The following is a 144,179-nucleotide window of genomic DNA, read 5'->3' as shown; positions in this document are numbered from 1 at the left end:
TATGAGTTCAAGAGAACCAGCAGGGACAGAATTATGTAGATAACATGGTTTTTCTGAGGAACAGCAATTTTTTTCTGCAGCCCTCTTTGGTGACGTAGTCTGGCCATTGAACCTTACGTTGAGTAAAGCACAATTGACAATGTGGGCAAATGACATTTTCCTCTGAAGATGTGCTGTCTTGAGAACTACACAGAGACTGACAGTACCTCCGAAAAATAAAATGTGCTTTGGAATATTTGGTTTGTGTTCTATTTTAGTTATGTATTAGCAAGATGCAGCAAGCACTGGAGAAGTGGGAAACCTCTCTGTATTTTCATTTGATTCAAGGTTTATGCACTGCAGAAAGTGTGGGTACCTTTTTTCCATGCTTTGTACCTGTATTAGATATTGAAAAGGGATAGTGGGTAGCCATAGCATTTATGGTAAGAAGTGGGTTTTGTGTATGCAAAGTAACTGGACTTGTGTGCCTTTGCTCAGTGTACTTGTTCCCTGCTGTGTTGTGAAGCACAAGAATTCAAGGAAGTGTGCCGACCATGAGGTCACCAAATTCAAGCATATCAGGAAATGTGTGTAGCTGTATCAGATTTACGCGAATGCATAAGTTGAGTCCTTCACCTTACTGCCGTATTAGTTTTCCAGTTGTAGTAAGTATCAAGAAAATTTTTGAATGGGTTAAAATACAAGTGTGTAAATGACTCGGAGCGTTTCCTTCTCCTGCACAGCACAATAGCCCAGCGGATCAAAATCTCTCTTTTGGCCAGTAGCGTCCCTTAACCTTCACCCCTTTGCTTTGTTCTTTGTTCAAATGATTAGGTATTTTCCATCTGCACCTCTATGGAAGAAGAATCTGTGCTTGTTAATTTGAGCTGACTTCCTAAGGAAGTGGAGCTTATCTGATAATGCTTTGTCTATCCTCTTAGCCTTGCAATAACCTTTGAACAAGCTGCCCAGGTTCAGTTCACTCGGAACAAGGAGGTGAGGTCTCAGCATACTATGTCCTTACAAGCTCGATGAAACTCTGCAGCTGGATGGAGAGACCCTACTGAGGAAATAGCTGCAGAGTAAAGTCAACCTTTACTGGACTGCAATCCAGGCCTCTCTAGCGTGCCTTCTCTGATGTCTAATATGGGTTAGGGTGTAATCTATAATAACATTTGCCTAATATGTAGCAACAATAAATCGTGAACAGGCTTCTAGATATCCCAAAACATACTTAGTCTATTTTTGGTAGTATTAGGATTCACTGTGTTTCTCAGAAGAGTTTGTTTTCTGTTGTTACCGTCTGGAGAGCAGTGCTGTGTTCCTAGTAGTGATGGATGTGCTTGTATTTAACCACGTGATTGGTGGCTAACTGATATGGGCAAGGACTGCCAAACTGAGGAGTTAGGCACCCAATTTTCTTTTGAAATGTTTTTATTCTTCTGAAAATCTCACGCTAGGAATACCAACTGCAATGTCTGGCTTGGGAACCACTCTTGTATGGTGTACGCTGGGCAATGCGTGGCAAATGACTCCAGTAGGAGTAAGAGTTTCCAAATTAGCATATGGATTAATTGAAGGCAGGCATAGTTTCAGTGATAACAAAATGCAAAGTGTGCAAAATGTATATTTAGCTTGAAAAACCAAAAAATATCGTCTAGTAAGGTCAGGTTTAATTGTAGTAAAAATAAATAATCGATTCCTACAGTGTCTCTTTGCTTTGTTCTGCCCTTTCAGACCACGGCTCTGCCTCTTCAGTATCACTGTGCTGCTTTTTTTCCTCCAGCCCAGCTGTCCCAGCAGGGGTGTTCTTCCCAATTCTCTCTATAAGCCACCTGACTTGTTCTTGTTTGGTGGAGTTTTTTTGGTTGACATGAATAACCTGAAGGATTCTTCCATTGTACTTTCCAAAGCCTTCTCAAGATCGTATCCATTGCTATGATTAAACTATTTGACATCTGCTGCTTCTGTATGTTTTCATTTCTTTCTAAAGGCAAGTCCTAAGGGTCTCAGTTTCTGTGTGTGTGTGTTGTGCTGTCCAGTGGGTACTAAATGCTGCCGTAGAATCACCCTTGAATTGTGGTGCTTGTTCATGGACATTTTAAACAAATGACTTCAAACCCTTCTGATCCCTGTCCTGTATGTAGCCTTCATGCATCACCTTCCCCAAGTCAGGAAATCCCATGCAAAGACTTTTCTCTCATCTCCTTGCCAGGTGAGGGTGTTTCTCATGCTAGTCGCTACCTGCGAGTGTCCACCAGCTCTCCCAGTCTGCAGCTTGGTTATTTGTATTTCCATAGTGTTTAACAGTCCTGGGATTGGAAGAAAGAAAGAACTGGAAATACGGGAAAGGAGGTGCAGCTGCGCATTGGCCTTAGACTCTAAGCCAGGTGAAATATTTGCTCCAGCTGACGTGCACCTTTACTCTTGTTGACAATTCTTGCCAAAGTGCTTACCTTTGTAGGTGGTGCTCATGACCAGGAGCTTTGAAAATGGGTTTGTGAAAGTGTCAGTCCTTGTGTTGAGCTTGTGTGTTGTGTCCTGACATCTCACTTCACCTGGCAGAGCAGAAGCAGCCTGGCGTGGCTGCAAGGTAGCTGCAGTGGCTTCCCAGCATCTCAGAAGTGATGCTGCTGTTTGGCAGCTAGAGGAAGCAGTGAGGAGGGGATTTTTCTCCTCATGCTCAACAGGAAAAAAAGACAGCAAAACAAAGTTTGTCTCAAAGGACTGAAAATTTGGCCTTGTGCATATTTACTGTATAATATCTTAACATTCTGTCTTTGTTTCCTTTTCCGCTGCTGCAGATTAGGAGAGTGCATTTGGTGCAGATAGGCAACTTGAATTATTTTATCAGCTTTCAGAAAGAGAAATAGCAGATTCTTAAATTAATTCCTCAGAACTGGGGAAAGCCAGATTCCCAAATGGGATTCAGCCTTCATTTATAAATGAGTTTTAGTGATTCATGTCCTGCGAATCTTTTATAACGTGGAATGCTGCCACGTTATAAAACAGAGAGGAAAAGCCTGCATTTAGATTACTGAAGAGAGATTTTTGTCTCAACTTTGGGAATTTTTTTAAGGAGGTGGAAGAGTGTACTCTAGTGAAAAACAGCCAAACCCCCTCAGATAAATCTTACTAATTCTACTTGCATTTTTTTTTATTACTCAGCTAGCTTTAAATTCAAAGACCGAAGGCTGTGGGATCAGCAACACTGTTCTAAAGAAAGCCAGTTCATCTTCTGTTTCTGCATTCATTGTCTTTACTGTCAGCTGTATTGGCAATTTGCTTGGTTTCCCAGAAATGTGTACTTCTGGCGTGGTGTCTTTCAGATAGGGGAATTTTTTTGGAAGCTTTCTGTTGGCAGTAGTAGGATGTGTAATTTGATATATGCATTTTTATCTGGATATAGGCGTGTTTTCTTTCACTTTGAATATTAAATTAGTATGTTTGGGCAGAGACAAGTAAAGCGAGCATTCTCCACCTGCGAAACAGAATATTTTTTCTTCTAGCAATGGGGTTTTGATTTAGGTACATACTTAGCACTTGCATTTCTGCCTGGCTATATTTGGGATGGTGGCTGTTCAGTATTGCCAAAAATGCAGCCTGCCATCAGTCTTCACAACTTTTTGGTGGTGTGCTATATAAATATTTTTCTTGAGAGCTTTTAGTGTTCCATTTGGTGGTAAATTATTATGATGATACCTTTAACTGTGCATAAAAATAAATTGTAACTTGAGAAAATTAATATTGACAGATTTCTTCTATTATGTTTAAATCTATTAAATATAATCTTTTTACTGATTTCAGGGCTTCATCTAGTATCTCCACTGAAAGTTTCCCTAAACCTTTTGTATAGGCTGACTTTTTAACCATTTCTTTTTAGGTACCTGCTTATGGAACACAAAAATGGCCATAAAAAGGGTGGCCAGCGATCCTCAATTCATAGATTTATTTTTTTTTTAAAACCAAATCTGGAGCATTGTGACTGGCAGATCAGACTGCAGGCAGAAAGCAGACCAGAAAGATTTTTGATTTTTTTATCTGTTTTGTTTGTTTGTTTTTAAAGTGGTTTCCAAGTACTTGACAATTAAATACATTCGAAGACCAGAAAACTCAAAAGTAGAACACAGCTTTGAAGAACTTGCTTAGAGAGCTGAGCTGTCACAACTGACTAAGAAAATATTATTTTTTTTCCTTTAAAGAAATAGAGCATTTGGTCACCTATGCTTTAAATAAGATACGTGGAACTAGCCAAGAAATATATAATACAAAACACAGAGAGTAGGAGAGATACCAGTTATCTTCTGGTTTTCTCTGTGAGAGGTTAAATCTAAAGAGGCTGATAATGTCTTAGCATGTCAGTATCAAGCAGCTGGTGCTGCCCTCGTTTCTCAGCTTGTCACAGAACCTTTACATTCTTTACAACTGATTGCGTTCTGAAGGACAGCTGTCCATAGATATTTTCCCAGATGCACATTATTGACTTGGAGTACTGTTCCTCTCTTATCTATCTGATCACCAGTAGGTACACTGTATGCATCAAAACATCATTAAAAGTCGTCTAAAAGTCCGTAGTTCATATTGAGCTGTTTTAAGTAAGGGCCACCATCCATTGGCTTCAGTGATTAAGAATCTAATTGTTCCTTTCTTAGCTTATCTGCACAGAAAGCAATCTAAAATGACTTCTTTCTGACCACAGGCACAAGGGACACACCTTAAAGCCCTACACACCATAAAGCCCTGAGCAGAAGTTAGAACATCTCCATGTACTGTAGCTTCCAAGAGCTATTGTGGAACATTGGTTTTAGCAGCTGCTCTTAAATACAGGCAGTTATGTACTGAAGCCTGCTATACCTCTGCTGTTGATGTGACATTAATTTCCATGTGAATACTTTTTGGATACACACATGATGTTGTTCCTTAGCATAGGTTTATGAGAGGCTTTTTCTTTATTTTAAAATTTCAAAAGTGAAAGACCTTTCCAGGCCAGGCCTTTAAGATGAATTTGCTGTGCAAATATACTCATGCTAAGTCAGGACGTTTGCAGGCCATTTGAGGATGAGATTGGAGTCTGAAGTACTAGATAAACAGCTACGTGGCAGCTTTATACAGTAGTATCTGGGGCTGGATCACACGCTGAAATTGAGTCAACAAGGTCTGAATGTTGAGAGAAAAGCAAATATGGCACGGGCTGTGTAAACACATACTACGCATAGGTTTGCTTTAGAAAAGTTCCTTCATTGTGCTTGGTAATGCTCAGGCCTCAGAGGGAAGAATTATTTCAAAGCTGAGGATCCAGCAGATTTGGTCTACAGAGAAGTATTTGTTCCAGGAATGATCAAAAATCTGGAAATAGAGACTGGAAAATGGTGAAAAAAAATTGAGTTTTTAAGGAAGAAGCTAGTAGAGACCTGGTATCAGTCATCAATGTGAGAGGTTGCTGCAAGGCAGAGGATAAACTGTTCTTTGTCTTCTGCAGATACGACAAAGTAACGTGCTTAAAAAGGAGCAAGAGATAGTTGTGTAGCACACTGGTAGCACTAATGAGTGCCGGTGAAGTGACACGAACAGATTGCCCAAGGAAATGAGATTGTTATGGGATGTGCTATGCCTGATGGTTGTCTATTAAGATGGATATCTGTTAAAAATGGGTGTAAGTTGCAGATGCCTTTTCTGGTGTAGAGAACAGGCTGACCACCTTCATCTCATTTTTTAAAAATAAAGATTTACAATGTAAAGACATTTACACTTAGTAGCAACAGCTCCTGTTGCGCTCCAGCCAGCCCGGTCAAGGTTTTGCCTTCCTCTAACAACATTGAGCTTTCTTGTCCTAAAAAAATGTCTCTGAGTCTTATATTGTCCTATCCATCTTCAAAGTACATCTGCCTAGAGGATAACATGCTTTTCATATCTCTCCAGGGTAAGGAAAAACTTCCATGCCTTGTTTGAATTAGTCTTGAACTGATGGAAGGCAGCTTTTATCCGAAGAAAGTGAACTTCCTACTTTTAAATTACTTCAGTTATTTTGTAACTTTATAATTAAAACAAGACTATAAATGGAGATCTTTTCTCCTGACTAATGGCATTTAATTATGCGACATGAGGCTTTGAATTGCCAGCTTTTCAGCAAGCTGTAAAATGTGTATGAGCAGACAAGAGCCAGGGAGTCTATGCTTCTTACGAAAGACTGTGGTTTACAAGACACTCATCATGCTCTGCATGAAAGTACATAGGTTCCCTTTGGTGCCTGACTCTGAAACAGAAATTAAAACTGTGGTTGAGTTAGGAGAATTTGGTATGACTCAAATTTCTTGTAATTCACTACTGTGATGCTACTCTTAAAACTTCTGCAGTAGAGGGACAACTCAGTAAGCTATGTATTGAAAGAGTGTGCAGAAAATCAAGATTTTCTTAAACCACATACACGTGTAGTTGCTGAATCTGCCTCATAAACCTGGCATGACCAAACAGGTTGTACACAATCTTGTGCAGATAATGTGTTTAGAAAGTGAGAGGCTTGGGATTTAATTAACTTCACAATGCAGTTTTCTCTCTGTTGTGGTTTAACCCGGCAGGCAGCTAAACACCACACAGCTGTTTGCTCACCCTCCTGCAGTGTGATTGGGGAGAGAATGGGAATAAAGGTAGAACTCGTGGGTTTAGGTAAAGACAGTTTACTAGGACAGAAAAGGAAGGGAAAATAATGATAAAAGAATATAGAAAACTAGTCATGCACAATGCAATTGCTCACCACCAGCTGACTGATGCCATGCCAGTGCCTGAGCAGTGGCTGCCACCCCCAGCCAGTTTCTCTCAGTGTTACTGTTCAGCACGATGCCATATGGCATGGGATATCCCTTTGGTCAGTTGGGGTCAGCTGCTCAGGCTGTCTCCCCTCCCAGCTTCTTGTGCACCCCCAGCCCACTCGCTTGGAGGGCAGAATGAGAGGCTGGAGTCCTTGACTTAGTGTAAGCACTGTTTAGGACAACTGAAACATCAGTGTGTGATCAGTATTATTCTCATCCTAAATCTGAAACACAGCACTATACCAGCTACTAGGAAGAAAATTAACTCTATCCCAGCTGAAACCAGAACACTGTCCTTCAAGCTGCATCAGTGCTTTCCTTTTTTTTTTTTTTTTTTAATTCTTTCCTTGGCTTCCACTAGCTGATAGGGGACTGCTGTCAACTCATTTTGATGTAAAACTTGACATCTTGATTTTGGGCTTTTCTGCAAACCGCAAGGGGCCTCTGAAGAAATACTCATGAACAAACAGATATGATTTACATGTACATTGCAAATAGAAATCAGTCATTTTATTCATGTAACTCCCAGGTCTGTCTCAGTAGTCTTCACGTTTTTGATGAAGTGAGAGGCTTGTGAGCAAAGTTTAAACCTGGAGGTAACATCCCATATTTGCATTAGTAACATGGACAACTGCGATATGAAGACCCTGAGAGACACCAAAATGCAGTGGGGGACTTTCAGCACATAGATTATTATATTTTATGGGCTGGTGGGTTCTTGCTTCATCTTTACCTGAACATGGATTTGTCAAACTTCATTCTTGATTTGGCCTTTAACAAGTTGCATGGTATGGATATTACAGTTCAGGAATATATAAAAAGAAGAATATGTCTGAGGGTAGTATAGCTTAAATTAGTTTGTTATTAGCAAGATCTTCAGATTGCTTGAGAACATGGTAAAAATGAACAGTTAAGTTCTAAGGGTGTTTCTTCCCTCTAGAGGTAACACTAGCCTTTACCATAGCATCTCAGCTTCTGTGTTGCCTGGGCCTTTCCCTCAGTCTGGTTATTGTAGACCAAGAGAAAGAAGAGAAGTAGCGTCTTGTGAACATTTGACATAGTGCTGATTTTGCCTTACACAGTGCAGATTGGTGAGGGACAGAAGAGATTTCAGGCATTCACAGCTGTCACCGAGGGAGAATTCTTTTTCAAAAATGGTAACAAAAAATATACAGTTATATTGCAGAGATGAAGAAGCATACTCCTGGTGGCACAGAGGGCTTCAGTGAAGAGAGGTTTCTTTTAAAATTACAGATGCTTTTAGGCAAAATCTGTTATTCTGACAATGATGTACATCTAGATTTGGAAGAGACTTTTAAGACAAAGTCAGGAGCCTTTCCGCTTGAGACTTGTAAAAGAAGTAGCGTGGACAAAATGTGAGTTTTAGAAAACTGCTCTGTAGGAGAGGCTGGCTGAGCTATGTTCTTAACGTGAAAATGTCCCAGCTCCTGCTGGTCACTGAGAGAAGGCCCCTTGCTGCCTGGGAGTTACGGTCTCTGGGAGGGTGCTCAAGTCTTCAGATCTTTCAGGTGGCAGGGAAACAATGCATCAGGGACTGGGTGGGGTTTAGGATAAGCTTTCCTGTGGTTTTCATTTTGAGAACAAAAACTGCTGGTGGCTGATGCGTGGGTGGAACTGAATGTGTTCCCCAGATCCTGTTGAACTTCTCTTTGGAAAACATGCAGCCCATTAATCTTCAAAGAACACATTAAACATAACATTCTAGATAATTTTTACCTTAAGGTCAGTATTTACAGCAACAAGTATCTTTTGGTAGAGAAATGGCTCTTGTTTTTTTCCCTTTTTTTCCTTCAAACATTACCACTGGATTGAACCAGTGATCCTGGGTGATCAGATCTGATTCTACAGTGTCTTGAGCATCCCATAGCTTTGAATAGCAGCAATATAAAAAGTGACCAGAGGGGAGAGGAAAACAGATGGGTTTTCCAGTCCCCGTAAACCCATATCCAAAGCAGGAGACATATCCATTCATAGTATACAAGACCCGTTGTGAATGTGACATTTCATATAAGTTGAATCTTGGGGAGTACCCTGGCATGACTATTTTGTTCTGGTCTTAGATAGTCCTGAGAGAGGCCTGTGGACAGTTGGACTTTACATGTTTGTGATTCTTGAGGTTGTGTTTGAAATGCCTCGCTGAAAACGTATGCATGAAGGAGAGATTGGGACAGTAAAAAGGTTTACTTGCCACACAATTAAGAGTATGGAGTTGCTACTCCTGGGAGCAGCACTGAAAAAGAAAAATAGATACAACAAGAAGTGGCATTTCTGGAATCTCAAAGGGTTTTCTTGTGGGTTTTGTTTTTTTTTTTAATTTTAGAATTGACCAGCTTGTTGGAAGATGATGTTCTGCTTGAAGCTGCTGTTCTGAAAACAAACAGTAGAAGAATGTGGAAGAATTCAAGCCTCCGCTGCCTTTTAGCACTAGCTATTGTATGTTTAAGAAGCTTAATATATAGCCAAGAGATAGGTGAGTTTATTGCAATGCAATTCACTAATTACTTTTTCTTCGTAGCTTCTATGCTGACACCATTTAATTACATTGCTTTCCTAGTATATATATATTCAAAAATCATCACCTCTGTGGTCCCACACCATCCTAGGGATGGAGGTACTACCAGGCCTGGTCTCTGCTTTCTGGCAACCAGTGAGATCTTGTAAACCAGTGCAAAATTGGGTGTTAAATTCTCCATAATTCAACCGTGATATTCTACATACCCAACTGGTGTAAATGTCCACATTGAGACCTTCTTTCTGTATGTGTTGGCTGTCTGTGACAATTTCCCACATTATTATTAATTGCCCTTCTGTCATTAATTGCCCTCCATGTGGTACAATGGAGGAGAGCAAAAAACTCATTAAGTTTATCATCAAAGCTTGTGGTTTTGCCATTGGCCCAAAGCCTGCTTGTTAGGCTAGGCTGGCAATGGCTATTGTAGAAAGAAACAGCTGCCCGTGTCATTGCATGCAAGTATAAACCCAGATTTTAGGTACTTTTAGAAATCTGGCAGTCTGTGCCTGCCTGTAATCAGGCACACAAATCATTTAACAGTTTTAAAATACTGGCCAGACATGCATGCAATAGAAATGTAAAAAGAATGGCTATAGATGTGAACAATAGCAGTCATTTTACAGTTGATCATTTTTAACCTGTGGCTTGTGACTGTACTTCTGATACAATTTCAGGTTCTCTGGGGCACCCCCAGAATTTGAAATGTATGACGCACAATTTACGTAAAATGGCCTGTACTTGGGATGTCTCTTCTAGAAGAAGACATGGGCAAACTGACTTTTGCTACACTACCGAGTAAGTCCCCTGTATACCTGGTTGAAAACTACCAAATTGGGATGAAAGTATACTTATCCCTCAGTCGCTGCCCGTGGAATTTGTGATGCTGTTGTTTCCCAGCATCTCCCCATCAGTTTTCCATGGGTGGTGCTCCCTTCAAGCACTGTTAACTCAGGCAATGGCCGGGTTTCTGGCAATGTCATGTTTCATGCTAAGAATTCTCCTGCCAAAATCTCCTGCTTACTCTCTTCAAAGGACTGGAAGATGCTCTCATTTACTCAGACTTCTCTGTGTGTCTGCCTAGCCCTTGCTCAGAGTTTTCATGAGGGACATCTTCATACCAGGTTCAATCCAAAAGGAAATGGTAGTTGGAAGAAGTGAATCTTGATGTTATGGGCCAAAGCGGTAGAATATATGACATAAGTGTTGAGATTCACATGTGGAAAAACATGAAAAATCTCTTGGTGGCTGTCTTATAACTTTTATAAATTTTAAGCTGTCTGGAGAGCATTGCATTAGAGGAAATGTAAAAATTATTCCACAATTACAATAGCTTTTCTGAAGTGAATGCAAGTTGAAGTTTTTGAGAAATGTTAAAAAAACTTAAATCTTCAGTGTGTTTTTCACTAATGAGAACTACATGTGCAATTCCCCATGCTGTGGGTCTGCCAAATACTTATCATGTGCTAGGGATGAGTTCAAATCGTTTTTGCATCTTGATCCTGCCCCCAATCCAGATATTTGTACTGTCTTTTTTCCTGTAAATTCTGCAGGCAGCCCAGACTTGTCCTTGGGGTCCCAGGGCTTGGCTGCACTTCTTCCACCTACATGTTTGGTTTTCTGTGTCTCGTTATTCCTCCCGCACTGCCAGCTATCATTTCTATACAAAAAACCACATATACGTGACATTGCGGCCAGAGTTCAGGAGTGCAGAGTTCATGAGGTACTGCCCTCTAAAACAAGAACAGTCATGTAGTTGCTGCTGTTTCTCCTTAGCAAAGCAGAGCAGGCTTGGGTCCCCAAAGCAGGGAGGCTGATGGCCGAGTTTAGTGTAGACCTCCCTGAGGAAGGTTTTGTTTTTTGGTTGCCCAAACATCCTCTAATAATATCTCAGTACAGAAGAGGAATAGCCTTTCTGAGCACTCAAGTCTCAACTGGCCCTTACTAACCCAGGGTCTAACATGAATCTTAAAAGTTCAACCCGAGCTCTTGACTCCAGCCAATGGGAGCTCCAGGGTCCTGTTCCAGTTCGTGAGTGAGTAACAGTCCCTCAGCAGGAAGTCTGGCATTGTTCTCTTTGCTTTCCTTCCTCCCGTCATTCCCCCAAGAGCAAGGTCTGGATTTTTCCAAACTTTTTGCCTTTCCAGTTGTATATCCATGATAATGAGCAAAGGGACTTGACCCATCCATTATTGTTTCCTGTATGTATCTGTGACCTGCAGACAAAGGCCAGATCACATTGTGCTGAGCACTGCACAAATGTTGTGCACAGACTGTATTTCCATCTGGGATTTTCAGAGTTCTCTCCTCTGCCCTCTGCTCTTTCCTTACAAGCTGAGCAGCAGAAGGGAGCTAAAATATTTGTTCTGAGATAGGGACACAGATGGGCGAACCTGCTTTTTGCACCCCTATGCCATCACTTTGAGAAGACATGGGAGAGGCAGAGGGAGTCAGAAAACATAAAGGGAGAGGGAGGTACTGCTGGGTTTGGGGGGGGGGTTATTTTGCTTATTTTGAAATACTGATTCATGGTGATTGTAAGTTTCAGAAATGTGTCTTAGTTAAAAAGTCAGTTTTTCACTTTGAGGTGTTCTCTTAACAACTGTGTAGCTGCATTATACAACTAGTGCACTGGGAATGCCTGTTAATCTGATACTAACCAAAGCCTATGCAAGTCTTACTCCTTCACAGACTTGATACAGAGCTCTCTGTTATATTACAAAGAATTTGTGTTTTATTAGTGTCCTAGGATAGGACTTAATGTGCCTTAGCTTCCTATCAGCTGAAATACCTGCTTAATCCTCTCTGTCTTTTCAGTGACCTCCCCCCTCCAGTATGTTTTAAAACTAAGGAGAAGAGGGTTGAGATTCCAGTCCCAAAGAGCTCCACCACCGTGACAATAACCACAAACAGCATTTCTGGAACTGCTATTGCTACCAAACAATTTGAAATTCACAATACAGACATCTGTAAGTATCAGGTTTTATGTGTGTACATAAGGTCTTTATACTATGATTAACAATGCTCCAGAAGTGTATATGTTTGCAGTTTTCTTTGGCAGTGTTTCTGTATGTAAAACATTGATGTGCTGAGTCCATATGAATCTACCATACATAATAGGTTGTTTTCAGGGAAAAGAAAAGCACTTTTATCAATGTATCATAGCAGGGAAATTAAGGGCAGAATGTGAGGACGAAAATTAAGTACAAGACAGTTACATCCCCCTAATCATATTTCCCCTTTTTTTTTTTTCCTGAATTGCAAATTAGGAAGGAGTTATAAACAATTTTCTAATCTACGTACTGAAAGACCTGCATGGGGCATAAAGTGCATTTGCTCAGACTTGACTTGGGAGAGAATAAATAAACTTCCTACTGCCTGTTCTCCCATTTTAAATGCTGAACCACTACAAAACTAAGTAGCTTATTCCTGCAATTTCACAACATTTTAAGGGTAGTTATATCCCATGTCACTCTTGACTGAATTATATTTTCTTAATATATGCCTAATTTACCCATTCTGTTCAAATATGCATGAAACTGAGCAAGTACATTTATGCTTGGGAGGTAGGCTGCATCGTATTGGAGTCATAGATAAATTAGGAGGAAGTTGGAAGCTGAAGATAGCATTGACACCATCTGCTACACTTGCTTATAATTTAGTCTTTGGTTTTGGTTTGCCTGCTTATTACTGTAGTGCAGTCAAGATCTAAAGTCAGTAGCGCTTCTTATCCATGGCTCAGTTTTCTTTTCAGCTGAGAGAGGCTCAAGAACTTTTAACAAAACACAACTCAAAAATATGTGGGCAATACAATGGGTTCTCCAGCATCTTGCTGACTCCAGGCAGGATAGGTCTCTCAGGTTCATCGCAGGTTATCCCGGGTAGCGTGTTGACTGCACTGAACACTTTGCAGGCTCTCAGAGCCTTGGCCAGGACCAAAGTTGGATAAATTACACATTTTAAAAACATGATTCATCCTGCACCAGGCCCAATGAACTACCATAACACTTGAACTGCCATAACCCTTGCCTGCTTCTCAGCCTCATGCTTCACCACCACCCGTTCAAAGAAGAGATGCTTCTGTTTAATCTCCCTGTCCTGTCCCCATCACCATGTCAGGCCTTTAACACCTCTTGTAGCTTAAAATCACATTCCCCATGATCCTCTTCAGAGCCTCGTGAGCTTCTTCCACTCTATGCTTATGTTCTCTTCTGTGCCTACCCTAGCTTTTGTTGCAAGTCCCCTCTTCCCTGCTGGTCTCCAGAACCCAATTCTTCCTTTGCGGGATTTTCCATCATCCTCCCTAGGTGTGTTCTCATGTACACTTCAAAGGCTGTAGCCATGTTTCCATTATCTCTGTGGCATTGATGAAGGTTGTGAAAGATATGATGTCTTCCTTAGTATGCATTATGAAGAGTCATATTCACGATCAGTTACTCACATATCTACATGTTGAGATGTCAGAAGAAAATGCTACCTGGTGATTCAACAGCACCTGTGCTTTCCTGGGAACTTTCATGGTCAAGTAATGACAGAGCCCATCTTTTTCTAATTGCAGAGGTATTTACATGTTTGTATGGCTACTAGCCAGCTGGGAGCAGAGACATGTGGCTGTTAAACACCTGTAGGGCTGGTGTTGCTGACTAATGACTTTAATATGGCTTTTTTCCCTCTCTTTTTCAAGCGTTTGTTCCTCTCACTCCACGCATTCTTAGTCTAACACCTGACTTTTCAACTTCCACATTAAATCTGAAGTGGAGTGATAATGGATCAGCCTTCCCATATGGACTGGATGCCTTTTGGCAGATTCAGATACTCCGTAAAGAAGCAGTGGAAAAAGTCACACAAGTAAGTCTTCCACTTCCTTTATGAAAAATATATATACAGTTTTTGTACTCAGTAATATTCTGGAAGGTCACTTGAACAAAGCTGAGAATAATAAAGGTAGTAGATCTTTGCAGAGCCTGAGTGTAGTTATGCTTCTGGTAGGTAACTTCTTTTTAAGTTTCAAAGTTATGAGTACACTGGCTACTATACTGTCAGTACATATTCACAGTCACAGCTTTTTTTTTTTTTAATCTAATCTAGTACAGGTTTTATTAGAACTTGCTTGTGAATTTGGCAGATATTTTACACCATTATCTCTGTTTTATTTCTTCAACAGTCTTGGTGGTTTTCAAATGTTCAGTTTTCTATTTTTTTGCAACCACAGTTATTGCAGGCCGATTTATAGCTCAGCTCTATAATTTTTAGGAATGGAGGAAAGATAAAACATGCAGCCTGGGACTGATATTCGAAGAGTTTCCTTTTGGAAAAGTTGGAACATTTCCCTGCCTGGGAGAGGCCCGGGATACTGGGATGCAATAGATACCTTTTGAAATACTTGGCGAGCTTCCTGCTTTCCCTCAAATGTCTGCCCTCTGGTATTTCTTGCTGGCAGTCTACCTGGCTGGTGGGCTGTTTAGCATCTTAGGCTTTTGTCCAAGTAAATTCACAACACAACTGAAGGTTAAGTGGGACACTCCAACCATCTGTCAGGATTTTGTATTTTCCTTCACTTAATTTGCCATTCTCTTGATGCTTGGGAGATTATAGGTCATTGCTAACAGGTGTTCATAAACTCTCTCTTGGTTGTTTTTTGGGGGGGAAAACTTTGTAGGTAACTTACTATTCAAAAATGACTCATGAAGACATCATTCTTTCTTGGAACTGGACATCAGATATGCCTTTGGAGTGTACATCGCATTATGTGAAGATTCGCTGTTATATTAATGTAACACAGTTTGTTGGTCCCAAGGATTGGAGTGACTGGAGCCCAATCAAAGAGGTCCCTGGTATGTTTGTTCTTTTGCCACCACGTGGTCTTTGATTGTTTTATGAAAAGTAAGCCAAAATCAGTGGAAAAGCATTAGGCAGTGACAGGCTGCTGCTTTTGGGGGTGTTTTGATGAGAGAAATAATGCAATCATTAGTTAATGAAACACAGTAAACATTGATTTGTATGCATTGAAGCGCTCCTAAGTGACATTTTAGTTGTTCAGCACCATGTTTATAGCAAATCGTTCATGCGAGTTCTTTTTGTTTGTTTTGTTTTCTATTCTTCCTTCTCTGCTAGGAAAAGATACCGAGCCCAATGGGAGTGGAGTGTTTCCTCAGGACACTGTGGTGGCAGTAGGCTCAGATGTGACATTTTGTTGTGTCCATGAAGAAGGACAGCAGATAGAACGGATGAGTTACGGGTCAAAAGTATACCCACTGATACATCTGAGCAGTCGGAGCAGTGCAATCAGAGTGCTAAATGCCAGTGCTTCAGATACCAGTGGGACAAATGTAGTGTGCAGACTCTCCGAAGATGAGATGGATGGAACTGTCTTGTTTGTAGGATGTATGTATCATTATGTTTACTAACCTTAGCAAAACCGAAATAATTTTGAGACTCTTAGAGTTCTGCTAGGAAACAAGTGCTATTCTGGCTTTTTTTGGCCCCTGACTTTGGTTTCTGAGGATGCACTGGGATTGTGCTTGTTTGATTTCACTATGAAACTCCAGCCCATGGAGAAGACACCAAGGCTGGGAGGATGAGAAGTACCTTTGTAAGCCCTCTTCTCTTAGAACCTGGCCCACTGCTTCTCTGCTTGATCTCTTTTTCTAAGGCATTTCTTCATGATCTGGAACACTTAGTAGTTTATTGCTGTATGAAGGTTCATTCTCAGTCTCTATCACTTTAGGTTTACATCTGTTCTAGTTTGGTCTGTGACAAGGCAAGAGGTCGAGAAAGAATTGTAACTGAAAACATTCATTTGCCAACTAGTCAAATGAAGACAATAAAACAGTTAGACTTGCAGTAACAACAGATGCTCATCCAGGGCAGTAGCTCCCTGGGAGCTAATTCCAGCAAAGGAACCCAGCTGACAGTTACTCTTTCCTGGAAAATCTTCTAAACATTCTTTTAGTATTTTCTTTAAAGATACTGAATCACTGTACAGCTTCTCTGTATAACCATGCCAGCCTCAAAAATCTCTTCCAGATACAGTTACCTCTTAAAACAAACTACTGAAAGTACCTGGTTCTTTTTTCCCTTAATTGGTCACTTCAGAGCTTTATGTGTTTCCCCACAGGGCTTTTGAGAGTTGTCATCTTTCAATAGCTGCCCATTAGAATCCTGTTCCCCATTAGAAATGCCTGCCTTTGAACTTAGGGTCCTTGGGGTTGAGAGAAAGGAGAGGGGAGACTGGACTAATTTTGAAAGTGTGCTCCCAACTCCAGCCTGTGCCTCTTGTCATTGATGTTGTGTTTTAAGTATGTGATAGCAAATGCAAAACAGAATCCAACCTTTATGACTGCTCAGTGAGACGTCACTTTTTGTTATTTGTGCAGTATTTGCTTTTGTAGGAGAATCTTCCAGGCAAGTCAGTCAGTGTTTCGTGAGCAAAGGCTGTGATAATCCCACAAGTTTTTTCCCATACAGTGGTTTTTGAAGAGCTGGAATGTGGTGAAGTCTCTTTCCTGCCAGTGTTTCTTCTGGTACCTGCTTAGTTGGAAGGGAGAGGACTTGTCATGATGCTCTTGCTCATAAGAGACATTTGGGGAATAAAAGGTAGAGAAAGTAAATGTGTATGCACACACCTTGGTTAAGCCCAGGTGAGGCAAAATTAGTGTTCTTTTTGGCCCACTGGTCATAATCTGAACTAAGCCTGCCGCTGTTGCCTCGTGTTAGTGCCCATTCTCTAGGGCAGCTGTGTGGATATTATTGTGCTACACTTTTGGAGAAAAGTGTATGAGACTTGAAATAAGTGCTCTGCTTAGTCTCGCATTAGCATGGTTAACCTCTCTGTTGGGAGCACTGTCCGTCGTCTCCGGGAAGGCATTCAACACCACTCTAGGATGGGAGCAAAGAACAAGGTTTAGAAGAAAAAGATGGGCACTTTCAAAGCAACGGTGAAGAGGACAAGCCATTCAGGGCCTGCTTCAACTTTCAAATTCAGTGTGGAATTCATGCTAGTGGGAACATCTCCTTGACATGACTTGCTCGGAGAATTCAAAGCAGCGGTGGGGCTGGCATGTAACAAATTGTGACGCAGAGCCGACAGCATTCCTGCATTGCTTAGTGGCTAAACTGATGCTCAGAATTTTGGAAAAGTCTTGGCAGAGTTTCAGTGAAATGCTTCCAGGTCAGAGCCTGGAGCTTGTGAACATATTTGCATGTGATTTACCAGATTACCCACCCACTTAGAAGCCTAGAATCAAGTGTTAGTCAGATGGGTCTGATAATAATTATCCATCTGTTTTATTGGGATTTTTTAAAGCATATTATTTATATGGTTGGAACATAACTATTACCATGTATTTGTGAGGCACGCAATCTGGACCCAGCAAAAACAAATGGTGATGCTTTCTGTCACACTAGGATGCAACTGTCACACTAGGACGGCAAAACATCAGCTAACTGTTTTGGTTTCCTTTCATGCTCCAGATGCCCCTGATGTTCCCCAAAACCTCAGCTGTGAAACATCCAACTTCCTGATAATAAAATGCACTTGGAAACCAGGCAGACCCAGTGGACTGTATGGAAAACGAGGAACAAATTACAGTTTATTTGAAAGGTAAAACAATTCAGCACTAAAAGGAGTAAAAAGGTAGAAGTGGAATATATCCATTGCTGCTTGGAATTTACTGCACTATGCCTGTTTAAATGAGATAGTGTCCATTGTTTAGAGCCTAAAATACTTTTCAAGAGTGTGTGGAAGTTGAAACTAAACTAAATTTGGAGAACCCTTGTCTAGCTCTGCAAAATTGCAATGGGAATTAAGGATGATTTTTTCCAAAGCCTTATTCCATTATGAACTCATGAGAAAATAAAGCACTTGGTGTGTCAGGCTGATGCCAAGATGTAGATAAGACCAATATGAAAATACAACATGATAGTGAGAGTCATTCACTAATTTTTAATTATTTTTTTTTAAAATGCAACCTGTGTCCTATCGACTCTCAGACATTTACTGAGCTTCTGCTATGCAGGATAACAGAAACTCACTGAGGAACAATTGTAAGGCAGGCCATGGGGTATCACCCAAATACTACTCAGGAATATAGCAATAAGCCTACACCGGTTCTTGGCCCAGCATTGAGAACTAGACAGTGTAGAGCAGGCAAAGTGCATGTTACCTGGAAAACATTAAAAAGGACAAATAACACTGACATCATCCACAGAAAGAAGTGAATCACAGAATCATAGAGGTTGGGAGGGACCTTCAGAGATCATCTAGTCCAACCCCCCGCCAAAGCAAAGATTGGACAGGAACACATCCAGACAGGTTTTGAGTATCTCCAGAGAAGGAGAATCCATAAGCTCTCTGGACAGCCTCTTCCAGTGCTCTGGCACCCTCACAGTAAAGAAGTTTTTCCTCATGCTCAGACCGAATTTCCTTTGTTCCAGTTTGTGTCTGTTGTCTCTTGTTCTGTCCCTGGGCACCACTGAAAAGAGTCTGGCCGCATCCTTTTGACACCCACCCTTTAGATATTTGTAAGCATTGATGAAATCCCCTCTCAGTCTTCTCCAGGCTAAACAGACCCAGGTCTCTCAGCCTTCCCTCATAAGAGAGGTGCTCCATTCCCTTGATCATCTTCGTAGCCCTCTGCTGGACTCTCTCCAGTAGTTCCCTGTCTTTCTTGAACCGGAAATGGACACGACGCTCCAGATGTGGCCTCACCAGGGCAGAGTAGGGGGGGAGGATGACCTCCTTTGACCTGCTGACCATACTATTTTTAACGCACCCGGGGAGACCATTGACCTTCTTGGCCACAAGGGCACATTGTTGGCTCATGGTCAACTTGTTGTACAGCAGGACTCCAAGGTCCTTCTCTGCAGAGCTGCTTTCCAGTAGGTCAGCCCCTAACCTGTACTGGTGCATGAGGCTATTCCCGCCTAGGTGCAGGACCCTACACTTGCCCTTGTTGAACTTTAGTAGGTTCCTCCCTGCTCAACTCCCCAGCCTGTCCTGGTCTTGCTGAATGGCAGCATAGCCCTCTGGCGTGTCAGCCACTTCTTCAATACACAGCTTTTGTATCGTCAGCAAACTTGGTGAGGGTACACTTCCTAAGCTTACCTGTGAGGATGTTGCAAAAGACAGTGTCAAAAGTGAGGACTGAAAAGTGAAGTCTGGTGTCCTGCTAGTTTGTCTCACATCGTAGGCCATGTAAAGCCTTAAAAGTGAAGACGTTGCTTTGGAGTAGCACTTGCAAATGGATTCCTTGGTGGTTGTGATTAGAAGTTAGCGAGGAGTTAACAAAATTCCCGTGGTGAGGAGGCTCCCCGTAATGCCAAAGGAGCAGTCAGGGAAATGAGCCAGGAGAGGCCTGAGTCACACAAACTGATGGGAAATGGAGTCTCTTAGTGGCTTTGAAGCAAGTTGGAGGCAATGAGGATTGAGTTACAGTCACAGATGTTGCCCAGGATGCTAGTGCTAAAGCAATTATTGGGCAGGGTGCAAAGAGGTGGACAAAATAGAGCAGGTATTCAGAGGAAAGAAGCTCCAGTCACTGGCTGCCCATATGCAGCTCTTCAACAAGTATGTAGTTCAGACTTGTTTCGCTCAGCCGAAAGCTGTGAGGAGATTAAGGTGATGCATTTCAGGGTAAATATGCTCATCCTTGTTCTCAGCCCACACTGAGCTATTGAAGCAGAGAGTATGGTGTGAAGAGAGCTCAGCGCTCAGCTAGAACACAATAAAAATGCCTGAAGGAGGAAATTAAACTTGTGCTGCTGAATGAAAGGTTTACACAGATTGTAATTAAAGCAACTTCTATATATGTACATACATACAGGTACACACTTTAGATTTTACCCCTTAAGATGTAACTCTGGTCTTGGCTGTTACTGAACTGCCTCTCCTGCTTTTGATTTAAAAACAGCTATGAGTAGTGGATGTATCCCAGGTAACAAACCTTAGTTTAGATTTGGCAGGGCCAATCTAATGTGTGTGCATCTCCCTAGTTCAGAAAGCAATTAAGAACATTCTTTAAATGCAAATATATGCTGATCTGAACAAAGATACTTTAAATCAGAATCCTAGTTGTGACTTGTGAGGTGGTTTTACAGGACCTACCTGTTTTCCAGGCTTTTGAGAAGTGAGAGGATGGAAATGTTATGCTAGTGGAAGAGGAGAGTTTCACGTGAGAACAGGGCAAGTCATGACTGATGCCACTTTAACCTGCGTGGTGGTGGTAGATATACCTCTGCAATCAAATCATTCTGTAAGCCACGTGTCAGTGAACCCGTCGTTCTTTACTGTGTTTGCAGTCTGGACTGCTGACTGTTGCTAGAAATTATCTAACTCAGAAATTAAATTGTACCCCTCACTTTTTTACTTTGTAGAATATCTGGTAAAAATGTTTCATGCGAAGTCAATGAAATGAACAGAGAACGTGTCTGTGGTTTTCCAGTACTGGCTGATCAAAAAACCTACGATTTTATATTAGGTGTCTCCAATCCTATTGGGCAAACACAGTCATCTCTTTTGGTTGATTTAACTCAAAGAGGTAAGACTTAAGAACTGCAAAGGCAAAAAGATATGTTTACCATTTGTGTCTAATGCTAACCATTTGTTTGTTTTGGGTTTAAAGAACTTTGATAGGTATAGGTGTCATTATTTTGCTTTATTGTCACCAGTATTGTGCCATGTTCAATAATTTGAACTTGAAAAGAAAATAGCTTAGGACATGTCCTGAGGCAACAATACAGGGAGATGCCAGTTCTTGACAGCAATGCTACCAAATTGGATACACTGGTGTGTGGGTAAGTGCTGCTTGCAATCTAATAATTAGCCACCTGCTGTTTATATATTACTTATATATTACACATCAATAATTAAAATTTAATGGTAACTTTACGAACTGTAAGTGACCCTGTATTTCAGTGTCTGCTTATAGGGCAAAATATTATATAGTTTTACAACAGCAGGATTTGGACCATAAAAAAATAACTTCTTTAATTAGACCTTCAGTTTAAATAAGAAAAGACAGAAGATGACCACCTTTCTAGTGATGTCTTTCCTTTCCGTTTCCATCTGCCTTCACAACCACAGCTTAGGATTCAGGGGATCCTAATGGTTACAGCACTCTGCCATTCTCTCTGAAAAACTTAATTTAAACATTGTCGTGGTTTCAGCCAAATTTACCAAAACCGGACCAACAGATGGCCCTTCCCCCCCCTTCTCCCCCCAAAAGAGGAGAGAGGAGGAGAAAGAGATAAAGGAGATTCAGAAGTTTAGAATGAACTAAACTACTTTAATGAAGAATTAATATTAAAATAAAAATAAAGAAAAAAAATAATGAAATAGATACAATATATACAAAACCGTATCAAGCTCCCAGGATGACAGTCACGTCACCGGCAGGCACTGGGGAAGTCCCAAACTGGACTCAGCGACGAATGGGAACTGGATTCCAGCTCTGGAGTCAGGACCACACAGATCGGGATCAAAGGCAGATGAACAGACAGAGTCCTCTCTGGACGTCGGCCATCGCAGGAAGGGGGCTGACCCTTTGATCCCTCAGCTTTTATACTGAGCATGGGGCAGATGGGATGGAATACCCCAGTTGGTCAGGTTTGGGTCACCTGTCCTGTCCACTCCTCCCCACCGATGTGACCCCTCTACGTTTTTTCCGTTTCCGACCCTCTAAGGGGGCAAATAACGAAATTGGCTGACCTTGGTTGTTATAGCAATAAGTATAAGCAAGGGCCTCCCTGCATACCGTTCCTTGGCATGGAGCACAAACATTGGTCTTATCATTCTGGGAACGAGCAGTTTTCTCCACAATATGCCGTTAATTTCAGAGAGTTAGAGGAGGCCTAGCTAGGATGTAAAGTTACAGAACAGAAAATTGGTTCGGTTTTACTTCAAACCAGGACAAACATGAAGACATTGTGGGTTTTTGTCCATGTCCTAGTTCAACTAACCTGAGATTAGAACTGTCAGAATAAATTGGCAGGTCCTAGAAAAGCATAATTTATTTCTGTTAATTGTAAACTGGGCTGGTTTGCACCCAATGAATATGACTGCTCTTTCCTGTTTCTTTACTTTCCGTTCTTTCCCTCACTGTCCACTTAATTCCCTACATAGAGAACATATTTCCTTAGGGGTAGCTGGATCAATTCCAACAGTAGAGATTTTTTTTTTATCTGATAGCTATGAATAGTAGTACTGAAAATTATTGAAAAATTCTGTGAAGGGAGTTTTGGGGAGGGAGAGCTCATTCAGGAGTCCTACCCTACCCTGTCCTAGTCTGCAGACTAAGTTCTAACTTTAAAAGTTCCCAGAAGGTGAACAAAGTTGATGGAATTTCATCTGTCACTGTGGTCCTCTGAAATAGCTTGTGTTTTGCTGTTTTGATAAAGTCAGTAGGAGGGAAAATGTTTTTCTGTGTCTCCAACTCATTACCACATATGCCAGTGTGCTCAGCCTTAAATTAATCTGTTTCCATGTTTGATAGCTGAGAAGAGTGTCAGGAATGAGACTTTGTGGGTGTCTTCCCAGCACCAGCTGTCCTAGTTGCTGATTGGATCACTTATTTATCCTTCTGATTCTCTTTGATCTTTTAAAATCAGATTTTTCTGAACTAAAATGGGTGTTTTTTTCTTAGAAGTGAGAGTTCTTTCTTTATTTTTTAAGTTCATCCAAAAACTCCAGAAAAGTTAGCTGTTTCTGGGAACAGCTCTACAAGCGCCCGTCTGCATTGGTTTATAAACGGCAGCTTTGCTGAGATCAGGCTTCTGTGTCAAATTGAAATTAGCAGTGGTCACTCTGAGCGAAAAATGGTAAGTGTTGCTTTTAATGGATTTTTTTTTTTTTTGGCTCAAACGTTAATTTTTTTCAATGAATTAATCATGTTTCAAATTGTTTTTTCTCTTAGAGCTTCATTCTGATCGTCTTATTAAAAGGTTAATGTAGTGATGACTGGAAGTTCATTTACTAAAATCAGAAAAAGTTCTGCTTATCTTCATTGTTGCCTGCTTTCTCTTTCTTTTTTTGGTTGCTTTTAAACAATTTAGAGGGAGATCAAATTACACACCATCTAATTTGGTAGTTGGAGAGGGTGCTGACCTTATAGGTGACAGCCCTTGTCCTTTGACCTTCCTGGTGCAAACTGTATTAACAAGTTTGCTCCAGGATGTGCTGCTGCCCTGCAGACTTACACAGGGTTTGTTTCAGGTTGCCCGCTGCAGTCTGTAGTTGAATTTATTTTTTTTTTCTTTTCTCTCAGAGAACAGTTCATTTACTTGCTGTCAGCAATTGACATGCTTGTGGCTGTAATACAGAGCTACTAAGCCTGCTTGTATTTCAGTGATGAGGAGACAGAATAGAGAAGGATTCTCCCACTGGGTGTATCTGTAGGTAATCCCCAGAGAAGACTTTTGCAGATGGAGAGAAGGAGGTATTTCTGGGTGGGGTTCAGATTTTCCAGCATTCGGGCTTCCAGCTGCTGCCCGGCTTTGACGCTCTGCGTCACTGACTGTAGCTGCATGTTTACTCTGCTGACTGTCAGAGGAGCTTAGGATACTAATTTAGGCACTACCATCAGATACGGAGTGTAGGTGGTAGGAATATATCCTCTTCTTCCATATTGCCTAACTCTGTGTGGGGTGATCTGTGTCACTGCGGAAGCCAAATGGCAGAACTGCATATTGAGTTGGCCTGAGATTTACCCCCAAATTCTCTTTTTGGGCATTCAGATGTCTCTGACCAGCTTGGGTAGGCACATGCTGAATTACCAGGTCTTCCTGCACAGAGCTTGAATTTGTAATTTGAACACATTAACCCCAAAGGGTGCTTTTTACAATGCTTATTTGATTTTTTAAAAGTATTGTATTACCCACTGCATTTAGTTGCCTGTTGGGCACAGCTGTTGGGCACAGCCTTGAATCTTTAAAGCCACTCAAGCCACAGAAGTGATGCAGCTAAGACTGAAGATAATCACTATACATATTGCTTCTAAAATAATAGAGTAGTAGTTAATGCATGCTCTGTATGGGTATTTCTAAAATAGTTTCAAAGCACTTAATGATGAAGCCTTAAGCTTTTATATTTTCTCTATAATGACATGTACCCAAAGATAGATTAGGCACTGCAAAGAAAATCATGGCTATCCTTGGAGTTATCAGGAGGAGGAACTGGCTTTTAGATGTACATAACAGCTCTGACAGATGAGCTGTGTTGGATTTTGGTGTATAGTCTGAGATACCATCAGCCACAGTTGTCTGCATTTCTCTGCTCCCAGCACTTACTGCTTCTGGAGCAGTCAGCAGGGGAAACAAGCACCTGAGTATCACCCACCCCCAGCTCAGTTAGTTTAAACAGCTAAAAAATTAGGTTTGCACAGTTCTGGCTAGCCAGAGTTATGCTGCTCAGAGCCTGGGGCACGTGCTTTCTTGGGAGCTCTGCTACCAGGTCAGTCATCTGTGGCAGTGGGAGATGGTCTTACGCTGCCACAGGACTTTGATTCACTGCACCTGTATCAGAGCCTGCAGCTACAGATATTTTGAAACACAAAAGACAGCTTGGTAGAAGCTTTTTTTTTACAGCCTTGTTATGTTGACTCTGGTTGCTTAATAAAAAACCTCCAAGAGTTCTCTGTAATAAGCAAAAGTAGCTGTGAAATTGTTATGGGGTTTTACATGGCATTTTGAGGATGTTTTCAGAAGCTTTTCTATCCGTATGAGAGATTGTTGGCTCTTTTTATATTTTTCAAGTTGTCACTTGGCTTTAGAAATGCACAATTAGTTGCATCTTAAAGTCACTTGGAGTCCAGTTTTTGGCAGCTGTGATGCACATGTGTTATAATTAGATTCAGTAAAAAGTATTCCCAGGCTTCGGGTTTCTTTAAGTAGTCGTGAAACAAATACTCCCTAGGCTCGTACCATTTTAACAATAATAGGAGAGACTAGTCCTGTCCTAAGAGCTATCAACAGGGATCACCTGGGTAAGACCTGGATAGTATCTTTGGAAGGAAAAATTACCGCCTAGGAGGAAGACTGCATGATAAACATCTTGCTCAGACAGACTGTCTTCAGCGCTTCTGTGCACGTGTCGTAGGAAAAAGGCCTCTGCCCACCCAGTTTGATATGCACGTGCACAGTGGAAGTGCAGGTTCTGAATACCAGAGGTGAAATCCTGGCTTGCCTCATGTGAGGAGAAGTTTTGCTGCGTGTGGGAGGGAGGGGAGCTGGACAGGATGGATGGGAGGCAGCTGTCTGCTGTTGTGTCCAGAGCTCGTCCTGGTGAATCCTCATCGGTGTTCTCTCTCCTTTTCACTCTGTACATCTCAAAGGTGCTACCTACTGTCATATTTCAATTTCTGTCACATATATGACTTCATTGTGGCAGACCTCTGAAAATTTTTCTTGTTTAAGGTGACTGCATAGGAAATATTTTTCTTCTTCATTAATTTCTTTGTAGGGCTTGACTTCAGCTTTTTTTCACACTGTCGATATTTTTGGGGAAAAATAGGTGTTGACTTTCAGCATAATCTAGGAGCAAAATATATATATATCATGTCAATTTCTGTAAATTTTTAACAGCACAATATCTCCATGCCTGGTGGAAAATTCTCAACTTACACAGCTCAGCTGAACACATTGCACCCATATACCAAATACCAGTTCAGGGTGCGTTGTTCGGCTGCTGACCACTTCTGGAAGTGGAGTGACTGGAGCAGGATAGAGGAGCACACAACACTAGAAGCCCGTGAGTTTATTTAATTCTTAGATGATAAAATGTTGAACTTGTGAAGCCATAGTTTTTAAAATTAGCCATCTAAACTACCTAAAATTTTAGTAGATGGTAGATTGTCTCCTGTGTAACTTGGGAAAAAACCACACCTTTTTTTTTTTCCTTAGCTCCTGCAAGAGGACCAGATATCTGGAGAGAGAGAAGTCCTTCTGGGAAAAGTCTAAAAATCTTCTGGAAGGTAGGTAGGACACTTAAAGTTTTAAAATATTACATAATGTAACTTTATGAAAACTATTTCCCTACACATATGTAAATGAGTGAAGTTTATAGTCAATAAATCAGATGGCTTAACTTTTTATAGAACCACCCATTGAGACAAATACGTTTCCCCAAATGATAATATTATTAAAGTTTAAATAATTTAAACATTACATTGAGAAACATTGCACATGAAGAATTGAAGTTTTAATACATCTCAGCTGAAAATTAAAAACTTAGGAACTCATGTCTTAATTCTCAGAGAATAACTCTCTTTTCTGCCTTGTAGTCCTAAACAGTCATCAGACTAGATCAGGACATTAAATTCATGTTATCCTATGTCTTCTTTTGTTTATTTCATTTTGGGTTTAATGTGCTCTTTGTCCGTTCATAGCCCTTGTCCCTGTCTGAAGCCAATGGAAAAATAGTGTCTCATGAAGTGTCCTGTTACCTGCTAGAGACACAACTGGAGTATAAAGAGGTCACCGAACCTTCAAACAGTACTGAGATAAAACTTGGAAAAAATGACTGTGTCATTAGCGTTGTAGCCAAGAATCATGCAGGCTCATCTCCTCCTTCGAAGATAACAAGTGCGGAACTTCCAAGCGGTGAGTGCTTCCAGCAGAGAGCTAAAGGCCTTCAAAGCTTGAGGAATACCTGGAGTTTGTTTATGGAAAAATAAGACAGATACTTGCTTTTTTTCTTTGTGTTTGGTTTCTGGTTTATTTCCCCACCCATGTCTCCAGGGTGGGGGAAGAAAAAAATTGCTGCTTTGCTTTCAGGGTAGCGTCTCGCCAATTAATTGTGCTCTCTGCATAAAAGGAGGGTGATAGTGTGCAGTCTCTGCAGCTATTTACACTTTTTGGAGGCCTCCCAGGAACAAGGATGAGGTTTCAAAGCATTAGTGTCGATCTCTGATGTTTAGGGAGCTCAGTTTATTTCTGCGTGTTCTTGTTGAGACACTAGAAAGTGCTACATGCTAAAGAGAATCAGAATAAAGTTTTGGGGCTGCTGTGTGGCTTTTTAAGGGGGAGAATTGTCAGTTCAATGCCTGTGAGTTCTGCAGGAGAATATTAATTGGGCTGGTTGGTAAAGTGTTGGCATCCTTGTGCTAGAAGCCAGTGTTTGAAAAGGAGGTAGGACTTTAGCTTCCCAATTAAAGCACTGCCACTCTTGCTGCGGGCTTTTGTAAAGAGAAATAGCTGAGCCAGATAGTGATTTTTTTCGCCTAACACTGAACTTGGAGAGAAGATAATATTGCATGTGGTTATTGAGAGCCCATGCTTCCCTGCACGCCAGGAAGAGTGTAGTCTCCCAAAGTCCAAACTTTTGGCTCCAGATCTGGCCAATGCATGCAGGGAGGACAGATACACACAGCAAGGCCCCTCTCTGCTTGTTTGGCAGGACCCTATATGGTGCTACTTCTCCTTCCCCACCCAGAGAACAGGTATCACAGTTTCCCAGCTTGCAACTCAGGTTCTGGTAAGACAGTGCCATCTCTCATGGGAAGAAATGTGCTTTGACTGAGATTCACAGTGAGAGAAAGAACAAGTTTGTTTCCATGAGAAGGAAACCCGTTGCTCTGAATGTTTCTTGCACTTCTCCGAAACACCAATACCTCAAAGTATATTCTTAGTCTGCTCCTTGGAGGGAAAAGCAATTGTATGGGACAGTTGAATGAATGAAAATGCTCTTATAGCTCTCCCTCAGCAATGCAAGAATGAGACTGTGAGTCAGGAAGGTCTCTCTGTAATAGGTTTGTCGTGTGGGACAGCTGATGGCAGCTGGAGCTTTGCGTTCATTTATAGCTTTCTCTTGCATGTCTGAAGTTGCCTTTGGTGTCACCCATCTTGTACTTGTTGAAAATTTGCTCCCAAGTTGGTATAGGAATTATCTGAGTCACTGACTGGAGTCATGAAAGATGACTCATTCACTGAACTGGATGACATTTCTGCCCAAACATCTTTTTTGGCTGCTTCCTGTGTACAGTCTGTAAGTGCTTTTAATGGCTGTAAGAGAGCAGCGGCTCTGAAGCTTGAGATCTGCTGAGGTTTTGTGAAAACTGAAAACACAAACAAAGGGTACTCTGCCTTAATGAATTTGTCACTGTCTCTGAAAAGTGCTCTGCAGAGAGTCGGGGCATATAATCTGGCTGTTACAAGCTCCACTACCACAGTACTACTGAAGTGCTAGTAGTTATTTCTACTAGTCTTGCTTGCGGCTATAAATACATCAAAATGAGCAGTATTGGCCTGGGTGACTTTCTAGTCATCTGGCTCGGGAAATAAAATTGAGTGTGGTGTATTTAAGCATTTTTTAGAGAGTATGTGCTCACTGTCAGTAAAAAGTCTTTCCTGTAAATAGGAAAATTAAAGCAATCTAATTAGAAATATGCTCTCTTCCAGCATCATAGAAGTGTGGTTTCACTGGATGCATAGTAGTTTGTTAGAGAAAAGTATTGAGGGACTTCTAGAGTTGCCTTGCTTTTTCTAATCATGTCGGTCTTTGTTGCCATGATCAAACTAGAAAAGGACTGTACACTTTGTACACTGTGTGTTCAGATTATTTAGAAATAGTCCTTCAACATTCACAGCACATCTGTGTGAGTAAAGTTTTCACAGCACTGGTTCTTGAAAACTGCCCTTGCCCTTCAGCCTTCCATAGTTTATGGCTTTAATAACATGAAATAATAGACTCAATAGGGAGTATAAATGAGAACACTGAAAAAAGAAAAACTGAAACCCTGAGATTGTTTTTGCAAATCTGTTGTGTGGCCTTTGGAAAACATCCCGTAGCTCTGCAGGGTCCCATCTGATGGACAGCCGTGAAGGGAAGCTGCAGGAATCAGAAATCATTCCTAGATCTGATCACTTCAAGGGCAGCTAAACCTTTGATAATCAAGAACTAGAAAAATAGACTAAAGGCAAAGCTTTTTTTTTTTTTTTTTTTTTTTAAATTTACCCTTGGTTGACTGGAGCTCCATAAAGTTCACCAGGGACTTGACTTTTGCTGTTGATTCTTAGTGAAAAATGGTTTTCTGTCGGGCAAGTGACAGCAAGACACTTTGAAAGAAACACAAAGCAAACTGATGAAATGACAGCAGGAATTTATAGCTGGAGGCTCCTGCCAAATTGGTGTCAAGTCAGATTTGAACCTGACATCTGCTGTAAATCCTTACCTTGAAAAAGTGCTTTTTAAGCCAGTCATGAGCTGCAACACTTCTTGTTATCATACTTAAGGCTGGCTCAGGGATTTGCTGCAGGCTACGTCTGATTTCCAGCTCTTCAGAAAGCATAGCTGAGTGCACCGCTTCGAATTTCACAGTACCAGGAGCGCGCCTCTGGTTCTTAGAAGTGACTGCAGTTTATAAAACCTTTCTGCTGTGGCTGGAAGGCTTTCTTCCAGCGTGGAGTACAGATAAGTGTCTGCTCTCTGATGGATTTTCATGTCATCTTTGTTGCAGACAATGTCAAAACAGATCGGGCTGTGGCAATGGGGAATGGAATTTATATTTCTTGGAATTCTTACCCCAACATGACCTGTGGCTACATAGTAAAATGGTGTCATTCATCCGGGTCTGAACCCTGTGGTGTGGACTGGCAGAAATTTCCTTCAAATACAACAGATGCAGTGATAAAGTCTGGTAAGTCAGAAATAATTTTTTGTGAGTCTTTATGGTTGAGAACCTGAGCAGTGTGTGGAATGAGAGCAGCACCAAAGCTACAGGTTGAAGATTGTTGCATTGCTGTGTGCTTGTGTATATAAATGAACCCCTTCTTGGTACTGTGTTTATTTTAATTTCTTATACAGCCTTGCCAAATCCAGCTATCAGTATTTACTTAACTGTTATCATCCTACGTTTATTAACTGTTTTGAAATTACCTCTTCAAGCTACACTCAACAGCTTCCTAACTCAGCCTAATGTATAATGGTTAATCTAGGGTTTGGGGTTTTATTTGGATTCTAAACGTAAACAGCGCTGCTCAGGATGGGGGAAGACTAATCTGTTGTTTTTACATGAGGCAGATTTTTTTCAAGTGTGACCTCCATGTGTTGGCTTGCTGTCAGCAATTGAAATTTCCTGGAACAGGGCACATTCCAGGTCTCTAGATGCTGGTGGGCAGATCAGGGAAATGAAACTCAGCTGTGGTGGGACTAGTTGGAGCAGAAGAGGAAAGAGAGGACCCAAGAAAGATGTAGGATTTTTCACCGTTGTTTACAAGTATACATATTTGCTTTTTGGAAGAGTTTAGTGTATAAAGTCTCCATTAGAGAAAACAACTTGGAGCTGTGTATGTAGAAAAGTTGGGGAGGAGTGAGACCTGGGACGGGGGGGGGCAAAATGTTTTCCTCCCTAAAATTACAACACTGTGTCCATGTTGTTTTCGTTTGTGATGACTAGAGCAGACAATAATATGTCTGTCCAACAATACACTGCTCTAGTCCTGAGCTCTTCCCTGGGATGCTCCTTGCGGCACGCTGTGGGAGTTACCAGGCTGCTAGGGCTGGTCTTAAGCTGGCAAGTCCACCACTGAGCTTGGTCCTGCCAGGAGAATCTCTCAGGCTGGACCTGAACGCTTGCAAAACCTGCTTGACTTCTGTAGAGTTTCACAGTAGCATCTTGTTTAGAAAAAATCTTGAAAGTAGTGTACCCCCCTGACTAGAGAAAATACCAGGAAGTGGTAAATTGTTTACATGTTGTAGTATCAAGAACCTATACCTCTGCCAAAGACATGTGAAGTGGAAATTTGAGGACTGTGTTTTGTAGCGTTAGTTCAGGCCTGGATTTCATCACTGAAATGTTTCACTATCACTTTGGAGAGTTCTCTGAATTTCTTTTGTGCTGTTGCTGTAATAAGTCTGGGTATTTCAAAATGCATCTGTATTTCTGAGGAGGCGGCAGGATCTACATGGCTGCTGTGGGAGGAAAGGAAGGGGATTGTTTCTGGTAACTTCAGTTTGTGTTTCCCCATGGAAAGAGCAATTTATGCAATTTGAGTAGCTTGTTTTGAATCCTATTTGTTTAGAACAAAAATTTCTCCAGGAGCTAGATGTGCTTGCTGCCTCTGAACTGCATCTGATAGCATCGCTTTTATAGGAGTTAAAAGTAGGGATAGTATTCATACCTAACACTGTGGTCTAAGACTTTGTAATTTTTTAGTATGTATTTATGTAAGTCGGCATCATATGCGAGCTAAAAGCATCGCTCTTCATATGTGAAATATTCTTATTGCGATTTTCTCTTGCAGCTCTCTTTAGGCCTGGTGTGAGATACAACTTTTCACTATACGGCTGCAAGTCCAGGGGATATCAGTTATTGAAAAACATAACTGGGTATATGAAAGAGCTGCGTAAGTGCACTTTATCTTTCAGGATCTTTACAAAGTGATTTTAGACTGTGTCTATTTTTAGCTCAGTGTTGGCAGAAGAAGATTGAGACCAGAATCCCCATACAGTACTACTGACTTCTGCTTCTTCTCTGTATATAATTGTAATACATTTCTCCAGCCACTTCCAGTTCCCAGGATGCAGTATCCTTGTGTTTTCCAGCTTGTCTGGTGGTACAGGCTGTCACAGAAGTTTGCTCTGAAGACAGTGGTCTTCAAAGTTGAAGGCGTAATTTGAACCACAGGACTGTGGTCACTTCTGCAGGAGAGGAGGCAACTTTCTGATTCAAGTCAAAGTAGATTTCTGAGTGTGTTTGGTACAGCTTATTATATAAATAAATAAATAAATATAAATATAAAAAGCGTTCACAGAATTTCTGTTTAAAAGCACTTCTTGGACCAGAACTAGATCCTAGAGTACATGCTACTTTGGGAATTGCACTTGTATTCCCTCCGGCAGTTCGATCCAGGGCTGAGGATTTCTTGCCTGGAGATGCTTTAGTGTTTGAATGCTTTCTGTTCCCAGGTATCTGAACATGGCTTTACCCTTTAATGTCACAACATTGTATTGTATTGTATTAATTAATGTATTAATATTATATATATATTATATTATTATATATAATATATTATTATATATATAATATATAATATTATATATAATGTAATGTATTAATTAATTAATGTCACAACATTGTATTGTATTGTAACTACAGTACCCATTTCACTTTGAAGTTTAATGTGTTTTCCTCTAAAATAGTTTGCCTGGAAAACTGAGCTGCTGACATAACCTGAGCCCTTGGAAATGCCATTGTTTATTTCATTGCTATGGTTGAAGGTGTGATTAAGGCAATTTTACCAGAAACTCAACTTTCAGCCATTTGTATCTCTGTAAGAATCCTGAACAGTTTCCCAGGAGATTTTTCCATGTGTGTTCTCAACAGATTGGAAGCTTTCAAGCTGAAAGGGTTAAGACTTTCGGGGACTAAAAAATGCATTGAATATGCAGAAGAAACTTACTAGGAACTGAGAAATGCGTTTACTTTGCACAAGAGCATAGATTCATTCTAAAACTTCAGATTTGCTTTTGGACAGATAACCGTCAAGACAAAAATTGATGCTTTCTTAAGCATGAGTTCAGCGCTCATCAGTCCAATGTCAGATCAATGCCACATGTCAGACTATGTCCTGACGCACATGACCTTACACAATATCTGCTGTAACACTTTCAGTGGGGTACAGGTGTTGGAATAAGGACTTGTGATGCCTGCTAAGAGTAGTTCTTCTAAGCTGAGATAGATTTTCATGATAGGAATGTGGAGTTTGTTTAATTTGAAGACAGGCTATGAGGTCACAGACTTAAAGCCTTTAAAAGCTAAGTAATTTGTGTGCTCTGAATGTTTATGCAATCTTTTGGGGTTTGTTGCAGGAAGAAGGGTATTTACATGTATGGGTTTGTAAGAAGGCTGCCCAAGGAGAGATTTTTCTTTTGGCCTCTGTTAGTAGATAACACTGCAGTAATTAATAACAAGACCAACATACTTGTATTTGTGTAGTATCACCTACTAAGTCTTTTCACATGTTCTTTGACACTGAGGAAAAAGTATTCAGGAAAAAGCTGAAAATGCCAGCCCTGAAATAAAACTGTTGAAACACATGGATTCAGCATTTAATGATAAGGTGGCTTCTTAGTAGCTTTTTCCTTCATTATTCTCCCTGCAGCTCCAAAACGTGCACCGAATTTTACTGTAGAAGAAACTTCTTCAGATTCTATATTGGTAAAATGGGACGACATTCCTATTGAAGATTGTCAGGGGTTTTTAGAGGGATATCGGCTTTCCTTTGCAAAAGGTGAAAAAGATGCTTTAAAGCCTAGGCTTTCGGAATCAGGTAAATGAAATCTATAGATTGCAACTTCCTTGCTCAAGCTTTTTTTTTTTTTTTCTTTTTTTTAAATAATTTAATTTCACTTTAAAAAGATGCTTCAATCATAATTCATTTGCATTACTCACTGATATAATTGGCTCCTGATATGTGACAAAGGTATTTGAAATAATCGGTTCCTCGTGTGGTTAGCACAGTTGTTTTTTTTAATTTAAGGCAAAAGTCAGAGAAAACCTTGGCCCGCTGAGGCCGTAAAGCTATGCAGTGACTAAGTGGCAATGTGACACACTGCCCTATGTACAGTTACCCGGGGTAGATGAGACATGGGGGAGGTTACATGGCTCTATTTAATTGGGTATATTCTTCCAGTACCCACCTTGTAAGGACATCTCTGTACAGAATTGAAGCCTGACTCAGTATCATAAGAGGACAAGCAGGAGCATAAGAAACTGAAGCTGGTCTGCAGCAACAACATGCTCCTGTGCTGTTTGGTGCTGTATAAGGAAGCAGCGTTGCTAGGATTCTTTATTTCAGTTTTCCTTTACACAGATTGTTCTTCAGGTTTCTTATGCTGACTTCAAGTAAGTCTTGCTAAAGCTGAGGCTGTCTTTGTCAATTCATTTCTTACAAAGTTATGCTTTTCTTACTGCTTCCAAATGAACAGGAAACCCAGAACTTAAAGTTAAGAATATCACTGACTTAACAAAGAAGTCTTTGAAAATACTTGATCTTCAAGGCAAGACAAGTTACCAACTGGACCTACAAGCCTACACTGCTGGTGGGTTGAGCCCTCCAAACAGCCTCTATGTGGTGACAAAGGAGGACTGTAAGTTGAATATCCCTGTTCATTAATAGTCTTCAGCTCAGGAACTGTACGATCTGTATAAAGCTGAGTTTTCTTTTGGTTTTGTTTTTGTTTTTTTTCAAGTCCCCTTAGGTAGTTTGGGCCTACAGTCTAATTTATTTAGTTGGTTATGTTAAAATACCAAAATTGGTACAGTTCAGGGTGAGGAAAAGATCCTATCCTATTACAGCTGCCTTGTAGTTCATGGTAATGTATGCAAGAAAAATGACCTCTAAACTACTACTAAATATGGTGGAGTCTTCTCAAGCAGCGAGTTGTTTTTGTCAGGTTTCCCATGATGAGGATCTGCTAATACATGGTGGGAAGAAAGACATACTGGAAATATTTACCAATTTCAGAATTATAAACAGATGCCTCTCTGCTTTGAATTTAGTTTTTATCGATCCCCTGACAGAAACAAACCCAGAAAGACACTTAGAATAAAAAGGAAAAGATTGACTTTGGGGGAAAAAAACCCCAAAAACCAAAAAACAAAACAAACAAACAAACAAAACCCACAAAAAACAAACAAACAAAAAAACACAAAAAAAAAACCAAAAAAAAAGAAAAAAAACCAACAACAACAACAAAAGAAAATACTTCATATAAAACACTAAACACTGGGGTACAACTAAGATACACGAAAGATCAAACTTGGGGAACATAACATCAATGGAGGAAGACAGTGGGAATATATCAGAGCTAAACCCTGGGGATCAGAAGCGTTGTAAACCATATAAAAGGCAGTGCAGAGTGTGCAATGAGTTGTTGGCCTGTGAGAGCCATTACCAGAGATTTGGCCAGCTCAAGTAACCTGAAAGTGCAATTCCAGTGCTTACTGAGAACAGGGTTACAGTGGTAATCAGTCTCATGTTGCATATGAAGCCTTTCGCAATTAAGCAATCAGAGAGAAGTATCTGCTGATTCCTGTAGCTATCACCGAATCAGCTCTGTTTATGGATGGACTTTTGCCCTTCCAGCAAAGGGGAAGTGTGTGGTATAGGTCACGGCAGACCACTGTTAGACGAGTTTAATGAAGTGGTCTCTAATCTGTGGGAGTGATAAAAAGGTGCAAAATTTGCTGGTAACTTTAGATATGTATTTACTGTCTTTTCTTTGTGTCCCCCAGCTGTAGGATTAATCATTGCAATTCTCATCCCTGTGGCAGTGGTTGTGCTGCTTGGAGTGGTGGCCAGCATCTTCTGCTACCGAAAGAGGGAATGGTAAATGCATGCCTTCACTTCTGATGTTTCCCTGGATGTGTTTGCTCCAGTGCTAGAGTTTTCCATTATTTTAGTAACACATTGTTTTCTCCAAGTACCCAAAGGTGCCAGTGGGCTTTGTTTAAAGGTTGGTGGCTAAAATACATTGTAGAAGGTGAAGGAGAAATTGAGCTGGAAAGAGGTCAGAGTGAGAAATGCAAAAAGCATTGCAGGAGCCTGTCTTCCACTGAGCACTGTTTATAAATAGTTCCCAAATAGAAATAAGCTGGCGACATACTGTAATTGAGCCATCCACAAACAGTCAGGTAGACATCCTATCTTCAACTTTTCGTAAACGTGGCATATCAAATTCCCCAGTTTAAAACAAAAAAAAAAAAAAAGTTTGCCGTTTTTTCCATTTCCAGTGAAAGTGTAACACACTAAATCTTTGTGCCAGATGTCTTCAGTATTCTGAATTAAAGGGAAACATCTTGATTCCTTTTGTGTATTCACAATCTGTTTCAGGGCTTGGTAACTTTTAAAAGTTTGTTCTTTCCTCTTTAAAGGATTAAAGAAACATTTTATCCAGAGATCCCAAATCCTGAGAACAGTAAGGCACTGCAGTTTCAGAAGAACATCTGTGAGGTAACACTCATTTTAAATCTAGTATTTTAACCTAATGAAAGATATTGCGAGCAAAGAATTATTTTTTAAACTTTGGGTCTTCTGCTCTGGTTGTAGAAAAAACTCTGTGGCAGGGAGGAACAGGACAAGCTACTGAGTAACTTTTGTTAGGTGCTATCTAGAGCTTTCTTGTTGTTAATGTAGTTTCTTGCAATGTTTGAACTAGGAAGGAACTGCTGCATTTCTCTCCTCCCACAATAATGAGGAGTGTCTGGTCATGAAAACGAAGTGGGAGTAACGTACCTGTCTTTGTCATAGTGTTAGGAGAAGTAGAAAATGCAGAGAAGTGTACATGCCATATCGCTAACCTTCTGGTAGACAGAGTAGCTGGAACACATAAACAACCTTCTGGAAGGAATTACACGAAGTCAAGATTTGGTGGAAGAGTTATCAAACACTTACTGCAAGATTTGGAGTCTCTTTAAGCTGGCTAAAATACTGTTAACAGTAACAGGAATATGGGATCAGCCAGAAAATTAGAACTAAACCACTTTTTTTTATATTGTACTAATGGCAGTGGGATTAATGCAAGTGGGATTAACCAACACACTGGTTTAATTTGGACAAGTTGATGCTTTCAGGATTTCCAGGTGTTTTGGCTTAGTCTCTCCCCCTTCTCCTTTTTCTCGCTTCAGGGGAATAAGACACTTAAAACACTGGAAATGAACCCATGCACCCCCAATAGCGTTGAAGTGGTGGAAACACGGTCTGCAGCTCCCAAGATTGAAGACACAGAGATGATGTCCCCAGCAGCAGACACCACTGTGCCTGAAGATGGCTCTGACTCAGAAACGGAGAACCACGTGGTTGTGTCCTACTGTCCCCCTATCATTGAAGAGGAGATCTCAAATCCCCCTATGGATGAACCTGTGGGGTCATCTCAGGTGGTTTACATTGACATCCAGTCAATGTATCAGCCTCAAATTAAACCAGAGGAGGAGCCAGAAATAGATGTAGTGACTACAGCAGGCTATAAGCCACAAATGCAGCTGCCTATCAGTGCTCTGAAAATAGAGAGTCGCTTACCTGCAGAGGAAGAACTGGATAAAACTGCAGGTTACAGACCTCAAGCAAACACAAATGCCTGGAACGTGGATACTCCAGACTCTCCTGGATCCGTTGAAAGCAACAATGAAAATGCATCTTTTGGGAGCCCATGCTCCATTAATTCCCGACAGTTTCTGCTTCCCCCAAAAGATGATGAAGACTCTCCCAAACCCAGTAACATAGGGTGGTCCTTTACACACTTTTTTCAGAACAAACCAAATGATTAACAGTGAGTCCTTGTTGCACCTGAACCTGCCTTCTAAATAAGCTCTTATTCCTGATGTTGTAAAGATAGGAAGAAGAAAAGTGCAAAAAGCATGAATTATTCTTGGAGACAGTCAGCAGAGGTTCTAGTAAGCTGAATGTTACCATGTTTAAGTTAGCAAAAGTGTTAATGTTCCATTTTAATAGAGGCCAAGAGGCCAAAGTTATAGCAATTTAGTCATTACTCTAGTAAAATATATTGGATATAAGGGGTATTGAGTTTAGAGCTCCTGATACTCATAGTCAAAGAACTCTGCCTACCTTCACATAGTGCTCCAAGATTAATATGATCTCATGCAACTTATAACTTGGAAAGATTGCTTTGCTTTGTTGTAGTTGTCCTCAACTGTGCATATTCAAATGATGAAGCCCCAACAGGTTTCCTTACTGAAGGTTTCATTTATCACAAACCTCAGCCTAACACGTGGAACAATGTGGTTGGAAACTCTTGAGATCTTTTACCTAGTTATAAACTAAGAACAAATGAGAGTGCAATTTTTTTTTTCTTCACCCATTGAGAAGGGTAGTGTCACCGTTTAACACTTCAAAGCAATGGCCATTCAAATGTGTTGCTTTTTAACTAGACACTAGTTTCTGTACCTACTGTACAATGTTTATTCAATGTTTGACTCAGGGGTACAAACTTGGGGAAAAAAGTGTAACACTGATTTAAACCTCAACAAGAACTGCATAAAGTTTTAAACTTTTTTTTTTTAAAAAAAAAAAAACACACTTAGAATGCTCTATATTTTTTCTATTCTTTGATTAAGGAGTCAATCTTTCCTAATGTATTGCACTAATGCATTTTGTATTTCATAGCTTCAGCTCCAGATCTCCTGCATCAAAGTGGTACAGTACTCCATTCGCACCCAGTGTTTAGCAGTCTTTGCACTATACAGTAACGTAAGCCATGGGGAAATCTCTGTCTACTAGCGTTAGCTGTCCAAGCTGTTTGGCACACAAAATTAGAGGTAGTAGTACTAGCTCCTTGAGAACAAGTTGCTCTTTGGATGGTCTTCGTTGTATTAGCTTTGCTACCTTCTGCCTGCCTGTTCTCCAGCGTCTGCCCAACAGGACCTTCTCTACAAATCCTGCCTGAGAGTCCAAAGTGGGATTTCTCTAGTTGCAGGGAGAAACCCAAGGAGGTTTTAGTGCAGCTAGTTCTACCTCTCCCTTACCTGACGTGATGCAAAGAAAGCTTAAATGATGTACATTTGTGGGCTTAAAGGAGTGTTCAGAACAATCATCTTTGAAAATGCTTGTTTTCACATATGCATCTCTAGGTAGCTGTGATTGTAACATTTTACTGTGTAGCCTTCAGACTGTGGCACACATGAATTTCACTAGCTTACAGGAGAAAGTGCTTTCTAACTTACCTGTTCCTGTTCCTTACTGTAAAACACAGTGGTGAGAGGTAAAATGTTAAAGAGCTTGATCAAAAAGTGTCTTCATAAAGTCCTAACTGAATCTTTTTTAGATTTCAGTTTCCTTAGCTACATTGTGATCTTTTGAATAAATAAAGTGGAGGGAGTGGTTTTCTAAACAAGATCCCAAAGCAGATAAGGAGGATGAATTGGCTAAGCTGCTAGTTGTGGAGGTGTGAGAGCAGACTAGGAGGATGGCTAGCTTGACAGGCATTTGATCTTCAAACCACATCATCTGGCCATCAAAATAAAAACAAGCATTAGGTTAAACCTAATTGCAGCAATGGATGGTGCAGTACCAGATGTTGGTAGGTCTCCACCATCTCCATAAAATAAAAATACAGAGGGATTTCAAAACTGACAAAAAGGCAAAACACTTAAATAGCATCCAAATCATTATCCGTAATAACTGTCTGTGTGTGCCTTCTGGAAGAGTGAACTGTGATGACAGTAAAAATAGATCCGTCTGGAGACCTGACAGAGTGCAAGGTGTGTCTGGAAGAACAGAAAGTGCAGATAGGACTCTTGCTTTTGAGGTTGAATCTCAGAAAAGACAGGCAGTGCAAAGAGCTGGTGTCCATCTGTCACCAGCCATCATCGCAAGAAAAAGTTTCATGCCTAATCTATTACTGCCTATTATTCAGGACACTAAACTAATACATAAAAAGAAGCAGTTCTGCCCTTTGTGCTGCTTGCTAGCTGGGAGGTCGCTCCATCCGGATAGTAACAATCCTTTCTCACAATATCTCTTTTAGAGCAGATTCCTTTTCACTAGTGCAGATTTGGGTTAATGTGTTTATGTCCTAAGATGAATTTTAGATTATGCTGCCATATGCTTTTAATTGAAAGCAGAAGATGTCACGGACAGTGTGTATGGATAGTGTTTTGGGTTTTTTTATGGAGCAGTTTTTCAGTATAGAGGAGCAATCAGTATTGTATAGGGATCCAAATAAAAATAAAAACCCTCTGTAGCAGAACAGTTGATGATGGAGAATCACTGTGCTTTCATATGGCTGAGTATTGCAAGAAACAAAACCAAATTAAACTTTGAGAGTACTAACAATTTTCAGTTTGGCAGACTGGAAGCCAGGGCAGCTGCAGAGAACACACAGAGCTTGCCGCCTAACACCCTTTGCAGTGCTCCCACAGTGAATCACTTAAACACAAGCATCACCTACTCAGGTTTTCCTTTGTGCTGCTTTTCCTATTCAGTAAAGGCAACAGCATTTTAAATCACTTCATTTCTTAGTGATTAGGTAGGAGAAAGGTCCACAAATACAGGGTCTGCCTCAATGTTATCAAAGCACTCTCATCTAATTATCCATCACTTTTTTCTTTTTCTTTTTTTTTTTAAGCTTTGACTATATATTTTATTTGATTGGTGTTCTGACTTCCAGGTTTTAGGGCAGAAGAGTCCTGTTAATAGCAATGGCTTACCATACACATCATCTTCTATCAGTAGCAGAAGAGTAGGGCGAATAGGGGAGAGACACAGGCTTATGCAGTATGTGTAGCATCATCTACTATTGCTTAATGGTTATGAACCACTAAGCAATTTTCCTTCCAGCACTTGAAAGCTCAACTGCCTCACCTCTGAATTTCACTGAATTTCACTGAATTTTTTTTAGAGTTGGAAGGGACCGTATAGATCATCTAGTCCAACTCCCCTGCTGAAGCAGGATTGCTTAGAGAATGCTCTGTGGTGTCCTTTCAGCCTATTCAGTGCTGCCAGTGAGGACTCCTTTCAAATGCCTATGCTAAATCTTCAGCAGCAAATCCAAATACAAAATGGCTAGTGAGAGGTTGTGTGCTAATTGAGTGATCATGTGAAGACACGGTTAGGTGCACGGAGCAGTAAGAATCAGTGACAAGGACTGTCAGGGAACGGACTTGCTTTCTAAGCCCAAGTGCCATGTTAAACCAGTGAAGCATCTTTAAGAATGTGTTCATACCAAATTCACTTTAAAAGCATGGTGCTGTTTAGCCTCTAAATGCATTGATAACAATTGCAAGACTAAAACTTTGGGCTTCAAAGGGGATCGGACTCCTTGTATTAGTGCCTTCGGGCTTCCTGGGTGAGCCTCTTTGGTCAAATTGTTTCTGAAAAATGTCTTAGGAAACTTAAAAGTACTGAATTTCTTAGCCATCATTTCCTGAAAGATCTTACTCTTTTATTGAACATCTACTTCATTTTAGTTCTTTTGGCTTTTTGCTTTTTTCCTAGAATAGAAAGTTCAGCTTTTGTTAAAAAAATAAAACAAAACAAACAAGCAAAAACCCCACCCCAGCTTGCAGAAGGGGTATGACCAGTAGGAATTGTGTCCAAAACACTGTTAGTTTTTATTCAGTGCTTCAATCTTCCAGTTGGATCAGTGTTCAGAGATGTAGGGTGTTAATGCCAAGCAATTTCTTTCTGAAGCAAATGATTGGTGCTGCTGCTTTTTATTTTTGAGCCATGCTTGTCATATGTGACAATTTGGGGTTTGTAATGGGTTTTTGTACTGTTCACTGTATGCGTGGAACATCAGTCACATTCGATGTAACATCGTGCATTCACCTATTTGACACATTCATTATTTTTGTTGTTCTGATATGTGATGGGGATCTGGGATCTTGGGTTTTTTGTGTGTTAAATTTGGGGATAGTAGATCTGCATGTGATATACCTCACAGAACTACTAGTTAATATATCAACAAAATAGTAAGCTAGTATTACAAGCAGGCAGTGAAATACCTGCCCTGCTGTGCAGTAGCTGCATGGGCAGACATAGGACCCAATCACTGACATTTGCTGTGGTAGCTGTCTTGATTATCTGTAGTTGCTGCTTTCATGGGTAAACCATTTCCAAAGGGAACCAGTAGCCGTGTCGCCTGTCACAGCACGATTGGCAAATGTGCCGTGTTTCTTCATCTTTGGTTTATGTGGGGGACCAGAGCTTTCCTCTGCTGGTAACACGGCAGCAGAAAGCTCATGCTGACCTCAAGTTTTAGGCTGCTCTGAAGAGGCACATTCAAGGTGCCTTTTGGGTTTTTTTGATATGTTTAGCTGGCTAAGGCTTAGGGCTGTGGCCTTTCATGTGATCTTGTCCTCCAGGACACTCGGTTGAACATGAACAGTAGCAAAAATGAAGGCAATTGCATGCATTGGAGGGAGAAGGTGTTTAAACATCACTCTGAAAAGGCAATGAGAAATCATGTGCTCTATTTTTAGACAAATACTGCTTTGTAAATAGAATATTTGTATACCTACAAGTAGATAGAAATATAGTAAAACAATTTGAAATACATAGGAAAAATGAGACATTTAAAGAATCAGATTGCTAACAAGGCTCCATGTACCATAAATCTATCAAGAGCTTCCCATGTAAATAGGATATTTGTTTCACCGCAGACTTTGATGAAGACTTCAGTGCAAATGGCATTAATATTTTTAACACTAAGAAAAGTCCTAACCCCTTATGCACATATGTGCTTATATCATTATGTACCTAGGTCCATATTGCAGAGGAAATTGGCTTCCAGTTCCCAAAGGGATTTTTTTCAGAGCCCTGTACTTGAATAGATGCCTCCTGAGACACAGTTTCATCCAGAGGAAACAGCTGCCATCTATGCACCTCCTGACACACTACATGGGGCTTGTGCTGCTGTGCATTAAGCAGTGTCCTGTGTGGCTGATGCTCAGAGATGCTGTCGGCAGCTGGCAATATTTGTTGTTGGCTTTTTCTTTGCCTTTTCCTTAGCAAGCCTGGAAACACAGTCCCAAACCCCAAATGCCAGACATAGATTCAGAAATGTTGGACTGTTTTAAAAACTAATTTCCTCATGCTTGGGCCTGTCTTAAATTTTTAAATATCTCCTTAGAAGCTGGAGAACAGTTTCTTCCATGACAATTTTCTTTCCTCTCCTCCCCCATTTATATAACTCTGGATTTTCCCCAGTGTTTCTAAGATAGCCAGTGTTTGTTTCCTTTTTGCATGTTATGCAAACAAACCTCAGATGATATTGGCAAGGGTTTCCGTAACTTTACAAGTTGTCCCAGGGTGCATGACAAAAAGTTTTCCCCACAAAAACGTCTATTAATTCCTTCTGCTTCTACAACAAAAAAGTCTCCAGAGAACTTTTGTTATTTCAGATGCCAGGGGCTCAGCGTCCCCATGCAGGTGAGCTGGTCTAGTGGCAGGGTGCTGAAGGAGAGGATGGGCTTAATCCCTCTCCAGTCTCACCCTGGTCCTTCTGCCAGCGCTGCTCGGGTGACTTGATGGTGCAGGAGATCAGATGGCATCCTTATTTTTTAATGCAATACCCAGCAGAATCTCTAGGTAGGTTTTTGTATGGTCCCAAATCTGCACTTTGACTGTTACTACATATAGGCAAGCTCCAGTGGAAGTTTAGGCACAACTTCCATGCAAAGGTTCAATGCCTTTGCAACTCGTTTGGCCACATATTGTACAAAATGTAGTAAGTGAAACTTACCCAGGGACAAAACAAAAAATGAAGTGTTCTCATTTTCATTATTTGGGCTGAGAAAAATTCAAAAGAGAAATAGCTCAAGCAGGCCAAAGTAAAACAGAACCTGGCGAGGTCTCACACTTTTTCATAGTAATACAATAAAAAGAGAATCCTTGAACATCACTTTGACAATGTTTCCTTAATGTGATTCAAGAATGGCTTAGGGTCAACAACATTTTATGCTTCATAGCACATCAGAAAAGTTTGTAAAGCAGGGGATAGCAAAAAAAGAAGATAACGGAATCAACCTATGTCTGCAATCCTACCCGAAGGTAACAGTAATTTGAACTTTGATCCTGTTGTGGCGCACAAAACAGCAGAGCTGGTGAAGTCATACAGGTCACCTGAAAAAAAAATACGTTATACTATAATGCTGTAACTTCTAAAATATATACTGTGAATAGGTTCAATGGTTTTTTTAGCTCTTTTTATACCATATTTTTTACAGCATAAATCATTTGTTTAGAAATGTTTTTATGTTCTGTTTTTACAAAGATTTTATTGGACGTCTGTTTAATACTAGTGAACATATTGTTTGCCAATTTGAAGTAGTCATCTACAGAAATTAATTCTGAGAATAAATCAATAAATCAAGCTGACAAAATAGTCTTCCTAACACACTAAATCTAATCAGTCATTTAACATATTTCTGTTGCTGAATGATACTGAAGTTTTCCAGCTTCCAGATCTGCTATTGAAAAAATATCTTTCACAATTTAAGTAAAATCATCACAAGGCACTTTAATGACGTTGTAGCATACTAAGTAAAATACTGATTCAGCAAAGTGTATCAACATGAAAATTTCTTAGCTAAGCCATTAAACAAATGCATGCTTGAAAAAGGAAGCGTGGGATCATGTTGGGGAAGTAATATTCCAGCGTGGCAGATGACTTTTAAGACTAACCTAACACTAAGACACCAAGTTTGCATATGTTTTAAACCTAGTTTGCTTGGCTGTTGTAACTCCTGTTGTATTGCTTGGGTGTCTAAAAATACGCATGTGTTTAACAATTTTACCATAGTATTGCCATGGAATTTAATAAATATATTTTCTTACACTCTTACACGTTTTCATAGTCCTTGCTTGCATGTTTATTTTTAAGTAAGAGTTAAATTCTGCTTATGCACCAGTACAAACAGAGCTATTTTAATTTTGTGCCAGAGTAAATAACCACAGGATCTGGCAAGCATAGCCTTGGCTTCTTGATCGGCAGAGCGGGTAGTAACGCAGATATCCTCTGAGCAGCTTCTCCTAAGCACAGCATGCCGTAGTGCGTATGTACATGGTTCAGTGAAGCCCTCCTGTTCCTGCCATGCCATGTCGTGATAGGAGGAAGGCCAGTTGACTTACCCATGACCTCCCTAGCTTATGTATTGAACACAGCTGGGGGTTTGAGATGTGATTTCCTTGCAGACTTCAGCCCTAAAGGCTTGCAGAGAGGAGCAGCCAGAGGGTGTCCATGGTGGACAGGTCTGTGTGGTGGATATCCCTATTCCAAGATGAAGGACATGGTGGAATGGAGCACCTCTCTTATGAGGAAAGGCTGAGAGACCTGGGTCTGTTTAGCCTGGAGAAGACTGAGAGGGAATCCTATTAATGCTTATAAATATCGAAAGAGCAGGTGTCAAGAGGATGGGGTCAGATCTGTTTCAGTGGCGCTCAGAGACAGGACAAGAGGCGACGGGCACAAGCTGGAACACAGGAAATTACATCTCAACATGAGGAAGAACTTCTTTACTTTGAGGGTGCCAGAGAACTGGAACAGGCTGCCCAGAGAGGTGGTGGAGTCTCCTTCTCTGGAGATACAAATGCATTCCTGTCCAGCCTGCTCTGGGTAATCCTGCTTTGGGGGGGGGGGGGGGCGGGGTTGAACTAGATGATCTCTGAAGGTCCCTTCCAACCCCTACAATTCTGTGATTCTGTGAACAAGGGGCCCAGACTGTACACTGTGGGGTTGGTTTGGATGACATAGGGCACTTTCACAGTGAGTTTTAGTGGAACGGAGACAATAAGCTTCTATGGTGGCAGTAACATGGTCCTTATGTTTGAAGCCATTTATGTCACAGCACCTACTTGTCCTAGCATCAGCCAAGATGTTTTGTGGCTCACCTAACCATGGCATCTGAACAAGGGAGTGACCCACAGGCTTAGCACTGTGCAGACAAACAAGTGCCACATCACAGCTTGTCATGAAAAGCTGTTGTTGTGTGGTGGCACTGTGGTCTCTCCATCTCCTTGGAGACGATCTCGAAAGTGGGAGAGTCAATTCCTTGTCTCGTGATGGCAGGTTCGTGCAGCTTATTGGGATGACACCAGGTAGCCAGGATGTGTGAGCCCTACTGAGCACTGTGGAGGTGTGAGATCAAAAGCATCAAGTCCTCTATGCAGTACAAATACTGCAACATGTAGAGGTGTGGAAATGCAGAACAGATTCAGTTGTTCCGATAGTGAAATCCCACAGCTGCGCTCTCAAGCCCTGTGACTGCTCTGGCCAGTGCAGGAGCACCAGGGAGGAGTCCAAGACAGGTCCTGCTCCATCATCTCGGCTTCAGGTTTAAAAGGGGTGGAAGGATGATGGTTTTGCACTATCTTCTGAAGAGTTTAGCAGTTCTCATAGAATCATAGAATCATAGAATGGTTAGAGTTGGAAGGGACCTTAAAGATCATCAAGTTCCAACGCCCCCTGCCATGGGCAGGGACACCTCCACTAGAGCAGGTTGCTCAAAGCCCCATCCAGCCTGGCCTTAAACACTTCCAGGGATGGGGCATCCACAGCTTCCCTGGGCAACCTGTTCCAGTGCTTCACCACCCTCATAGTAAAGAATTTCCTCCTAATATCTAATCTAAATCTCCCCTCTTCCAATTTAAAACCATTACCCCTTGTCCTGTCACTACATCTCCTGACAAAGAGTCCCTCTCCGGCTCTCCTGTAGGCTCCCTTCAGATATTGGAAGGCTGCTATGATGTCTCCCCTCTTCTCTTCTCTTCTCCAGGCTGAACAACCCCAGCTCTCTCAGCCTGTCTTCATAGGAGAGGTGCTCCATCCCTCTGATCATCTTCATGGCCCTCCGCTGGACCCATTCCAACATGTCCATGTCCTTCCTGTGTTGAGGACTCCAAAGCTGGACAGAGTAGCCAGGTGGGGTCTCATGAGAGCAGAGTAGAGGGGTGGAATCACGTCCCACGACCTGCTGGCCACACTTCTCTTGATGCAGCCCAGGATGCGGTTGGCTTTCTGGGCTGCCAGTGCGCAGTGCCGGCTCATGTTGAGCTTCTCATCCACCAACACCCCCAAGTCCTTCTCCTCAGGGCTGCTCTCCAGCCATTCTCTGCCCAACCTGTATTTGTGCCTGGGATTGCCATGTCCCAGGTGCAGGACCCTGCACTTGGCCTGGTTGAACTTCATGCGATTTGCACAAGCCCATCTCTCAAGCCTGTCCAGGTCCCTCAGGATGGCATCCCTTCCCTCCAGCGTGTCGACCGCACCACCGAGCTTGGTGTCATCGGCAAACTTGCTGAGGGTGCACTCTATCCCACTGTCCATGTCTCCGACGAAGATGTTGAACAGCACTGGTCCCAGTTGTTCTGATACAACAATCTGAGTTGTTCAGATACAACTCATTCATATCTGGGCAAAACCAGACTAACCTGTTGTGTATGGTATTTAACACAGCTCAGGGACAGTTGGTGCTCCCTGTCCGTTAACACAGAGATACTCATGCAATGGCAGCACCAGAGGAATATGGAAGTAGTGGGTGTCTTCACAGGGATGGAGCTGTGCCACATCCACGATGGGTACAGACCAGCCCAGTTAGACTGGGCTGAGCTCTGCCACTGCAGAGCAAATGTGCGAGAACAGCTCTGGCCCTGGGAGAGACAAGGTGGGTCTGACCCCTCCGTGGACAATACTGTCCCTACACAACCACGGCAGGCAAAATAACCCAAGCCAGTTGTGAGCTGAAGCTGAAGCTTTTGATTTTGGGTGCATTTATGAGGCACCTGAGAACTACAGGCACTTCTACAAAGTAATTAAAATCATAGAATCTGTGTTTCATGTAGTATTGAGGTGGTTCAAAGAAAGTTAAGTCATGCTACAACAAAATCGCAGCAACTGAATTCAAAGGTTGGGTAATGATGGAACACATGGACTGCCCTATTCTTCCCTGCTGGGACACGTGTGGAGAGGGAATCAAACCGTCCATGTTTCCCAGCCCTGTTCCAGCACTCATCCTGATCTTCTGCTTGACTCTCCATGTCCTGTCCACACTAGCTGCTCCTAACATAGCACCCACTATAGCATTAGTGTCCAGCACTTTCCTGCATTTGGAGCTGCAAAAAGTTATTCTCAACACATAAATAAAGGCTGCAGAGTCCCTGTGCACAAGGCATTTTTTATCCCTTAAAAAAAATATCTGTGTTTTGGTAAGAGCAATCAGTTCAAATGAAAACTGCCTAAACATAATGATAAATTTGTTATTTCATTTTTGAATCCTGCTTTGCTGACACCAACATTAAAAGCTTTAGCAAGGAAAAAAAATGGAAGCAAGAGAAATTGTAAAGAAAATATTACCCCTTCTGTGTCTTGAAAAGACAGGAAAAGTGAGGAAAATTCTACTGTGTCCACAAAGAGTGGCCACATATGCTGCCACTATTGCCACTGGAAACTGTTTGAGTGTCTGCAACACAAAAAAAAAGGTTGGAAACCCACTGGGATTTGAGCCTGAATGAGGGGTGTTTGTGCTCAGCAGCCCCATTTCTTCCACGCTGTCCCTGTACGTCCCAGTAACGTACAGTGCTAGAAAACATGATCTGTGGGGATGGGTGTTGAAAGAACTGGCACCGTTGTTTTCCTAGTAAGGAAGACTGAGGGAAGCTTAAAAAAGAAATAGGGAGGGGGAGAGGAACAACATTGTCTTTGTCCTGTGCACAATAAACAAAGAAAAATGCTCTGACAGTGAACTGATATTGGAGAGCAGTAAGGGCAGTCGGTCACAGCGCTGCCAGGCAGTCTCTGTTGCCAGCGGTTTGGGAAGACAGCACTCACAGATGAGTCGGGTCCCGTCCATAGGAGCAGAAAGCCAGGATCTCACAGAGCTGTGGTGACCACAGGTGCCAGCGCCGGGCTGTTACTCATCTGTGAGATGTGTGTGAGCGCAGGAACAGGGACACAGCATTGCCCAATGAGGGGACCAGGGGTACCTGCAGTGACTCAAACCAATGGAAAGATGGAGTGGGAGGGAGGGATGCACTCACTGGAGCAGGTGGTGCCCCAACTTGGACATCAGAGTTGCTTTGGAGAAGGGAAAACCCCAAGGTGTGCACACACCCTCACCCCCCAAGAAATAAAATGCTGATAAAAAGATGGATCCGGCTAACAGGATGTGGCTGCTGCTCTCTACGAGTAAACCACAGCTGCATTTTCTCTGGTCCTCTAAAGTGAGGAGATTTGCCTCTTGAGGGATGGTGCCACCATGGAGGGAGCTACACGTGCAGAGCTGAAACAATGAGATTTCTACCCAGCTTATTTTGCTTTATCGACAAAATGAAAATATTTTCTCAAAAGCAAAGCCTGCCTGACAAAACAGTAACTTTTAACAGGCACCTGTGTCAGGTTAACGTGCCAGCAGGGAATCGGCAGCTTCCCAACCCTTGCAGCCCGTCCTCCTCCTCTTCGCCTCTTTGCTCCCTGGAGCCAGGCTGGGAAGAGAGGGATGGAAAAGAGCTCCAAGCTCCTCATCTTTGACCACCAAGGACACGCCAATACAAGAATTTGCCTACCATAGGGACCATTGCTAAGTCACCTCTGGCTCTAGTTCCCCTTGCCGTCTTGTTTTGCCTGCTTTTTCTTTTATTTTTCTTTTTTTCCCTTTATTTGTTTTGCTTTAGGATGACCTTACTAAACCTAACTGCTGATTCCCAAGTGGCTGGTTCTGAGGAGTGGTGGAGAGCAGCGAGATACGCTGTGCCCTGGGCAGGATGAGGGGCAGGCAGGGAGCAGCTCTGCCCAACAGCCAGTGCCCAGCACAAAGCCTGGCTGGGATCAAGGTGAGTGTTTAGCCCTAGAATGTGAAGGGGGGTGTCTTTTGGGAAAATGTACAAAATTAGGAAGCAAGCTAAGAACTGTAATTTTAGGAAGGGGATTAAATTGCAAAGAGAGGCAGAAGTGCCGGGGGCTGCTGGCTTCATCGCTGGTTTGCACAGGTACCTGCAGCAAAAAGGGAATGGCTCTGTAACCCGGCAAGAACTCATCCTGTGGCAGTCCCAGGGTCGTGCCAAGCATCTGATATGGCCCAAGCAATAAATAACGTGATTAATAAATGGCCTCAGGGACAGAGAGCAGCACATCCAGGCCAGTTCCTGGGAAAATGACTAAGCACTCTGCCATGCGCTGTCCGCCTTTCCCCTCTCCTTCGCTGGCCCAGCATCAGGGGGGTGGGAGGGTGGCCGAGCCTCCACATCTGGTCAGATGTTCCTGAGTTTCTGGCACCTATTTACTGTTCAGCCCCTGGAGTGGAAACCCCTGCCTCTCACCCAGCCCCAAGCCTCACCAGAGAGACTGGAGATGTGGATGTGGGATGCTTCTCTCTTCGGATGTTTCTCAGAATACCTTTAAAAGGATGCAGAAAGGACTTCTTTTTCTTTTTTTTTTTCCTTTAAAAGATTCAAACCCCACATCATCTTTGCTATTCCCCCCGCCTGGCCGGCACCACGCAGCTGTGCTGCTCGTGCTCAGTCTGCGCCGCAGCAGGGTGATGCTGCCAGCTCTGAATTCCCGCGTGGTGATATGCACAGTTGGAAACAGGCAACTGGGAAGCTGCCGTTTGTTGCTCTTCTTTTTCCACAACAAGGACAGAGGTATTTCCTACCCACTCCCTGCCCCCCCCTCCCAGCTCCACATTTCAAAGAGCAGCTTTTGTTCTGGAGAAGTATCGCCTTGTACCAAAACACCAGTTATTCTGCAGTAAATTATCTTAAAATAGAGACCTATCCCACCAGATGTTTGCGTCCGAGCTGCTCTCCAAGCCCTGTGACAGAAATGAAAGGGTGGGAAAGGCGAGGCACATGTGACAGAGCAGAGGCTGACGCCGTTCCTGGACCAGCGTTGTCCCCCATCGGCGGCAGCACAGCAGGTTCCCAGGACTAGGGGTACGGCCATCCAGATCTCCCTACCCCGTGCCAGGTCAGGACAGGTCACTACCATCTGGGAAACCCGTTGAGTTCATCCAATGTGAACCTTCCCTCTCAGTGGCCGAGCCGCAGCCTGAGCTCAGGCTGTGTCCAGCCACTGCTGCGGGGCTGCTGCAGTGAGCATCCAGCCAGACCTTCAACCTGCAGAGCTGTTAGCTTTTACCCCTTTTCAAACTCTGCACATTTCCCCTTTACATCCCGTGGCAGCGAATTCCATTTACTTTCATTTTAAAGCCACATTTTGATCATATATATTTAACCCTGCTTTTTCCCAGCCATGCACAGGTTTCTCTGTCCCTGTGGGCTCCCCAAGCCAAAGAAAACTTTGGTTCGCCTGGGAGGAGAGCCACGAGTGTTTCCAGCTCTTCTGCAAGCTGCCCATGTCTTCTACCAGCAGTTTTTCTGAAGTGTGGTTTGTGTTGTCAGAGCACAAGTGCACGTTACACGCTGGCACCACCATGTGCTTTTCTGTTTCTTGCTGTTTCTAACAAGGGTCTGTATTTGTTTTTCCCCACTGACGCTGTATCTACAAGGCACACCAGATCTTTCACCTAAGTGATCGGGGGGTGCCTTTCGGCATGCACGAGAGGAGCTGGGGTCACCTTGGCAATTATTTCCAGGTGTCATTATCTAGTGCCAGCTACTCATTTGTTCCACTCAAGCCTGCAGCTGCTCACGGGCAGCTGTAGGTGGGACGAACCTCAGCAAGGTGTTTCAACTCCCAGGGAGCCCGGAGCACCCTGGGCAAGTAAAAATGCAGCAGAAACCAACTTGATCTCCATTGGTTTTGCTACATCAGGTCCTTTTAACCCACAGGCATTCAGACAAGCCTGCGCTGCTGAGGAGGTTTGTCCTTCTCCGGCTGCCGGCATGTGTTGAGCCATGGGGTGCCCTTGCTGCAGGATGGGTCTCTCTTCTCCCCCCGCAATGGCTCGCTGATATGCTTTGAATAAAGAGTTAAGGAAGAAAAATTTCCAAACTATGAAATTCTGGACCATTTCCTTAGTGTCTCGACAGCACTCTGTTTGCCTGCTTAAATTACAGTTTGGCAATCAAGGTTGCATAAGCGTTGGTCCAGTGCCTAGAAAACATTTTAAGAGGACTGTGACCCACCAAGGTCTCTTGCACATCTCTTTCCTCACTTTTCAGAGGAAAAAAAAAAAAAAAAAGTAGTGATTTATAATACCACAGTAGCAAGCATTTGCTCTTTTTTTCCTAATCTTTTAATCTGTTTAAGCCAGGAAAGCTTCATAATGTACAATTTTAAACTGTCAAAATTTACAAAACAAAAAGATTCAGATTTAAAACTGATCATAATTCACAAATATCCCCATCAAAACTGTATAATAGAGACATTAAGCCTCCAGTATAACAAATATAAGCCACAGGTCACTTTGCTATTTTTAGGAAAGTGTGCAAAGAGCTAAGTGTATAGTACACCTAATTGTTAAAAGTTATACCATGTAAGCAGGTCTGCTGCTGCTATAAAAAATATACAAGTATAAAATTACTTCTACAAAATTGGTTCATTGATTTTGTTGCTTGTAATAAAAAAGTAGACTTTAAGAACTTTCCTCCTCAACAAACAACAATATTTTGAAACCAGTCACTGTAGCTGTTTCTTACACAGAACGAAACATAGCTTAGCTAAATCAGAGAATGGTAAGAGAACTGTGTGTTCCGGGGCATACATTTAAATGCATAGATACACTGCCTGATGTTGTATTTGTTGAACAGCACAGTCATGGTACCACTGGGTGGGATGAATCCAAGTGTTTCAAGACTGCTTTCTCTGACATTACAAAAGATAACCTAAGGACCACAACACAGTCATTGAGCTACTCATAACATCACACGTTTCTTTGCCATTTGCAGGGTTCACCTTTAGCGTTCACTAAACACTTCACAGATAGAGGGGACAGTTCCTACACAAAATACATGGTTTGGTTTGGTTTGGTTTGGTTTAGTTTGGTCAGAAGAGGAGAGGGAAAAATGTCTGGGTTTGGTTGTTTTTTTTTTCAGGTTTCCCTTTGGCTCTGCCGCCTTCCCAGATGGTGAACATGGGCCGGCCGTAGAGGGCTGTGGCAGCCAGCTCGCATTCAGCCACACACGCAAGCGCAGGACGGGTCCTCGGCCCCGGGATTCCTCTCTTGTCACTTGGTCCCACAGGTGTTGATGTTCTTCCCATCGGTGGCATCCTCCACCAGCGAGATATGGTAGTCAGTTGAAAGCGTGAGGTGGGAGACGCACCCCACCAGGCCCCGCATGTACTGCCTGTTGGTGTGCAGGGCTATCTCCTTCATGCCACCTGGGGGAAAGGCAGCCATGAGAAACTCTTCCCCGACACGGATGTCTGCTCCTGCCTGGCAGACTGTACCTCCCAGCAACGCCATTAGCCTTCCTAGCGTGCCTCAGAAGGGGATTTTAATTTACAGGTTGCTCTGTGTTTTTTCTGAATACAGGTTTTAAGCACTTGATAGTGCAGAGAGGATAAGCAGGAGATAATAAACTAGGATGCTAATTATTAATTGCAGAAATTGTAGCACCAGTAAGAGCTGAATAAGCTTGCACCCAGACTCCCACTAAGGTGTGGGGTTTGCAGCTGACACTCGCTGTTTCGCTATATTCCTGCTATATTCCTGGTACCACACTGCTCCCCATAGTGCTGGTCCCCTCTCATACCAGTCCCCCCACCCCTCCCAGAGAGGCCTCCCCACAAAAAACAGGCCGTGGAGAACCACAGGCTGCCACGTGAAGCCTTCACCTTAAGTTGGACACTCTGTGCCTCCAACTGGGGTGACCTGCCTTGCAGCCGACCTCGTGAACACAGAAACGCTTCTGGGTCCTCACTGTGGCTGGTGAGCACTCACCTACATAGAGATCTCCATTGATGTTTAACTGCCTCATCTTCCCAGGGGATTTACCGGTCCTGGCACCATAATCATCCACAGTTACTTTGCCAGACTGTCCATCCCTGAAACGAAAACCAAACCGCCCTCTTGCACCCAGCCTATAACCAGGCAGGAGGAGGAGCAGCATAGCAGCATCGTCTCCCCCTCATGAGGAGACCAGGGCAACTCAGCGCTCAGCAGGGTTCATGGCAAAGGCATGAGACTGATGTTGGAGAGCCCCACAGATAGCAATGTGTTACGGCATTCCAGACCAAAGGGTGTTTTTTTTTTTCCCCAAGGAGTAAGACTCAGAGACCTGCAAAGGATGTGGGACACATTTGCAGAGGAGAAAAAACTGGGAAAGAAATAAATCGCACAACTCAGGAAGAGAGGAGGATGGACAGGTTCTAATAAGTTGTTAAAAATCAGATATAATTGAAAAAGTAAACAGCAGAAGCTTCAACAGAAGGGAAGAAAAAGGCAAGCTAAGGTAAAGCATACTTACAAGCAGATTTGTTTCTTACTAGAGCTTTTACACCGCTTCTGGTTTATATATGGTCAATAACCACATTGACAGACTTAATGGTTTCCTATTCTCAGTGAATTTTGGTAACAAGTTGTGCTGTTAGCCTGTGATTTCCAGGGAACCAACATCTCATGAGGAGAGGGACATGTGCTTTCTCTGCTGGGCACACTAGCCTCCCATGAGGTAATGAGTTATAAATATAAGTTATATATACACTGCAATATGTCTGCACCTCCTCCAAATAGAAAAAGTAGGCATACACTGTCCATGCTCCAGTGCTTGTGCCAGCCCGCAAAATGCTCACTAGGGAATTTCAAAATGCAGACATTAAAGAAAAATACTCTTAACCCAAATGGTATGGGTTTAATAGAATATCTGTCACAGCCTCAGAATAGCCCTGCGTGACTTTGGCTGCCTGCCCTGAGCTGTACTGCGTTGGCACTGTCACCTCTAATACAATAATCCTTGTGTACACCGTCCTGAAACAGCCAAGTTGCCAGCAGTTCAACTCCTCAGCGATGTGAGAGAGTGGAGCCGCAGTGATTCACACCCGAGCAGCATCCAGACGCACCAGCCAGTACCTTTAATGGCAGGGTGGCTCCAAAACACCTCCCAGATGAAGTGTGGCCACTTACCGAACAGCCTTGACTCTGTGCCACCGGCCGTCACTGAAAGAGCCATTCACTGTGATGGAAGCAATGCCACTGCCCAAATTGTAGCTACAATAAAAAATAAAATAAAATCTTAAAACGATACCACCTCCCTTGCAAAGACTGGATGCCTGCCAAATTGCTCAGACGTCCTTCTCTGTGCCCACCTGCTCAGCCCCCAGAGCTCCCCTTATGGCTCGGACTCTAAGGGTACTGGGGGTGTCCTTTGGAAGACCAGAAGTAAAGAATCATGGAATCATGGAATTGTCAGAGTTGGAAGGGACCTCTAGAGATCATCTAGTCCAACTCCCCTGCTAAAGCAGGATTGCAAAGTCAGGCTCATGGAGCAACAGGCGAAACTCCGTCCTGCCCAGGTCAGAGTAGGTACCATCACCGTCATTCCATGACAGCGAGAAGGGGGACTCTGCCTGACAGTTCCACCCCGAAACAGGAGGTTATGGAGCTCAGTGACCTACAGACATTTGACCTAATGGGACAGAGCAGTAGGATGTTGCAAACACTGTTAATAAATAAATTATTACAAGAGCAAATAAGCACGCCACATATAACAGATCTACAAATCATCTAAATTATAGGGAAGGTTGAGACCTGTAATGTTAGAAAGGATGAAGCCTAATAAATAAACACAGAGATAATCATGAATTTCCCTGCTTCGGTTGCAGCTCTGATTATTTCTTTATGGTTGCTGCTATTAAAATTACTCAGCAGACATAATGTCCCCATCATGTTTACACTTCAGGAATCTTGATTTCTAGGTCCCATAGATTTGAGCCGGCCTTCCCAAAGGGGAAGTAGGTGCTACAACACAGTGAGCTATTGGTGCTCAGCTGCCTAAATAAGCAGGATGAATTATCCCGAGCCAGCTGCTACTGGCCTTCAGCCTGTATCATCTAGAGAGATTAAAGCCAACATCATCTTCTCTTCAAAAAAGGCTGAACCTGGAATTAAGTTCATGGCCAGGGTTAGGTACTTGAGAACAGCATGTTAAGTCGTGAGCTTCCCGAAGCAAAATGGTTGTCCTAAATTTGACTCCCCCCAAGAGGTTTGAGTCTCAAACAAGCATCTCCTTTCACCCAGGATGCAGACACCAGCCTAGGCTGAGAACTACGGATGGATTTGGGTGTTCAGGATTGTATCTAAGAGTTAGACCTTTGGTTACAAAAATGAGATTCATATCCCTAATGAATGGGAATCCCTTACAATAGCAATATTACCTTCTACAGAAGCAGGGAGCAACAGAAAGGATTTAGAGCAGCAGTTACAATGTACAGAAAACCTGCTCTGCTATGCCATAGAAAAAGAGAAAGAAAAGGTATGTTTTGAATTTCAAACTGGACCAGAACCCAGATATCTAATTTTGGGCAGCAGAAAAATACTTCTGACTCATTCACAGCCTGATACTCTCCTGACCTCACCTCTCAAAGGGTGGAAAAGTAGCATGAGGATTACAATTTCTGAAAGAAAATGGTACTTCTATTTTCTGCATTGGTCTTTTCACCATCTTCTTCGGTGCTCCCTTTCAGTATGCAGTGATTGTTTACGAGAGTTTCAATTTGGGATCTTAATTTTTCACCTTCCTAAATGCATGCAGAAAGTATAGATATTTCAATAAAATTCAGCCTTTTCGGTCTAAAACCTTTGTGTATTTTCATCTCTGGGGGATAGCAACAACCCTAATAAAAATGCACTGTGCCAGAAGACAGACAGAATAGAGAAGCCACTTACTACCACACATCTTGGAAAGACAGGCTCTCCCAAACACATTTAAAAAATGCACCATTTCTGCAGAGTGAGGTCCTTGTTTATAAAACAATGAGGAAACTAAGAGTTTTTGCGGTTAATCACAGAAAATCTGATAAAAGAGCTTTATAAATAAATTTAAATTATTTAAATTATTAATTTAATTAATTATTAATTAATAATAAATTTATAATTAATATATTATATAATAATATCTAAATTATTATTTATATAAATTATATATCAAATCATAAATAAATTTAATTTGTTATTTAAATAATTAAGTTGTTTAAATAAATTTAAAAATTTAAATAAATTAATTTAAATTGAAATGTGCAACTTGTCTATGTGTTCATGGTAGCAAACAACAACCAGGTAAGTCAAGTAAAAGATAGCTTCAAATTATCTTAAGTGATTAACAAAATCTTTGTCATTTAATCAACAGTGTCTCACAACAATCCATAATAATGGTGCCATTTGTAGTTTGCTGTTTCAATATTTGTCTTACACAACCTAACAGGGGATCATGAGGAAAGACAGGGCTTTCAAAAGGCAGGAGTCCTAAAAAAGCACCATGCAAAAAGTTGCATGGAGTCTGCTGAAGCGTCTGCAAGGGAGCAAGCAATTCTGGAGAGAGAACACGAGTTTCAGCCCAACATTTCCCAACACTCCCCAGTTTAAGCTTTTTGGCAGTAACAAAGCCCGGTGCCAGCTGGGTTTGTGCCACAGGGTTGGGTATTTGGGGGTCTGAAAAGGTGGGAGCCCTGCTCCCATGTGCACTCTATGGTGAAGAGTGAGCCTGCAGCAAGCATGGGCGCCAGCAGAGATTTTCTGTGAGCCCTGCTCTCTCTGCAAACCCCACAACTGCTCTGCTTAACTGAGATGGCAAGTGCTTCAAGAGGCATGTGGGGGAGTCACTGCTGGTACTTGTACCCCCACATAAGGTGACTTTTAGAAAATCACATTTAAAAATGTATGTTTTAAGAATTGGGAAGGAGGAAGGGAGTGGGAATGATGCAAAGCTTGCAGCACATTACCTCTTCAATTCACATCCTTTCCCAGACAGTAATGGGACCCATCACTGAACAAATCCTCCAGCATGTAGTTGTCTCACGCTATACCAAAGGACAAGTGCACTGGACATGTTGTGGCAATTCCTTCGAGCCCTGGGTGGACTGTGTGCAACACAAACACAGGAGGGAAAGTTTACCTGAATATTAATGCTCCTTCCTGAAGGCCGAGAGAAATGAAATCACTGTTAGGTCGCATGGGACTGTCTCCTCTCCACATCAAAAGACCTTCCTTCATTGTGGTTTTAAACCTCATGAACACATTTGTTCTTGATCCTGATACCCTGTTCAATGTAGAAGAAGGAAGTAATAGTAAAATATTGAACTGGGACAGTCTTCTTTCAAAAAAGTAATAGCAAAATATTGAACTGGGACAGTCTTCTTTCAAAAAAACCAAAAAGATGATGCAGTATTTCTTCTCTGCTGGTCTTGCAGGTTACTGTCTCACAACTCACCTACATGCTGATGTGTGAGGGACTCTGGTTCACATCCCCACTTCCAGCATTTTGGAGTAGGGAATTGAACTTGTCCCTCTGGAATCCCAAACACAACAGCTACTTGGTTACTCCGCACAAATAAGAGAAAATCCTTTTTCTCGCCAAGCTTCATGTGAAATCTAGTCCAACAAGCAAAATTTGAGAATATCTAGTGGATGTGGTGCCCTCAGAAGTGAGTGGAAGAAGCATAAGAAGTACGAATCAGAAAGTCCTGGTAGTACAGAGGTACTGAGCTGCAGCTGAGGATATTTGTGAAGTCTCCCGTAGCCACTGTCTGCAGCGCAGGCAGATGGAGGAGTTTGTTGAAACAACGCACAATTTTCTGGAATCTGGGCATCTTCTAGGGTACAGAACAGCCAGAAAGAAGTTTGAGGACTTAAATTTTAGGTTAAAGCAGGAGTTAAAATCCTTAGTCTCTTTACAGATACAGGCTCTGCATGTTCTTTGCTCTCAGAAAGCACAGACCAGTCCCTCTCCATGCCAGACAGAAACTGTGCATGCTATTCCTCTACATGTTGCAAGGTGCTCAGATATTATAACAAATTGAGCCATAAGCATATGCATAGAAAATGTATTTTTTTTCCTGAACATTAGAAATACAGCAAATACAGCTTAAAACACTTAACTATACAATATTCTCTCACATGAGGCTCCTAACATTATAACGGTTAACAAATAAAATATTTATATTCACAGGAGATACATCACCTTTTCAGGATATCGGGATTATCATATGTGAGGTAACTGCGACCAATAAACTGTGGGATTTCGATTGCTTCTGTAATGGCTGAAAAGTAAATAAAAAACCGAAGATGAGTGTCAGTTAGCTCACATGGAAGTGGCAGCAGAAAAAGAGACAAGACTGTTTTATCAACTTACTCCTGCATTGTCAGGTACCTGCCTCTGGCACAGAATTGGGCCGAACACACACCGGTTTTCAAAAAGGCACAGCCAGTTCATACTTAAACGTAGGGGCAGTGGTTCAAACTGCTGACAGTCCCTCTACCCACAGTCTCCGTGTCTTGGGCCTAATGTATTTCTCCACCATAAATGTTAGCGCAGGGAAATAAGAAGTATTGGGAAAACATTGCAAATATCACTTTTATCCCTGTTTCCACATTCCTGCATTCTCTGTGTGGAAGAATCCACCACCCTCCTGCCAAAGCTTATGCATTAACCGCCCTTTGTTCTTAGTCTAAGAAACTCCTCCCAGGCTCCTAACAGAGCATCATATGCAGAGCATGTGCTGCGACCTCTCACCCCTGCAAAGCGAGGTCAAAAGGCAGTACAGCCAATCTGTGAGCTTTTTCTCCTTTTGTGTACGTGGCTTTGCACAAAACAGTTGCTGCCCACCTCTGGGGTGGTTTCCACAGCGCATGTCTTTGGGAAGACATAGGGGGTGCCTCAAATCACTTGAGGTCTAATTGAAAGCAACTCAGACTACACTAAAGGCTGCAAAGTCTCTTGGCCCATCCATTTGTTGCACTGCAGTGCCCCTTGGAGTGTGTTTTGCTCAGACCTCGCCACTGTCCCACGCACCGCATCTCCGCTTTCTCTAGGGACAGCCCCTGGTACAGCTGTGGTGCACAGCTGCTGGGACGGCAGCACACACTGCAACCAAACTGGAGCTGCTGTACTGCTGTCCATAGAAGACTTTGGCAAAATAACTCAGATGTGTGATATGAATCACTGAATATCCTTGATATATAGCCTTTGGCAGGATATGAGCACTGGCCTGAACAGGTTTTCTTTTGAGAGAACATCCTACAGTTTGCTGCTGATCTCTCATACCTGACTGCTGCATTAATATAAGCCAGTTTTATAAATTCCTTAAAATAGCTGCCTTCATCTTATTTTCTTCCTGAGAACTAATCCCTTCAACCCACAGCTAATCCCATCTATATAAATGTCAAGCTTTTCAGGGCATGGATGCTTGCCTTCTTTATGCAATGCAGAGGCTGGCTGGGCTTTAAGAGCTCACTGTAACACTGATATGCAACAATTGGTGTAGTCTGGCAGCCAACTACAGCAATATGAAATTTAGCTCTAAGTGCCAAGACTGTGAATTTTAGATAGTGACAAACGCCTGTTTTCACCCGTAGTGAAATCAGGAAAGCTGCCTAATGTGTCTAAAGAAACCACCACAGGCGGTCCACCGCCTGCAGCCTGCCAGCGTCGCTGGAAGGTTGCAAAAGATGTGTTACTCTCAGCCAGACATTCCTCTCCAGGTCTGACGCTTTCTGCACTGGGCAGTCTCTGACAACAGTGAATGGCAGCAGAGCCTGAAAGGAGCCTTTCTTCCCCCATTACGTTCCACATCGGACCCTTGAGGCATGCCGGATCTTTGCAACTGGAGGGGAATGGGGCCACTAAGGAGATCTAGGACTAAACACCTTCACTCTCCGCTCATCACGATTCGGCAGAGAGGCACCAAAGCTCTCATGACCAGCAGGAGTGAGCTGTGAACAGCAGGGCAGCCAGAAGAAGCACCTGCCCCTACAAAGCCTCAGCCGGCTGCCTGGCCCTGTGCTTAGCAAATACAAGGACCAGCTCCTGGTGCTCTGGAGCAGTTTCAAATACCAACAGGACGAGGTTTAAGGAAGTACTATATAACTCCAGAGAATATTTTGGCCTGTTGCCAGAAGCTTGCCAAGCTTAATGGACATCCAGCATCCAGCTTGCTAGAGCAGACCCAGACACACAATGACAGAGCACTTTTCACATCATTTGCAGTACTTACTGTTTAGGCAGTAACTTCCACACTCTGCAGTGAGTCAGCACAAAACAAAACAAGAACATTTTCCTTTTATTTTTCTATAGCATAAAAATCTCGCTTCATCCCGTTTCATGCCCATCTTTCAGTGATCCCCCTTCTCATTTGCATAAGCAACTATAACCATCTATGAAGGTAGCACATTTTTATTATTGTTTTGCTCCAAGTATTTATATTTGCCTGCTCAAAACACGAAGATGCAGACAGGTAGGACCAGCACCAAACCCCTCTGCTAGTCTTAGTTTTCAAATCCCAGTGACTCATCATGGTTTACCCAGGCATCAGCCCTAATCAGGGGAAAGCAGGAAGCAACAGTGTGCTCTTCTACTCCATCTTACAAGTATAAAAATCCCTTTAATACTCCCCACATCTCGGACAAAAGATATAAAACCCACAATGCCAACAAGAGCTCTATTGAATCCCCAGCCAACAATCCATTATGATATGAATCAATATCTCATATACCTCATACCAGCCTCATTTAAGTTGAGTTCTATAAGTGGAATATATAATTTTGGAAAATGAGGTGTAGTCCTTCACAAGCACTTTGTTTTTTCAGGGTGTGAGCTTACAGCAGCCCATCAGCAGGCAGGATGGAGACTGCCCCTTCAGCCTCTCACATACCAGCTGAGTGAAGTAACCAAAACCCCATTCTGAAACAGAAGCAGACACACATGTGCATCTTGCCTTAGCCAAGTCTATACCCTACTGAAGAGACAGAAGAAAGGATTATTTTGAGAAATATGCTCCAGGTTCATGAAGGCTGTCAGGGCGCCAGAGAGACCTCCATGTTCTCTCCACATCCATCAGCAAAAATGTGCATTTTCAGTGGCAGCTGAGGCTGCACAAGTGCAGGGGGTTGAGAGGCACCTGAACAACAGCCATAGGTAGCAGAACAGAAGACAGGTGACTCGTGCTTTTGGACACTCTTAAAAATTAATTAAGGTTGGTATTCTGGTTTCAGCTGAGAGTCAATATTCTTTCTAGTGGTTGCTGTGCTTTCAGATTTGGTACGAAACGAATGGCAAGAATGCATATTGTTTTACATCAACGACTGTTTATACGTCAAGGACTTTTTTCACCTTCCCATAGAAGCTGAGGAGGAGCATAGACAGCATGATGGAATGGCCAATGGACTATTCCATACCACAGACATCCTGCTCAGGGGCCGGCTGGACGGGAGTAATCCATGATCTCTGCTCTGGTTGGGCTGGTTGGGGATTAAGAGTATCTTATATATTTTTACTATCATTACTATTATTGTTGTTGTTGTTATTTTCCTTTTCTATTATTGTTCTATTAAACTGTCTTTATCACACCCAAGAGTTTTTGGTTTTTTCCTTTCCCCTCCTTATCTCCCTATTCTGCCTACCCTTTCTTGGGGAGGAGAGGAGGTGAGCAAGCAGCTGCGTGGTCCCAGTTGCAGTGGCGGGGGTTAAACCACGACAGTTGGACTGACACCCAGGAACCAGCCCAAGCCAAAGGCACAAGGCATTTCAGTATGTCTCTGGAAGCCTGGCTGCCCATTCAGGTTAGGAGAGGGAGGAGAGGGGAGTGACATGCCAGCCCAGCGGCAACACTGCCAGTGCCAGGAGGGGGGTGCAGCAGTGGGCAGCTCGGGACACTGCTCCTGGGTCTTCGGTCAGGAGCAGACAAGCTGTGTCCTGAGCAATCCATAGGACCAGGCAGTCAGACACCCAAACTGCAAAGCATTCACTTGCCTTGACATCCCCTAGAGACCTCGGTACTGCTGCAGATACCATCTTGAAGTCAGGAGTTTAGCACCCTGCACATACCTCAAAAGCCAAAATCCCAATGCTCCCTCCTCCCCACAGAGAAGCCAGGATACATGACGTTGCTCCAGCCATTAGTTAGACCACAACAACGTAAGCGAGGGGGTTTCTTCCACTGTATTTTAATAAAATGCTTTTGTTCTAAGATACTGTCCTTTTGGAAGAAAAGAGAAATCTTTTCATCACAACTTAACCAAAACCACTGCTTTTAACTTTGAAGTTTGTGCCTGTGAGAAATGAAGGAGTGGGTGAAGACAGTAATGTCAGTCAGCTCTTTTGAACTCAGCTCAGTTACATTACAAAATCTTCCCTTAGGAATTTTGCAAGATCAAGCCTGACAGAGGAGAAACATCTCCATCTAGTGGAATAATCCAAAGCACATGGGGTTTTTAACACTTTTCATGCAATTTGAACACTTTCCTGAATCTAAGGTTTAAACTATTATAGTGGTTCTGAGAAAAGAAGAATAACGTGTATCGGGGCAAGTTTTCCTCCTTGGTGGTCTCCATTGCCATACCAAGGCAGGGTTCATGCAGATGGTGAAATTACCATCAGAGTAGTCACTGTCTAAAAAAGGACTAGACTTTTCTGTATATGAGAACAGCATTTGTCGTGAGGCCTAGGAAGGATAAAATTACAAGGGTTATCAATGCTTATGCTTCAGGACATAACATAATCACTGGCTGGAGGATGTTGGCAGGAATTCCCGCTTTGTATAGCACTGCATGACTAGGGAGGTGTATGAAGTGTTCAGTGCTGGCCGCTAGAATCAACCAGATACCAGGCTGCTATCTGTGGACCATAGTTCTGTGCTGGGATAACAGTTACTGTGTTCCTAAATAACAAAATGAATTCTTTCCTGGGTACATGGAACACGCACGGATGCAAAGGGAGCTCTGGCCTCCAGGGTTTCTATTTCGAGGGATGTGTACAACAGCAGTCGTAGGTGCTAAATCTCTTCTTATTTTTGCGATCAGCTCTGGATCTCTGGATTGAAATGCAGCCCTCATTACCTTTTTGGCAATGTTGCCCATCAAAGCCCAGGGGACAATCACATTCATAGCTGTCCTTCTTGGGAACGCAGGTGCCTCCATTTGCACAAGGCGAGCTCACACAGGGGTGGGCAGCATTTGCCAGGTTGACTCCAAAAGTGAAATCTCGTTTCACGTCGATTGTCCGGTCATTCAAGATAATCTATGTGTTTAAAACAAACAAACAAACAAACAAACAAAAAAATAACCACACACCATAGAAGGAAAAAACCACGGCTAAAATACATGCTAAGAACTTCCAAATTCCCAGTATTGTACTGCTAGTCAGAAGACTTCTAAGACTTCTCTGAAGACTGCAGAGAAATGTAACCCTCAAAACTTGGCCAAAAACCTACTTTTTGTAATGAATGTTTTCCAGTTGCAGAGGTCCAACTCATTCTGCTGCTCATCCTGACCCACTGGAAATTAATTTCTTTTGTGTTTTGTGACATAGCCTTAGGCAACACCCATATGGGGTGAGGCTGTGTGGGATTTACCAGTCTTGTGTCTGAACACCATGCAGTGCTTTGTGCTGAGTTGTGAGCTCGGACAGTAAAATCAGACGAGCACAGCTGAGGAAAAGCATTTCTGAGATCTGGAAGCCCCCCAGGAGATGAGTGTTGACAAGACATAGAACAGCTTGTTTTTCACTTTTTCTATTGCTTTCTAGTATTTCATCTTGCCTGAAAGAAGCTTGAGCTAGGATGAAGAACACAATTAGTGACTTCACAAAACTGTTTCTATATAAACTGAAGAGAACTGTTAAATGTTGGGATTTTTCCAATGTGTCAGCAACATGTTCTCCAATATAAACTGACACTTGTATAATCTCAGTTGATATCTTGGCAGAGAGATTGCACATGGGTATGGCTTCTGATCTCAGCTACATCAAAATAAGAAGTCCATTTTCACAAACAATTAGATTTGAAGGCCAAAGTGAGATGGTAATAGTCATTCTGTCTCCTGCACAACTCAGATGCTGCATGTAGGAACTAGCCGACCACAATGAAGTCTATTCTTGACTTTACCTCAGTAAACTAAGTAGATCAAGATCTTAGGTCTTTCTATACACAGCATGTTTTCCAGTGCTTGGTGATGTTTGTAGCTTTATCTCTATACAGTTCTCCAAAATCCTACTATATGTAAACACAGCAGTCAATAAATAGTCTCCCAGTGCCCAAAAGGCAGGTGATACTCTTCTTTGACATCACAGTCAGGCCTCTGGGAAGGCAAATCCACCTTCTTAACTACATCACAGAAGCAAGGGCTCATCCTCAGCGTTTCCCAATCCTTATCAGTGCCTCTGTACTCCAGGGTACAACTCCTTGCCTTGTAAGCCTGATGTACGTTAATTCCTCCTAGGCTCCCTATTCTGCACTCCAAAATGCACTGTATTTAGTCAAGTCTACCTTTTCAATGATGTTTGTGGAACTGATCTGTTCCCATCATTATTACATACTCCCCCATTCTTCCTGAATTTCATGTCTTCTGCTAGACAGCTGACAAAGATAGCAAAAAATGTTGGACCAAGTGATGAAACTATTTGCACTGAATTGCAATTACCTTCTTCCCTTGATCAATCGTTATGAGAGGCACTATAAGAGTTTTCTACTTGTTAAGTAAATCTGAAGCAATAATTTACTCTTTTAAAACTTTGAGGATTCAGGGTCAATCTTTCAGCTCTATCCGAATGATTTTAAGTATGCCTAGGGAGAGCAAACATTAGTTCAGATCGAACTTTCTTTGGATTACTTATTAGGACTTATTATGAATTTACAGATTTATTCTGCAGAAGAGAGCTGCACCATACACAGCTGACCCCACTGGAACATCATCCGTGCAACTGCTGTGTGGTAAAACAATATGCTAGCTGGACTGGGATACACTTTCATCTGCACCTTTTTTTCGCTTATTAAGGTATGGGTTACATCAGACATTTAGCTGCCTCAGTGTGCATACACTGAAGTATTTGAAAATTTCTTCTATTCTTTTATTTATATATGATGCTACAGGACACCCTGAGGACTCTAATCTTAACACATTTTTGTGCATCATCCTGAACTTGATCCCATATGGCTTCTTCTCATTAGTACAGTTTGGAAATTAACAGGGAGACTGCCAGTGGTAATACTTACTGACTATTAAAGTTAGAATGACTTTTCACTGTGAAATATGTGTTTAAGCACTTTGTGGTGGCTCCTGAGATGCAATCTTGGGTTATTTTGGATATTGACAGTGGTATAAGGGCATGTTTCCACCTAAAGTGTGCACTGGATGGAAATAAATGCCTCCAGTGTATTTCTCTGGGCACGTACCTTTTGGATGCTACCGCTGAAGGGTCTGAGGATCCCAGAGTTCTTCTTCACAGTATCATAACTAGGGACTCCACCAATAAATATTTCAGAGTTGCACTTAATCTGAGTAAAAGCCCCCTGTGAGAAACGTAAGAATAACATTTTATTAGAGTAGCTGGAACCATGCTTGTATCTTCAGATGAGCCTACATTAGATGTTATAGCTTACTTCAATGCCTCTTTACTTCTGTTAACTACATTTCTTTGTACAATTCTCTCAAGAAAGCCACTGTAGGACACTCTCTGCTGACTGTGCTTTATCCTAAACAGAACTAGCTGGGAAATCGCAAGTATTTCAAAATAAGAATACTGAAGGAAGAAAGAAAGGAGACTGACTTGTGATTTCTGACTGCACATCTAGCTCTAATTGCAATGACTTGAGGTACGCTGATGTAAATCTAAAACCCAAATGAAGTTCATAAACTTAAAATCAGAGAAAAGTCAATGCAGCAGAGACTCGTTTCTAACATCTAAAAAGATAACCCATAGCAAGTTATGGGGCTAAATGAAAGAAACATTCAGATTGCATTAGTTACCAGAAGCAGTTGCTTGGGAAACTTGATGAGACTAGTCAGGGTCCTGGGGCAAACTAAAAGATGTTTAACAGCTAAGGACAGGATAACTGTGTTAATTCCAGACCTGCAGAAGCTCCTGTGATTTCTTTGTTGGCAGCTCCCTGCCAACATCCTTCTGCAGCTGCACTGCAGCACTTAGAGAAAAATAAAAACAGGAGTCTTCATCTTGACCCATCTATCTAAAGACATCTCGACTGCTCTGTTTGAATGTTTCCCACTCAATCTGTTTCTCAACAGACAAATGGAATTTAAATTTATTTACATTTTTCAAGAACAGACTGAGCTTTAAATAGTTTCCCATTTTGCAGAAAAAAAAAATGCAGATTCTTCTGCTAACAGGATCTGGAGTCTGGTTTTCTGGCCACACTTTCCACTGGGAAAGAATAAAAGACATTTTCTAAGCAGCTCTAGCCCCAGGTTCTTGGGATAAAAAAAAGTACCTCCGTGTATGCATTTGAGTTCTTAGAGTGAATACCTTGCTCAGTAAAAGCAAAATTTTGCCTTATTACAAACTTGACTCACTATGACCCCTTGGGGAGGGAAGAATAAAATGCAAGTCATCAACCGTCTGCGTATTCCAGCCCTTCCTCTGTCCTGAAAATTACTTTTGCAAGGAGAAGACAAAGAAGCAATTCTCTTTTCCAGCACAATATTCAGAGAGGTAAAAACAGGGCTTTGTGCACATAATTTTCAATATCATCCTTCTCCAGGTGACACATTTCATAGTCCACAGGTTGTTCAACAGTCGTAGTCACAACCAGTGAGTACCAAGAAAAGAACCTCAAGAACACGTATGAACCAAACATGAAAATGTCAGTCCAATTACATGGCAAGAGAAGGTAAGGTTGTGATTTCAGCTGCCTTTACAAGGATCCATGTCCTTAAAGGAAAGGTTTCATGTGCGAATTTCCAGCTTTGGGTTTAAGGAAACACTGCCGTAAGATGCATAATTTTTTGAGCTTATAAGAGCTTTGGGAGCAGCCTGTGTAGTTCACCATGCAATCATTTTATAGTCTAACAGCCGTATTCATGACAAGTCATGCCACACGCTCACCTCTGCCATCCCTTCCACCGGCTTTTGTTTGTCCACTTGTAGGATACCATTCTTTGCTGTGCGAGACACTCGCAACTCATGCCATTGACCCAGACTGACAGGTTCTTCACTCCTGTTTTAAGGGGAAGAAAACTTTCAAGTATTTTAAGCTTTTGCCTTTCTTATATTTTCAAATGTTTTTCTGATGTTAAAAAGTCAAGTCCTCTGGGATCATTTTCTAAATAAAAAATAAAAATAAATCACTGCGTTTCTTTCCTTATAAGGAAGTAACAATTTCTGAGCCCCCATCAGCAAAGCAAAATAAGTCTATGTTCCTACAGCAAATAACAACCACTCTACTTTTATTTCTAAATGAAACATTTCTATAATCAGCATGCATTTCTTCTACCCCTGAGCTAATTTTTCTGCTCAATCATTTATAATGCATAAAGGCAATTTTTTGTCTCAGCCGTACATCCTCATTTCAGAATGACATAAGCCTGGAGATAAAGCTTCCCACTTAATGATCGGTCTACTCCCACATTCTTCATCCTGTTTTAAAACAGAACTACTTTGTGTTGGCTTATCAGCTGTATTTATGCAGCCTGTTTCAGTGACATCTACACACACACGTACCCTGGCTGCTGCACATTAAGGGGAAGTAACTAAAATATGATGCTAATGTTATGATGAGATCCTGGCTAGGAACAATAATCCCCAGTTGTGAAAAGTATTCACCAGTCTCAAAGGAAGCATTTTAAAACTGTTCTTGCAGTCTGCATTAGTTCAGCACTAATATGAATAGCAGACTGTATAAAGGATAAACCCACATTCCCCTTACAAGTTCTAAAGAACTTTATATCTTGTTTAGCAATGCAATTTTGCTATGCTGGTTAAAGCATTTTACGTCAAAACATTATCTTGCAGCTTTTCCTCCATGAGCAATGAAACGTGTGCTTGATTCACTGGTAAATCTGGAAAAATTAGAAGTCATGTTATCTAGCACACCTGAAGACTTTCTAGCTTTCAATGAAAAAATACAAAATTGTTTTGGGTGAAATAATGTTTTGTATTTTCAGACTGTTTACATTTAAAAATGAAAAAAAGATACATTTCAAAATGAAAGAACTTAAAAAAATGTGATTTGAAGTAGTGAGTCAATAGTGATTCAAATTCTGATTAAGAAGGTATGCAATTTTGAAAATGTGAAATAACAACTTTTTTTTTTTTTTTTTTTTTCTGAACGATCAACATGAGCTTTGAAATCTTTTTGCTGTACCTACTCCTCCAAATTTTCTCAAAGCCCATTTTCATCTATTTGGACGATGCTGGCAATATTACTTTGACACTTGGTCCAGAAAACCTCCATTAAAAAATATCATTAAGCAATGCCATTCACTTGTCCTTTTTCTTATGCAGTAGTATTTAGGGTTTGACTACCATGGATAAATCAATAGGTAACCGAATTTAACCACCTTGAAGAAGTCAATATATGCATATAAAGGAACCAGAGAGGTTCAGCTACCTAATAAGTGGTAATACATACATTTTATCTCCTCTGCTGATTAGGTCATCATCATGCTAACCCTCCTGCTCTCCTAGATTTAATTATAATTAGGGATGATAAACCCTCACTGAGTCATCATTTCAGAATTGCAAGGTATTTCTTGGATTCACAAGCATTTTGAAACCAGCATGAGTTTGGTAATGCTTTCTGCAGGCATTTGAACACTTGTGGCTCTTCATATGCTGTGGGGCTAAGGATTACTTTTCCCCACAAAAACTGAACCTTAAAAAATACACCAAATGATGAGCTTCTTGATCCTGTGAACACCTGGCCTAAGGAAATCACAGGGGACAATAAAATCTCCTCTGAGACACCTTGGTAAATAGCTCAGGTTCTGCATCTGTCCGTCTGCTTGGCATCCCTGTGCCTTCCCAAGCTCCCGGCACACACCACGCTCTTTCCATCCTGGGACACTTCTGGCAAAACCCAAGCTTCAGTGATGTCATCTTTCCTACTGCTGCTGCTGCCGTACATAAATGAGTTTGCCTCACCCTTATGTAATTGCATTCTGATTATAATATTTAACAGCCTGGTCCTATGGAAGAGACAGTCAGGATGACCAGAGTTATATCCTCGTTTAGGGCATAGGGTAGACAAGAAGTGGTATGATGAAGATCAAGGCAGACTTCTAAGTGGATATTGACTAAGCAGCCATGAAAAACAGGGAATCTATTTATCTTATCACTGGCAGAGCTGATGACAAGGTGCGAGTTGCACACGTTATCTAGAAAAAGGACGTGAACAGGACATCCTGACAACTTTTAACGAAGCCTGCTGGTCTCATGAGTCTCCCCACACTCTTTTTCCCCAATGCACTTGACCCAGGTGTGAGCTGGTGTCCTGCTCGCTCTTCAGCTTCCCAATAGAAAGGGGCAGTTTCCACTCCCAGGCACGTGCTTATGGCTCTTGCCACATTTTACAAGCCACATACAACTTGGTTAAACTTTAGTCCAAGGTGTTTTGAAGCGCTTTCGGGGAAAAAAATGATGTGTACTTTAATGTCTTATGGTTGCCAGTAATAGGAATTAGATGGCTGTAATCAGAAAAAAAATTGAAGGCTGTTGTAAGAAAGGCCATTTTGGGTTGGAGCAAAGGTCTGCAATATTAGCTATTTCTGCCGCTTTTCAGCAAGAGAAAAAAACAGGAGAAGTATGGAGTTATTCTTCCCTTAATATATCCTCCCAGCTTCTGGCAACTTGTCATTTAGCAATTTCCTGAGTCAGAGGCTGCATCCGTACAATTGTGTTTGATCTCCCTCAATGGAGCTTTCTTTAAATTTGTCTAGTGGTGGGGGTTTTTTTTAACCTATTTATAGTTCTGGCATCTGTAACATGCTGTGACAATTAGTTTCCACAACTAATTTATGTGCTGTCTATAAAAAAAAAAAAAAAAAGTCTTATTAAAAGTCTTATTTTCTGTTTGCTATTTTTCAGCTTGCAGTTTCACTGGGGTCCTTTTTAATTCTTCCATATTGAAAAAATAGAGAATAATCATTACTTATTTATCTGCATGCCATTCACAATTTAAAAACCTTTATCATACTTCCACCAAAGTCTTTGTTTTCCAGGTTGAGGGGTCCTGCTGTATTTGTGGAAGTTGTTTCTTTCCCTCCCTTGGATATCAACATTACTCTTCTTTTTTAATTTTTCTAATTTCTTCTGAAATGAAGTGACCACAATGGCAGCAAGTTTTCAAGACAGGTGCATTGTGGATTTTTGCAAAGACATTGTTCCTTATCACATTCCTAATAATTCTCTGCATTGTACTTACATTTCTGTATTTGTCCCTAAGCCATTAGCTGTTGCTTTCACAGAACTATCCATGATGAATCCAGGATCATTCTACATCCGACAACACCAACTGTATCGCCACAGCTGTGTGTTGTTAGCGTTGTGCATTATTTTGCATTTGCTCCCTTGAAATTTCATCTCTCACTTTATCATTTGAATGGGTTTGTTTGCTTGGGTCCTCTTTCAGTGGAAAATCAGCACCTTTCTCCTAATAGCGGTATAGCCAAAATTCCTGATGTCCATTGACAGGAAACACATGGTACGCAAGACTTGCAGGCAGTGTACACATTTTGCATAAGCTTCATATAGATTATTTCTAAATATTAGATCAGCCCGGTCAAACTGGCAGCCTCTTGGACCACATCCAAGGTACTGAGTGCCTCTGTTCGGCCCACTGCCTTTTCAGAAGAGCCCAGGGAACAGCTGCCCAGAGACTGGGCACTCAGTTACACAGAGAAAGAGAGCAGCCCTTTTTGAGGCATTTCATTGCTTCTATCCGGGACATTTTAGGATGCGATGAATCATTCTTAGAAGTTCTGTCTTTGACTGGGAGCCTGGGCGATGGATTTAAACCGTGTATTCAACTTTCAGACTCTTTAAGCTATGTAAATTGGAGATTACCCTCAGAACCCCAAAAACCAGTACTCTGAAGAAAGGGGGGACCTGGAGGTGTATCTTCTTGTGACACCTTCAGCCCAGTACTTACTGCCTGAAACTGAAGACCAGGGAGGAGTATACTCACAAAAATGCCAATATTGTGCAGTCCTGTGTCTAGAAAGCATATACATAATATATTTATAGATTCCCTAATAAGCTATGGCACCATGGCATGGAGGCAAGAAGGGAACTTCTGCAATATCATACAAAAACAAAAGGAACATTTGCAGTAAGATGGTAGGGTGACATGGTAACACTGATTATAATAAAGCTTTGAAACACGACCTTATGTAGGAAGAAAATCCTGTTCCCTTGAGTACAGCTCTGGTGTTTCTGTGCTTCTTTAGAAGTAGGCTCTAGAGACTGATGGGCTCCCACACCTCACTATAGACTATTTCCCTTTCCAGCCCACTCCTCTCCTGGATCACCATCATAGAATCATAGAACTGTCTAGGTTGGAAAGGACCTTTAAGATCTAGTCCAACCATCAATCTAACTCTGACAAAAACAAAAAAACACATCACTAAACCATGTCTCTAAGCACTGTGTCAACCTGTCTTTTGAATACCTCCAGGGATGATGCCTCAACCACCTCCATGTGCAGCCCATTCCAATGCTTAATAAGCCTTTCAGTGTAAAAATATTTCCTAATATCCAACCTGAACCTCCCCTGGTACAACTTGAGGCCATTTCCTCTTGTCCTATCGCCTGTGACTTGGGAGAAGAGACCGACCCCCATCTCTCTACACCCTCCTTTCAGGTAGTTGTAGAGAGCGATAAGGTCTCCCCTCAGCCTCCTTTTCTCCAGGCTAAACAACCGCAGCTCCCTCAGCCTTTCTTCATAAGACTTACTCTCCAGACTCCTCATCAGCTTCATTGCCCTTCTCTGGACCCGAAGGCCCTGTTGGAAACACAAGTAAAGCTGTTTACCTGATAACAGCTGTTCCTGAGCCACAGTCGAACCTGAACTCCACGTAGCCAGCCACCATGTTGATGGAGAGGAAGTCCTTGCTGTCTGTGTCGTAGCTGTACAAAAGGACACCAGTCTCTAAATCTGGACGAAATGTCATCTCAAACTCCATGAAGGAAAGGTAATTCTGTGGTTCCAAGGGCCAGGGTGTGCTAGCAAATGACCTTAAGGACTCGTTGAACTGAGGTATGGCCAAGGTGAGTGCTGGAAATCCAGAATACACAAGCAGGTCACTTGAGGCTCCAAGGCAAGGGATTGACTCCTATCAACTAGTGTCAGTTCCCTTTGTTAGGTACTTAAAGCTAAAGTTAAAAAAAACCAACCTAAAAATTTCATCTTCCAAATTAAAAATATTTTTTTATCCTAGCCAACGCTGCTTCCTTCCTTAATCCCTTCCTTTTCCAGGGACGTATTTGTATTCATAGAATGGCTAGAGTTGGAAGGGACCTTAAAGATTATAAAGCTTTATGCTCATTTTCTTCAGTGATTCATCACAGAGGTTTTCAAAGTAGCAAGCACGTACACAATGAGTGGTGGCATGAAAATTCAGCAGCACAGAAAATAATGCTGTATCTATTTGACTACTTGTACCTCTGTAATTTCAGCAAGAAATTGATACTGGGTCCTTTGTATTTCAGAATACACAAGTGACACTGGTTTTAGGAGAAAAGTGGGGATTTTTTTAGAGTTAATGTGCAGTCATCCATTATTTTAACTTCTGAAAAGTAAGTTTGAGATGCTTAATTATAGTTAGTTTAAATAAGCAAAGAGGTTTGAGAATCACTGATTGCATAGCTCCAAAATGAATGGTGGGGGAGGGTTTCACTATGTGATTTTAAAAAGATGAAGTTAACAAGTACTCTGTTCTGTCAGTGTGATAGCAGAAGACCTCCTTGGATGTCACTATGTGAAAAACACATTAAACAGTAAATAACACATACAAAGAAATACAAGCAGCCCAGCATCCTCTCACCTTCTTCACAATGATGACCTTTAAATCCAAGAGGGCAAAGGCAAATGTATGAATCTGCTTTATTTGCAGTACAGGTACCACTGTTGATGCAGGCAGCCTCGTCACAGATGCCACTGCTACACTCACCTAAAAGCAGAGCAAGAACATTGATTTATCAGAGAAGTTTAACAAAGAAAATTTATCTGTTGATCATTGCTACTAACCAATACAATTTGCTCTCCTGCCTAGACTCTTTCCCAGTTTGTCAAATGGTGTGCATTTGACAAGACAGGTTCACTTGATTGTTAGCACATTTTTTTAGTACCAGATCAGGAAGAGACCTCAAAAAGAGCAAAAATTAACCCTTACTAACAACTACAACAGTTTTATCTTTCAATCATTCCCTGGATTACTGTTCTTCTGCTGCTGTTCCTAGCTTTATTTTCTCATAAAATAGAAATCTCTCCAGATTGTTTACACGCACTATGACTTGTTTAATTTCAATTACCTTAAATGCTTCTTTGTTCACTGTAAATTCATGCCATGGTAAGCACTGAAGGTGTTAATCACCATCAACTAATCTTATTAACTAAAATGCTGTTGTCAGCCCTCTTCACTAAAAGGGATTCATATCATCAGCTTTTTAAGAAGCATTTCTACTATGCTGGCATATCAACTGAAATAATAAGGAGATGATTTCTTCCTGCTGGAATTCAGCTCAAATTGTTGCAGAACAATTAATATATTCATTTACTTCTTAAAACTGATATCTATAAAGTTAGATTATGCAATGGTCAAATGTACATCTGATTAAGTTCTTGTTGATTTTCTTTACTTTCTCCTTTATTTTAGTTTATGATTAAATAATTCTCCCATCATTGATAGTAACAAACTCATCTTATACATTAAGGAAGCCCAAATAAGACATTTGCAGTGTGCAAGCGTAAGCATGCCATTTGGAGGGGCAAAGTGTTTATGACAAAATAAGAACTGCACGTTTATTTTGAGGCACATTGAAATATCACCTGTGAGATGACACAGGTGTCCTGCAGCAGCTCCGACAACAAACACTGGAGAAGTGTTTTGTTATCTGAGATCACTGAGAGAAGTCTTGCAAAACTGCTGCAAGAAGGGGATATGCCCTTTTTGTTTTGTTTAAGTACAGCACTCCAATTGTAAAGAGGGTTTCCAGACCAGGACTCTACAAATCTTCAATAAGGTATTGGCGTTAGTACAGCACCAGCTTTACAGTTTGGTCTCCCATCCCATAGCCAGAAAGAAAAACACAGAGAAGTATGCAGATATAAATAGCTGATATGCTGATTGGAGCATGGTGCTCGGGGATATGGATTAGTGTTGGGTGGTGTGGTGGTGTGTGGGGGGGTTGTGTGTGGTGTGGTGTGTGGGGGGTTTTGTTTTTTTGTTTTTTTTTTTTAATTTTTTTCATTGGTTGGACTAGATGATCTTAAAGGGTCCCTTCCAACCTAGGTGATTCTGTGATTCTGTGATTCATCCCAATCACTCTGCCCTCCATGGTGGAAAATAACCTTTTCTCACCAACTCAGGACAGAGGCAGCAATAACTCTTGGGCTGTCTGGTACAACTCCCTGCCAGACCAAACTTGTCTTGTATTGCACATCTACAAATCTCCTGCCAGGCCCATTTTTCATTGTAGGACGGAAGGTCTGAGTACAGCAGTCGTAACACAGGGCTCCAGGGCTAGCCCCAGGAGCATAAGCAAAATATGCAAGTCCCCCGGAAGAGAACAAATTCTCCTTCTGTGTGGAAGGGGAAAATTACCCCTTCAAAAGGCTGCCCCATGCCCAGCCGTGGGAGCAAGGGTGCTTGCAGTGCTCACTGAGCCATTGAGCCTTCTGGGCTGCACTGTAATGGCCACAGTGAACAGCAGCAGGATGGGTATCTAGTCACAGAGACCTCTCACATAGTCATCAGTGATCACGACAGTGACAGAAATGAGCAGCACCAGCTTTGTTTTACAGATGAGGAAAGAAAGCCAGGGCATGTGGGTAAAAAAAGGATTTATATGAATTGAGCGTACGACACAAACAGAAAACTGGGACAATGCTCATCTTTACTGCATCTGCTGCACTGTTAGTGAATGCTGGTATTGTCCCAAAGTGGAATCATTTACTCAGCATGTTCAAACAGACCAAAGCTAAACAAAGTCTTTGAGAAACAGAGAAGGACAAGGGAGACAACAATAACGGGACAAGTCACAAGCTCACTGGGTTGAGGGACACCTTGAACTGGAGCAGTCTTGGTATTTAAGGACAGGCTGCTCTCACAATGTCTCAGTGACCTGAGTTATAACAGCCTTTGGGCCAGCACAGTTGACTACACCAAAAAGGCAAATCACCGGTCTGATGCCTGCGTCTGCTCGGGTGCCATGGCAAAGGAGGATGGAGGGAAGCTGCAGCTGCAGGGTCCTGCCATGCCTGCTCCGAGCCATGAGCGTTGTCTCCCCTGTCAGCCCCTTAGCTCAGGGTCCAGTGGGACTTCTACTGCAACAGCAGGATAGACCCCCCTTCTCCCCGCTCTCAATTCTGTGGCCCAGATAGCACAGCACCCCTGATTTATACACTGTGCTAGTAGGAAACAAACAAAAAACTGGCTAGCAAAAACCACCCCTAAACCCTAGCAGAGTTCACTTGCAACTTATTTATTTTAAGCTTAACTTATATGGCATATTGTTTGCAAGCCTCTCCTGATACAGTTTCACATATAAGTGTGAGCAGCCATGTAAGGACAGTAAGGCTTTATCACTCAGTTTCAAGTCACACATGGCAGAACCCAGTATTTATTTTCATTGATGTTGATTGTTAATGCAGTAGTATGTGGAGCATTCATGGATGAGAATGAAGCTAGCTGCAACCCAAAAGGCATTAGGGCTCAGAGAACTTCAGCAGGGCTTTCATCTATCTATCTATCTATCTATCTATCTATCTATCTATCTATCTATCTAAATTCCATAGATTCTCACTCTATCGTGAAATTACTCTTTGCTTCCAAAGTCTTATTCTTTTCAGCATCTGTTCCTTGGGCCACTCTGTTCTCCCCCTCACTTGCACAGAAGTTTGGTCATGTTATCTAGAGAATACAGAGTGATTGTTAGGAAGTTTCTCATTAATCACTTCCTTCTTGGGATGCCAAATGCACAGCTATAGAAGAGAAGAAAGATGACTTTGTGGCTGAAGCATGGCATGGAGAGTTCAGTGATATGGGATCTATTTCCTGCATTTACCACTTGCTTTCTGTCTTGGGTTTACTCTTACTCTTCAATTGTTTAGACTGAGAGGTCATTAAAGCAAGGACTTCATTGCCCTGTCTTTCTTTCAAATGCCCATTACACAGATGAAGTAGAGATTAATAAATAAGACAGGACTAGTTAATTAACTTCCCTACTTCTCCATCTTTTAATCTCTAAAGGGGAGATAATGTTATAATACGACATCATAAAGCTGTTGAGAGAATTTAGTCCTTAGTATTTTTAAAACATACTGGAAATGAAAACAATAGATGGTTGACAGGAAAGCCTATTTGCCTTAGCAGTAATGGGGTTTTATGGGTAAAAGCCCTTTGTAATGGCCACAGCACCACTTTGGACAAGTGCAATGATGCCTTTGGGCAAAACACATTTTACTGTGTCCATAGTGTTTTAAATACAAACACAGTATGCATACTATTGATTTCTGATGATATAACTGTCTAAGTCAGGAGCATGAAGAGGCATCCTGAGAGATGTTGGTGGGAATACTGGTGCAGATGTAATTATATCAGCAACATTGAGCTTCCTCTTTGCTCATGAGAACTGGTTTTACTATTGAGGTGCGTAACTTCATCCACAAGGGTTTTTTTGTACGCTACTGTGATGCTTACTTGTACAATGTGATAAAATCCTTCTACTACAGACCCAATAAAAGCAATGTGCAAAGGCACAGAGAAATACCATGCCAAAAACAGAGACCATACCTTCCATCTCTCAAACCTGGACCATTGCTCAATTTTTTTCAACAGGCAAAAAAAAGTAACCCCTGGTTTATCACTGATTAAAGACCCCAGACCCCATACACTTACCAACATCAGCACCGCTGAGAGCTTTCCCTAACGGCCAGGGTCTCATATCAATTATCTTTCCGTTGATGCTCAGCGACTGAACGCAACCCTGAAACCCACGGTTGGTGCCTGCGGCTCTGACCAGCCAGTACATGCTGGGGGCACCGCCAACGTAGAAGGGAGTCCGGAACGTAATTTTACTATACTGGCCCTGAAGGGAAAACAGAGAGTGACATGATGTAGAACAGATACAACACAGGAGAACTAATTAAGCCACACTGTGTATAATCAATTTTTTTTTATTCCACAAAGAATTGTGTCAGGGGATATGCATTTTGTTCACTGGTAATTCCTTTCCATTTGTCATTCCTCTACTCAGTCTATCACTTTAAATGTTACTTTTTGCACCTGTGTCCATCATGATAACATGGGCTATTTAATGCAAAATAAAAAGCTTTAAAATTACGATGTTCTAAGGAGGGATTGTGATATGTCTTTTGCTTCAATTTCTTCCTTTACTTTTGACAAAATTCTTTGTCTTCTAAAACTTAAGCCCTGAGGGACACAGACCAATGTGATACTGCCTATTGGACAGAACCCAGCAAGCGCTTAGTGTTGAATAATAACAAAATGACAAAAAAACAACAGTAAAACCCAAGACAAGCCATGAACTGACACAACTACAACTTCAGTGGGATTCTGCTCACTTTGCCATCACTAAACTTAGTCCCCATCCTTTTTTGAATGGGGAGTTTCTTAACTCGATAGGCAGGTTAGGGACCTGCCTATAGGAACATACACATACAAGTTTACTAACACTGCTATAGTGCACAGAAAGGAACAAAAGAAAAACCCCAAAACCTATTCAGAACTTTTTGGACCACTGAATCAAACTTCATGCTACTGTGGCAACAGAGTCACAATTCCATCTATAAATTGATCAAAATATATGCATTTTCTGTCCTATTCAAAGGCTGTTTCAAAACCTCACAATGTTTTAGAAGAAAATATTCAAAATTCTAGAATTTATTCATAGTCGGTTTTTACCCATGTGTCTTTCCAACAGCACTGACCTTTAGCCTAAAAGCTCTCTGGATGTTGCACCCCTGTCCTGTTTCCCTGGTATTTGTAACAATAAATCATATCCCCATAAGCCTGTATTTTGCCAGGCTAAATAAGCCAAGGTTATTCAGTCTGTGGGCGTTCACTGCACAGTGCACTACAGAAACACATCAAACGGATCTCAGTTTCAGCAGGGAAAAATAATTCAGGTGGAGCCTGTGGAAAAAGAGAGTTCAGATGTCCACAGGGCTTCATGGTGGGTATATGCCAGGGCTGTGAGCACACAGCTCTACAGCCTGTCTCCAACCACTTGCCATTTTCCATTGCCTTTGATGCTCCTGCCCTCCTTGGTCTGTTAAGCTCCACTTCTCTTGTGGGCACTCTCTAAGACTGTTCAACTGAACCAGGTCAGAAAAGATTACCACTCTGCTGAGACTAATCCAGGTCATTGTAACTAGGAAGGGCTAAGGAGGACTCACTGGAGACACAATACTGCAGGAGCAGCAAGTTTTGGTGAAGGGTAGCACCTAGAGCAATTAACTTTTTTTTTCTGGTATAACTGCAGATAGAAGAATGCGTGTCCACTATCAAACTCTTCTTGTAGTAGACTCTGTGGACCATAACCCTCCTACCAGCCCTATGTCGCACCTTTAGGTCTTCAATTTCATCTTATTGGCTATGGGTGCGTAGCCAGTGTCTTACTGTCTTACCAAAGTGCTGTGCAATGTCATTAGTTCTACTGGACATATCTCTCCTGATTCACATTTGCCCTTTGTGTGGCCTCGTAGCACTGGCAACACATAGAGACATGTGACAGACATTGAGAGCCTTTCCTCTGTCATTTCAGCTGATGAGAACTCAATGAGCAGCATTCTTTTCCCTTCAGTGTCTGCACATGAAAGTGTAAAGTAATAAGATGTCTGAAGCTGTTTTTTTCAGGGCTAGGGGTCGCATGTTAATAGTGGTTATCAAAGGGAAGTGGAAAGACATCTGAAACAATTTGCAACTGTCTTTTTTTTTTTCAGTGCCTTAATTTCACTTCTATTTTCTGTCCTGGCAACAGATGAGGAAGTCAAGATGCCTTCCTCTATTATATTTAATCCTGGTGGCCTCATACAAAATTGCTGGTGTTAACATAAGTCAGGGTAGAAAGTCTATCTCCATTACTGTGCTTAAATCTATGTCCATGGTATACATGTAATTACCCTTCTGTATACAAACCTTGTGTGGCTATACACATTATACATAAATACATAAACATATACACATATGCATCTATTTTTTCCAGCTGAAGAAGCAGAGCAGCTCTCCGAAGCTTGAAAAATAAAGCAATCAGGGAGAGCAGCTGTAAAACCTGGCAAATTTTTAACATTAGTCTGCATGACAGACTAGCAAAGTGTAGCAGAAGGGCAGCAGAGCAAGTATGGAGGACAATAGGGAAATTGTGACGGGATCCAAGGCTGTGGTATTTATCTATGTGATTTCTAGACTACGTATGTGGAAGAGTAATCTGTACACTGATCCTGGTTCACTAAATGCCCCAACGCTGATAAATAAAAATGTACCTTTTAAATCTGATCTGCTGGCAAGAAAAAACATCATCATAATCTTGAGAGAGCCCAAGGTCAGTGCAGGACTACTTACCTGAGATTTCCCTGTCACTGGAGCATCGCTGTCCATCCTGAGCCAGCCACTCATCCCATCTCTGAACAACGTGACACTGTGCCAGTTCCCCAGCTTGAGTTTGTTTTCACTCGTTATGACTGCAATTCCAGTGCCACAGTTGAACCTGGGAGTGTGAGGCAGAGAGAGCAAGGTGATAATCTTACAGTAACCAAATAACTGAAAGTCGTTTTTAGACCCAGATATTCCCTTCACACCTGAGAACCTCTCTGTTTCACATTGAGTATTATCAGACCACAGGAAAATTAGACAGCAGGTCTACATATCATCTGTTCTAAGTTTCAAACTTCATTATCTGTCTTTCTCCCATGGTGAGGATTTTGCAACCTCTGACCATACCGAGTGCATTGCAAAGATTGCCAGCAGCCGAAACTGTTTCAAGATGCAGAGTATTACAATCTGACTTCCTGGTATCACAGTAATTTCTCTTGGGAATTTTTTAGCTCCCTGGTGAAAGGCAGTGCTAACATTAATAACTCTGTGATTCTGTATGAAACTCAGTACTGACTGACAAGCAGACCTCCAGGAGAGTCTCTGTGGAGTTGAATGTGCACAAAATGTGCCATTTTCCCTGACTGCCATTCAGTGCAGGTGAACAGAAAATCACCCACTTTGTTATTCCCCACTTTCAAAGGACTCACCCTTCCAAGAAAGGAGATCCTTGAGATACTCTTTCCCATGCTTCATATCTACGGGACTGCAAGGAACCCCCTCCATCTTCACTTAAAAACCCTGCAATTCCCATCTAAAGAAGGGATACAAGATGAAGTTCCAGGCCCCTTGCTGGCATTAAATCCTTTATTTCACTACATTATCTATAGGTCCTTCTGCTGTAAAGCAGAAACACTGACAATGCACAGCTCAGTGTAGCACTGCAGTGGCTCACTAGCATCTCTGATAACATAGCAATGAGCCACAGACTAATACCTTGAAGAAAACTGATTATTCTGCCTTTACACCAACATCTGAGTAAAAATGGTTCAACAGGGCACATGTCCACACACTAAAGAAGGATGAGAGAAAAAAAAATTGAAGAACTGTTAAATGAAGTGATACTGTCCATTTTGTGCACCGCATGGTGCAGAAGTCAAAGACATGACAGACATTCATCACATATTTCGAGTCCCAGGAGGCAGCAATGGCCCCTTCTCTTTATATCAGATTTAGGGTGGAGGTTTTACCTGAACTGGATACTACGTCGGATGATTGCTAGTGACATAAAATCACCACGACCGTGCTCATTTTCTCCACAGTATAGCAGCAAACCATCTTCTGATTCAGCCTGCAATTACAGTATCAACATAGAAAATCAAAGTCTCAGCCTCACAGTGACAGATAAACGCAAGCAGTACTGGGGGACTTTTCTCCAGAAAAGAGACAGCATTTTTCAGATGAAGTTTTTAACTTGCAGAATCAGAAAATGGTTGATCAATTTTGAATCCTGTGCTTGAGGAACTAAGGAAAACATTCCCTTAATGCTTAAATGGTTGAGGAACATCTCTTGTACTTAGAGTATAATACTATCAGACATAAAAACAAGCCCGAAAGCATTAAAGACTGCCAGGCATGTCCCATATGCAATCTCTGAGCACAAAGTCTAGCATGGATGCCCTAACCAAGCCTGTTAAGTGTAGACACATCAGACTTCTTGCATATGAATACACAGATCCCGCTTCACGTGTTCAGTGAACCTCACACTTTTCCAGCCAAACAACCTGTGCAGGCAGGATTTCTTCGTATGCGCATAGCAGCTGACACAATGCCTTTTCGCAGCCATCCTGCATTTTAAGGTGACAAATTGCCAGAGGAGTGTCAGATCGCCACGTGAGGCGACACGCTGCAGCTGCTCTAGAGACAGCCTCATACCCAGGCTGTGAGGCTGCCAAGTCTGCCTTGCATGGCAGCAGGGGTGCACCCGAGAGCTCAGCCACCCTCCCTTACGGGTACCAGCTCTGTCCATAACACACAGAGAGGACTGACACAAGCCACTGTGGGATGTACACTTCAGGGCTGTAGTCTAAGTAGTCCAGTGTCTTGCATGTATTAGTGGCCAGTAACCCAAACTTCAGAGGTGGAAAATAATGCCTACCAAAATCCTGCAGGATAGGAAAGGAACTCTGGATATACAGCAGTATTTTGCTCGGTACAACAAGATCACAGTTTCTTATAAGCAAAGACACTGCATGCCACTTCCTAATTGTTATTCACAAAAATACCAGGTGTACTTCAGCCTGTAGCTCATTCACACGGCTATAACCTTGCCAATGTACATTGTCACTAGCCTGCAATACCAGTATTACCAGTCCCAGGGATTCTCTCATGCATTGCCTACCAACAATGGGTGCAAACATTTTAGCTCAGTTTACCAACTGCATTCATTGAAGGTGAAGCCAGATCTCTAGGGGTGAAGACTATGTATAGGTTCATCACAATTACATTATAAGCTATACTGAAGCTAAGTGAATGTTCCATTACCCACATCATCAGAACAAGCCAATAAAATTCAAAGCTTCTATATAAGCTTGGAATTGGTTAAACTTACCCTGAATTCAAGGGTAATTTGAAATGTCTGATAGGAGTTTTTCAGCGGTTCAAAGGTGAGATATGAGTAGCCAGAGAACTGAGGATACTGGATAATAATATCTGAAAAGCAAAGACAGAAACATGTTATTTAGCATTTTTCTCCCATATAAAAATCGATATACACATTTAGCACTAGATAACATCAGGTGAAATGGCAAGGCAGAGTTCCTCCAGAGACAATCATTAGTTAGCAGCAGTCAACAATCAGTTAACCTATTGCCTTGTTCTCCCACCACCTTTCACAACTAACTCTTTTATTCCCAAGGACCTAGTGAATTTGGAAGAAACAGGACACTGAGGGCCAAATACTGATCAACAGTTTAATCACTGGCTTCAGTGGAACTTTCTCCAGATTTTCATCCTTGTTACAGAAGACAGAACCCATCTACTTTATGTTTATCTCCTTTTAAGAATTCATTTAACACAGAGACAACAAAGTAATTTTCTGTTTTGCAGGATTATAAAAACACATGCAGGAAATGTGGCCAGACTCCATGATGCCTTATCTATTGCTGCTCCACAGCTGCTGTGCCTGGCATCCACAGAATCCTTGGATGGCTCATAAGGGCACAGCAGTTTCCAGCACTTCCCTCAGGTCAGCTTAGGGCAGAAGGTAAAGGGAGTGATGGGGAAAAAGGAGTTCCTGCAGGCATCTCTCCATCCCTGGCTGCAACAGTGGCCCTTCATACTGCTCTTGTCACCTGGCATTACCAATCCTCACTCTATGATGTCTTATGTTAGAGGACCATCCTGGCTTCAGCACAGAAAGAAAATCAGAGAGATGTCCTATTGCTACCTTTGCAGCTCGTTTTCCTAAGAAGCGCTGAGAAAAGACAGTTTCAGGCCTGAATTCTTACTCTTGGAGTGGATCTAAGTCCAATGAGGAAGGAAGGATGAGGAGTCCTATTCCTCTTTGCAATTTGAATACTGAGTGGGTTTTTCTTGCATATTTGGATCTGGATACAGAGCTCTCAGCTTTCTTGTTTGCAAGGCATACATTTTAGGGTGAGGTGAAGAGAACTAGGGCTATAAACCTGAATGCAACTGCAGCACACAGCAATTAACTCATGCCCTGATCACAACCAGAACTGACTGGACCAGAGCACCATGCAGCTGGTGATTGCAAAGAAAAGTCTGTTTTCATTCAGATATTTAACAATATTGGCTGCTGTGAAGCAATTCAGTACAAGGGAATATTGGTACATGATGCTACTGCTTAGCAAGGAATAACACACTCCCTTGTGAAAAACGGTGGTTTTGGACTGACGTTAACAAACCCGCTCTACAAGTTGTATACAGTTATGTCAGTTCAAATAAATCCTCGACTCTTCATACTTGATCAAGGCCAAAAATCACATCTGCAGCTGTTCCATGTGGCTGAGTCACAACAGATTGCTTTCAGAATGAGCTCTCTTTACTTCAGCAACAGCAGGAGAAGATCAAAAGCCCTCAGTGTCTGTAACTCTGATGCACAACACTGTGCATCACAAATGGACCACGCTGGAAATGCAGGGGGTCCAGGGCTTCAGCTGCAGGCAAAAGACCAGGGTCAAAGAAGGGCTGAATGTCCCTGCTGGAAGCTGCGGATGCCATGGGTAGACCTTGTCCGGCCTGGGTGCCTATCAACATACCTGGCTCCATCACCCTCCCACTCCTACACGGGGATAAGAGGATTAACCTTCTCTGTGCACCTTCACATTCATCCTTACTAAAGAATAACTTCTTCACATGTAGCTGAGGAAAGAGAAGCAAAAGGGCCGATGTCTGAACTGGGATGTGGAAGCTGCTGCTGTCCTTAGGGATCCATTAAGCCCAGCCAGCTGTTCCCAAAGCACACTTTGGCTGGTCATCATGAAGCTGCTCAGGCAAAGAGAAGTCAGCAGCAGCAGGCGCGCAGAAACCTACCTTCCGCACACATCTCTCCTCCTTTTCCCAAGTTGCAGTGGCAGCGAGAGCCACCCCGGTCATAGTCGTTGACGCAGAAGCTGTCTGCAGAACAGATGGCCTCATCACAGGAGAGATCAAAGAGGCGCGTTGCAGAAGACGTGCTGCCCCTCCTCGCTGCCCGAGCTGTAGTCGCCCTCACTGTGGTTGAAGGCTGCGTGGTGGTGGGAATGGAAGTAGTAGGTTCAGAAGTGGTTGTAAGGACCCGTGACAGCAGCCTGGAACTAGACCCTGGTGTGACCTTAGTTTCCACCAGAAATTTTCGGTTGCCTCCTTTGATAGCAGGAAGTGGTCTGAGCTGAAAGGAAATAACAAAACACAAATTCAGTAAAACCTAAAATGTTATGCAGAAATGAAATTAATGAAATTAATACCTTCCAAGAGACAGATCTGAGGTAACAAATTCATCCTCGTTGAAGAAAAAGAAATGACCACATTATTGTATCTGAGCACATAATATCAGATGTTAAACTTCCTGACAAGATCAGACACTTTTAAGTATTGAGACTATAAAGAAACAGAAATGCCAAAGTGGAATCTTGAAATTTACCTCTTCTATGTAAATGTCGTAGTCTGAGTCATCGATATCAAATCCATCATCATCACCAGTCACTGTGTCTGTGATATACCGATGTCCATAGCTTCCACTTCCTAACTCCTCAGAGCCTAAAAAGACACAATTGGCATGTTCAGTTCATATATTTTTTTAATTTTTACACACAGCAACTCATATCTTACCACAGCCTGATTCACCACACTGAAATCTGAAGTGGTGTTAGTGTTCATCCTGTATAGACAATGCAAGTGTCAGCGTAAAGACAGGAGATGTTGTCCAAGTGATACACATGCAACTTAAAACAAGGTTAAGACCTGCATTTACTGTTATTCTCAAACAAAGTAGGTAAAGCTGAGTTCTCCCACTGCAAACTAACTTTTATCCACCATTCTTTCAGGAGAATACCTCTGAACCTTTTCGGCGTGGACAACATTTTAATAACTGTATCGTTTTTCACAGAATCACAGAATCTTCTAGGTTGGAAGGGACCTTCAAGATCATCTTGTCCAACCATCAACCTAACTGACAAAAATAAACACCCACAAAACAACAAAATGCAACACCATCACTAAACCATGTCTCCCAGCACCACATCAACCTGTCTTTTGAACACTTCCAGGGATGGTGCCACAACCGCCTCCTTGGGCAGCCCATTCCAATGTCTGATAATCCTTTCAGTGAAAAATTTTTTCCTAAAATCCAGCCTCAACCTCCCCTGGTGCAACTTGAGGCCATTTCCTCTTGTCCTGTCGCCCGTGACTTGTGAGAAGAGACCAACCCCCATCTCTCTACACCCTCCTTTCAGGTAGTTGTAGAGAGTGATAACGTCTCCCCTCAGCCTCCTTTTCTCCAGGCTGAATAACCCTAGTTCCCTCAGCCTCTCCTCATAAGACTTGTGCTCCAGACCCCTCACCAGCTTCATTGCCCTTCTCTGGACCCACTCCAGCACCTCGATGTCTTTTTTGTGGTAGGGGGCCCAAAACTGGACACAGTTTTAGATCAAACTTTTCCCTTTTATAAATACACTGTCCCGTATCTGCCCTACTGGTGACCAAACTACTGGAACAGCAAAAGAGATGCATCTAGGTAGGGCTTTTCTGGCATGCTCTGCTGAGGACTTTATCTGCCTCCACTGGCTCCAATGTTCCTGAAATTAGCATCCTAAGTGTATTTTTAGTCTATTTTTTAAAACACAATTTAGCACCTGGAAAAAAAGAAACGTGCATAATCATCTTAGGTTTTTCATGTGCATAATCTGCTTCTGCCTACCCCTGGATCGCTGAACTGCTCTGTGAAGGACTCCAGGCTGGGAATGGCCAGTTTAAACAGTACGAAGGTCCTTGCAGAAAATATCTATGCTTTTCTGCACTTTACATAGCAAATTCTTCTTAAACAATGTTTTGTGCTTTTTAGCTATTAAAATTTGCCAGAAGTCATGAAGAAAGGTAGTACAGGTAACTGCATCATTACCATTACTTGCCATTTCAGCACGATTAAGAATAGAGAAACATTTCATAACTATTAACATAACAGACTTCATACATTTGCATTTTCCATAAAATATTTTGAGTCACTTAAAAACAGCATAGGTAATCCTTGCTTTACAAAGACGATGTGTGCTTGTTTATTTAAGCAGCCACAAGCTGCCCATATTTTCTCCTAAGTTAGCAGGTCCTTCACACTGCAACATGCAGCGATGCAAAGTCTGGCTGGGCAGTGGCTGTCTGTGGAAAGGAGACCTGACAAGGCAGAAAATGCCACTTGATAGTAGTGAGAGCTCCACTGCCACCACTGAACAACTCAAAGGAGACAGCAGAAGCTGACGAGGCTCAGGAGACTTTCAGAGGGATCTGTGTGGGCACAGTGCTATCAGGGCATTCGAGCCAGTCTGACTGCGGTCATCCATCCTCCACCGCAGGGGAGAATAACAAAAAAAAATCTCACTGACTTGATTCAGGCAGGAGAGCACTTGTCTACATCTTACTGTACTCTCTCTTCCTTTCCCGTGACTGCAACCCAAAAATTCTGGCAGAAGTTAAGAAATCAAGCATATGTGCACCAGATACGAACGCGTGTCCTGATTGGCTAATTGGCCGCCCACCATACACTCTGTGGGAGTTACTTATCAATGAGCTTTACATGTTACACCAGCACAGAGAAAAATCAAAGATAAATGAGTAGAAGTAATAAGGCATACACATTTGCAACCAAAACAACGTGCTAGGCCAGGAGAGAATGTGTATAAACCTTTCCACTACAACATGTATACCAAATCATCTGGAAGTAATACAATTTAACCATATATTAAAAAGAACTGTTCAGCACCTAGTTCTACCAACTGAGCTAAGCAGAGAACTCATAGCTTTATGATGGGTAATGAGATAAGGCAAACTGGACAAACTACATCCAGATTATTTCTGCTGGTGACCATGAATGCATAGGCAAAGGATTACTGCTAGAGAAACAAACTGCACATTTATGAAAAGGTCGCAATCCTTCACTCATTATGGACATAATAGGTAGTAACAAAATGTGGGGAAAATCTCTTACTCCTAGTATTCACTTGTATAGTCACTCATGTTAATCACCATCACAGGGTAATTTTACTCCAGGTAGGAGGAATAGAATAGAATAGAATAGAATAGAATAGAATAGAATAGAATAGAATAGAATAGAATAGAATAGAATAGAATACTTCTGTTGGAAGTGATCTACATCAATTATCTAGTCCATCTGTAAGGCTGACCTCTTCTATCCATCACTGCATTAGAGTCCCCTTCTTTGGCAACAGTGATTTTATAAGACATGCATTTTTACAAAAGAATTCCATTGTGCAAAACCTCAAGCATACATATCATAAATGTGACTTGCAGTTGAACAGAAATTATATCAATCAACCAGGTAAGTCAGCTCCCAGCAGATGCAGCAATTTTCAGCTCACTGGAATAGAACAGAATCCAGTTCTTCTAATAGATGAAGCTGTAATTTACCTAGATTTACCTAGGGGTAACAGAAGCCATAAAGCTAACCTGGGAAAAGGAAAGGAAAAATCACAATCATGTGTCAATCTAACCTGTATTGAGAGAAGCTATGATACACATGCTCCATTTTTCTAATTTAGAGGTCACAAGTTAGAAAATAAACATCTGTTGTAGTCCAAATTCTGCCACATTTTTTCTCTTCTCAAGCAAAACTTCTGATTTAGGTTCAATAAGGGTGGCAGGAATGACGCAATACAGAGAATTACGTATCTTCATATTCACATGTAGGAAAATGTTAGGTCTCGAATTCACATTCAGAAATGCACACTTGCTTACATGTATAGATATGATTTTAATGCCATGCCAGTTTTACAGAACCCTTACTCTCCTGAGTGGAGTTATCACTAAACTACATCAATAACCACCAGGATGCAATGAGACCTGGTAACTTAGGAGAGACAGGCAGTTCCCCAAGCAGAAGGTGCGCCTTCTTCATCTGGCAGATCAAAATGTTCCATGCTTTTCCAACAGAAGACCCTGGGAGACAAAATGTGCCCACTACTTTAAACCAGACAATGATTCCTTTCACCTTATTGAACTGGTACAACATTTAGATCCTGGAGAGACAAAAGAAGTTACAGCTTACTATGGCTGGTAGAAAAGACTGCTTTGAGGCCCTTCTTCAAAGACTTTTGGAACATAAGTTTGGCATCACCAGGAAAAGTATAACTTCAGAAGGTGTTCTAATATCCACAGGTCTCTAATATGGCCCCAAATCTCTGCTTTCACTAGTCCCCCTGTCTCCACCTGAGTTTCAGCCAGCACGTGCTACATTACTCTACCTGCTGATCTGTGAGCAGTTTGCTAACACGTTAACACTTAACATTTGGGAGCAATGAAAACATGGAGATGTACTGTCTTCTAACTATGGCTGAATTTATGCAGGTGAGTACACACACAGGTGATGAGACCATCTAACAGCTCACTGGCTTCTCAGTTGCCTTGCCCTGCCTTACATTAGCTGTTTGCTCGCTGCATGTGACACGATACCCACATGTGACACGATACCCACATGTGACATGATGCAACAAAACTGCAAAACAACAGAAAGCAGAGAAGTTAACACAATTTTTTGCAGAAAAGCTCCCATGTGAGCCTGCCTCTTAAAAGCACCGTGTAGTTTTGGTGGAAAGCTCATCTCATAATGGGTGGCAAATCAGGGACAATTAAGCAAAGTGGTACTCTGCAAAGACCAAAACAATGACTACAGAGATTATAAGCATGCTATATTTCATTAGATCAGTGTTTCAGCGTACAAGGAGATGAAGCCTGTTTAAGACCCTTTAGTAGGTCCTATAATCCTGTTTTATACTTAATTGGAAAACCTGTGGGGGGTCATGAACTTTAGATAGCTTCTTTCCAAATAATCAGGGATTAAGTTATACCAAAGAAATCTTTCTCAAAACAAACAGAAAGCCACACAAACTTTTGTTCTGCCAGTTAGGTGACCACCAGCATACTGATCAGGAGACACAGAAGCGCGCAGGAGGTAGACCACCAGGCACTGCAATGCAGGCAGACTGAATGGAAGTGTTAACAGACTGATCACCTTCATGCAGAACCCCTCTAAATCTAAATCCAAAATACACCAGGGGCACTTTAATCTGAGTTTTATTCTTGTCAGTGACTCACAGTGAAGAATTGCATATCGCTTGGCCTGTCTCTTGCTTTTTGTCCCTGTTTGTATAAATATGAACACTGCCTTTGTAAAGCCTTTGGAAATCTGTGGGAAACAGTTCTGTGGAAAACCTTCTCCATTTGCTATCTCCAAGACACATCACCACCATTTCCATCAAGGTTTGGGCCCAAGGGACCCCCCTTTCCTGTGCTTAAGCCTCAGCAGACTCATTCACTGTGCAGAATATTTAAGCACCTGTGCCAATGCCTTGCTCAGTAGGAGCCTGGTGGTGACAGCCAGGACCAGAGGGAGGGATGTACCCAGATTAAGCAGCCACTTCTGTCACATTTGCTGTGGAGACAAGCAGGAGGGTATTTTTAACAGAAGACGCTTCCTCTGTTGGTCTGGCAAAGCCCAAGGCTGGTGACCTTCCAGGCACAGTGCAAACCCCATCTGTTTCCCCAGGAGATGAAGGGTATTTAAGTGATGCAGGTGATGACACTTTGTTTGATTCTTTGGGACAGTTTATTTTGTTGTTACTGAACTTAATATGTGAAATCTTTTTTTCAAGTAAATTGTCCACGACAGATTGAAGGATTTGATATAGCAAAAAGCCAACAACTATGTAAGTGAAATACCTGCAACCTGCATCTGTAATTAAGAAAGGCAACAAAAATTGATTCATTACATCATTTCCTTCTAGGGAAAAAAAAAAAAAAGAAACCAAATCATAAATAAATGAGAACCCTTGGGGAAACTTGCCCTCTCTTTCCTCCTTGAAAATGGTGCACTGTAACATAAACCAAGCATGCGTTTTTCACTAGGTAAGGGGGTAACTGCCTATAATCAAGGCCACATGTTCTACTTGCACAGATCTTGGGAGGCCTGTCACATTAGGTGATACCACCAGCAACCCTTCAGAAAAGACAATGGTTTCCTATGCTGACCTGAAGCAATGCAGTCAAGAGTGCTGCAAAGCAAGGCATCTTTTAAAACCAAAATGAGAGAATTACATGTGAGAATGAGATAAACCCCAGCAGAAAACATCCCCAAATTGGGTGGACTCAGTGTCTTCAGGACTCATCTCTGAACCTGCCTAGAAGAGCTGTGAGAGACTCTACACAATGCAACACAGACCCTGAAGGTCCACTGCATTGTTCTTCAGTTAAAATAAGCATCAGAAAAACATTAATTATTTCAAAACAAGCACAAAAATCCAGGATATACAAGCATAAAGCTACAAATTTTTAAAATCTAAACATACTAAGGACCTTAGTGCCAACACTATGTGGACTAAGTGTAATGCAAAGGAGCCAGACAGTGTACGGACTTCTGCCAGCCTCCTAAGGAATTTCAGCTATTTCTGAGGAATATACAAGAACTCAGAAAATAGTATCAAATATTTTTGGCATGTTTCACTATTTAGATGGGAGGAAGTACCATTTTAATAATGAAGGTAGGAATTCCTACAATGCGCACCCCGAAGAGCAAAGATGCATCATTTTCAGACATGCCAACTGTCTGACATCCTTCCAGAAACCACAGGTGACTAAGTGGTATCTGCTGGCACTGTGAGAAATTCAGACATCTGGTGCCATCTGAGACACATTATGGTACCTGAAACAGCCCCAGAGGACTGTCAGGTGTCTGGGAGACCCGTGGGAGGCAGATGTCTTCCTGCTGTGACAGCTGAATGCCATAGGACCTAGGGGACCTCAAATCCACCAAATGCCTATACCTGAGCAACTGAAGTGAATGATTAGCTGGGCCAAAGAAGGAAACCATTGGTTTTCTGGCTACTAGAAGGGGGAAAGTACCTGAAGATACATAATATGGACTAGGACTAAGTTTTACTTGGTTGCTCTGAAGCTTAGTGTGCATTTTTTTTGTTACATTAAACTTGTCAACAGTTTAAATCACTCTTCAGAGTTTTTTAGTGTTTTGGGGAAAAATAAATGTTCAGGCTATGCATGGCTTTAATCAAGAATTTTTCTTCACAACAGAAGTTTAGCTTTTCTACGAATGCACAACGTACTTGTGTATCTGCTTAACTTCAAACTAGTTTCTTACACAGACATCACCACTAAAGCCAAATGAGAGCTGCTATACTGTTACACTCCTACTTCCAGAAAGACACAGAACTTATTTCTGAGGGCACGTACCTTTTATTGCCTTTGAACATCTCTCCTTGCTCTGCAAAAAGCTGGTTGTTGTCAAGACAGGTATCCACGCGATAACACAGGCTTTCATGCATAGTGGCTATGTGCAGTTTTTAAGCCTATTTGCAAACTCTACCCTGGAAACCAAGGGCAGACTGGCAAAGGAATCACATTCACAATCGCCGAAGGCCCAGGGTTTGCCAAAGTAGCCCTAAGTACAAGTGACCGTTGTCTTTTGCTGGATCTCAGAAACAAAAGGAGAGTCTACAACCTTTGGAAGCAGGGGCAGGCCTCTCATGAAAACTATAAAGAGGTACTGACACTATGCAGGGAGAAAATTAGGAGAGCCAAAGCACAGCTAGAGCTCAACCTAGCTACAGCTGTTAAGGATAATAAAAAATGTTTCTATAAATTCATTAACAACAAAAGGAGGATTAGGGAAAATCTCCCTCCTTTATCGGATGCAGAGGGAAACATAATCACCAAGGACGAGGAAAAGGCTGAGGTGCTCAACGCCTACTTCGCGTCAGTCTTTATCAGTGGGACTAGCTGATATCCCTGGGTATCCCTGGACACCCAGCCTCATGAGCTAGGAGACAGGGAGGGGAAGCAGAACGAGGGCATCACAATTAAAGAGGAAGAAATCAGTGACCTGCTACACCATTTGGATGCACACAAGTCTATGGGACCAGATGGGCTACACCCAAGAGTGCTGAAAGAGTTGGCAGACGTGCTCGCCAAACTGCTTTCCATTATTTATATGAAGTCATGGCTAATTGGAGAGGTCCCAATAGACTGGAGGGTAGCAAATGTAACACCCATCTACAAGAAAGGCAAAAAGGAGGATCCAGGAAACTATAGACCTGTCAGCCTGACCTCAATACCAGGGAGGTCATGGAGCAGGTCATCCTGAGTGCCATCATAAACCATATAATGGGCAACCAGGGGATCAGGCCTAGTCAGCATGGGTTTATGAAAGGCAGGTCCTGTCAGACGAACCTGATCTCCTTCTATGACAAGATGACCCGATTATTGGATGAAGGAAAGGCTGTGGATATTATCTACCTGGACTTTCAAAAAGCATTCGACACTGTTCCCCACAGAATTCTAGTGGAAAAACTAGCTGCACATGGCCTGGGCGAGCATACGATCTGCTGGATCAAGCACTGGGTGTCTGGACGGTCCCAAAGAGTGGTGCTCAATGGAGTTAAATCCAGCTGGCAGACGGTCACAAGTGGTGTTCCCCAGGGCTCAGTGTTGGGACTATTTCTGTTTAACATCTTTATTGATGGTCTTGATAATGACATAGAGTGTATCATCAGTAAGTTCGCAGATGACACCAAGTTAAGCGGGAGCGTTGATCTGCATGTGGACAGGGAGGCTCTTCAGAGAGACCTAGATAGGTTTGATCGATGGGCCAACATTAATAGTATGAACTTCAACAAGACCAAGTACCAGGTCCTGCACTTGGGTCACAACAACCCCATGCACCGGTACAGGCCTGGGGAAGTGTTGCTGGAAAGCTGCCTGGCGGAAAAGGACCTGGGGGTTCTGATTGACAAGTGGCTGAATATGAGCCAGCAGTGTGCCCAGGTGGCCAAGAAAGCCAATGGCATCCTGGCTTGTATTAGAAATAGTGTGACCAGCAGAAGTAGGGAGGTGATTGTCCCCCTGTACTCAGCACTGGTGAGGCCACACCTGGAGTATTGTGTCCAGTTTTGGGCACCTCAATACAAGAGAGATATTGAGGTGCTGGAGCGGGTACAGAGGAGGGCAACGAAGCTGGTGAAGGGCCTGGAGCATAAGTCATATGAAGAACGATTGAGGGAGCTGGGACTGTTTAGTTTGAGGAAGAGGAGACTGAGGGGTGACCTCATCACCCTCTATAACTACTTGAAAGGACATTGTAGAGAGGTTGGTGCTGGTCTCTTCTCACAAGCAAAAAGCAACAGAACAAGAGGGAATGGCTTCAAGTTGCAACAGGGTAGGTTTAGACTAGACATTAGGAAGAAGTTCTTCACAGTAAGAGCGATCAGACACTGGAAGGGGCTGCCCAGGGAGGTGATTGAGTCACCATCCTTGGAGGAGTTCAAGAGTCGTTTAGATGTGGTGTTGGGGGATATGGTGTAGGGAAAAACTTTGTAGATAGGGTAGGTGGTTGGACTCAATGATCCCAAGGGTCTTTTCCAACCTGAATGATTCTATGATTCTATGACCCAGTGCAGGGCTGGAGCACATCATGGATGTGATGTGGCCCCAGGCTGCGCGAGCGCGGCCCGCTCATGAGGGTCTCCCCCAAGCACTGCCAGACCCTTGGTGCAGGGGAACCAACTTCTCAGCCACAGCAGCACCCATGTGCCTCCCATGGACCGGCACAGAGTTTTTGAATCTATTCAGGGAGCAACAGGCATAATACAATCACTTTTCAGATCTGACCCAGACACAGAGAGTCAAGCTCATGCCCCCTATGAACTTTTCCAGAAATCAGTGTTTACATACACCAGGTGTGAATTTGATTCCAAGCTCTACCAACAAAAATCCATGTTTTAGAGCCATCTCAACAGGTTTCTGCAGAACAGGGGGTTTCTAAAGGCAAAGTGCCTTTCCTAGAGTACCACAGTAATAAGCACAGCATGAAGACTACTCCACCTTTACTAGCAGAGCTAAACACTTTATCTTTTCTGACCAAAAAATTCAGCCAAAGATAAACAGGATACCAAGGAGCACACAAGCATGCCTCAGGCAGCAGGAGCTGACCTTTGGGGATTCAGGGGCCAAGGAACCCTAGAGCATGCTGCACTTCTGTGGTTTTCACAAACATTTGCTTCTGAAGTTAAAACTTACGAGTTAGCAACCATAACAAACTTCATGGAAACTATTAAAGGGATTGAATTTATGACAGATGGGAAAAAAGAATGGAAACTGCCACAAAAGAGTCAACGAAAACAAGGGACTCCAAGATAGGGAGGCAATTTAGAAATAAATCCTTAGCAGGTTAAATGGGTGGATCACTAAAGATGTGGTCCACATTTCTGCAGCATGCAAATGCTTCTTGCAGAGCTCATAGTCCTACCTGAGTATCAGCTGCTCATTTTCTACCAGTTAATTAAAGATGATTTGCAATTGAGAGCGAAGGTGAGAAAAGAAAAAAAAGTCAGGTTTTTTTCTCTTTTTTATAGTTCATTAATCTGCTAAAATTATATCCAGGCATTTTCTTGCATGGCACTCTATCCCCTATAAATGCCTTCAAAACTGGAACATAAAAGGAAAATTTTTAAACACAATTAAAAGTTTGGCACATTAAGGATATAGCTCGGTGAGTCCCCACACCCTGCTGGCCTGGGCTCTGCTTCCTGCATCCACTCCCTTTGGGACATTGGGTTTTTCGCTGTGCGAGAGATGTGATTTGTATGATTCCCAACGTGCTCTGTGTTGGCTTGATTGGGATTCTCACACACAGCTATGACTTTGGGGGTGCTAAGGAGCAAAAGCACCTCGGAGTCAGCTCACAGAGACACTAGCACTGACGGAGGATTATGTCCCAAGGAAGGTCATCCAGAGATGTATGCAGGATCTACCTCTTACTGCAATGTGGATGGCCTACGTTGCTACACAAACGTGAATTCAATTATTAACAAGTTATGATTATTTAAGTATGTTTGAATGCATTTTCACCTAATATTTTTGCTATGCAGCCTCTGATCAAAACAGGATGCTTACTTGTGCTTAATAGTTTAAGAGCCCTCCTCCGCAGAAAACAGTATAGATTTACTTTGGTCTGAGCTGTTTAAATTGTAAGTGTAATATACACAGTTCAGTTTCAAAGAACAGAAAAAAAAAGATGAACAATAGGCTTGTCTCTCTCATTTCTCCCCATGATACTCACTTACCAGTTCTGCATGAAGCCAGCACAAAAGTAGTAAGTAGTGATCCAAAAATATCTGGCAATGACCTCCAGAGCAGAGAAATGGCATAAGAGCACTTCTGCCTGGAGCTTTTCAAATCTTTGCTTGTGGCTTGACTTTCACAGTATGCTGCAAGCCCCACGGACAGTACTGAGAGGTGTCAGACAGGGGGTGCCTGTGCTTGGAGAGCGACTCTTTCCACCAGCAGCCCTCCACAGGCTACCCCGGGTACATTTTATTTATAGATATACTTTATTTTTATATAGCTTTAATTACAAAAAGGTGGTTCTACTCACTGAACATTCGGATGACGTCGCTCGGTGGACTGGCAGTGCTGGATCCAAAGGAGTTTGCTGCTCGGACGGCAAACTGATACTTAGTGTTTGGGAGAAGTCCTTTGAGAACCATGGACTCCATCTGGATCTGCTCTCTTATTACCGTCCAATTGCTGTCAAGGTCTGGCCTTCAGGATCAAACAAAGCCAAGATCATAAATAATTAAAGCTGGCTGTATAAATTAATTGCCTTTAAACTTTCCTGGGAAATACACAAAATAAATGAGATATAAGCCTGCTAAACCATCACTGAAATCCTTCACTCTTAAGGGGCCAGACTCTGCAACCATAACTAAGCTGCAATGCCTGCGATATCAAAGCTATACACTGATATAAAATCAACATTCAAATTTTGCTTATAAAGCCAAGGACGTTGTTTAGAGGACAGTTTGACAAGTCAAGTTCTGTTTATCTGTCTTCATGGATTTTGGGTTCACAATTTTCAAGTGGATGTATATTACTAGCAGTTCCCAATCTCCTATTTGGCTGTATAAAGCAATACTTTGCAATAGAAGGAAAGATCCTGATTTATTTCTATGAGCTTGTGCTCTAATGCCACTAAGTCCCTTCAAACATATACAAGCATTAGCAGGATGAGAATCTAACATTTGATCTCCCAGGCAACCAGGTTAATCCACCAACACTGGAAAAACTGGATCCAAAGTCTTCTTTTCGGAAAAAAACCCAGAAACCAAACCAAACCAAATCAAACAAAAAATAAACCACAAAACAAAACCCAGAACAATAATGCAGAGAACCTGTGAATTTTGCAACAAGATTTCCATGCCTGCCTTTGAACAATGCCTGATTTGAACTCCTGATTCTTGCTGGAAGCCAGCTGCAAATAAATGCTTGCTCTAAGTGCCATTAGAATCCATATGAAATCAGAACAAGCATTCACATGGCAGTTTGGTCTCAAAAGTTTAAGACCAGCTGCAGGGGGACATCAGAAAGGGGAGGACTATTTCAAATACTCTGAGTGTTCTGATGCTTTCACACCATTTCTACTCTCTCTTATCAGAGAGAAGGGAATGAGAAGGTAAACAAGTACAAACAAAATAAAAATGTAAACATTAAGTCCAGGCCACCCAAAATACTAAAACAGAAGCCTATGAAAGTAAAATATGGACAGAAATTACTTTCAGATAAAATTATTCCAGTGTCCTTTTCTAAGATGTCCTTGTGATATTTATTACAGGAAATAACCTCCAAGTGCTCCCTGAATCTACCAATGTTTACATAGGAGTAGCTGCAAATAACTCCAACAGTCTTCCAATGAAAATTATAGCACAAGGCAGTCATTTTGTATTTGTTTATTTGCAGCTGGAAGGAAATGCCAAAGTTAATGTATGTTTTCTTTTAGCAGTCAATACAAGATTTATTGATTACCACGGTTTCCTTTCTTTGTGCCAGCAGGGCAAATGCAGTGACAAAGCAGCAACTCCCAGCTGCCAGTGGCACACAGGCTGCAAATATCTCACTGTCTTGCCAAAAATAAAAATAAAATCAGACAAATGCACAATGTGTCATGACAGCAAAACAGGCCATCTTAATTCACCTTCCACCACCATTTCCTGGTAGACAAGAGGGCATTTATTTTGGCTACTCTTTCATTGTTTCCCTTCTCCAAGCTTTTGATGCCTGAGCCAAAATGAAAATGTATAGTGTTTTCCAAATGAAAGCTGTTAACATCGCTTCCTTCTGCATGCTCCCTTAGTACTGCTTTCAATTTTCCTGTACACATCTTTTTTTGGCTCTAATTCTAGTCCAAGGAATTCCTGCTAGCTCAAGAGCTGCCTCACAGTCTCTTTGCAACAGACCCTGCCGATGTCTGTGCCCGAATGGAAACACACACCTCTGATGAAGGGACCCAAAGGAGGTATTGCACCCCACAAAGATTTAGGAAATAACACAGACCCTAGGTGAGCCTTCAACTTCGCTGACTGTCTCTCGCAAGACTTCCTTCTGCAGAAGTGAAAAATAAAGGAAATGCCTGCAAATGTGTAAGTATCTGCAGCTGAAGGAGAGGGAAAGAGGGAGATTTATCACCTGACCTTTGCTATTTCTTGAGAACATTCCCCGTGCGAACAAATCGGTACAAGATGAAAAAATGGCAAACAGATGGGGAGAGGAACACAATAAACTCAGCTGGTGACTGTGTCCAGAGCCAGCCAGCTCCCGTGTTTTCTAAGCTAGGAACATTTTGTGAAAACTGCCTTCATGGTCCTTTTCTGTGTCAAATTTCAGTTTGTGCCAACCGTTACACCGGAAGGGCTCATTTTGGTGCCACTTTTCTCATCTTTCTGCAGTGCTACATTCCCTGGACCAGGATAGGGCTGCTCCAGACAATGTATCTTGAGGTTACAGTTGTGCATCCGCTTATCGCAGAAACGCCACACAGTAAGAATCTGGCCAGTGACAAAGTCGGTGTTTTTAAGATAATAAGCATATGGTTAAAGTCAATAGGGCTGGATGGATATAAACCAAGGCCAGAATTCTGCCCCAGATGCACCCAAAACATTTGGATTATTGCTTTATATTGTAATCTGAGGATTGATTCAATTTATGAAAGGAACTCTTTCTGATGCAGAGATGAAAAGAAAGTGATCTAATCCTTTTAGGGCTATGCTGCTGATAGTCTCTTGTTTAGAATATTGGGTAGGCATTCAACTCAAAAATTTGAAGTATCACAGTGAAAATACCCAAGACATTTTTGAGAATTACTTTTTTATAGTATCTTCAGGAAAACAACCCACACAAGTATGCTTAAGTCCAGGGTCTCACTTTAGAAGCTTTCATAAGAATGCCATTTGTCATAAGATATTTCTCAGGATAAATCAACACAGTATTTACACTGAGCCTGCAAGCTTCCACAGACACCACTGGCTATTTCGGATTTAACACGCTCTTTTACACATTCCCTATGAACTGCGCAGTGAGTAGCAAGACCTACATTCATCCTACTGATTTTCAGCAGTTAGCCAAGTTGGGATTGTGGTCCCCTTAGTGTCCTCTTATAGTCAACAGCAGAGCAGAGCCTGAGTTAGCCCAGCTCGTCCTACATCTGAAGCCACCTGCAGTGGCTGCAGTGAACCAAAAGGTCCCGAGAGAAAACCATGCAAGTGCCTAAATAAAGGCCCAAATTTAGACCCCGAGTGGAAACAGACTGCAGGTTATCTCTGGTTCTGATTAGATTCTGGTTTGTGCAAACAATTAATGTATTGAATTTTCATGAGGTTTTAATCCCCAGTATCACAGTTGAGCCAATGAAAAGAGTGGTTTTCCCTCATCTCAGTCTCCTAGCATGTTTTTTCTAGGGTTAAATTCATAAAGTCAGTTCTAAAGGGACTGAAATGATTTAAACAATGTCATAGTTTTTAGATATTTGTGCTGCACCCAAAACAAATTACTGATTTGCATAAGAAAGTAATTAATTTTGCAAAAGCACAGGATAATACTGTATTTCTTTGGCATACAAGGACTTAATTCTAAATTTACTTGCTCTGGTTTTTTTGGTTTTACATTGGTTTACTTTAACAGCTTTAACTCGTGTTAATAAATTTTGTAGTAATTAAAACAATATGCAGCAAAAGACAATGAAGCTTAAAGTTAAATCTTTACCTCTAACTGCCATTAGGGCTTATAGCTCATTGAACTTTCTCCAAATATATAATCAGGCTTCCAAGTCTAAGAGAGCATAATCCCCAAATTAACAAATACACTTCCAGCTTAGCTTTAAACCTCAAACTAAACAGTGTAATCAAAACACCGTGTTGTTAGCAAATTCTTTCCCAAAGTCTAAAAACAATGAAACACTGAAACTTCAATTACTTGCATCTTTTGACTTAAACAGTGAAGGCAGCTTTCTGCTCGCTGGCTGAACAGAAAACATTCAAGGGTGCACATTCAGTGCATCAGATGGAGATGATGGCGCCCACTTCTTCTTCAATTAGCAGGCCCCTGGTGCTATGAAGACGTGCACATAAACCTGCAGGCTCCACTTTCTGGCAAAAGCACAGAGGCAACAGAAGTGCGGTCAACTAGAACCCAACAAAATCCCTTTCCCATCCACTGAGCAAACGAGAGGGAAGAGACAGGGAGAAGAGAGAAAGACTCAGAAAACTATTGTGTTCAAAAAATAGATATTGAAGAAATTTCATGGTAATTCTACAGCAGAATTTACATGATGGCCATAATGTATCTTTAGCCCTCATGTCCTGCCTCCCAGTGCAATGAACATTGGATGGCTTCCCAATAAATATGAGGCATTTCGATTCAAACACAAAGTGCAATTTAAGTTCACAAGTAGGCTTTCAGTCTGGGAATTCTTTTCATTATATCAGTATCTTCTAAATTGTAACCAAACTTTGAGCACAGAAAACCAATAGTTCTTTCATTTTTTTAAACAACAAGAAGTCTTTAAAAAAAAAAAGAACGTGTTTTTCTGAAGAACAACTTGTTGACCTTTGCAGCTCAGAGCAGTTAAGGAAGCAATTCTCTCTTCTTATCCAGGAACCTCAACTAAAACCTGTGATCATGTGTTCACCCAAAGGATTAAACTTCCAAAGGTTGAATTTTGCATTCACTGTAAGGGTAAACATAGGGGCAAGCAAATGAAAATAAATATGCAGATATTAGCTTGCACAAGCATGTGAACAGTCAGGCACGAGTACTTGTTTGTGCATGCAGATGCAACCACCTCCTCCTGACCCTTCATATGCATCTTATAAAAGCAACATGGTTGGCAACTTTTCACAGTTCAGTTCTATTACTGCAAATTTTAGAGAGTTCAACATAAAAGAAAAAAAAACAACCACAAACCCACCAACACCCCACCTTCTTCCAAAAAATCTAAACAGAAAGGCCAACATTTCATGTAAACTTGACTAGCATTAGGATAACAAAGCAAGTCTGAGTACTGCAAGCTCAAGACCCAGAAGACTTTTGTCAGGTAAAACTGCCCAACATACTGAGTTTGCAACCCCTGAATTATTTCCTATAGCAGCCCAGGGGAACTGCTCTGCCACACACTCTATTCTCAGCATGGTTCAACAGCATTTGATGACAGGAGAAACCTGAAACTTCATTCACCCAGGCCTTTATTAGAAGGAAAAGATCAAATTAGACCTTCTTTTCTTCAGTCAGAAGGTACGACTTACTGGTCATTTTATAACAAATTGGATTATTTCTGGTTTTGTCTTTAAATTTTCATGGTAATTCAACACGAATCAAGAAGAAAACTAAGTGTACTATACACAGTAAGTAAATAAATCATAAGAAGAATCTACATGCAGTTTAATAGTGCAATTTAGGTAAAAAAGAAAACAACAAAAACAACAACCCATAGTGCACAAACACTGAAATTCAGTCTCCACTGGCAAACTTGCCTGATAAACTCCACCGTGTAGTACTGGATGGGAGAACTTCCTTCGCTCGCTCCAGGCTTCCAGGATAACGCAACTTCTGAATCAGAAACTACCACGATCTGGGGCTGATAGGGCGGTGCGGGGGGCATGCACTTATCTAAGCCAGAGGAAATGCAAAGGAATAGCATTAGAGAAGCAGATGGGCTAATACAATAACCCAACACCCACAGACTTGGGAATCAAATGCATAGGCTTCTCCCCTCAGCTGTTGCCCCTCTAAAACCCTGCATTTGTGGAAAAATAACAGTCAAGTATTACGATACTGCATATGACAGATATTTAGGTGTGAGTGACCTGCTGTGTTACAGACGTGAGCCCTGCCAGTCTTCCAGCAGAAAGCCACGAGCACAGCGTTACCTTGGGGTAAGGTTGTCACGTCTCTGGGCATGCTGGGTCGTCCTTTCCCTGCCCAGCCGTATGCTCCAACGCTAACGCGGTGTGGGGTGCCTGGCTTCAGATCCCCAATAACAACTTCCTACCAGAGTCAAGAGAAGACAAGACAAGAACATTGTGAAAGCTCTTCCACCTAACTGGGGATGGCGCTGTGAGCTGGGATTCGGAGCTCTCACGTGGTATTTTCTATGTAACCTCCTCAGAGGATTGTCCCCAGCCCAGCTCAGAAGCAACAAACACAAACAGCACCACGTGTTTCCTCTCAAGCTGCAGCTTCGCCCCAGGAGAATCCACAGGCATGACCTGCGCCTATTTCTCAGCATCGTCGCAGATCGTTTCCATTTGCTGTCCAGCTTTTCTGCTGGTGAAGTCAAAGTCACATACATTCCCTCCCTTGAGCCAGTTGCTGGCATTCGGTGTCAGTCTGGTGCATTTTCTTTCTTTCTTTCTTTCTTTTTTTTTTTTTTTGTGTTTTGTTTTTGTTTTTATTTTAAATCCAAAGACCATAGAAGCTCCTGAGAATGAAGCAAGTTGCCACAGTATGAACTGATTATCTCTAGTTTCTCACGGAGCACAGAGCGGTCCCATCGCCTCTCACAATTTTCCTAGCCTTACCATCAGCCTTGACCTGAAGCAAGCATTTCCCTTACTTGTCCTTCTGCCATGAACACAGAAAGATTAACCCACAGAAAACTACTGTAAGGGAGGTGATGCCAACCTCCTTGTGAAGAGCTTGTGCTCCTGAAGAATGTTCAGAGAAGCCTGCTCAAATCTCCCAAAAATTAGCAAATGTCACCAAAAAATTACATTTTATTACTGGCTGGCACACATAGCATGGATCAGCTTCAGACATTTTGATCTGCTCTTTAATGGAGCATGTGTAGATGTGGATAGAAATTCAGTATTCTTTACCTGCAGCCTATCTGTATACAGATGCAAATCCCAGATTTATGAATTTTGGCAGCATATACAAGTAAACACAAATACCAGGTTCTACACAACAGACTGCTTTGGTGTGAAAAAAGCACTTATAAAAAACTGTTTTAGAGAGATTTTTCTTCTGTTTTTCATTCTCTGATATTAAAAACATTATTCACAGTGCATGTGGAAATGCGGAGATCTCCTGTCTCTTCACACTAGAACAAACTTTCAATCTGCATTTCCCGTTGCAGTAAAATAGTAAACAATCCCAAAATTTTATTAACTGCTAGATTTCTTTATGACGGTCTTCTGGACAAACTCTCCCTCTCTATTCTTTGGGGAACTTATGTTATTACTACAATATTGTTCGGCAACACCCTGCCATCTGTCATTTCTCTAGCTGCGGTTTTGGAGCTCCATCACTGGTTTCCTATTAACATGGACCACCTGACCATTATCCTGTTTTTCCATCATTCACCCTTGATCTGCTTGAACAATTTGGATTCATCTGAGACAGACGATAACAATGCCTGAAAAGTAACAGCCCAGAGGGAGGTTGCAAGAACACTCACACCATAAGATTTATCTGGGTCTTTCAGTCTCGTAGCTGAAGTGACTGAGATCTTTCCAAACATGATCTGAAAAGCCAGCTGCTGAAAACCCAGCACCTCCTTCCAATGACAGTACTGATGGTCCTGCTCCTACTATTCCATCCACCATGCCATACATACTATCCATCTGTATTTAAATTGTGTGCATTTGTTCCTGCTGGCATCCCTCTTTACTACATTCATTCTTATCAGAAAAAAAACAAAAACCAACCCTTCATTATCTGTCTCATTGCTTTCACACTATTTGGGAACTTGGCCTCTGCAAAGAGCGGGATATTGATGTACTTGCCTCATAGTACCACCTCCAGACTCAAGTCTACAATAAACTAAACAGAACGAATCTTATTGACAGCAAGGCCAATCAAGATCAAAGTCCTAATATCTACTTAGGTATTTAAGTTCAACATGTGTATCCTCAAACCTTCAGCAAGGTGCTCTCTTGCCTTAAACACATGGCTATCTGCCTCCTTCATCTGACAATGTCCTCTCCATGAGCACAGCTGTTGGACATAGAGTGGGTTTCTCTGAGATCAAGTATTTTCTAATCTTCTAGGACCAAGACACCAGAGAATAGGTAAAGATTCAGGACATCACCAAGCTACCCTGGCCTGTGGCAATCTGAGGGAATATCCACCTCTCACCAGAACACTTTCAAATGAGATTGTGCAGAAGAAACACATTTCCTTACCCCACTGTCCACAATCCTGAGAGTAAATATTTCATCTCTATTTTTGCTTGTATTTAGGAGAAGGGTCTTAAACACAAGCTTTTGCCATCCCAGAAGAGACACAGTGGCCTCACAGATAAGGAATTTAGGTGGTAGGTGGAAGAGTTAGGTCCCCATCATTTTTGTCATCTTTCTCTCCACTCAGATTGCCTCTATATTTTGAAGCATGATACTCCAAACAGGACATCACATGTCCAATGAGGCTTTACTAGGCACCAGCCTTACGTTCTTGTCTTACACAACACGCTTGCTAAAACCCTGCAAAATGGCATTTGGCATTTTCTTTACAATCTCACGTTCTTGAACAGGGTGAAGCAACCCTATGCCTTTCCTGTGGTAGGGGAGTCAGGGGCACATAGAAACCATATACCCCTCCCTGCCCTGCCATACTGCTTGCCCTCCCTCCAAGTGTGTTGAAACTGCTTGGGAGGCTGCGCAGCAAACCGCCTCACAGAAACCAGGATTACAAACTATTTTCTAAAGAAAAATCTGTTTTCTGTTTTGTTTGGGTTTGTTTCAATCCAAAAAAACATCAAACCCTCTGGATTACAGCACAGCTGCAGAAACTGAGCTGGGTTTAATGACACTTGATCCCATGACAACTCCTTCCCTGCACTACTGGTCTCAACTGGTCACTCCCCATTTTGTACTGGTGTGTGTGGTGATTTAATAGGGAGCACTATTGCTCTCCATGGCTCTCTGCTTGACCTAAAACCTCCCACCTTTAAAGTCTACTAATTTTTCTTGCTTTTTTCTTTTTTTTTTTAAATTTGTGCTTGACTTCCTGAATATTGTGCCCAGTAGAACAACCGCCTTATTCAATTGTTCTGCATCTGCACTTCTCCGGGCTGCTCTCTCTTACATATTCTCTATTATAAGATGATATAGTACAGCTATAATACATTATCTGCTTTGTTAACGTGCAGGCATACGTACACACAGAAACAGGAGGCCCGGTTCAGTCTCACATGGCCCTGAGAAGCCTCTGAGAAAGCAGCAGGGTCGTACCCCGGCACCAGGAGAGGAGGCTTAGTGACGGAAACATGAACTATGCAAACTTAACCACAAAACTATTGCAGATTTCTGTTGAGTTTGGTATGAATATAACAGAAAGCATTTCAGCGAGAACACCACTTCCTGAGGATTAATGACAGCTGGGAGCTGATTAATCCCAGTCAGTCATACTTCTCCACAAGTACGCCTCAGAAGTGTTATTTTTATCAAGCAGAAAAAAGGGGCCCAGCATGGGACCTCAAGTCTGAAATGCCATAATCCAGACTCAGCTCAGATGGGATTGAACCAGATAGTCCTGGTTCAAGCGCATCCCAAGGTCTCATCCAGACGTCAGCCTCCTATAGTCCAACCAAACCTCCTTAATTCAGATGATGAAAGCTGTGTGAGATCCACTAGCTTTGTGGGACTTCTCCATTCCTAGAATAGCTCTCAGGAAAAAACAGTTTGCAAGATGTTGTTGACATCAGGGAGTTCAGTTAAACACTGAAATCGCTGCCCTTACCCTACCAAAAACCCGAGCACCTCCCGCTTGCTTCCCCCGTCACAATAAACCGAATCCATTTACTGTTCATAGGAAGCAGACTGGACTGAGTTCAGGGCTGGAAATCATTAATCTGAATAATTCACCAGCTGCAAAGCCATTAAGAGGGCTGGTATTTCTTTCAAACCTGTTCTCTACTAGTTGTTCGTCTCCCACCCCTTCCTCCTGGGCGTTGCGTGACTGGCCTCTTCCCACGCTCCTCCTCCTCAGCGCTTGCTGGGCTGGCTCAGGTTTTTCCCTCTCCATCTCCTCTCCCACTGTCAGACTTTGTTCTTCCCTGTCACTGTGTGTCTGACTACCCATCTGCCCCTGTGCCCTGTAAGTCCTCACTGCCTGGATATAGCTCATTTTTTACACAAGCTTACTCCAGCAAAACAAGACATCCGTAAACTCTTTGGACGACTGAGAGAAAAGTTTATCCATTGCTAAAAAGGGAGCTCCTGTGCCTACACATGTCCACCTTCTTCACCTCTGGATTTTGAGCTTTAGCTGCTATTTGCCACATTTTGACTACAAAAGATCCTGTGTAAGTACTAAGTAAAACGAACATTTGAGATCAACTTCTGTGTGTGAATCTGTGGCAAGACCAGGTCAGGAACATTCAATTTCATTTTAAATCACAGCTGCAACCAAGTTTCATGTGAAGCAATACTTACAAAAATTGCTTGTCCTTCAAGTTGACCCTGTGAAAAAGCAAAATAGGACCTGTTAATGAAGTAACATACTAAAAAGTTGATGGCAAAACCACATAAATAATGGATGGAGGAATTTAAAAAAGGCCAATGTTGCAGCATATAGTAGTCTACGAGGCTGCTATTCATCTGCATGAGTACTGGGATACAGACTCTGTTCTCCCAATGAGTAAGAATTATTGCTGTCACAGGATTAAGTTAAAAAAACCAATGTGCGGTTTGATCTTTGTTGGCATTACCGGCAAGAATGTGTTTTTGGGAGGAAAAACAAAAAGCAAGTGAGGAATACAAAGAAAAAGATCAGAAGGGAGAAAATAATGCACAATTAAAGAAATAACATATCACGGCAACAATATTCTTTCATTCGCCATGATCCCAGAAACCTGCAGGAGTCAGAACTGACAACCAGACTGACAGAAAACTGCAGGAAATCTGAGCATCCCCCTCACTCACACTTCTCATGGAAGGTTTCTGAGCACTGCCCAGCAGGGATCAGGAAATATCACTGGATGCATTTCACTGATCATCAGGTGGGGAGGCTGAAAAAGAGGGGTGAGGAAATAAAGGAGAATGAAGATGAGCAGAAGACAAAGGAAGAAAAAACTGAAATGTGAAGAAGGATCAATCAAATAAAAGATTGGAAAGCCTGCAATGCCCCTCTGTGTGTACACGTAAGCCTTTGATTCCTGTGCTGGTAATGTTCATGTATTGTGGACAGACTGCCCTTTGCAGAGCGTGGTGTGAAAGTGCTCCTCTCACAGCACCCAACCTGCCACACTCCTTCCCTCTCTGCCCGAGCAGAGGCTGGAAATTCTCTGTTCCTGCCTTGCTGAACTCAAAGAGCAGCTTCACCAAGCTGAGAAAGCACCGGCATGTTTTGAGAATAGCCTTTTAAAGCAGACAGTATTAAAGCCATCCAGCAGCACGGAGGAACTGCTTTCATCTCAGCACTAATTGCTCAGCCATGCAGCAGAAGAGGATGGGCGGTGTTCATCCGCAAATGGAAAAGGAAGGGGAAATTGGACATTAAAAGGGAAGGAAGAAAGAGAAGGGTATAGTGAAACAAAGCAAAGTAAGAAAGGAAAGGAGAAACCAAATGAAAAACAGAACTAAAGGAAAGGGGGAAAATGAAAAACAAGGAGGAAAAGTGGTGCTTTCAAGAACAAAAAAAACTCAGAAGTTGAGCGGATCTTCTAGGATATGGACTTGGACAAGTGCAATTAAAGCAGCACTATTAAACTTCAAATTCAGTATTTCAGGAGGCCACAGAACAAAAATACACTGAAAACTTTGTGTCTCCTTTAACTCATGCACTTACCTGTGTCAGACTCTGCAATACACATACACTGACATTACAACTCTAACTGTGCACAGAGTCGTGCAGTTCCCCTTGCATGTATGGAAGTGCACAGAAAACTCAAATTCAAAATTATAAGTGCTATTTTAGTAGATGGCAAAGGTCAGTGCTAGGAAGACGTAAGCAAGTCTCAATGGTTTTGCTTGATAAATTAGACAAAAAGGAGCAAAAGTGTATCACACTGGCTGGATTACAGAAAAACACTGTGATTTCCTTTTGTCAATATCCAGAGCAGATCTGGGGCTTGGATCCTCAGCATAATTCACAAACCAGCAACAAAGCAGACAGTTGCAAGTTCCCACTTGCAAGTTCTGCTCGAGTGCTTTGACAGCTGATGAAAAGAAATACTCACCATGCTAAGCATATCCAAACTCAGGGGAACATCGTGTGAGAGCTGTTTAACTGCTTTGTCACCTTCAACCTCTGAGTAAAAGACCTTGGGAAGAAGATATAGTCAAGTTGGCTAAAGCAATAACTCAGTGCTTCAGAATGAGTTAAAAACAAGTGCATTGTTGTGACGTTGTGGACAGCATTTGAGCCAATGATCCCCTGCCTTTTCAAATGCATGGAAAGCTAATGCACTTCAACATCCCCTTCATATTTGCTACAAGTTCTCAGTATGACCAAAGGACAGCATCTTACAGTGTATATGCTGAACTGACATGAAACACAGCCCAGCTTTTAGGGCAGACTTGAACTAACAACTTTATTGTGCATCATTGGGCCATGGTCTGCATGGACAGCTAAAGACTTGTGGGACTGGTCTGCACAAGTTAGGCATTTTACTTCATATAGGGAAGATACTGACATTACATGGTTATGTCATTATAAAAATTGCTGTATCATAAATGTCTCTCCATGCCTGTTGCCATGTACTTGAGACTAATGAACCAGGGAAAGTCTGCTTTTCTATGCACAGAGACCCTGAGATGTCCGAGGGTCAAAAGGTAAGATGAAGTGAAAATGGTCTGGGTACATCACTATCAGTGCTGTTTGTCATTCGTTTTATTATCATGCCACATATGAGCTCAAGGCTTAAAAATAAACCTGGGGTCAGACACTTGCTCTACTGCAGGAACAGTGAAAACTATGATTTGTGACTGTAAAGCACTGCAACTGTTTGAAAAATATCATGGCCAGTAGAAAAGCCACTTATTCATGGCACCTCTGTTTTCACACAGAAGAACGGACCCAACTACACACAGAGCCCAGCTGAGGCAGGTTCTGGCCTTAGTGCTTCTCATTGCCCTAGACTACAAGCAATATCGTAACAATAAAAACAACCCTGCAGCTGGGCTGCATTCATGTAATTTACAAGACCAAGGGATGAAGGGGCATGTGTACCAGAAACACCTATTGCAGGGAATTTTCTCACTCTTTCAGTGTACATTGATAATAAAAGCAGTCATGTGTTTTCTGCTTTCCACCTTTTTACGTGAATTTTGGAATTTTTTTTTCTGGAAATTTCATTTCCTTCCAGAAAAAATGCTAGCAAAAAAAATGCTATTTGTTTTTTGTTGAAGGGGAAAACAACAAATTCTAGTTGATGTCCTACATCTTTCGTGCTCATTTCCCATTGACTAACTTCCATTTTGGGACTGAGTTCCACTGCCATGGAATACCTGTTGAAGCAATACCTAATAAAACTGAATAAATGGCAGATTAGTGCTTATTGTTTTTCTGCTTGCACACTAAAACACAGTACCTAGTGTAGGCTAGCCTTTCTGTTTTGCCAAATAGGCAGATGGTAATGTGGCGGAGGCTTGGAAAAGGTCAGAGCCTCCCCTATAAAACTGATGGCTAAAACAGGAAAATCACTCAACTTCTTTAAGGGAAGTTCACCACTGAGGTATGGGGTAATAAAAGAAAGTCACTTTTGCTATTTAAGGCTGTGGCTGGGCTCCCAGGGGTGCTATGCAGTACAGTATCTATCAGGGAAAGAGACACCATGAAACTCTCCTTCCCCTGTACCTGCTGCCACTCTGGGAAGGTTTAGAGGCACAGTCTGGGAAAGCTATTCCTGCTGAAGCAATCCTCAGGCTGGAAGTACATGTCAAAGGATCTGAACAGCCCTGAAACTGCCATGCATCTCTCTTCATTTGCACAGTGTAATATCGACCTGCTCTGCTCTACTTTACTGTTTTACCAGCTGCAGAGAGCATCGAGATCCTTGCATGAAAACCACAACAGAAAAGCAATCTATATCCACTGCAAGCCCTTGGCATCCAACCCAAATTCCCATCATAGCTTGCTTCTAAAATATGAACTGCTTGTTTCTTAAAGTTACAGCTCAATCCATTCAAGCTCACTGTCCCCTCACTGCTTTCTGAGCAATGGTACTGTTTGTTACGAGAGCGAGCTCTCCTGCTTGCTTCGTGCCACATGCGCAGGCTGATGCCATGTAGGGTATTGCAGCCCTCCACCAGCAGCACAGAGGACCACTTACTGTATATCCCGTGATGGTGCTCGCATGCTGCTTCGGCATCCTCCATTGGACGCTGAACGCTGTGCAGTTCAGTGAATCCAGCAGTATATCGAGAGGCGGCCCCAGCCTATCTGCTCAAAACAAAATGACATTGCATAAGAAGCAATAGGACATAAAACTTCTCCTCTAGCCACCTGGCAGGTATGGCTTTGACGAAGAATAGACCTGGGCTGTCCTCGTTCCAAACTGTCAAACATAGCCCACTGCTCAGATGGTGCATCTTCTCACTCTCCACCTTCTCCACCTTCCAAGACAGTGGTGGGACACCAGGAGAGAGAGGACAAAGAGGGAAATTCCCTCTCTCAGTGGCAAGAAGCTGTTGATCAGCTCAGGACATCTCATGGACACCTTCAACCCCCCCCTCACCTCCCTCCTCCCCAGGCTTCATGTCCAACAGTAACACCCTGGTGTGAGGATAACCAAACCAAACCATTTGCTGCTTTGGCACGGCCAAGAGACCCCCTTCACGGGCCACCAAGGTCTCTGCAACCTCAATTCCTTCATGACAGCTATGGATGAGAAGAGCAATGATTTAAGTAAGAAGCAAGTTTAGCCTGATGAGAAGAGCACAAAGGAGCCCTCAGTTCCCACCTGCTCCTCTCAAGGTGCAGGTTATGGCAATGGGATCTCTTGGCCATCACACATCCAGTGCTGCCATGATCAACCCTGTCTCTCACCAGCTGCAGCAGGAGGAGGGTATTTTTATACAGCTATACTGCTCTCACAGCACCTCTCTGTCTCCTCTTCCCATGGTACAGATTGGCATTTCAGTACAATGGCTAATCCAACTACTGCAAAAAAAAAGTCTGGAGAAGAAGGAAACCCAGCTCCAGTACCGGGGACCATCTCCAGTAACATGTTTGCAACCGCATTCACTGCCAGAGAAAGGGCAGGCAGAGGAGAATGTCTGCTCTCTAACCCAGCAAGTTTTTTAACACAATTTCACCAAACCACCATTGTTCATGCTCTTGAAACCAAACAAACTAACAAACTATTGTAACAGAGAACTGATTCAAACACTCTAACAACAACTTCAAAAAAACAATTTTTACTATGCTTAGTTTTTTGCATGTCCTTACCTATGAAAATTTCAAGTACAGGCTAAAGAACCCCCTTCTCCCCCCTTTTTTTTTCCACTAGCTCTGACAAAATATCAAGTGAAAACAAGCTACTCTAAAGGTAATTTTTAGATGTGAAGAAAGCCCACTTCAGATTTACACTTGTCAGTTCCACCAAAATATTTGATTTGAAGCTAAATACAAAACAGCTTACAAATTCTGCACAGTATTGATCAACATTAATACCTGAGTAATTAAAACACGGGCAGAAATGATATTCTGGTCCTTTCCAAACTGACCCTGCATTTTTCTACCGCTAGGAAACTTTTCAGTTTATGTTTCTTAATTTGAGTGAGCATATGTGGCCAGTCGGCATCCATGGATCTAGGGTAACACTGATGACTCACTTTTCCTGGCTCTTCCATCTATCGATCTCTCTTTAATGCTAAAAGAAATCTTGTTCAGTGCTTGGTGCAATGATAAAAGGACAAACATATAAATGACATTTAAGAGACTCTAACTTCTCTCACCATTCAGTGATGGTGCCTGAAGTTTCAACCATTTTTACCTAAAAAAATTCCCAGCAGACTGTCTTCTGGGCAGGGCTGCACAAGGACTACATGTTATGGGCTCCTCACCAAGAACTTTTAAATTATTTTTCCTTTTATTGTTGAAACAACACAGTGTGGGATAAAAAAACCAATACACCTTCACAAAAAAGGACTACCCATTCTATGCTAGAGGTTTGTGTTTTCCGCATACCCCAACGTCACTGAGCAACCTGTAGACTTTTAGATGTGTTCCCAATAAGCTGGGAACTACCCAGGACTTAAAGACAGGGACATCCACACATCCGTACTGCCTGTACAGTCTGTGGCACAGGTTCAGCCTCCTGTGAAAGTCTCCCAGGAATGGTTTGGAGGACAGCACAGCTCACAAACAGTGTCTGTCTGTAAGTTGGAACAGACATCTTTTGGGGAGGGAAGAAAGGAGTTCAGCCACATGGGTGAGAGCCAAACCATGCCATGCTACTTGCTCTCTGGGCTCTCACCCATTTTCATTATTAGCACTGACTTAGACACATGGACCCCTGCTTGGTTCAGGGGCTCTGAGCACAGCAGAGTTTTACTTCTTGTGCTTGCCTCCTCCCTGCGTTCAGCAGTGGCTGGACCATACACCACCATGTACCACCTGCTACCCAAAGGAGGGGCAGGAAAGAGCAGCCAGGGCTGGGGTATTGCTATCTACTTAAGCAGTATTTCACATTCAGGAAACACCTTTCCAATCTTCACAACACCCGGTGAGGCAGATTAATATTACAGCTACAACAGGAGTAAAGGAAAAAAAAATACCGCCTAAACATTCACTCCTAACATATTCACGCTACCCTTGTATGACTCACTGGAGAGGCTCTATGAGACAAGTTTGCTAGGAGGCACAGTTGCTGAAATAAAAAAATTTATCCAGCAGTGGTAAATATTCATATAAAGCAGGCTTCAAATTCATATTCTGAATGCACTAAGGGCCAATAAAATTATTTACAGAAAGGATCTGGTGAATAATTTGGAACAACAAATAAATTTGAAAAAAAAATGCAATCCATTTGCAGTTATCTGCAGAGAGGCAACATCTGTTTAATAAGGAGCCACACCATGAATTATTCACCCAGCCCTACTAAACACTACTATCTCCAATTTGCAGATGATGAAAGAGACACAGAGAGCCAAACACTGACCTCAGTTACACCGGCCTATAAATTGTCACTGGAGGACAGGAGGACTGGAGGACTAACTAAAGCCAGGGAAAATGAGATCAAGGAGCTGGAGAGGTCTGGATTTCCATCCTCCTTGTTTAATTCTCTGTAAAAGTCAGGGAATTCCTCTAACACAACAAAGACGGTGGCAGGAGGCGTGCTTGGGAATCAGGTGTAAACTCCACCAGTGCCCAGCCCTGTCTTCACCCTGCCCAGCAGTCAAACGATGGTTTGGGGAGCAAGCAGCATCCTCACCCTGCTGGGGACCACGCTGTCTCCTGGTTAACCCAGGAGCCAAGAAGAAAAGGAAACCTGGCTTTTATCAGAGTTGTGTTGATGGTTGGACAAGATGATCTTAAAGGTCCCTTCCAACCTAGACAATTCTATGATTCTACACCTGCCCTGTGCACAGAGTTATATCTTGGGGACGAGAGAGGGCAAGGCAGAGGGGAGCATCTCAGGTGGTGGCTGTCCCCACAGTCCTCTGCTGTCACTGCTCCTGACTTTGCAGCTTATTGATGCGCGTCTGGGGATTCAGAGTCACTTCTGGTTGCCAGGGTCCAAATTTCACACAACCTGGCAGAAAGTAAAAAATGTCCATTTTTGGACTGACCATTCCCCTTGCAGCCATGACAAAGTGACTGCACAATCTGACACAGGCAATGTTTATGCCACTGGGATGCAGTGGATGTCATGGCTTTGGAACAGTTGTGCTGCAACACTGTATCAAAGCAGTTTCCCAGCCAATCACAACTGTTGCAATACACATTGCGGTTTTACTAACAAATTATTTTGAGATAAATGTGCGCTTGAGGTATTTTGCAAGATTTTACAGAACATCATGTATTATGCACACTAAAAATGGATATTGATACTAAAACTCGTCTAAACATTTAAGTCATTATGTTAAAGATCATGTTTAGGCTATAAAAAACAAAAACAGTTTTCAAGGGTAAAACTGGCTACTCGTAGTTCCTCCTACAATTCAGGTCAGAAAAACCTCTCTTCTCAAAATTTAGCATGAAATCTCTGTTAATCTGGTAGCACCATGCACAATGCAAAACCACAAGGGAACCTACTCCCCTCTGCACCCTGCTGGATGGGAACCTGCAGGCAAGGGAGGTGCAATATAGTATATATCTGTACATACTCTGAAGATCTGCCTCAGTTGATCCCACTTGCAAACGTCCTCTGCAGTTGGATCTAGAGAATAGCTAAGAAGGCATGGAGATTAGATCTGATCATAAAGAACATGGAATCAATTTATATAAAGATAAAATTAAACACATTTTGTACAAACACAGTCATTCTCCCTTCTGGCCCATCAGGCACAGAAAGTTTGGTATTGTCCAAAATGCTTTGACAAAACTGCTAATGGAAGCAACAACTTTGGTCCCATGCAAAGAAGCCCTCAATCAAGGGGGAATACTCCTACACATATTATGAGTGTACATTGTAAAGCCATATCAAATACGAGAAGTTAATGAGGATTTGGTTGTAGATAAGCAATGTTGAGCTGACAATGTTGTATTTACTTTTTTTGCTTACAGCTATTCTGTTTCTTGTTTATAGATCTCTTTGGTTCTGTACTTCTGAAAGTATGCAAAAACCGCTAAACCAATGAAGAAGCCACCAAACTACCTCTCCAAGTCAGCTGAAGAATACACGTGCCCTCTCCCAAAGGTGGAATTCATTTTACCATTTTTAAACAATTATCATTATTTAAATAATGATATTTAAATAAATTTTCATTTTAATTTTAATTTTTTTTTTGTGGTTGGACTCTATGATCTCAAAGGTCCCTTCCAACCATGAAGATTCTGTGATTCTGTGAAATTTTTGCTTCACAAAAGCAACTCAAATTAAAAATGGTAAAAAGTTTATCCCATCGATAAAAGTGTCGTTTCCATTGCGGCTCCCACTGCCACATACAACAGCCTCTGCCCATAAATTAAACACCCAAAGGCTACCGTCAGGGTGGCCACAGCCAAAGTGCCTCCTGGGAAATGGTCTCCAGCCTGAGACAGTCAATGATGTACCAGAGCCTCGGGATCCTCCCTGCCATCACTAAATCCACCAGTGGAGATGTCATTTCCATGTCTACCCATGTGATTTTAAGCAGAGTTACCTTGGGTACCTAATGGGAGCACTTCAAATTAATCCACCCATTGGTCCCAGACTAACCATGCTGGCCTTATGCAGAGCCCAGGAGCAACCACTTCAGTTTGAAGCTTTCCTCCAGCTACTGCAAGAAAACTGCTCATGTGGACACAGGCAAGTTCCTCCTTCCTTCCAGTCAGGAAGTGACCCCAGAATCTTTCTACAGTGATGAATAGTTATGAGAAAAAACCCAACTTCAAAACAAATATGTCTCTTTTGATCCCAAGCTTCACATCTGAAGCACTTTGGGTGAGTTGGATAAAGCTCATCACAGTTGGTACTACTATTTTAAAGGAAATTTCAAAATGAATTTAAATTTTAAATTAGATTAAAATAATACTGACTGAAAATGGTATTTTTTCAAATATTAATGGATGGAATATCCGAAAGGATTGGGTTTGGAAAATTTTCTTTTAGAATTTTAATTATATTTTGCATTTCATCTCTTTCCTTTTTAGATGCTTATGCTGTTCCAAGGCATGCAGACAGTCACAAGTACTTACAGATCCTGAAATAATATACAAATAATTCACACATACAATCCACCTGCAATAATATGGTAATTCATTTACGAGAAAACAGGTGGTTTATTTCATCTTTACTAGTTTGTGGTTTGGAAAATCAAAATCTTCATGCTACATATTCTTTACTACCATTAATGATAGGGCATAGGCCAATGAAATGAGATAACCATTTCACTATTTTACTTTTAAATCTCTGTGGGTAACAGCTAAGAGGTACTGACTGAAGGACTCCTTATTTTCCAGGCTGATGTGTCTCCTGTTTGTGTGCCATGAAACAAGAGAAATGTGTTGATGAAATGCCGGTTGTCGCTACTAACATGTCACAATATAAAGATATAAGAACAAAAAATGTCATGAAAGACAACTCAATCTAATTCTAAATTGAAGTTTTCAGAACAAAACACTTTCCTTAAGGAGAAATTCATTTGGATTCTTTTGTTTCAAACATTATTCAATTTAGTTCACTAATTTATAAAAAAACCTGAGTTTTATTGAAATAGCATTTTATCATTGAAAAAGCTCTTTTCAAGAAAATGGTCTGTCCACTCCTAGAGCTGAAACAAAGTCTATTATGGCCCCTTCACTCTCTCACTGAAATTGGTGAAATTGTCATTTGTAAAACAATAAACAGTGATAGGGTCTTTTCTTGTTTCCCTTCTTTTTACAGACTGAACGAGGTTATGCAAACACCGCAGTGGAATGAAGACAGCATGACGAACTGAAAAAGGTCAGGAAATCCTAAATGAAAAAAATGTGCCATCTTTTAATGTCTTTGAAGCATTTTCCAGCTCCCACTGCCCAGCAGTGCTATGTGAGACGGCAAGAATCTCCCAGCTGCAACAACTACAAAGGACCATGAATTGAAACTGGAAAATCTCAACTGGTCTCTCCTGGTCCTGCACCCTGAGTAGTAACATCAACATGGAAAACATTAAAAAAATGGAGAAATCTTGGTAGTTGTTGCTCTGAACATGTTACCTACCACTGCTAGTGCACTGGATCCTGACAAGAGGGAATCCACTGGACGGCATGCACGCTGCCACAGTGAGCACTGGTGCAGAGACTGCAGGTAGTATGGTCCTATAGAAGCATCAAGGTTTTTTGACTCAGACTGCAGTGCACAAACCTTTGGAAAGACTAACCCGATTTCGGTTAGTTCTTTAAAAATACTTTAATAAACACAATGAAAAAAAAAAAACAAAACAAAACAAAAACCCCTCAATGTTATAATAATAGCAGGACTGGCCCCACGTGATGCTTTTCTGATGCACTATATAGCATCTGTTATCTGCCCCAGGTACATCTGAGGTGACAGTCATCAGGATATTTATAGTTCAAGGAAGAGGAACGAAGGAGGCAAAGCTCAGAACTTAAGCTACAGTGCAACACAGTGAATCCCATTAAAAATCAACAGGCACAATGTCAGTGGTGACGTTGTCACAGCCTTTCCTGCTGTGCCTTGGCCCTGCAGAGCGCGGAAGAGAAGGGCAGAGGTGGGAAGTCCCATTCGCCTCCTCACACTCCTCCCCAGAGCAATGCTCTGCTCCTGGGAAGGCTCCAACTGCAGAGAAGGAGGAATGAGGGGAGCTCTGGCACAGCGCACAGTGACTTCCAGATGCGAGAAGGAAAAGCAGAAACTGTTTTTTTAAATAATTTTTTTAAGAGCTAGATACAGAAAAAAAAATTCTAGCTGAGCATGATTACACACTGGAACCGCTTTTGGGGAATTCCTGGTGCTGAAGGTTACTAAAAGCAGGGGACACCATTATCTCTGAGCAAAGGTCTAGTTTATACCTGTCCTGTCTTTGTTAAGAGGAACAGACAGGGCAATCTCTGAATAACTCTTACAAGCTTGTGTTTTAGTAATTAGAGGTTCAGAGGCCAGTCTGACTAACACAGGTGCATATACTGTACTTGCATCTGAGATAATTTGGTGAACTATTTCTCCTCATGGAAGCGCTTTCCACTTCCAGCATAAACGTACTATAGATGCCTGTAAAAAGCCCCACTAAGGCACTCTACCTGGATAACCTCAGGTGCATTCCTGGAAGCCCGAGTCAAAATTTAGTGCTTGTGCCTCTAAAACCAGGCTTGTGCTTCAGCTGTCAATGCCCCAGTGCCGGCGCATGGCTGTCCTAATTCCTGATGTCTCCACAGTGTCTTGGCCTGGCAGAGGAAAATGGTAGCCAGGTCCCTATTGCCAGAGAAGGGGAAGCAGCGAGGCTCACCTCTCCCTGCTCCAGCCTACAAGGCTGCTTGAACGCTAAGCCCAACATTCTTTCTGGCTTGGGGTTTCCTGGCTGGGCTCAGACCTGCCTTGTCCCTGCAGATGTGTCCAGCGGCTGGTGGGCTGTGGCTGGCCCTGCCTGCTGCTACGGTCCTGCCTGCCCTGGTACTGCCTGCCTTCTCATCAGCTACTTCACCAGTTTCCAAATAACTTATAAAAAAAAAAAAAAAAAAAAAAAAGCCTCTGGGAGGTCTAACATGAATATTAGAAAGTAGCTGAAAACAAGCAACAGCATGTTAGCAAGTCTGTGCAATAGCTTTAATACTCCGTAGGACTTTGCCCAGTTGGGTTTTGAGTATCTCTGAGGATAGAAATTACACAACGTTCCCAGGCAAGAAAGTGCTCAGTCACCCCCACTGTAAAAAAAGTTTTTGCTTATGTTTAAATGGAATTTCCTGTGTTTCAGCTTGTGCCCATTACCTCCAGTTCTGTCAAACGGCAGCAGTGAGAAAAGCCTGGCTCCATCTTCTTTACTTCCCCCATCAGATATTTATATACGTTGATAAGATCCCCCTGAGCCTTTTACTCTCCAGGCTGAACTGCTCCTCTCAGCCTCTCATCCCCAAGATGCTCCAGCCCTTTAATTATCTTTGTAGCCCTTTGCTGTACTCGCTCTAGTATGTCCATGTCTGTCTTGTACTGGGCAGCCCAGAAACTGACCAAATGACAGAATCACAGAACCACAGAATCTTCATCGTTGGAAGGGACCTTTGAGATTATTGAGTCCAACCACAAAAAAACAAACAAACAAACAAAACAAAACAAAAAAACCCCAACACACCAAACAAACAAACACAAACCAACAATCTCGGGCACTAGAGCATGCCCTGAAGTGCCATGTCTAAATACCTCCAGGGATGGCGACTCCACCACCTGCCTGGGCAGGCTGTTCCAGTGCCCGATCACCCTCTCAGTAAAGTAATTCTTCCTGATATCTAATCTAAACCTCCCCTGACGCAACTTTACACCATTTCCTCTGGTCCTGTCATTAGTCACTTGGGAGAAGAGGCCAACATCCACCTCTCTGCAACCTCCTTTCAGGTAGTTGTAGAGGGCAATGAGGTCCCCCCTCAGCCTCCTCTTCTCCAAACTAAACATGCCCAGTTCCCTCAGCCTCTCCTCATATGACTTGTTGTCTAGATCCTCCAGATGTGTCTCACCAGTGCTCAGTAGAGAAGAAGGATCACCTCCCTCCACCTCCTGGCAACACCCCTCCAAATGCAGCCCAGGATGCTGCTGGCCTTTTTGCAGTAAGGGCACATCCACCAGGGCTGACACTGCACAGTGGTCCTAACCTAAGTGCAGAAATCAGCTCAATTGCCACCGTGACTTTATTAAAGGCTGCTGAAGGCCAGGCCAGGGAGGAAATCTGGCATCTTCACATGGAGCAGGAAATTCTTCTCCAACTTAGTTCCTCCATAAGAAATGGGATAATTTCACTACCTTCTGCAGTCAGCATGTCTCCATTCACCAGCAGTATCAGTAAAAACCACAGAGGAAATTCTTTGTCTCTATTAAGTGACAGAAATAGATGTGTTTTTTTTAAACATGAATCCCCGCACTAATGTGTATCCAAAGAGCCAGTAACAAGCAGTGGGATGTGAAAGCTGGGAGAACGACTGGGAGGGATGAAACCTTTGCTGCAAGACACAGTGAGACATGGAAATACATCTCAGCATAAATAAAGACCAAATATGTAAGGGAACAAACAGCGAATGACCCAGGCACTGTTACAATGCCCACAAAGCTAGCATCTAACAATCCCTAATCCTCTCAAAGCATTCCCTGCTCCACTGCAGCTTGCAGAGTCCGACCCTTTGGCCCAAACCTTACCACGGTTGCCTCACCACACAAGCCATGCCCTTCTTTTGCCATCAGCTGGATAAATGGCTCTTTCTTTTCCCCTTTCTGCCCATTTTAGGTACAGTCCTGTCCTTTGTCCAGTCGTGACTTTCTTCCCCATATATTCTGGGGAATTCTGGTTTCTTCTTCCATTCTCCCCATGATCACTATATCTGATGACTTCACAGAGGTAAATGGCTCGAACACTCTTATCTCAGCCTACTAAGTCCAGTAGCAGACATCAGGAGGTGATTGTCCCCCTGTACTCGGCACTGGGGAGGCCCCATCTCAAGTACTGTGTCCAGTTTTGGGCCCCTTCTCACAAAAAAGACATTGAGGTGCTGGAGCAGGTCCAGAGAAGGGCAATGAAGCTGCTGAGGGGTCTGGAGCACAAGTCTTATGAGGAAAGGCTGAGGGAGCTGCGGTTGTTTAGCCTGGAGAAAAGGAGGCTGAGGGGGGGACCTTATTGCTCTCTACAACTACCTGAAAGGAGGGTGTAGAGAGGTGGGAGTCGGTCTCTTCTCCCAAGTCACAGGCGATAGGACAAGAGGAAATGGCCTCAAGTTGCACCAGGGGAGGTTCAGGTTGGATATTAGGAAATATTTTTACACTGAAAGGGTTATTAAGCATTGGAATGGGCTGCACATGGAGGTGGTTGAGGCACCATCCCTGGAGGTTTTCAAAAGATGGGCTGACATAGTGCTTAGAGACATGGTTTAGTGATGTGGGTTGTTTTTTTTTTTATGGTTTTCTTTTGGTTTTGTATCAGAGTTACGCTGATGGTTGGACTAGATGATCTTAAAGGTCCCTTCCAACCTAGACGATTCTATGATTCTATATGGACAGAGCTGCAGTTCTTGACTGTATAGTTCACCACACCATAGCGCTGCCGTTACGACTGTTCAGTTACGATGAAAACAGTAGCAACCCACGCGCAAGAGGTTCATGAGGGAACGTGAATGTCTTGAAAGGGGAACAGGAACCAAAAATGCCAGCAGGACGTTGGTCCCTGTGTTCATGGCTGGAGTACCAGCTGCAATGCCACCATCTCTGTAAATAGTCATCTCCACAAAAAGCCTGCTTATTTTTAGAAACATGCCATCTTGTCCTGTGATTATCCAGAAAGCAGAATATGAAGCAGAGCTGAAACATTTCTGTTCTAAGTAACAAATTCTGGGTTCTGCTATCCCTAATTAAACCAGAAAAGTTCTGGTCCTAGACACTTACTTTCCATCATTTGCACTTTGACGGGCTTTCTTCATGTTTTTTTCCTAAAATGGTCTTGTAGTTGTAATTTCACATGCCTGAAAGAATTTAACTTGAGTGAAATTCTCTATAATCTTTGCCCTTAGGATTTTTTTCAGAAGATTTTTGAGCTCAGCAACACAAAGCCATTTTGGTTCAAAAACTTTATATGTGCAATAACACCTCTGATACATCAGAAGAATCAGAATGATTTCTGTATTTGAAAGCAGCATGCTCACCATTGACAAGGTGCTCATTTCCCTTGATTTAGAAAGACGGTTCAAATTGCAAGTTCCAAATGTACACAGGTGTTGATATTTGACTACATCATCATTTTCACAGGTGCCAGCAATTTTAAATTACTTTAAAAATCAAGAAAAGTGTGAAGAATAATTTGGCTTAGGATTTTTCCAGCCTTGGAGATCTTTCTGTGTGAGTTACACCAGTCTGACTGTCCTCTGAGGACACAGAGAAAACTCAGAAGCGCTCTTCTCAGAACAACTACTCTTAACATGACTGCAATCTGCACTGTTATTTAAAAAGTGTTTAATAACTATAAGGTTAATATATCTAAATTGAAAGACACACACCCCCCCATCACCACTTAGTGTTACACCAAGAAAGCCAGGTGCAGCATACGTTAGCACCTGCACAAGGTTTATCTCTTCTAGATCTAAAAATTATCCAGGATAACTTTGAGCAGTGCTTGAATGAAAGATCTTTCTACAAAGCCAGTGTATTTTGACGATCCAAATACATGGCCAGAAAGTCACTAACACAAGAAAGAGTTTCTCCCACAGCCCCATAGCTGTCTTCTTCCTTTTGAATAAAAGGCTCCCTGGATCAATGTGGTGTGGATTTCTTTTTCATTAGAGGCCAATATCTTGAGGAGCTTTCCTCGTGAGTAGTCCTTACTCCTGAGTGTAGTTACACTGCGCTTGGTAGCAGAATTGGTGTGAACTCAGTGTATTTCACGCCGTAGACCTCTCACCTGCAGCATGTTATGGATCATCACACACCATATCATTACCTTGGTTTGAGTTAACTACCTGGTTGTGATGGAGTTTTCCTCCTAAGCCTCCAATTTTCAGTGGCTTATGCCCTCCCAAAGCAGCTACTTTCAAAGACGAATTCGGCTGTGCTCATTCTTAGCTCAGCACCTCTGAAAAGTCTGAGAAAATAGTATTCATCTTTTGCTGTGGTTTGGATGTTCACGTTATATGAAATAACCAATTTGGTTTTCATGTGTAAGCACCTTCACTGAAAAAAAAAATAAATAAAAGGAAATAAAATCTTGCCTATTCTTACCTAAAAGTATTTCCTTTCAGTTGGAATTAAATACGAAGAACACGTTTGGGATTTTGCTAGGTTTGTAGGGTTTTTTTAGATAGATCATTTGTTTGCACAGAAAACCATTAGGAAATTTTCTTAAAGATCACATAGCTAACATAGTCTCCTGTGTGCCTGTGGTTTAGAAAGTCTTTTATTACATGATCACAGACCACTGTCGCACATTCACGCATAAATATGGCACCACATTGCACTCATTTTAATATATGAAATAATAAAGACCTCTTCATGGTAATTTATACAGACTACAGGCATTTTTGATATATTTTAATAACTTTTTATTATGAGAAAAACTTTTTATAACTATTTATTTTAGTGTTTCACTTAAATGTGGGGAAAAAACTGTGAAAAGGTCCCGTCAGTCCCGTTTTGAGTCCCCATTATGAAGCAACAATATTAGTCACCTACTTATTTTTATTTTTATTTTCAGTAAGACCACATTAAAGGCATGTAAGCAGAATCACGCACTAGATTGAGTCCCAATATAAGCATGATCTGAGAAACGGGGAACTCCCAAGTATACTCTCAGCTAATTGATGAGTTTGTGGGGCACTGAAGAGAACTCATCCAGTCAAATTTTCCATTTTAAGACAACAGGGTACTCTCCTGCTCCTCAGGATGTCCTTGGGTGACCAACATTCAGAATCCCTGCCATTAAGTTTAAGAAGGTGAATCTGACCGTCGGACGTGCTCACTTCTAATGAGCCGCACACAGCACACAGTGCTGTCCCCTGTTTAGTCCATTTTCAATGTGTATGGGCCAGAGAAAAAGTAGGTGTTTTTTCCTGCAAGGCACGCTGGGAGGTATAAAGGCATTCACCTATGCGTTATTACTGAGGTAATGCTTAGCAGCTTTGACTAAAACTGGGGGACAACTGTGCTGAGCACCCAACAGAAGTCATATTATTGTCCAATGTGGCACGGCTGGAAAAGGATAAAAGCATAAAACCACTCTAACTCCATTTTGAAAACTGAAAGTCTGGCCTGGGAAGGACTGGCAAACCCTCAAAGCAAGTCTGCGACAGCCTCAGGACAGAAGGATTTCCCAAGGCTCACTCTAGTGCTGTAATTCCAAAACAAGCCCTCTTCTCCAAAGCATCACTGGGAACCCCAATATCTTGTATACGTATAATTCCATCGATTTTTAAAAATTTCTTGGCTAATTTTGCCTTTCTGAACACTGGTGAAAGTCTGTATAGTAGTTTTAGAAGGGGCACTGGAAAGTGGTGCCCAAGAAAAATGTTTACCAAAAGTTTCCCTTTACAGAAGAAGATACTGATTTCAGGATAGAAAGGACTGAACTTATTTTGCTGCAAATAAAACTAAAATGAGAAAACATACTTCAAAATGACTGATTATCAGTGACAGAGCAAGTAACATGCTCAAGTGAAATAATTTAGTGCATGCTGATTGCTGCCCCAGAGGGCATTAGGGGAACGCTTGTATGTGCGCAAGGTGGTGATGGGATTGACCAGTGCTGGCAGGATTTACCAGGAGATGGGCACCAAGGGTATGAGAGCAAGTCTGATCAAAATGAAAATGTCACACAACATTGTGACACAACTTACACCCAAATGCGATAAACAGCATACATACATAATTAGTGCTTGCTTGATTTTATTGGTGTTGAAGACATCAAACAGTGTGGTCTGATAGCCCACGTTTTGGGTTATGTCTGAAACAGTAAATGAATTATATTAATCTTTCCCCAAATAAATTATTCACATCTTCTTTATTAGTTTTATCTCACAGATATGCACAGTCTCTCCCAGCTCTGCAGCCTTCATGTGAGGAATCATCCAGCTTCAGACTCATTCCTCTCCTCAAACACTTCACATTCAGCAGCAGATCAGCCTCACCCTTGCACACTTTACGTGCAGAATTTATCATGGCAGTGAATAACTTATTCTATTGTTGTTCCAAAAAAAATTTCTAATATTTAAAAAACTCAAATAAGCGCCTTCCTTCCCAAAGACTTCTACATTTTCCCTATCCATAGGCCTGATCTCCAAGGTAGTTTGACCTATTTTGATACTTCAATAGGGTTAGACTTTCAAAAGTGTTCCATATCCAGCAGCTCTTATTATAGCCAGATTTTCTAAAGAATTCAAGTATTGCAGTGTCAAGTTCTTTGGAAAAAAAAGTCATTTACTGTAGGGCTGACCAGGGAGCCAGGCTCTTTCGAAAATCTGGCCCTGATATTGAGTGCTGCAGTCTTGTAAAGTCTTCAGGCTTTAATTGGACTGATTCTTCCAGCGTTTACACACAAAGCCAGCGATGTCTACCGTTATGGACATCTGGGAAATAGATACAATACAAGCCCAATTCTTTGTTTATATTAGTTGGCAAGCATAATTTTTATTTTTTTTAAAGGATTCCTAAGCATCAGATATTAATATTTTATTTTCTCCATGCAGACCAACTCAACAGTTCTAACATTTTATGGGGCTTTGGAACCTTACATCCTGATATTAAGAAAGTAACAATCATAGAATCATAGAATGGCAGTATAGTGCAACAACTTCATGCCAAGAACATCCATGGGAAAACAGCTAAGTGGTCGGCTCTTTCCCCTATAATTCTCTAAAATCAGAGAACCATTAAAATTCAGTATTATTGTGTTTATATTAGTAGAACACACTGGGGGCTAGGTTTAGGCTTTCCAGCCTTCAACCGGTTGACTGAAACTTGAAACAGAAGCTGCGAAAACCTGTGTTTTGCAGAAGGCAAAAGCAAGAAAACAATGTGAAAGCAGCAGCACAAGTGCCAACTTCTGGGAGTACAAGATTTAGAGAATCCCAGCCTAATCTGTTTCCAACTACGCTATTCACCACACGGTGTCTAAGGATTTGTTTTAAGCCCTTCCCAAAGTGTCTGTCATCCCATTTCCTTGTCTCCAGCAAATGTATCATGTAACTGTAAATAAACGTTCAAACGAGTTTAACAGTCATCAGGATGTTTCAAATTTGAGCACGACAGCTTTTTTCCCTGAAGTTTAATTTAAGTTGCATTTGTGGCCATTTTAGTATATCCTTTATTTTTAACTTCACAGACAGATTTCTCACTCTGCTGCTTTCCTGGGATTGCAAATTTGATCCTTGTAAAATGAGCCCTGAATGAAAAACTTGGAAATATGGAGAGGCATTTGACTATCTTTTTTCCTTTTGACCCACAGGACCTCCCAGTCAGCTCCCATTATTGAAGATGAACTGGTTTTATCACTTCTCTCTCAATACAACCTTTTGCTTTCACCTCAGTTACAATTCCTGTACAAGCCTCACTTCTACTGCTCTTAAAAGGGCAAAGTGAAAGAAAAAAAAAATCTTAAAAAACTTTTTATTTTCTTATCTCTTCTTCACCCACTACTTTTGGATGTGCGAGTAAATGACACTTCCCTCTCACTCTTAACTACCCAGCATGTAATACACCATAGAACAAGGCAGAGCTACCTGGAACTGTACCTGTTCTCAGTGTTTTGACAGCAACATTCCACAGTAGGGACCCAGCCACGGGATTCTCAGAAGCCTGCAATTCCAATAGCCCTTGGCAGAATGCAGATAGGATTTAAATCCTATACTGCTACGCACAAACTGGGCGGGTGGGAATTTCCCTCTTCAAATCTTGCTACGAGTGGATTTTCAAATGTTTGCACAGATTTTGAAAAAATTCTTCCCATATAAAACTGGCTACTTCTTATACAGCAAAAAAAAAGTAGAAAAGGAATGACTGAATCAGGCAGTGAACCTGAAATAACCTGAAATAACATTAGTTATTTAAAAGAAAAAAAAAACATAAAATGTCTAGCAACAGAATTGACATACACAAACATTATCAAATTAATTCATCTTCTTCGTAGTACTACAAATAATTTAATCTGTTTTAATTCAATGCACAGGAATACATTTCTACTAAGTCTGTCATTCTGCTGTGATTAGGGGAAACAAGTATGCCAGTACAGTGGAGGAATCTTTAAAAATATTTACACATTTCCATCACCAACTTCACATATCTAGTATTTTAATGCAAGCTACTAATCATCTTGTTCACAACTACTGTCTGTCTAATTTCCTCAAGTACTTAATGGCAGCTATTATGATAACCAAGGATCATGGGACTAGATCCCTAAGAGACAAGGTCAGACCAGTAAAATTAGCCATCTGTCCAGTAAGGGCTTTAAGCTCAGGCTGTATTTAAGTATTAAGTTTCCAACTGTACAGGTCTTTTTTTTTTTTTTTTTTTCTCCTCACAAGAGCAAGAGAATGCACAATACTGATTCTACAAATCAGCAATACAAATCTTTTAACACTGCGGAATATATACAAAAAGGGTCTTGATCCTGCAAACATTTTGTGAGCTGAGGCAGAATTTACTAAACTGGTCATATTTCCCATTGATCTGACACCAGTGAAGTGAGTGATAAACATCACTGTTGGCCTCAAACACCCCAGGACAGTCTCGGTGTTTGAAACTGTCCTGAATGTCAATATCTTGTCCAAGCACCACAATTTTTTACATATGCAGAATGTCAAACTTCACCATGCACTGTGTCCCATCTCACTGTTTACATTTTACCTTACTGTTCCACACACTGCAGAGTGTAAGGGCTGCAAAAGCTGCTCAGAGTCCAGGTTTTTAACTTTCAACCACTAAGAACCACGTACCACCACCTTCATCAATGTGCAAAACCCCACGACAGCCATGGAAACTCTCCCGCAGGTCACAGGTAACACTCTGCCAGAAGCAGGACCATGAAGCACCCAACATCATGCATGGTGCAGAATAACTACATTTTTTGATGAAATTATTGCTTCCCTGGCCATTTTTCTTTCACATTTACTTCTCTATGTCATGTTATTCACTACCACACACATAAATGTCACAGCCAAAGCACAGCCTTGCCGACAGGAAACTTCTGACCGGCACAGAGGTTCACCCGGCTCCTAACTCTGCTCACGCAGCACCACAGGCTGCGGGCTCCAGGGAAAACGGATAAAATCTTTGCCAATTCCTTGCGTCCCCAGCAGCAGTCGGATCTTGGTCTCAAACCTGAGAGAACCCGTCGGCACTGGGTGTAAAATGCCAGAGAAAACGGATCGCACACCGATTCTGCAGCTTCACCGCTTCCAGTGGCAACACTCCCTGCCATCGCCCGGGCATCCTCGCCCACCCGCGGGTGGAAGGACAAAGCAAGGGCTTGCAGGGAAGGGCGGGAGCGGCACCCCGGAGCTCAGGGACGAGTTAATTTCACAGGGCAGTGCCCGACCGAGGAGGGGCTGGCGGCGGGCACTGCTCTGCCCCGACACCCCTGCCCGGCCGGGTGAGCTCCCGCCCGGCCCCGCCGGAGCTCCCCTCCCTGCGGCAAACGCCAGTTTTAAAGGGACGTGAAACTTTTCCGGGTGCAATCGCGGCATCTCCCGCCGCTGCACCCTCGGGCACCGCCGTCCGCCCTACCTTGCCGGCGGGGGATGCTCCTCCGCGGCGCCGCCGCGCAGCCGATGCACGAAGCCAGAAGCAGCAGGGAGAGGAGGCAGCGGCAGCGACGGTGGCAGCGGCCCGGCACCTCCATGTGCACCGCGTTCCCCCGCCGCCGCCCGGGCTGGGGAGGTGGGGGCCGGTGGCTGCGGGCGAGGGGCGCCGCCGCCGCCGGGCGTCCCCTCGGGGGAGCGGGGCTGGGGACGGCGCGGAGCGGAGCGGCGGGACTTGTAGCCGCACCGGGCAGGGACGGGGAGGGAAGGAATGGAAGGGGGGGAGGAGGCTGGGTCCGGCCCACTGATGGGATTACGGCCGCCCGTGGGGCGGCCGCGGCGGCGCTGGGCACGGCTCGGCACCTCCCCCGCCGGCCGTCGCAGCCCCCGGACACGGCCCTGATGGTCCCCGGCTGGGTGACACCCCCCCTGCCGGCGGTGTCCCCTCGGCAGGCCGATCCTGGCCGCGGAAGGGACACTGGGGACCCCCTCGGGCACCCTGGGGCGGTGTGTCACCCCCTTCCTCAGCGGGGACACCCTGCCCTCCCCCTCGGGGATGTCCTTGGCCACCTCCCATTCTGCGGGACCCCAGCTCGGCTGCTCCTCTCCCCAGGGGACATCGGCGTTGACACTTGGGTTCATGGTTTCTTCGTTTTTTCCCTAGTTTGCCTGGCAGGGGTGGGGCTGGAGTGGTAGCCCAGTGCTGGGGCAATGGCGAAGCAAGGGAGAGGATTCGCTGGGGAAGTTGTTGCTGAGTTAAGAGGATAAATTAAGTTTAATCCCCCCAGATGGAGGCTGAGACCTATCCAGCCACTCAGACTAATATAGAAACCCCTGTGGAGATTAGAGGGGATGGGGAGGAGTGGAGGAGGCAGGCAAGGGGAAGCTGTGGAGTTGGAGGATCCCACAAAAATCCAGGAAGGGATGAGCAAGAAGGAGCTCAAAGCATCCCATCAGAGCAATGTGGTGGTGGTGGGACGGAAGACCAAATCTGTTTGGTCCAGTATCCTGTCTTTGAAATTTAGTAGACAGAGGAAGGTGCAAGAAACTTCGCATTAGGCAGACACAGGATTATCCGCCCTCTGCTTTAGGTCTCATCCTAATCTCGGTTAGTTAGAGATCAGTTTAAGCCTTGAAACATCAGAATTGTTATGTCTTGAGGGTTTGTGTGGGCTTTGTTTTGGAAAAGATCTGCATTTGTTTGTTTTGCTGTTCACTTTGATAACTTTGAGTGGGTTTAATGTCCATATAAATTATGTATGTTTATACAGTCCTTTTTTGAATTTTATTAAATTCGTAACACTGATACTCTGCTCAATGAGTTCCAGCCTGCAATTTTATGACATGTGGGGAAAAAAAGATCAGAAGAAAAGCTGTCTCTCTGCAGGAACAATGCTGAGACAGGAAAATAAGGAAAACTGTACCCTTTCGGGGTATGAGAGCAGACAAGGAAATGGTGATGAAGTCCTTTTGGACAGAAGATCAGAGGGAGAGAGTTGGAGCCCATATCCTGTAAAAGCACTGCAAGTACCTCAGGAAGAAGTTGAAGGGGGAAATCAAAGTCCTCAGAGGAGGCAGTGGAGGGGAGAGCCCTTGCGACCCCCAGGGACAAGGCAAGGAGAGAGAAACCTTGTCACCTTGGAAAAGGCAGCACGTGAGTTTCACAGTGATCCCCACCAGAACAGCATGCACCAGGCTGCAGGAGTTAGAGATGAGGAGTAGTTCCATTGGCATAATTGAGATGCCAGTGGTGTCTCTCTCACACCCTTATCAGCCTGCCCTTGCAGAGCCAGAGGAATTGCAATACGTGTGGGAAAAGTGCAGGGCCCATGGCAGGAATTCCTGGTGGGATCAGGGACTGCAGTTTGTTGTGAAACTGCAGTTCACAAGGCAGAGAATGGACTCTGGACTACACATTTGCCCACAAACCACATGGGACTGCTCACTCATCAGTAAAAGATGGCAGAAAGATCATGGCAAGGGGTGGAGAAAAGCTAAGTCTGTCCTTTATATATGGTCCAAGCAATTGTTATTTGTACAGTGTGCTGTCATCAAATAAATTACTACTTCTGCTTTTCTTCTTCCTTGATCTCCTTCCTTCCTTCTTTCACTCTATCTTTAGTGTCTTCTTTCCTCTGACTTTCTTTTCTGGCAGCACCGATATTGACCACTGTAGTTTGTCTTCTCTCGCATGTATGCCTATCTGCCAAAGATAGTCTGTGGTCAAGTAGTAGTTGGACATATCAAAGCCAAATTAATTGGATCACAAAAATTCCTACCTCTGAGTTTCAGGCAATTGTAAGATTCAGGTAGATTTTGTAATTATAGTTTTGGAAGATTATTATAGTTTTGGAAGATTATCTCTGCAGCCATGCAAGCTGGGAACTTGTATTCTGCTAGAATGGATTGGAATACTCAATTCTGGGTGTATGGATAGGTGCTCTTCTTGAAAGAGCACCTTCTATCCACCACAAGACCATTGAATTCCCTCTAAATAACAGAACAAATCCCAGTGGCTTTCTCACTGGTAAGGTTTTTTCACTCTCCTCATTGGTATAGTCCAGTAGCATATTGATTAACATGAATAATGCTTGGCACACGTTTGTTATTGCAACCTCTCTCCAGGGGAAGAAGCATTTTAGTGGAGTATCTAGAATTAAAACTTAGAATTAGGTTTAAAAGGCACACGTACGCCTTGCTGTTCATTGATCTAGGAAAAAGCAAGAGGAGTGAAGTGTACCACGTACTTCTGACAGTCCTGAGTTTTGGGAGGGATTCATTTGCCAGTCTCAGACCAGCTTCTGAGATGCACCATCCTCTCACAGATAAAAAAATTACCTTTCTCCTGGAGGACTGTGCTGTGCCAGAGGAGCACAGCTGTTACTAATGACATACCATGGCTTTGTATTCATCCAGTTGCTTCTCCTTGTCCTTACCTGAAACTTGTTTTGTCTGGATTCAGCTTTAAATGGTGGTCTGTGATTGGATCCAGCCTTGGAGCCATCTCTACGCCACTGGTGAGACTCTTTTGCCACTGAGAGTACGTAGGTCTGTAAATTATCCATCATGTGTCTGGTTCACCAGTGGTTATATATAGTTGTTGATAAGACACGATCTTTCAGAAGTCCATAGGCCCAGGTGTCTAGTGGGAGGGCAGGGGGGCCGTTTACCATTATTATCTGCTGAACGTACTTTACCGGGGAAGACTCTAAGTAAACCAGCACATGAATTTGGAGATACTAGACATGTGTTCAGGTGAAATATTCAATCCTTTTTCCCATACTGAAGCTATGGGAGGGAATTGGGCTCCAGTCCACATAGTTTCTTACTCTGGTAAGCAAAGGGATACAACACAGAGCACAGAGTTTTTCCCTCATATCTCTTCTGTAAGAGGCAACACATGGCCTCTCTCTCTGCATACAGGAACAGGAATGCGAGGAATGATGTCCTGGGCAGGCAGAAGAAACACTCTCTCATACTTCTGTGTACCCAGATCCCTCTAAAAGCTCTATGTGCAGAAGGGCTGACTTGATCCACCTTGCAACTGCTTTACACTGGCGTGTCACATGTGACTGCAAGTGCTGAAATCCAGAGCCACATTTTTTTTGTTTGGGTTTTTTTTGTTGTTGTTGTTTGTTTGTTTTTTAAGAAGCAACAAATAAAAATAGAGTGAATTTAAGGCCACAAATGTTTGAACATGGCCAGAGACTCCCCTTCAGGTTTTGGAGGTCCAGCATAACATGACTTCATTTTTTTGACTAAACTTCACTTTTTGAGTAAGCTTCACAGTTGGGACATCAAGTCTCATGATGAAACAAAGTGTTTTTAGCAGATATCTAGACTGTTACTCAGCCATAGTAAAAAATAGATCCCTACAGTTATTTCCAACACTCAGTTTTACAATAAAACCCCGAGGAAGCAGTTTTCTGTTAAAAGAGCTAAAGCAGGATGTTTACCCCAAACCGTTTGGTAGAAGTGAGGAAACCTTTCTCTGTGGGCAGTTAAGTGAGCAGATGGAGAGACTGGAGAATGTAGGAGCCTGGCCAATGGGGTTAGCAGGCTTTTCCACTGTGATTCATGGTGGGGGGGAAAGCCACGTCATTGCCTTGGGGCTTGTCTTCACTTGAAAGATATTTGGGATGAAAGAAAAGTGAATTTATAGCATTTTCCAGAGCAGCTCCATATGTGGACACATTAAGTCCAGAATAAAATTAAAACCTAAGAAGAAGTCTTTTGAGGTAGAAGTATAAAAATGGAGGCAACTATGATGAAATGGGATATTTTACACCTTCATACCTCTTTTTATGATGACAGTGTAGGGCTCAGCTTACAAAATTAGGAATCTATACATTTTCAGAATTATGAAGAATGAATTTTTCTCTCTATAACTAAAGCCTCAAAAGTTTTGTTTTCTCCCTCTTTTTCCTTAATATTCTGCAACTTTTTAAAAGACAAATGCTGAATACATGGCATTGTGTCAATTCATCCATAATCCACTATAGATTTTTGACAGGAATTTTTCATAGATTCCTCTTGAAAGAGGTACATAAACTCTTGACCTTTTAAGGTCCCTTTAGTATACTAAAGTCATTCAACCTATTAATTAGTTTCAACATGAGATACTGTCAGTAAGTTATACCAAGCTATATATGTGATATATATTATTATATATAAGTGAGGATCTTTTTATTGACTTTAGTAACTTCATAAATCTATGGAAAATAGAAGGACCATTAACTTACCAGTTTTCAAATACAAATCTCATAAATGTAAATGTGAATTAAAACCAGAAAACTTTATTTTAGCAGGTCGCATTTAATTTTACAGCAATAATAAACTAATCAGAGCAATTTGTATCTTACTATAACTTAATTAGAAAACAGTAGTTTAATGAATATTCTATGTTGCTTCTACTAATCATTATAATAAATAATTGTCTACTGGTAAAAAAAATAGATAATTATCTTGCTATATAATACCTGTTTACATATTTTATTTCATTTATCACTTACAAAATGTCATAGATGTGCAAAGAGTGCCTATTACAATATGCTATCTAAAGTCATAACTCTTCTGCATACACTGTTTCCCTCTGGCTTAGCTAAGTAGACTGTCTTGGATAGACCTGTTTTTGATTTACACAGAGGATGAAAACTGAGCATTTAGTTGTCTAGGGCACCAGGGAAGTCTACAACACATACTTAGAGCACCTCCAAAATTCAGCTTTGTCCGCATGAAAAAGTGGGCCTACAGCCAGTGTGCATCTGAACAGGTCAGGATGGGAGCTCAGGCTACCCAACAAACTCCAGGAGCAAGGGCCACGGAAACTCTAGTTTCCCCGCAGAGTTGGTAGGGTTTCATCTTTAGGATATTATTAGGAGACAGATGCGGGTTAATGTAAATTTAAACTACCTTGAAATGGTGAAGGGATGACTTTATCCTATTAGGTTCTTAACTTCTGACACCATCTACTTATTTTAAATCTGGATCTGAACTGAGCCTTCAAGGCTCTTGTCCTCTCCCTGTTTTCCATCAGACAGTCTATGGAGCCTAGATTTAATTCATTTGGGGCAAAAAACAAAAACAAACTCTGCTTGCCATTTACTCATATTTTAATATAGAAACAGCTATATGTCAGAGACATACTACACATTTACACGTATTAAATGCTGAAAATACAAAACCAAACAAAACAGCATCAGCTTTCTGTCTTGTCACATCGCTAAATATTTGCCATATATTTATTCACCAAACTGACAGTTTAAGCCCATTACAGTTTCCGAGTCTTTCTCTCAGTCCTCCAGTGTCTCACATGGACTGGCTGTGGCACAGCCAGAAAGCCAATACATGTGAGCAACCCATGCATCTGCAAGAGACAGCTGTGCTAGAACGAATGGCCTCTACTGAACACACCTGCATCAGATGAGAGTCTTTACCATCTTCTTTCTTTATGCTGTCAGGTCTGTCCCCCAGTCTCCCTGCTTCCTACTGTTTTCCTGGCAATTTTCATTAAATACATGTCACCAGTTACTTGTGCTATATCAGGGCTTACAAACCCCACTCATGACTGGTAGTTCTACACACAGAGACAAATAGATAACACAGAAATCCTTGTTTTGCCCAAAACTTTCGAGTATGCAAAAGTAAATACCAAGAACAAAAGAGAAGAATGGGAATAGGAGCAATGGGATAAATAATAGCCATATTAATAGCCAGTGCAATCAACTGGCCAGTACAAACCACTATGTTCCTCATAGTTGTCTCACTCTTTTGCCCTCACTTTCACTTTTGTATGCCACATTAGTATTTATCATATTATAAAGTGCTCTTTCCTAAAACGCTATACATTTTTGTTATTCACAGGATGACACTTTGACAAGCATCAGCAGTGTATTTATAATTAAGAATTAGGATGCATTACACTGATAAAACAATAGGATTATAATGGATAAACATTTAATGTTCCTTTCTTCCACTTGTGAGCCAACTTTATTACTTTGTTTAAAATTCAAAATAAATCTGATTAACAGTGAGCACAATCATTCCTTTGTGCCAGCACTACAAAATGGATGTTGTAGTCTATGTGTTCAAATCCCAAAGTTTTACCCTGCAAGCTTCTTTTTGGAAATAGTACTGATTCTTACTTGTATAGCAAATAATTTCTCAGCACTTTGGTCATGGATTCGGATGCCAGTATGCTGCAATGCCCATGTGAGCTCTGAAGATCACTCAATCTGATTAAATTTAAATTCAAGATGGGCAGATTCATAACCACAAGGAGCCACTTGGAAGTAGGTCTAGCAACAGAAGTGGTAGCTTGTAAAAGCCAAACCTTGCACTCATGGTTTATGATAAAGTTGTTGAATTATTTTCTATCAATCAGAGCTTTTTGTGGATTTATATGTTCCAGTTTTGATAACTTTGTTTTCCTTTGCCTTTTATCCTCTCTGGCTAGGTTTGGTAAGGTGAAGAAATTACTGTTTTGAGCTCAGAGAGTTCTTTATATTGTACCTTATTCAGCTCACAAAGAAACAACAGAAATAGAATACCCAAATTCAAAAAATTCTTGTCTGAGAATCTATGTATATGGTTATGCATCTCCGTCAGCTTTCATCCTCTCATCTTACATAGGTCAATATTTGAGAGTTTTATTCCTGGTGATATAATGGAGCACGTTCTTCTCTTCTTGTTAACAAGTCAATTCTTGCCAGACTTCAGACCTATGGCAAATGTAACAAAAAGCAGCAGAAGGAATAAATGAGCTCTTTTACAAACCTAAGAGTTGCTGTAGACGCTCATAAAACTTGCTTGCACCAAATAGTACATATTCGGTATTTGCAAATGTGGGAGGTGTTGGGGAAATGATGTATTGCCCAATGAAGGCTTCCTTTTTTCTTTCTTTTCAGTTCACGATGATGATATAAAGAAAAATGAATCAACCAGAGTGCTTTAAGGAGTTCATGGTACCACTTTGATACTCGTTTTCCCATTTTGGTATTTCTGCTGCTCTCAAAAAAAATTACCTCAGAAATTGAATTTCATTATTTTTCTATTTAATGTAATATGTAATATGTATGCTTTTCCCATCCTCTCATCTGTTAACCTCACAGCTCCTGCTTATGAGATGATCTTCTTGGGTATTTTCTCCACTTTCCTGAACAGGATTTCAGAATGAGGAAAGAAGAGATGGATCACAACAAACTATCCAGATTTTACAGTGAACCCCATGCCTCTCTGGACTTTCATAGTTTATTTACAGTGAATAAGGTGGAAAGGAGATAAATTCTGCAGAAATAACACACAAAAAGTACTGCAATTCTTTTTTTTTTCAAATGTGCTGTTAATTCCCATTCTGTTGGAAGGGGTACCCATACAGTAGAGGCAAGTGCCCTATTATCTGCTTCTGCTCTACGTGCAGAAGGAATGTGATTTTATTAATTTCTGCTAGGGAAAAATGAAGTCTGAAGGGGAGAATACTGCTCCCATTTTATCACTCTTCCCTTAGAAACAATGGCCGCTACTGATCACATCTTCATCAGATGAGAGTAAATCAGATGACAGTCCTGTGAGGCAAGTGACAAGAAGAAGGATGAACCTATGCAGCTTCACTTCCTTTACTCACTAGTACCTATTTATTGTTCCCCAATGAATTACCTGACTCTGTGAATCTCACCGCCCTCCTTACTTGCACGAAAGAGCAGTAAAGGATGGATTTGCAGAAGGAATGACACTTCTGGGAAGGCCATTGAAGGAGAAGTGGAGGACCACAAGGTCAGGTTGGACAGGGCTCTGAGCAACCTGATCTAGTTGAAGATGTCCCTGCTCATTGCAGGGGGGTTGGGCCAGATGACCTTTAAAGGTCCCTTCCAACCCAAACTATTCTATAATTCTATGATCTGCTAGTTCACTCAGTCAAGCTCTTCACTCCTTCCACAGGGGAATGTAAGCACTGGAGGAAACAACAGAAGTCTAAAGAAGGTGAAATTTTATTTCTAAGTCAGAGGATCAAGGAGAAAACTGCAGAATGAGCACCACACACTTTGTAGGACCCCAGTCATGTTCTTGAAGTCTCAGTTTTTGAACAGATCACCCATTCTATCACATACCAGTTTGCCTCTGGGACTTCACATTTAAAAAAACCCACTTATAGGCATCACATGGTCTCCCAATTTGGATGAATGTAAAATATAAGAGGTCTCCAACTCATTTTGTGCGCTGATTCATCTAAGATGTTCCTCTTCTGTCTCTTTACAAAGATCACTGAAAACATCACTTGCCACAGGTTGATTCACTGTCTCGGAAACACAGAGAGAATACTGTGGAGTTAATTCCACCTGCCTTGGAACTTGATAAACTTCTAAGAAGCCTTTGAAAAATGATAAAACTTTTAAAAGACCTTTACAAGTAGTTTTTCATGTTTGCCCTAACAGAGTAACAATACTTCTTTAAAAATAGCAGGTAGCAAGATCCAATCAATAGACCATTAAGATACTGACAGCACCAAGATAGGATTACATGGTGAAGAAATTGTAAAACTTTTTACTTTTTCATTTTTGGCCAAGAAAACACAAGAAAGTTGCATTATTTATTTCGTAAGCCTAAATTAAAATAATCTTGCTTCTTTCTTGTCATCAGAAAAAACCCCTACTTGTATAAATATGAAACTCATAGGTTAGTGAGGTGCGCATTTTATCATAAAACCATGATTCTTACTCTTTGGACTGAAAGATGTTTTACACAATATAGCAATATCCCTTTGCTTCACCTGCATAGGGTAATACCAAGGTTCCACCAACTCCTGAGGGACAAGTTCATCCGTGGTAATTAAGCGTGATTGTTTGGAGGTAACTGCTGGCATGTGAACTGCCCAGACTGTTAATATATGGGAGCTGGGAGACACTTTGTTTGCCAGAGAGCATAAGACCAAATGAACCTTTGAGTAGTCATAGAGCAGCAGATCTTATGAACTAGGAAAAGTCATCATCCAGCTTTGCTTTTATTCATAATGACTATGTAGTGGATTTGTGTTTCAGGTCTCAACTGTTGTTTTGGCAGAGTGCAAAACACGACAAGGAAAATGGTGCTGTGATGCAGTTTCAGAAGGTGAGGGTACCATTCCAGTAATTTAATCATAACTTTGAAGGTGGCCAACGGTTTCTGTACAGGGTAGCTCTACACAGACATCACACGTGATATCCACGATAGTGTATTTAAAGCTACCTCAAGTATTGATTAACTGTGCTGCCCTCTGGCCTGTTTGTGCATCTCAATTTCCTTTGCCTTTGAAATTCAAGGCCAGATGTTTTCCAGCAGAGTTATCTAATGCCAAGGATCAGTTTTGATGCGTGCATTTCTACTCAACATTCCCATCACAGTGGGGTGAGGGGTGCAGGACAGTGCAGCTGTGGACCTCCTCACCTAGTGAGGATATGAAGAGAGACATGATGAGCCAGCTGTCCCCTTGCCATGGACCTACTGATCTATTTTTGGTCAGAGAAAGTGAAAAGAAATGTATATTCAGCTTGTCATTTGGATGTGAGTTCTTCCCTTACCTGACTTAGCATTTGTTATTCATCTGACATGAATAAGAAACATTGTTTGTAACTTCAAGCACATGGTTCTGAAAACCTTATTAATGCAGTTCCCTTATTGGGCTTGATCCAAAGCCAGTAAAGTCAACTGAGAGACTTTTAGTGACTTTAGTGGACTCTGCATTTGTCAGGTGAACATTGAGGGCTTTAGGCATAATTTGTAGCACCTCTCCACCTGGGGCTACATGAAGCTGTCCTGTCCATATTGCAGTTGAACTCAAGACAGAAAGAGCAGCTGCTATATTTGGGAAACTTCCTATCTTCCTATCTTCTGATCTATGCACATATGTAGGACTTTCTATTCAGCTACCGAAGAGTATGAAGGTCTCTGAGTTACACAGGTCTCAACACAGCAACTAGCAAAACTGTGCAGTCTTAGTGGGTCCAGAAATCTCATGTGGACACTGGAAGAAGAACCCATCAAATCTACTTTCTAATAAAAATTTAAGAGGCGACAAATTATGCTTTGGCTTACCAAGACAAGAGAGAGGGGAAGCTATTGACCCAGACCCCTAGAGACTGCTCTCTTTAGTTCTTGAGGTGTACATGCTACTGATTAATAGGTTTTCCTATACAGTCATAGTACCTGCACAGGTATGATGCAACAAGGATAGCAAAGTTAAAGCTGAACTAAATTGGCTGTAATACTGAAAATAAAGAGCTAAAGGGAAAAATAAAAGAATAAGTCTCTTTTTTTTTTAAAGATTCTGTATTGTAAGAATTGAGAACCTCACATTTTTGAGGGACTTCCTTACAATTTTTTAAACTGTTTTGGATTACAATACTCTGTGATATTATAATTTCATTACTACTGCTTAATTTTGTCCAGGCTTTCCTTTCAGAAACACATCTGCATGTGCGTTGTGTAGTACCTGCTCTGCATGTATGAAAAGCACGTGTATTAGATTGGGTGTGGATACTTATTCAGAGTCACCAGACCTGCTGCTGCATTAGTGCTGTTACCCAGAAATCCTCGAAAATGTGCAGAAGTTCTTAAATTCTGTCCAGACAAAATTTCCAGACAGAACAAGAAAACCCAGACAAACGGTTGCTCTAACTATATCAAATAGCAGCCTACTTCACATTAATGTTCTAGTAAGTGATGAGTTCTATCAAAAATTAGATAAATGACCTTCCTTAGAGGAGGAAGTAAATATTGACCTTTACACATCTTATACTCAGAGTAATCTATCCATCTCTACCCATATAAGTGGGGCGATTCTGGATTTATACTAGCATTTTTCAGTTGAATCAGGCTCAAGACAAAGCAGTGATAAAGGGCATATAAATAACTATAACTTAAGTGGAATGAACTGGGCTATTTTTCAGTATTCTTCTTACTAAGTGACTAAGTATTTTATATATATATATATATATAAATTTTATTTATTTTTTTTTTCCACAAAAGGACCCTCAACATAAAATAGTCAAATCTCGCAGCCACTGGGTGCAGGAAATCCAAGGATGTTACTGAGAAGAATCATTTTTTGCTATGTAACTCTAAAGTGGCTTAATCTGGATCTGCCATAGCAACAAATGTCACCAGTGCATTTGTTTTGCAGACACCTTTCCTCACATCAACATCGCTGTTGCTGAACAGACAGATGTCCAATGAGGATATAAATTTGTGTCCTCTTTACATCAACCATATTATCATTTGTAATACATTAGGTCGGATCCTCTGTTAGCTTTAAGTCAGGACAGCTCCCTGGGGACAGCGTCAGCTGCAGAAAATCACAATCTCCTACAGTGACCAAGGGTCTGGCCCCAGCACGTTACCCGACAGCAGCATGGGGAGTAGAGACCAACAGCCTACTCATGCAGTAAGATCCCGGCATTGATGTTGCTTGTGCTTTCCAGATTCTTTTCTCAAAATATTCAAGGGGTTTTTTTTCTCACCTCATCCAGGTGAAAGACAATGATGGTAGAGTCTTCCAGGTAATTAAAAGTATTCCAATATAATATTTAATGTTACAAACTACTTTGACTTTTCATTTTACACAGAGAAGATATGTGTGTGTTTGTTCTCCCTTTGGCTACCTTCAGAAAAAAAAAAATATTTTCAAAGGAAAGAAGTACAGAACAAACTTAAGCCCATAAAAACTTGTCAGATCTTTACAGGCTTCCAGATGCACTTTGTTACGAGAAATAATAGAACTCTGCATCCATTGTATCATATCTGTGAGACATCATCCTGCTTCTTGGATTAAGCCAATTTAAAATGTATTGAACCCTGTTTTGTGTGTCATATTTAGGTCTCTTTCCCGAAGAATACTGTTCTGTGGCTTTCTGGGAATAATTATTCTTTGATTTATTTCTATTCCTGTACTGATCCAAGAAGTAAGCCATGCTATTTTCTGTTAAGAGAGCCATTTGAATCCATTTAATGCTGTCTTCTTTACATGCAATAAAATGTCAGTTATTCCAGGCTCACTTTTTTAACTTCCCTGCCCAACAAACTGTGTATGTTTCCGTCTTCCATAGCCTGATCTTCAGTTCATCAAGATCTTGATTAACCAAATCTATTGCATGATGCCTGTGTGGCATTAAGTGCCTAAAATGGTTTCGTCCTCATTTTGAGAGGTATTACATCAATATTTACTGCTGAAAAACCGATACTGTAACCTTTCCTCTCACTATTAAACTGATACTGACTTGATGCAGATTTTAATTCTTAAATAACTACTATTTTCTCTGTCCAGCACAGCCAGTAAGCCACAGCAGGAAGAGGGTGTCTGCAGTGCCCGGCCTCCCCTGGTATCCCCAGGATGCTCTGCTTTCAGGCCGTGGCTCACAGCTGCACTGCAGCACCGCTCGCTGCCAAGGCACAGAACCCACACCAGAAAAGCCACAGCTTGCACGCACACGCATCCACATGATAGCAAACTGTTCTGCAATCAGAGGCAGTTGTGATAGCACGGACATCTGAACCCCACTGGCAAATCTGCCACCTTCTTCAAGTGCAGAAGACTTGGTGTCACTATGGCTGTGACAATCCTTCTAGACGTGCTCAGCTGCTGGTTAGAATCACGTGCTGTAACCACTTCTCTTGCTATTTGCAAACCCATTGTTCATGAACTCTAGAAAAAAAAAGAAAAGCAAAATTGTTTTAGGAGGTAAAAAAAATTATTTAATTGTCTTCTTATGAACAAGAAGGATTTCAAAGAAAAAACGGGACTTGGAAATGCCACCATGCGCTGGAGGCTTGGGCTTTGGGACTCTATTTCTCTTTAAACACTTATAAGTACCTAGCCATGTTATAACCATTTAAATGCCCTGCCCACGTTGTACGTACACAAGATAGTTTGTATGTCATGCCAGAGCACTTAGAAACAAAATGTAAACAGACTTTTTCAATTAGCTACAGCAGGAGCCTCAGAAATCAAATGCAAAAGTGCAGGCCTGTGAAAGCTGTAGGGGGTCACTGGGGTTTATTTATTTATTTGATGGTGTGACACACTGTCTGAGAACTAAATTGACACTGCTCCAACTTAGTCGGCAAAAGAAATAAAAAGACTTTCATTCTCCCCATAACGCAAGAAGGAAAGTGGTGCCTTACTTGTCCAAGAAGATGGCCAGCGGTTGAGTGGAGAAAAACAAGTTCCTCCTCTTCCTGCAGAAAACAGCCACTATTGGGCGCTGATGGCAAACATGGAAGAGGGGGGAGGGGGAGTACAAAATTACATAGGCCAGAGATATGAGCTTTTCCAGAACAATGGAGGGGGCAGGAGGTAAGGCTAAAGCCTACGTTTTGATCTCCACCTGAAGTGATGCTGCTCCTCCTGTACAGCTCAGCTTAGATTGGAGAGTCACAATCCAACCCTAAGGGACTGCTCTCTTATTCTTATGTTTGGCTCTACCTTTGAAGATGTTGGAGAGGATCAAAAGGCTGGAAAACTCTGAGGAAATAACCCCAGAAAATGACTAGCACAGAAAGGGAAAATGCAAATTGAAGGGCAGCTGCAGGCAACTGGTACCTTTGCCTTTTCAAGAGCAGTTCTCATAAACAAAGGGACTTGAAAAGCTATAGGAGCTCTGGATCCCTCAATTTCTAAAGCAAACGTTTGGGGTGACCATAAAGCCTAAATATCAAAGTGATTTAAGGTATGGACTTAATACATACTTCAGCAAAGAATAGGAATGCCTGCAGTGCAGTGAATTAATATTTCTTTCACTTTCCGTGAAACATTTTAAGTTATTTTCTTCTGTTTGCCGAGGAGAGCAGCATCCAGCGCCTGACCCGAGATTCATCTGGATTTGAAGAGAGAGCGGCATGTTCAAGACAGGAGGGTGGGCATTAACCACCCAAGTTTTAGTACAATGAAAGGCTTGATGTCAGACTACACTATAATACTCTGGTAGACAGGCAAGAGACTCTTTGTCGGAGCCTTTTCTAAGATTCTTCTACATTGACCTAATAACAGCATTCTTAATACACCTTTTTCTGGGCTACTCTTTTACTATCCCTCTTTCCTGGGAAGCACAAGACAGCCCTGCAGCTCCAGGAACAAACTGGAGACCAACTAGTTACCCAAGGCTGAGTCCCAACTCTGCTCCTGCCAGGCCTGGAGAGGAAGAAATGGATTTTCCTTTTTTTTAATGAAGTACACCTTGTGTGTTTGTCAGCTTACCCAACTTGTTCATGTGCATTGTAAGGCTTCAGCTCCTGGAGTTACGCAATCATGTGAAGAATTAAGGATTTCATTTTAAAACATGTTTGCTGTAGTTTAAATTGGAGAAAAAAGTGTTCTGCTCGAATCCTAAGGAATCCAACAGCCAAAGGGAAACAGTGGGAAGTAAATTGATTCTTCTGGGTATTTTTAACATGATTTTCAAACCAATAATATTATTTCTGAACATTAATAGCCCCCTCACCTCCCCAGTCCCACTTTGAGGACAGCCATTCAGAGGAGTCAGGAGAAACCTCTCCAGTCCTGTTTACACCCCCTTACAGCCCAGCGATGGCTGCACCAGTCTCACCAAGACTATAAAGATAAGTACTATGGTGTTTTACACTGGAACCAAAAAATACATTTTGAAAGGAATTAGCTTGGTAAAAATCATAGAATCATAGAATGGTTTGGTTTGGAAGAGACCTTTAAAGATCATCTAGTCTAACCCCCTGCAATGAGCAGGGGCATCTTCCACTGGATCAGGTTGCTCAGAGCCCTGTCCAACCTGACCTTCAGTGTTTCCAGGGTTGGGGCCTCTACCACCTGTGCAGGTAACCTGTTCCAGTGATTCACCACCCTCACTGTAAAAAAATTCTTCTTTACATCTAGTGTCAATCTTTTAGTTTAAAACCATTACCACTTGTCCTATGGCAACAAGGCCTGCTGAAAAAAAAAAATTCTTCAAACATGATATCCATATGCGAACTTACATTCCTGAGGTTACCCCACTTTTTCAGTGAGAGGAGAGGGGGCACCATAATAGAAACCAGTCACACACCCCTTTGAGTCCTTGGGGGAAAGTGACGGGTTGTACAAGTGTCGGATTCTCCCTCATCCAGTACAACTTATTGCTTACCAGCAAGTCAGGAGGCCCTATGGCTTCACAAGGAGGTGTTTTCACTATCACAAAATCACTGAAAGAGAATGAGCAATGAAGAAAGGGGAAGTCCAGATGCTGCACTGAGCTTGTGCAAGGGAGCCCT

The 144,179-nt window shown here is 42.1% G+C and overlaps 2 protein-coding genes across 4 annotated transcripts; one reads left to right on the top strand and one right to left on the bottom strand.

Moving 5' to 3' along the window:
* Positions 1–9,194: 9,194 nt before the first annotated feature.
* On the top strand, positions 9,195–38,326 carry LOC141476931 (leukemia inhibitory factor receptor-like). The gene is given in 19 exon segments (XM_074165862.1): positions 9,195–9,276; positions 9,993–10,124; positions 12,150–12,284; positions 14,000–14,163; positions 14,975–15,149; positions 15,430–15,699; positions 17,788–17,917; positions 20,689–20,852; positions 22,985–23,130; positions 25,891–26,056; positions 26,209–26,279; positions 26,694–26,907; positions 29,763–29,942; positions 31,549–31,650; positions 33,409–33,576; positions 34,235–34,396; positions 35,544–35,637; positions 36,183–36,261; positions 36,936–38,326. Coding segments are annotated over 19 exon segments (3,273 nt in total). The 3' UTR covers positions 37,575–38,326.
* Positions 38,327–51,947: 13,621 nt separating this feature from the next.
* EGFLAM (EGF like, fibronectin type III and laminin G domains) lies at positions 51,948–128,533 on the bottom strand. 3 transcript variants are annotated; one of them, XM_074166014.1, is made up of 24 exons: positions 128,419–128,533; positions 110,710–110,822; positions 108,616–108,699; positions 106,871–106,897; positions 102,365–102,482; positions 101,969–102,104; positions 96,544–96,710; positions 85,519–85,634; positions 84,930–85,266; positions 82,984–83,084; positions 81,623–81,723; positions 80,403–80,547; positions 77,718–77,907; positions 73,644–73,769; positions 72,631–72,874; positions 67,708–67,819; positions 66,041–66,157; positions 63,708–63,888; positions 60,869–60,892; positions 58,837–58,915; positions 57,772–57,915; positions 54,786–54,869; positions 53,604–53,707; positions 51,948–53,041 (listed from the first exon to the last, which is right to left on the bottom strand). In XM_074166014.1, the coding sequence occupies exons 1-24, from the start codon at positions 128,531–128,533 to the stop codon at positions 52,887–52,889; spliced, it is 3,120 nt and encodes a 1,039-aa protein (XP_074022115.1). In that variant the 3' UTR covers positions 51,948–52,886. The 3 variants fall into 3 exon arrangements, with proteins under 3 accessions (XP_074022115.1, XP_074022116.1, XP_074022117.1); XM_074166015.1 differs by having other exon boundaries at positions 110,710–110,819; XM_074166016.1 differs by lacking the exons at positions 60,869–60,892; positions 102,365–102,482; positions 106,871–106,897; ... (1 more) ...; positions 110,710–110,822; positions 128,419–128,533 and having other exon boundaries at positions 101,969–102,019.
* Between the last annotated feature and the right edge of the window lie 15,646 nt (positions 128,534–144,179).

Source organism: Numenius arquata, chromosome Z (genome assembly GCF_964106895.1).
Source record: "Numenius arquata chromosome Z, bNumArq3.hap1.1, whole genome shotgun sequence".
In the NCBI taxonomy this organism is placed as follows: domain Eukaryota; kingdom Metazoa; phylum Chordata; class Aves; order Charadriiformes; family Scolopacidae; genus Numenius; species Numenius arquata.
Note: the sequence above shows the minus strand (reverse complement) of the source record. Positions and strands in the feature narration are given on the sequence as shown.

Bases quoted from the DNA above. Each gene is read 5' to 3' on its own strand.
- EGFLAM (XM_074166014.1), bottom strand. From the start codon at position 128,533: ATGGAGGTGCCGGGCCGCTGCCACCGTCGCTGCCGCTGCCTCCTCTCC. The intron at 106,898-108,615 runs GTGAGTATTTCT...GCTTTTTCACAG, and splicing joins GTTTGGATATGCTTAGCATG to GGTCAACTTGAAGGACAAGC. The intron at 66,158-67,707 runs GTGAGCGTGTGG...CGTTTCTCACAG, and splicing joins CGGTGGAAGGGATGGCAGAG to GGGGCTTTTACTCAGATTAA.